The sequence below is a fragment of the Microcebus murinus genome, chromosome 4 (assembly GCF_040939455.1).
Source record: "Microcebus murinus isolate Inina chromosome 4, M.murinus_Inina_mat1.0, whole genome shotgun sequence".
Classification (NCBI taxonomy): domain Eukaryota; kingdom Metazoa; phylum Chordata; class Mammalia; order Primates; family Cheirogaleidae; genus Microcebus; species Microcebus murinus.
In genome coordinates, this window is record NC_134107.1 from 99,534,690 (window position 1) to 99,652,360 (window position 117,671).

Below are 117,671 nucleotides of genomic sequence, written 5' to 3' on the forward strand. Positions count from 1 at the left end.
CCTGGCCTCTCCCCTGCACAGCGGTCGATCAGAGACAAAAGAGAAGGAATGAAGCCTAGAAAAGTTTGGAAAAGTTTCTTTAAATACTTCGTGCATACCTGTGAAAAAACAGAGTAGAGCCTATCTGTGGCGACTGTTCAAAACCAGAGAAACAAAAAAAGACTTTAGTGGAAAACCAACTTCATTTAAATGTTGGAGGCAGCAAAGCTTTGTTTGGAGTTTGAATCCCATGCCGGTGGATGCTAATTCTGTAACGTTATACAGTTGCCTTCTTTTGGGTACAAAGGTAGAAGAGGGGGGAGGTTTCTTTTGTGTTTTTCAGTGCAAAGTGATTCTGATCAGAAAGGACCAAAGTTTCAGCTCCAAGTACCTGACATTTCCATCTGAATCTACTTTTTTTTTTTTAAGGGGGAAAAAAAAAGGTCTAGTTTTTCAGGAAAAGAACCTCTCTCTACGCAATCCTGAAACTGATCTTTAGATTTACTTTTCCTTAATCAATAGAAAAAAACTTGATTGCAACTCAACACTTGCCTGACTCTAGCACAGGACTAACTTAATTTTTGGTTTTAAGAGTACGGGATTCAGACGTCATTTCAGGAATCAGAAATAATTGGCAGCAAGTTGAGGAGAATTGACATGAATTCTTGTTTTACCAAGATTTGACTTAATATTTCTGACTCAGTCCCTCCAGTCTCTGCAGAACAGGTTAGTGGCATTTTTCATAAATACAAATATCTAAACGAATCTTCCTTACTGCTCTCTGGACAGTTTCCCTTAAGGGCTCAAGTCTTAAACTTGTACGGCACCTGCCTCCGCTAAAGCTGCATCCTGATCTCTAGTAAAGTCTTTGTGCCATTTTCAGCAATACTGACTAATATTTAATATGTGCTTGAAATGTCAATGTGTGTATTTGACAGCTAAAGATTTACAATGAAACTCTCACAGGATAAATTCATGGCTTTTTCCATGAAAGCCTGGCTGAAGAATTGTGATAACTTCAAGTGATAAGAGGAGGGTTTTTATTTGTAAGAATACTGTCGGCAGCAAACTTCATGGTCTAGCCATGCAGTTTGATTCTAGTGTCTAATTTGAGCTTGCATCTGTCTTCACATTGCAGCTTTGCAGAGCGGCACAGACCAAACACGCTCCTAATGAAGGGTAAAGCAACCTAACATGAAAACAAGTTCATTTTCGCAATGTTTCTTCCTTTAACTAACTTGCTGGAACTAACGACTTGCTTGTGCACTGGATTCTATTTTTATTGTAATTCCAAGGAGCAATCCTGGAGTGGTCCTTTTGTATTACCAATGTAACTATCATTCATTTCACATGCAAAGTCAGGGGACAGAGTCCTAGACTACCCATAAATCTGGCCAGTACTTCAAAATGATGGATTGGCTCCTTTCTATGGGGAAGGTGATGGCAAACTCTAAATCCTCCTACCTGTAGAACCACACTGTGTTTTGGCTGACTTTCTTTGATCCTAATGGAAAGCTCTGGAGAAAATTAAGAAAGCCAGGTCTCACCGAGGATGTGATTTCTGTTCTACAGGCACGACCCAGCACCCTCAACGTTAGAGTTGGGTCCTCTAATTTTCAGTGATCACTTAGATGCCTTTACTCATTGCTGGTCTCGTTGGTTCTGTAGAATTGCCTGACAATTTCAATGATCTCATCACACTGTCAGACTGGCTTCTTCTGGGGGTCTAATTTGTTCATGGAGTGTGGAACTTAGGAGGACCTGCCAGCATTCAGTGAATCGCTTCTCAACTCAGAACTATTGATGCTGTTATGTGAATTTGTTCTATGATGGTTGTGATGTGTCCCGGGATTTGCCACCAAACACACCTGGTGTTCTATTTACTGTGGCAAGCTGGGGATTTTTTTTTTCTTTTTCTTTTTAAAATTCCAGGATGAATTATTCATCATTACTTAGAATTTGGGTCTCTTTCATCTTCGCACTTGTACGGCACCAAGGTGAGTACTACAGAATTCCATAAAGCTCTTGATTAGCATGCTCTTGAATTTATAAAGAGAAGCTTTTATTGGAACCATAATTGTAAGGGCAGGTGTACATGTATCTACAGATACAACCAGAAAAATGTAAATTAAATTCTGTTGTCAAGGGCAAAACTCATTAACTTTGAATGGTGTTTGCTTACATTCCCACTTTTTCTTATTTAACTTTGAACACAATTTTTATATACCAGGTTGCTCTGTATTAATGGAGTAGATCTTTAAAATAATGCAAAATATTTTCATTAAAAGTAGATGGGATAGGTGTGTGTGTGCACCCCCATGCTTGATCATTGATTCTCGTTAAATCATTTAACTTATGGTGGACACTTTAAAGAATATACTTATTTTAGCCAAAAATTAGGAAGTTATAATGGCATTGTGACTTGTGTATCAGCAACCTTTTAATGATCAAAAACCTAAAACCACAAGTGAAATAAGATAATTACCCTCCTCTTTGTGACTCCTTTTTCTCTGTGTTGTGTTTCCCTGCGTATGTGAAAGGCCACGTGCATTTCTTTCTACTGTTTTTTTGTTTGTTTTTTTTCGGATTTTAGACAAGAAAAATGGGACAGAATATGTAGATTTTAAATTTTTATGGCTAAAATTCTAAAGCACCTGTCTTCATTTTGCTGGTTTGTTTGGTTCAGCTGGCAAATGGCTACAAGCCTAAAATGATCATATCTATATACCCTTCGACAGCGCCAATATTTTTACATTTAAAAAGTTAGAGCAAGTAAACCAGGGTGTGAAACCCCATAATGATGAAAGGATCCCAGTGACTTCAATCTCCCACCTGTACTCCAGGAAAGTACATTTTATTTGGTGAAAGAAAGAAAATCTGGAAACACAGTCATGTTAATTGTGAAATTCTCAGCCTAGGACAAGCATGGGTAGTGACATTCTTCGTTTCACTAACTCTGATTCTATGGGGATAGGCCATGCTGCCAACTGCTATATATTCTTTAATAATAATAATGGCTTCTGAGATGGAACCTATTGTAGTTTAAATCTACTCCTTTTTAGAAAGCACCCGCATTTTCATTTGATGAGTATTTATTATTTACAACATTAGATGTTTTTATTGTGTATATTCTTCTTAAAATTGAAAATTTTTAACTGCTCATTCTTTCCTATTCAAAATCACAAACTAATTAGGATCACTCATGAAGAGAAGAATCTTGTAAACTTGCCTCGCCATTGGCACAGAGAGAGAAGTTGGGGGTCAGTCTTCAGGGCCATTGTTTTCTGTCTCCTCCGGCTTTTTCCATTCCTCCATTCTCTAGGCAGATTGCCCAGTGCTGTCCCATATACCAGCTAATCTTTCCATGAAAATGATTATAATTCAGTGTGAATTTGAGCCCTTACTCATACTTGGACAAGAGTCCTAAGAAGTTCCCCATGAAGGATAAATCCATGACATGACTTGATTTGTTACTATTAACTTAGGAAAGTTTATCACCCTTCAAATTTAATAGGTACCTGTGTATAATGCTGTGGTAGAGATTATAAAGATATATTTTTAAAAATTCCTACTTTCTAGGAATTTGGAATTTTTGACTGTTATATAAATAGGAATGTTAGAAGACCCCTCTTCCCCTACTGATCGTGCCATTAAATACAGCTCATCAGCTGAGTGCTCCTGAGATTAAACTAGCCACAGCACCCCCTAAAGGCTCGAATCTGGTGGGCATCTCAGAAACTTTTGGGGCTCGGGGAATGATGCATATACACCAAGAACCAGACTAGTTTTCCCCACTCCCCTCTGATGTTAGCACTTGGAAAGAAATGAGCTGTCCCTCCAGGTGGATTTCCTCTTGCTCCCTGCTCAAGAACCAGAGAGCTGGCACTTTTCCTGGCCCTGCCGGGCTGCTTTCTGGCCTCCGAGCTCTTTTGTGTGAGCTGCTGTCTGCTCACTGCACGGCTCCCAGAGGAGCCAGATAACCCGTAGGGAGTTGCTTGCCAGGATATCAGCCCATCTGTGCAGAGCGGGGGCCTGCCCAAGGCGAGGGCCCGGCAGGAGAATGGGGCGTCAGCATCGGGCTGGCAGCGAGAGCAGGTACCTCAAGAACTGTGGCCAGACACCCCAAATGGATTTGCCACTGCCCCTGAGAACTAACAAACAGTTTTTTTTAAAAAGAAAGAAAACAGGAAAAAAGAGAAAGAGGATGTTCTCTAGTTTTATTTTCTTTCATTCAAGAGAAGAAAGGACAGAGGCATAGACAAGTGACACCCAAAAGGTAGATTATTTCACAGATGCCATTAGACCCGATCCCCAAGTAATGCAGACTCTGGGGAACCTGTCTCACTTCTCTCACCAACCTGGGCCACACCTCACAAGAGTCTGGATGGGAATCTTCGGAGCAGAGCGCCAGGTTGCCAGCAGAGGTGGCGACCCTGCTGTGTGTCCGTGTGATGACTCTCACCTGTGGCCAGGACACGTCAACGCCCTGCACCTCCTCTCCCAGGTTCTCACTGGCCAACCTCCATGCCCGGGAGGATCCCATGTCTGTCTTTTACAAACAGCAGCTGGGCATGGAGCCTCTTGGGAGCGGCCCTCAATCAAGGTCATTCATGAACCAGTTACTACAAACCCTCTCCTCCTCCTTTCGTCCTGGTTCCAACTGTTGTTCATTTCCTTCTGGGATCTGATATCTTCTACTATCATGCATCAGGAGGGCGGGAACCCCTTTCAGGAAAAGACACGACAGCGGGATTTTTGAGCTAGAAGGGAGCTTCATAGCCATGGCCATTCCGGATCTAGAGGCTGCCTCTCTGTACCCAGAGAGCTCCAGGCAGGGGTGACTTCCAACCTTCCAGCCAGTGGCAACTATGGCTCTCACCAAGAGCTATGGAAGTCTAGGAACAAAGTACAAAGTGCCTTCTCCCAAGGAAAAATGATATCTCTCCCATTCTCCCTGTCCCCAAGGCAGAAGCTAATGCACCATGCGTGGCCTAGGTCTAGGCCGAGTGAGAAGGCAGCCTGCCTGTGTTCGGCTCGCAGGCCTTACTGAAGGAAGCCGGCTTTAGCAGGTCGGAGGGAAGTGGCTTGCCAAGTGGAAGAGGGAGCTGCCATCTATCTAACCACCATCTCTCTCGACAGCTCAGCCCAGGGAGCTCATGTATCCATTTTGGCAGAATGACACCAAAACCCCTAAAGTAGACGACGGAAGCTCATCCGAGATTAAGTTGGCCATCCCAATTTTCTTCTTCGGCGTTCCTTACCGCACTGTCTACGTAAGTGGAGAAGCAGCCCAGCTGTTGCTCTGTGGCTCTCCCTTTCGTTTGCCATTAAGAAAAGCATTTTAAGTACCTTCTTCCAGGGCTCCAGGAATGGAGGATTTATTGGCAGCCAAAACGACAAGTTCTGAGATTTCATGAGCTGATGGGTTTTATGATTAAGAAAGTGGAAGGTATATTTAATGGCTAATGTTCATAGTAGAGGAGTATACAGGGCAATAAATTGCTTTTGTGGGTGATTAAACATAGAAGGGAAGCAGAGGTCCCAACGCCATGAACATTATTTCTGCTACTCAACAAGATAAAAGGATACAATGAACCACAGTACTAGCAATATAATTTTTCTTTCCCTTCTGGGGGTGTGAAAAGTTTAGGCATCTGCTGTTCTTGGGCTTCCTACCAATTTGGAGCGAGTCGGGACATCGTAGAGGGGTAATCAACTATTATATGAAAGTTGTTTGCAGAATTGGCCACCCTCACCGGGTGTGCGGATATGCCGCAGGGGCCCACTGTCACACCTGCACTAAGAAATGGTGCCATTTGCAGTCAGAGCTCTCCTGGGCACCTGTGTTCTTGGGTCATGTTTTAGGATCATCCGGGTTTGCTGCTGGTGAGACTTGCACATGGAGAGGAAGATTCAGGGCGCTGAACCTGTCTTTATCTTTGGCCATAAAGAACTGGGTCAGGCATATATAGATCATATCATATCCTGTTCTAGTCTGTGTCCTGCCCTGGAGGAAGAATGAATCTTTAAGCATTCTACCCATGGCCATTTGCACATCTTGGACCTCTGTTGTCCCCAACTTTTGATTTATAGCTCATGGCTGATTCCCCCTGGAAATAGTTCCCTGTTCCCTGACCTAACCAGTGGTCCCTGACTGAACCTGCAGCACCTGCAGCACTTGGGCACTTGTTAGCAATGTCACCTCTCAGCCCCACTCCAGCCCTACTGAACAGAAGCTCTGGGGGACAGCCCAGTAATCTGTGTTTTAATGAGCCCTCCACGTGGTTCTGGTGCCCACAAAAGTCTGAGGACCACTGACCTTACCCATGGAATATAATCGAAACCCATGTGAGCCATCGCCAGCTGCCTCTGCTAGTCTCTGTGTTTAATTACACCTATTGTTCCCTAGCAAACACTTCACTCCGCATCCCGACATGCCTTTTATGCTCTACGCACAGCAGGGCCTTCCCAGTCTGTATCGGTAACAGCTTGCTGTAAATTTTGGGATGTGTTGACCTGATTTTGGCGATGAGAAGGGAGTGCAGGACTTCCATTCTGGAAGCCTTAGCCTCCCAGGCCTCTAGCATGAATGTGTTTAGTTACGTTCCTCCTTGTCCTCCATTGCCGTATGTGACATGGAATCGGAAGAATTCTTTCTTGCCCTTGCAAAAGGACGGTCCTCAGTTGGAGGCAGATGTGTTTGAGGATAAATTGTTCCCTGCGATTCCAGCACTTTGAGTAGTGCAGTCTTTTCCAAGCCCCTGAGTTGTTGAAGACAATAGGCTGTAAATGTCCTTGTGGCTCAGTCTCAGCTTCCTGTCCAAACCCCACTCCCTTGCTTCCAAACACGCAGACGGACCTGTGCCCCAGCAATTGGTAACTGACCTCTGGGATCTGGGTCACTGTTAATGTCCATAATGTTACTGATTAACAGGAGCACAACAAATAATTAGGATAGATAGGAAAGTGATCTCTAGGTTTTCTGTATCCAAGAGTTGCAAGTATTCCTGTCACAGGCATTTGTGCTGCTGACGCCATGCAAGGCACGGGGTTAGATCAGTTTGCTATCCAGTGCAGAGCTGCAGACGCAGGTAGGGGCTGAACTGTTTACAGGTCCTGTGTAGACAGACGGTACATAGTGGATTACGATTTGCAGGAAGGTTCCGTACTTTAATAAGTTTACTAAGCCATTATGAAGAAATCACCATAGGATAGTTATTTGCATATATGATGTAAGGTATTAATGTCTCAATTTTCGTGCAGCAAGTGTACAAGCAGCTATTAAACTACACCCGCTGGAATGGAAGTGGGCATCAGGAGGTCTTAACCTTGTCCTTATTCTGAGTACAGAAGTGGTTGTGACACAGCAATGGAGGTCTTTATATATCTCATCCAGAGCAGGAGATGGCTCATCCTGAGATCGGAGTTTGATGAAGGAGTATTTCATTTATCTTTGTCTGACCCTTCTGCTTTGTCACGAAATAGGAATCAAGGCATAATATGGGGCTTCAATATTTTTTTTAATTTTTTAATTTAACTTTGCTTTCATCTTGTTTGTTTTTCTTGTATATTTTGCATCTGAGACTCTGGATCTATCTGTCTTTGTTACTCACATTGCTCCCTGGCTGGCCCAGTGCACGTGTGTGCACGCACACGCCCAGCACACAGCACACCCTGCCCTGTGCACACCAGCACCCACACTCACACACACACACACCACACCCAGTACACATACACCTCTCATAAAGTACACACACATACTCTCATGTGCATGCACAACCCAGGAGCATTTGATAAGTGTAAATAGAGATAGGACAGAAAACATGAAAATGACACTGATTGTTAATAAGAAACAAAGCTGACTACAAATTGAAAGTGAAAGAAAACCGATGAGTTTGGAAGTAAATGAGCCTCTTAGTTTGAGCATTGCAGGCTGGTGTTCAGGGGGTCATTGTAAGTCAGTAATTTCAAACTTGTTTTCATTCATATGATTAGGCAAATGTCTGTCTTGGTTTGCAACTCTGAAGTTGTCATGGTTTCAGATCCACTGTGCAAAAACTCCTCTTATTTCTGTAGGTCAACAACAATGGCGTTGTGTCCTTCAACGTGCTAGTGAGCCAGTTCACGCCCGAATCTTTCCCCCTGACGGACGGGAGGGCCTTCATTGCCCCATTTTGGGCAGATGTGCACAATGGAATTCGAGGCGAGATCTATTACAGAGAGACCATGGACCCTGTCATCTTGAAAAGAGCCACCAAGGACATCAGGAAGTACTTCAAAGACATGGCAACCTTCTCTGCCACTTGGGTTTTCATTGTGACATGGGAGGAAGTCACGTTTTATGGAGGCAGCAGCACTACACCTGTAATAATTCAAATTTTCCACTTTCCACCTCATATCCTGACATCTAATTCTTGTCCATCTTCACTACCGTGAAGGAGCGTAATTGTTAGAGCTGAGGAATGTCAGTTCCCTTGAGTTAAACTAATGAGTCTTGCTACCCACTTTCCAGGAAACAGAGGGAAATACCACAGCTAACCAGTCCAGTCAGCTGTAATATTTGAGAAGATGTGTCACTCTTATCACAAATCATTATGAATGTCTAAAAAGAACCCCTCAGCAATTTCCTTGCACTAAGTAGCATTCCTATTTCGCAGGAGAGTGATTAAGGCACTGAGACCTGTTTCAGGCCACCTGATTAGGAACCCATCCAGGGACCCCTAAAGTCTTTTTCTCTTGCCAGAGGCACAAATATTTATTTCCACCCCTAATTTTCTCCCCTCTGTCCCACCAATAAAACCTGGTCGGAAGAGAAAAATAGGGTTCCAGATTTGGGCACAAATGATCTGGCTCATTTTGTTACATTATGACTATATTTTTTATTGTGACCAGGGTTGAAAGTATTCATATTTGATGTTAATTAGAGTGGGCAGTTAAAGCGTTTCATGAATAAAGTTTCAACATCTGCTCTGAAATCCCAAATGAGCAGTCAAATAAAAGTCAAATAAGAAAGATTATCGCTGGCATTATCGTAGAGATAATCAACTTTCCACATAAAGGGACAGAATGCAGTTCTCACAAAAGCCTGCAGCTTATGTGAGTGACTTTGGCAGTGGGGAGTTTTGAAGTAGCAGACGCGTCTTCAACTGTATAATTTCTAGTAAGCAAAGATACTCAGAAATCTGCCCTCCCCTTTCTTAGGATTATTTCCAATTCCATCTGTTTTCCAATTTCCTTGGCAATGAGTCAATTGTTTAGGGGTGGAACAGAAACCACAGAGTTAGAGAGAGGTGAGAAAGTGCTGGGATTGCAGTTCAGAGCTGGGACACTGTGAGCACATTGTGTTTTAGCACCTTCTGGCCAGCGCATCAAGAAGCACTTTGTCGCTAAGAGGTTCTGTGGAACAGAAAGACACACGTTTAAACAGTGGATGCATTGGCTAGAAATAACCTCTAAAGAAGCATACATTTCCCTCTGTCATGTTATAGATCGCTAACAACTCCTCGGGTGATGTTTTATGTCCTTTAAGCCTCATAGCTTACAGTGTTAGAATGCAGGATGCCAGCAATCTATAAATTTTAGTCAGTGGGAGTAGAAAAAAAAAAAAGAAATGCCCATCAAATGCTGACCACCTTTTTTTCAACAAAACTTCCATTGGCAATAAAAGTGGCAAGATAATTTAGATACTTTCTGGTTTGTACTTTGGAGTAAATTTCTGAACTAGGTGAGAACTCTTTCTATGAGGATGAATGAGGTAACATCTAAGTGCTTTGAGTTCCTTGGAGAAAAAGGATGCTATAGTCTTCCAGAGCTGCAAAATTGTCCATCCATCCCTGCTTTTGAAATCGGCCCCACCTCTTCCATCCCATCTTCTAGGTTTCCCCTTCTATCCAGGAACACATTTCATCGGGCCAGCTAAACGCTGGGCGTGAGAGATCTTTTTTAAAGGCAGAAAGTCTCATGGAAGCCCAACAGAAAGGGAAGTGACTAGGCAAGGGCACATATTTGCTTCAAAAAAGGAAAACTAATATTTACTGATGGCTTATATGTGTCCGGTGCTGTGATAGGCTATTTTTGCATAGCATTGAACCCTCACAAAAATGTTCTCTGACAAGTACTATCTCCACTTTCAAGGGGAGGGAGCAGGCCCAGAGAGGTGAAGTAACTTTCCCAAGTGCCAGGAAAAGGGCTTCACACCTCCTGGGAGGCAGAGCAGCAGTTCAAAGTCTCCTGACTCCTGAATCCTGAGCTCTTCTTTCCTTAGCTGCTGCCTCTAGGTATTGCTAGGAGTCCTCCGCAGCAAAAAAAAAAAAAAAATAATAATAATAAGGTTTAGCAAGAATTGAAAAACATGGTGTTACAGAAACAGAGCCTGAAGAGTCTTAGAATGAATGTTGAAGAGCCCTGTAGTGCAGGCAGGGGAGCATGCATATGGCAGTCAGCCCTGGGGTGGCGTTAGGATGGCGAGTTGGTTTGGAGGTGACTTCCAGGCCTGGAAATGGGTTGCTCTCAAGACCTCCTTGGACCAAAGCTATTTCCAGCTTCATTTTGAGAGAAGGAATTCACTTCTGAAGGAGAACCTTGGTCTGAAGGAGGGTCCAGCTTTAGTCCTTGTGTGACCTTGACTTTGCACCTGCCCCTTGAACCTGACCCTGCTAGTAGTGACCTTTAAGCAATTTTGAGCTGATTGCTCACAAATCTCTGTGTCCCACTTTCCCCTTCTGTTGAACAGAGCCAGAGAGTGAAGGCATACACCTGAGCAACCCTATCATAAACGCCATCAGCCGTGGCCAGCACAGAGCTTGGGAAGAAAGTTCTTTACAAAAAGGGCTCTTCTTTACTTGCACCTTGCTTCCTTTCCCTGGGACTGTCTAGAATGGGGAGATCTGGGACTTCCAAGATCCTCTACCCCAGTCTGATTACACAGGATAAGGATTTGGGTCTTCCTCTGCATCGGACCTGGTATTAATCAGGAAGGTATCAAGCGCTAGGTTTGAATAGGAAAAAGGTCAATGCAGCCTCTCCTTTTAACACTATTTTTTTTTAATTTCCTGAAAACATGTGACAAGGAGTAGGCTTTAGCAAAGAGAGAATGTAAAGAACAGAGTTTGCTACAGCTTATTTCTGAAAACTGTTGCAGGGTTCATTTGAATTTATACAACATCTCTGTCCTTAAAAGTTGAAAATTAAGACATCATGTAATTAATGACAGTGCTCTAAAAGACTGGGAGCTCTGGCTCAAATCCTATTTTCTGTTGCTGCAGCACTGAGAAATTTCCAGTAACTCATTTCCCTTAGGCCTCAGTTTTCTTAGTTAGAAGATGGGAATTGGCAAAAAAAAAAAAAAAAAAAAAAAAATCATCCATCTTAGTGTTGGTCTGAGGTACATCTGAGTGTTGGCAATTTTGAGATATAAAGGGATACACAAATGCTTACTTAGAAAGGAGCAATTTCTCCCCACAAAGTGCTTTTAAAAAATCACTTTCCAACTTCCATTTTAAAAAAAGGAGACATCGCGGCAAGCTTAGCGCTGTTCTCCAGGAGGGGAGAGAGCAATCCACGTGACCTCTTTAGTCTCCCTGGTAGCATTGCTCCCTCACCCCCCACAACCCACCCCTGCCCACCCGCCCTGCCACGGGAACAGGTGATGGCATCCTGTCCCTGGCTCTACTCTTTCCTGTAGCTCATTCTCATGCTGCCATCTATAGGTGCTCTCGTATTATCACAGGCTTAGCCAGGTCTCTGAATTTTCTGTCTGCTACAAATCAGCGATGGAAGTGGGTGCTGAGTCAGACTCTAGGTTTATCTCAGGCAATTTCTCTTTTAGATGTACAATCCCACATGCCTTGCTTTTCCCACCGGAGGTGAGAACAAATTCAGAGAGGAGGCAGAGCTTGAGGGCCCGGCTGCCTGGGGGCGGGAAGGGCACGGGGTGAGGGGAGGATCTCCTTGGGGTGCGAAGACCCCCTTGGGGAATGGCAGTCGTGGGACCACGCATTCCCATCCTGTAGGTGAACACCTTCCAGGCGGTCCTGGTGTCTGATGGCTCCTACACATTCACGCTCTTCAATTATTATGAAATCAACTGGACCACCGGCACAGCGAGTGGTGGCGACCCCCTGACGGGTCTTGGTGGAGTGATGGCACAGGTAGGTGGCTCTCCACTTCACCCTCCTGCATGTTTCCATCGCTGCACTCTCTGCTTAGGTGATTCAGCATCCAGGAGGGAGTCCTGCCAATAGCTCTTAACTAGAGAAGCGTATCTGATCTTGCAGGTAGACTAAGAGGCTGGTTGTGCCCATCTTTGATACCCGGCTCCGGGCGTGGGATGGATGAGGCAGGCCTTTCTCACCTGGAACGGTTACCCCAGTGACTCTAGGAAAAGGAGTCTCTTGATTTCAAGTGTGCTGGATTCTGAAAATAAGGCAGTAGGGCCAGTTAAGCAATGGGGCTGGTATATGTACTCAAAAGCCTTGTCTTCCTTTTGTGCTCCAGGCAGGATTTAACGGTGGAAACCTCACCAATTTCTTCAGTCTCCCGGGGTCAAGAACCCCTGAGATTGTGAATATCCAAGAGACCACGAACGTCAATGTTCCAGGCCGCTGGGCATTTAAAGTGGACGGGAAGGAAATTGACCCAGCCAATGGCTGCACCTCCAGGGGTAAAGCTTTTCCTCTCATCTGCAGCAAAGCAGGGTTTGTTTAGTTTAGATTGACAGGCAAGCTTTTAAGCCACGGGGGCGGACTCATTCCTGATGCCTTACTCTTTTGACATCGCTCAGCTGGGTAATGGAGATCAAGGTAATTTTAGCATGCACATTCATCACGCCGGGAGCTGGAACCCTGCCTGCGCTACACTGTGGCTTTGGAAGTCCTTGCTTGAGGTGTGCACAGCTCTCAGCTCTGAACCACTCCAAGAAGGACCAGGATCTTGAGTGATTTCTCAGCCAGAGGGACAAAAGGAAGCTCTCCCATTTAACATTTTTGTTGTTTTTGTTGCCATTCCAACCCCCCCCCCCCCCCCGCTACCTTTTTGTTTTTCTTCTCATCCTCACTCTCCCTCTGCCTTCTGCACTTTGTAGACCCACAAGAGTGGGTGCACTTGGAATGTTGCCAAGTCCCTACAAGGGTAAGTCAGTATTTCCTAGTGTGACTAGAAAGAAAGAAAGAAAAAGTACCACAGTCTTTAAGGTAATCATTCCTAAAATCCTTCTAGCAGCAGCAAGACATGCAGGAATTTGGGGAGAATTAAAGCTGGCTTTGGGTCTCTGCCACCAAACTGTAGTTGAACCTTGATGGATTTCCTTTACACTGGCATCCAAAGTTCAGAGCCTTCTCTGAACTATCAGAACCTCTTTGGGTGTGTAGAATAGCCCTGGACTCTCCCAGGAACATCCCAGTTTATGGATTCCTGCTTCATAAGAAGGACTCTTAAGTGTCCAAAAGTATTCAGAAAACAGAATTTTTTTTAGCAGTTCTGCTTCCAGGACTGGAGTCTATAGTAACTAGAAGCAGAAAATCATGCATCTGTATATCTATTCATCCACCCACCCATTCATGCACCCCTTAAGCCATGCAGCCTGACATCACATCTTTCTGCAGAACATTTTAAGAGCCCCAGCGAGGTGCCGGCCACTCTACTGGGTGCTGGAGATGAAGGTGCTCGAGCCACCCATAACATTTCCATGGACAGGAGACAGCCACGGGAACAGTGGTGGCGTGGCACAAGATGTATCAGGATCGACATTGAGTGCAGGGTGCTGTGGAAGCACAGAGGAAGGCCCCGGGGAAACAGTTCCCAGGTCTCTGAGAAGGTGCTGGACAGGGGTGCGGAGGTCCCTTCCCTCCTCAGATAGAAAGCTCGGCCTGCGCATCTCGGCAGCCCAGGGAGGCCGCAGGCTTCCCTCCCGGCTCCGCTCCCATCTGCTTACCGTGCAGAAGAGCAAGGTGCACGTGGTCTGGGACACCATGCTCTCTGCCCCGTCCCCGGCGCTGTGGTCAGGCTTCCCAGACCTCTGCACTTGCTGTAAGTCCTTACAGCCTAGGCATCCTTGCCCCTGTGGACTTTATTATAAAGTCCCGCATGTTCAGAATGGCAAATAAATGTTTGGGAGATAAGCTGGTATTAAACTGAATTTGAAAGAATCGGGTTCCAGAGCTCGCCAGGATTTCAGAGGCGCGCCCTCCTCCCTCGCGGAGTGTGAATGCAACATCGCTTCAAGCCCGTGGGAGGCGCCACGCCAATGCCACGGTATCTCTCTCCCCTATAGGCCTGGCCCCGGGGCCTGGTCAGTCACACACCGTGCCCCAGACACCTCTTCCCCTTCGTGCGAGCGTCGCACGCACAGCCGACTGGCCGTGGCCACGCAACGCCAGCGCCCAGTGACGGCCTCTCACCTGAGTCCTGGGAAGGAAATGTCGTGATAATGGAAAACATGGGCTCGCAGAGCTGCGGACTTGGCCAGCTGCCAGCTGTGTACAAAGTCTTCCCTCTGACTTCATTCTTTTCCTCCTGAGTTATGGGTTCGGGTTGCATATACAGGACAAATTCAATATCCTTATACAGACTGCCACGCATCTTTATGTGCCTCTGGGCATATATCAATCTAATGAGATTGGGCTTTGGCCTGGGTTATAGCAGGGAAAGTGTCCTCTAGAGCTGTTTTATTATATTATCATTTCACAAACAAAATTATCTCGCAGAGTCTACCTTTTGGTCCAAACCTCCTCTATTCAAAGGCATTTTCCTCTCATTTATTGGAAGCCGGAAAGGGCAGAGGCTGTTATAATATATGCATCCCTGAACTAGTGCCAAAGAGTGTAGGGCTGACGCATACAACCTAGTGGGAATGAATACATCTATTATCTCATTTTGGGGTCCTATTCTTACAGGCATAAAGTGTAATTATTCCTGTTGGGCAGATATAGAAAAGACTGTTACAGAGGCAGCCGTGCCTTCTGCTTGGGTTAACCTTGCAGCCTTGTGCTGTTTACTAGATACTCGGTTTTATGAAATCTTGAGAAATCTTAGCCAACCTTTTCAATCTACAGTTGCTCCTGGTGTAGGACGTTATTTACATTTCTTAATGTTGTGTCATTGATACCTTTCCTTTTCAGACTTTCTCAATTTACAAATGCTTTTACCTCTGTCATCGTGTGCTAGCTTTTTCATAGCATCATTGTTCCCTAGAAGACAGGGATGAGAAAACAGCATTATCCACATTTTACAGGTTAGGAAAACAAAGACATGTGGAAGTTAAGTCAGTAGTGTTGAAAATTGATTTCTTGACACCCACCTCCAACCAAGGATGAGATCAGAGCCCCCTGCCCAGAGATGTTTCTATTTCAATCGAAGGTTGAAGTTAGCAACTGGCATGTTACAAAGGTTTTTGGTGGGGGACATTATTTATTAGGGAAATGGTTTTAAAGACTGAATAATGAGTAGTGGATATTTAAAAAAAATAGCACATCCTTTAAAAACCATTCCCCTCCCCCCACCTCATTCTCCTCCTGACCTGGACTTTGTCAAGAAGTTCTGTGCAGTAGATAAAGAGAGAGGCGGCCTGGACTTGGACAGGGCCTAACATGGGGAGAGAAGACAACTTGTGCAGGTGTAAGTGCTGCCCGAGCAGCATCTGCAGGATTAACCAGCCGCTGAAGGTGCCAAGCAAGTGGTCAGCCCTTTCTAGAATCTTCCCAGGGAGTGTGGGATTTATACTTGTGCGTCGGACTCCTGCTTTGTACTATTGACCTTTTCTGGCACCTACTGGGCCCCCAACAAATAAATGTCTATTGCATGAATGAACAAATTAGCAAATAAACAGCGTTGCTGAGTAACCTGGTAAATTGGGTCTTCTTTCCGAATAGCCTTCCTCCTATTCCTGAAAGGGAGGACGTGACTCCCGAGTGTCCTAGCCTTTCCCGTGGATTAAGATAATGTGTCTTTCCCTGAGTGTGGCTTTGCTCACCAGCCGTGGAGATGATAATGCCAAGAGCTTAGACTGGATTCAGACAGACTCGGCTTGGAATCCTGGCTTCGCCACTGAGTTTCTGAGTGATCTCGGATGAATTACTCAACTTTTCTTAAGCCTCAGTTTCCTCACCTGTGAAATGAGGGTGACAATACCTACCTAATGGGGTTCTTGTGTGGATTAAATGGTATATGGAAGTAAAGCATTTAGCCCAACGCCTGACACAGAGGGTAAGCGCTCAATAAATGTTGGCTCTGATGTCATTATTCCCCAGGACAGTTCCTTCGGCGAGGGGAGGTGTTTTGGGATGACCTGAACTGCACCATCAAATGCCGCTGTCTGGATTTCAACAATGAGATCTACTGCCAGGAGGCCTCTTGTAGCCCCTACGAGGTGTGCGAACCCAAAGGCAAATTCTTCTACTGCAGCCCCGTGGAGACCAGCACGTGCGTGGTGTTTGGGGAGCCGCACTACCACACCTTTGACGGCTTCCTCTTCCACTTCCAAGGATCCTGTGCCTACCTGCTGGCCCGACAGTGTCTGCAGACTTCCAGCCTCCCCTTCTTCAGCGTGGAGGCCAAGAATGAGCACCGCGGGGGCTCAGCCGTCTCCTGGGTGAAGGAGCTCTCAGTGGAAGTAAATGGCTACAAGATTCTCATCCCCAAAGGAAGCTATGGGAAAGTCAAGGTGAGACCCTCTTCATCCTTCACGGGCAGGTGGAGAAGCTGGAGATCCCTCAGCCTGGGGAAGACTCCCTCAGCTCTACTGGCTCTGCTGTTTGTCTCTTGACGGTACCAAAGAGATGCATGGTTCTCTCTGCCTTGCAAATAGCTTATAAAATGTTTTACGGGACTAAATGTTATTGATCCAAGAGCTACCCTAAGCTCTCTCCTCAACATGCCTATCTGCTTTTTAACTTAGAGTACATTTATACTCCTAATTCCCTCATAAACACTATAGACGCACACACACATACACATGCATAGCTCAGAAGTAACTGGAAAGAGGTAAGTTTAGTTTCTCATGACCCTGGCTTGCTATAGCTTTAACCACACAGCCATGCCCTGGACATGGTGCAAATGCAGAGTACAAACCCCTAATTCAGTGCAGCCTTTGATTAATAATCCTCACAACCCCCCACAACCCCCATTCTCTTTGCCCAAGAGCTGCTGCTTCATTTTCAGAGAAACCTCCAAATTGATTGATGTCTCCAGAGACACCACCTGTGTGGGCCCCTAGGGTGGCCTTGGTGGCTTCCTTATTGAAGCCTGGGTGGGAAGGTCTGCAAAAGCTTTGCCTAGATACCCCTCTAACAGAACCCCCTACTGCTGTCTGGAATGACAGAGAAGAGCACGAGTCTCTGCTGGCCTGTTCAGCATATGCAAATGAGTCCTGTCACTGTCCACCTGGATTTCAAGCAGGGACATCGACAAAAGAGGGAGAGCAAAAAGCCACTAGCAATTACTCAATTTGTGGAGGTCCCAATTTTCATGATGTTAATGAAGGCCTTGTTGCAACCATGTATTTACTCGAGCAGTAATAACTGAGACCACGAGGGGTTGATTGCTGCAACCCCGTGCAATCCTTAATCCCCATGCATGGAGGTCATTACCGAGGTTACAACCAGAACTGATGCCGATGCAGGGATTTCTTTCTTTTTTTTTTAAAAAAAAAAAAAAGATGTTGTAGTTTTAATTGATGGAGCATGTCCAATAAAAGGCAGGACCAGGGAACTAATTCCACTTTTTCTGGCTCTGCCTTTCCTAAGTCTGTGCAGTTTATCAGTCTCATAATGAGGAAAGTGAGCTATTACTGTGGTTGCAATGCCAATTTGCTTGTTATTTGGTTAGTTCTCTCTAGGGACAGCTCCGTAGATCAAATCAAAGCTAAGAGTTCGGATGCAGAAGTTTGGAGGTTTTCCCTTTTAAATTTATATTGTGCTGTTGAACGCTATCCTCATCCTTGTAGATAGATGCTGGGATCTCAAGCTAGAAAAATTTTTCACTAGCTTTCTCCCGATCGCCTGTATTGTGGGGATGATGTGTATGGTATCAGTAGTTGAAAAAGAAAGCCTCGTGCTTTATTCCTACTTTCTGTTTTGATTAAAATTCTTTTCTGCTCACAGTCAGGTTATTTTTTTTTTTTTTTTAAGAAGGGAAGGGACACCGCTATTTCTTTCAGGCCCAGCAGCTCTGCTAATTTTGTGTGGCTCTGTTCCATCGTCCAAGCGTAGGGCACGCATTCCTCAATTTTCTGCAGCAACAGAGAGATGTGGATGTGAATGTAAATGTTTCAGAAAGAAAAGGTTGTGTGACTCCCACTGCAAGCGAACAATGGCTTCCTTTTCCTTTTGCCAAATGGTTTCCAAGCATCTCTGAATACACCTGCTCTGCTGGGGAAAGTGGCTTGGTGGACAGCAGGGCCCCGGCCCAGGGTGACATGGGGACAGGCAGGGAGAGGGCTGGGGGGCAGGAAGGAGCCTGAGACACCTGGCAGGAGCTGACTTCTTCAGCCACTCGGTGCCAGGCCAGCCATGGCCATTAAGATCTGTCCTTCCCAACAACAGAACCCATTTCTCCAACCCTGTTTCCATACGCTGGGGTTAGAAACTACGTTCTGTGTATGGATTTCCCCCCATTGAACTCTTTTCATATCGCAAAATAAACAATTTAGGACAATATAAGCTAGGAAAACCAGCATAACTAAAAATCCATGTATAATAAATATCACCTTCTAGCTAATGCTTCACCTGTTCTCATGTTTCTCCCCAAGGTGAACCCGAGTAGTTTAGGGTGCTCCAGTGAAAAGGGGCCATGGCCAACTAGTGTGTGGCGCTGAAGAGCTCACACTCTGGGGTCAGCCGCTCAAATCCCTCTGCCTCCACTGCCAGCTAGGGGCCTCTTTGAGTTGCCTTTTCTTTGTCTGTAAAATTGGGGTGGCCCTGTCTAGGAGGTGGGCACCTGGGCTGTAGCCCGGCCTCAGCTGCCTCTACTCAGCGCCAGGATGGAGGCAGCAGGGAGCAGTGGAGAGAACCTGGCTTTAGAGCCTGGCCAGTGGGAAGTCAGGCCCTGTCACCCACATGTCACGCCAGCCCTGATCCTCAATTTCCTCACCTGTAAAAGGGGAAGATGGTAAGGGCTTTCCAAGGTTGCCATGAGAATTAAATGGAATAGCCACACATGTGATGTCTGGTGCCAAGCTTGGCACACAGTAGGCACTCAGCGCATGCTGGTTTCACGTTGCCATTCCCAAGGAACTTTCCTTCAGTTCTAAGACCTATGCTTCTGCAGTTCTACCTCCCCCTCCTCCCCTTGTCCCTGACCACATCCTGGGAGAGACACAGCTAATGAGACAAATGACTAGAACACAGGGAGAAGAAGGGAGAGCAAAGAGGTGAGGTTCATTGGCCATTGGCTAAGCAAGAGTTGAGGTCCGAAACAAGAAAACACGTGTCAGGACAAGGGTTCTCTAGGAGCTCGTGCTCTGAGCACTGCGGAGCACAAACACAATGACTATAATTTGTGCTGAGAGTGACAGTGGGTGCAAGGAACACTTAGGCAATAAAAAAGGGTATTGACTGGGACCTATGGCTACCCAGGTGTAAGGCCAGCGTGAGTGGGACAGGGACACATTCATGGAATATACAGAGCCAGCCTACCCCATGGCTTCTGCTTTGGGACATAAGACTTTTCCTCTTAAATAAGAGCAGGAACGCACTCAGCAATTGATGTATTTGGCATTTATAGTTGTACCAACCTTGGGGAAGATTTCCCTTTCTACATCCCATTGCTGAACAGTGGATAGTAATTGTTCAGTAGTCTCGCTAGCTGACCTTCTCTTCAGTATGGCTTTTCTCACCCTTGTTGGCTAATCCTCTACCCAGGAGATAAGGATAAATTAATCAACTCCTTGGTTTTTCTTTCTATTTTCAGCTCTTGCAGGACGATTTGTTTCTCAAACTTATTTTTTCTTGTCCTCTTTCCCCCATTGCTTATGATCTGAATGTTTGTGTCCCCCAGAATTCATATGTTGAAATCCTAACTCCCAAAGTGATGGTATTAGAAGGTGGGGCCTTGGGAAGGTGATTAGGTCATGAGGGAAGAGCCCTCATGAATGAGATCAGTGTCTTTATCAAAAAGGCCAGAGGGAGCTTATTTGCCTCTTCTACCACGTGTGATCACAGTAGATGTGTTTTTTTATTTACGAAGCAGATATCTGGCCCTCACTAGACACTGGATCTGCCAGCACCTTGATCGTGGACTTCCCAGCCTCCCGAACTGTGAGAAATAAATTTCTGCTGTTTATAAGCCACCCAGTTTATGGCATTTTATTACAGCACCCCAAACAGACTAAGACAGAATATTGGTAATGGGAGTGGGGTGCTACTGTAATGAATACCTAAGAATGTGGTAGCAGCTTTAGAACTGGGTAACGGGTAGAGGCTGGAAGAGTGCAGAGGTACATGCAAGCAAAAGTCCTGCACTGCCATGAATGGGCCATTCAGGGTGATTCTGGTGAGGGCCAGCCACTAATCTCTACAGATAGAGAGTTGCACGTGGCATCCGCCATGGTAAATCCCAGGAGTGGTGCTCAGACAGTCCATTGCTCATTTCCTAGACAACTCAGAAAGTAGCAACAGTATCGGCAGGTAAGACCCCTGTTTTTCCCATGTGCCAGAAACCACTAGCACATGGTTCTGGGATAGCTTATGTGTTCTTTATAGTCAAGCCCAACCAGGACTGTTCTGAGACTAGTCATTCCATCCCAGCCCATGAATGTGAGTGTCTATAAGTGTTAGGCATGGTAGCTGTGAAAAAGAAAATTAACTCTCTCTGTTAGAGCCTTATCCAGCCATTTACTCATATGATCTAGATACCTGGGACCCACTCTGGATTCTTCCACCATTTCTCATTCTCCACTGCAAACACCACCGGGTCCAGCAGAGTGTGCTCCATAAGATTGCCCTTCCTTTTTTGTGTCTGTATCTTCTTTAGGCCCTCATCCTCATCGGCCCCCAGACTCCTGCAGCAGTGTCCTGTCTGGGTTCTCTGCTTCTAGCCTTGACTTACTTCAATAAATCTTTCATGCTGGACAAATGGAATTTCTAAAATGCAAAATCTGACTATGTCATTCCTGTGCTTAAAAGCCTTCAGGGGCTCTCCCTACAGAATAGAAATCCAAGTTTTGTTTTGTTTTGTTTTGAACATGGCTTAAAAAGCCCTCCAAGATCTGTTCGCAAGGCGGAAGCCAGAGCAATTCTTTCTAAGCCGAAGTCAGCTCGTGCCGATCCTTTGCTCTAAATGCTCCCTTGGCTCTCCCTCTCTTGCAGTCAAAGCCAAGGTCTTTACCACGCTGACAGCTCTTGCTCTGTCCTGGCCTCTGTCCTCCCCGGCACCATCTACCACTGCCCTCTCGTGTGCTCTCTGCCCCAGCCACACTCCCCACCACCCCGCCGTCCCAGGAGCACCCAGGGGTGCTCCCCCTCAGGGGCCCCTCCTCCTCTAAGCCACTCTCACCCCAGATAACAGCGTGGCTTGGGCCTCGTCTCAGATGTCCCCTTCCCAGGGAGCTCTTCCCTGACCACCCTATGTACAATTAGAAACTCTTTTCTTTCGTACTTTTTTTTTTCTTAGCATTTACTATGTTAACACTTGGCTGACATAAATAGTTGACTCATTTATCTTGTTCGTTTTTCGTCTCCCCAGCTAAACTATGAGTTCCCCCGGGGCAGGGATGTTTGTCCACTGCACTTGTTGCTAAATCCTCAACTCTTACAACAATGCCTGGCGCACAGAAAGGCCTCTGTAGATATTTGTAGAACGAATGGAACGTGCCTGTGAATCCGGCTTCATGTCCAGCCACCCCTTCCTCTGCAGCTCATTAATACCTTGCTGACTGCTCCCCAACCCTATATGGCTATTTCTAAGCCCCCCGGCATTTATGTTCTTGTCCTGTAATTCTCTGCCCCATCCCCACACTTCCTTTGGCCACTTCTGTTTATCTTTAAAGACCAGATCGATCACACTTAACTGCCTCTAAAAGTGTTATGTGAGTCCCCCAGCCTGGGGGGACTGTTCCCTCATTGTTTCATCTACCGATTCATGTTTAAAACAATATACTGTAAATATCAATGTGTGTCCTTCTTCAGTAGATTGAGATTTCCTTGAGGGGCAGGGGCAATCGTTTTTGTTAATTCTTTGCTTCTCAGGCTCCTGACATAGTGCTTGGTACTTACCAGGTGTTCAAAGTTGTTGTTGTTGAATGACTACATGATTTAGTCCTGACGTGAGGACATTACAGGGTGAACACAGAGAACAGCACAACAGGGCAGCCTCAAAGCCAAACTGTGTGCAGCAGTGGACTTAGCACACCTTCCAGTTGGGAGGAGATGCGGGGGGTGTAAGGGCCTCGAAGTCGAAGGGGTCATGGAAAATATGTGACTTAAGCTGGGACTTAAAGAATGGATATTTAGAGGAATAAAGAGGGAAAGGGAGGCGACTAGTCTTTCAAGAAAATACTTGAAGCTGGCCCAGAGCCAGCCAGCCAGTAGGGCTGACAACCCCTAGAGGGGTGTATAGTGGCCCTAGAAATGCCACAGCTATCACAGCCCAAGTGCACAGTGCTCAGGCTGGCCCACAACCAGCTTGCTCTCCAGAGCTTTCTCCCAGGCCTTTGCCTTGGTAAGAGGCAAGGCCACTGGGGGCCGGGCATGTTGGGTGGCCGTCTCTCTGGAACACAGTTGCTTTGCCTTCCCTTCCTCACTTCTGCTGGAACCCACTGCCGGGCACGTGCTTACCTGCCTTTTACTATTACTGTTGTTGGCAGGTTAATGACCTAGTGACTTCTTTGCCCGTCACCTTAGACTTGGGGGCGGTGAAAATCTACCAGAGTGGCATGTCTACTGCCGTGGAAACGGATTTTGGGCTCTTAGTGACTTTTGACGGCCAGCACTACGCCTCCATTTCCATCCCAGGCTCCTATATAAACTCCACCTGTGGGCTCTGTGGCAACTACAACAAGAACCCACTGGACGACTTCCTGCGCCCCGACGGCAGGCCAGCCATGTCCGTCCTAGACCTGGGAGAGAGCTGGCGTGTCTACCACGCGGACTGGAAGTGTGACTCCGGCTGCGTGGACAACTGCACGCAGTGCGACGCCACCGCTGAAGCCCTCTACTTTGGCCCCGACTACTGCGGCTTCCTCAACAAGACGGACGGCCCCCTGTGGGAGTGCGGCACTGTCGTGGACCCCACAGCCTTTGTGCACAGCTGCGTGTACGACCTGTGCAGCGTGAGGGACAACGGCACGCTCCTCTGCCAAGCCATCCAGGCCTACGCCCTCGTGTGCCAAGCCCTTGGCATTCCCATTGGAGACTGGCGAATCCAGACTGGGTGTGGTAAGCTGGCATCCCGTCCCTAGGAGAGGCCTCTCCTGTGCAGGGGGCAGGGGTAGGCTTCCAGGGCTCCCCCGAATGTCCTTGTTAAAGCTCGTGGCCCAAGAGTGAGGGCGAGGTTGAAATATCACAAATGCTAAAGAATGAACTGTAAGAAGGATCTTTACTTTGCTCCCCACCCAATATCTTAGCAAGGGAACAAGAACCCATTGGTGAGCGTTAGTGGTCTGGAAACATGGAATGCATGGCAGGAAGTGCTTGGCTGGAGGAAGTCCCCAGAGCAGGGGACAGCAACCCCAGAGTTGAGCGAGGACAGGGGTTAACAGAGGTGGAGGTGGCTGTCTTTGTGGCTGTTGAGTAAATGCAGCTGCTGGCCTGGTAATCTGAGCCAGTCTCTGGGAAACAGTTCACCTCCCAAACAGAACCTGCAGCAATTGTCCCTTGGCTCTTTTTTCTCAACTTTCAGACTCCTTAGGGTTTGTGCTTTGCTGCTGCTGGTCACAGAAAGGGCTGCATACTATAGTATGCCAGTAAAGAAGCCCTTTTTCTCAAATGTTAAGAATGGTTAGGAAAAGCCCCAACTTTGGGGGAAATTCAGGCTCTTCTGAATTACACTTTTGGATTAAGCATTTTTGTACCCCTTAGTTGTCTCTATTTCTTCCTCTACCCCACTTAAATCTTTCTTTTCCTAATTATGTAAAATGTAAAATCAAATGAATTTTGTTTCCTTCCCAGTCCTTGGTTTTCTCCATATGAGTAAATAGAACATTGTAATTCATGCATTTGAGTGCTGTGGTGGTGAGAAGATTGAAAAGTTTCTTTAAGTTCCAAGGCCAGAGGGACATTTTTTCCCAGCAGTATAGGTTGGATTCAGGTAAATCATCATGTATCAGATACAATTCTTAGAGTATTGGCCAAACTACTAAGCAACAGTGGATTTTTCTTGCTATGTGCCTGACCAGCCTCTATTATGGCCAGGGCATCCATATTTTGAATCAAGTTGAGATTGAACAGGGCTTCACTTTGGTCCTTATGCAACCCAAGAAATCCGAATTTCCTAACTAAAATTTCACCTATGAAGGCTATATATTACCTTTTCCACCTTCCACGTTTCTCTCTCCTCTCTCTCTCGTTTTAGTGGGATGAATTGCTTTTAATTCAGAGAGCTAGTTTACTAGGCCCCTGACCCCCTGCCTGTTGGATTCAACCAGAACTCACACCTTTAGTAGACTCAGATGTTCTTAAAATAATAACTGAAGGTTTCTAAGGCAAGAAAGGCCTTTAGAAGACATCTTATTCTGATCCAGTCTTCTGGAGAAACAGGCAGACAAATTCTTTGCAGATAGCCAGAGTTCATTCTCATTTTTAATATGCCAGGGAATTCATTCTTGCAGCCTTCCTTGGTCACGCTTAGGTATTTTAAGTACCTCCCTGTTAGAAATTTCATGTTTTCAAATTACTCCTCTAATGGTTACATTTTTCACTTCTCCTGGAAGTCGGATTTATTCCCTTCTAAAAACGGGCCATGTTCTTTAAAATCAGATCAATTTATATGTCCATCCGTTGAAGCTCTTAAAACATCTCGAGGGTTGTAGATCACCAAATAATAAACCTATATTGAGTAGTCAGTAGTCTAGGAAGGATAGCAACCTGAAGTTTAATTTCAGCCAAGATGAGCAAATTCGAATAAAAGTTCACGGTCCAATCACGTTGCTCAGTAAGTTGTCAGGAAAGTAGCTGAGCTGGATTTTACAGGGGCAACCTCAAGTCTGTCTTGCCTGAACGAGTGGCCGCTTGGCCCTCGCTGTAGGAGCTAAACGGTGCAGAAGGAGCCCGTTCTTCCTTCCCGCCCCTGTGCTTGCCGGATTCTGGCGGCTTAGCGCTCGGGCCCCATTCACCTTGTTGTCGCGCTCTCTCCCCCCCACCCCCCGCCCGCGTCAGTGTCCACGGTGCAGTGCCCGAGCTTCAGCCACTACTCGGTGTGCACCAGCAGCTGCCCGGACACGTGCTCGGACCTGACGGCCTCGCAGAGCTGCGCCACGCCCTGCACGGAGGGCTGCGAGTGCAACGAGGGCTTCGTGCTCAGCACCGGCCAGTGCGTCCCGCTGCACAAGTGCGGCTGCGACTTCGACGGCCACTACTACGCCATGGGGGAGTTCTTCTGGGCCACGGCCAACTGCACCGTGCAGTGCCTGTGCGAGGAGGGCGGGGACGTCTACTGCTTCAACAAGACGTGCCGCAGCGGGGAGGTGTGCGCCGTGGAGGACGGCTACCAGGGCTGCTTCCCCCGGCGCGAGACCGTGTGCCTGCTCAGCCAGAACCAGGTGCTGCACACCTTCGACGGCGCCGCCTACGCCTTCCCCGCCGAGTTCTCCTACACGCTGCTCAAGACCTGCCCCGAGCGCCCCGAGTACCTGGAGATCGACATCAACAAGAAGAGGCCCGATGCGGGGCCTGCTTGGCTGCGCGGCGTTCGCATCCTGGTGGCCGACCAGGAGGTCAAGATAGGGGGCGTCGAGGCCTCGGAAGTCAAGGTAAGGCTCCTTGCTCCCTCGGAGGGGTTCCTGCCGAGTCCCGCCAAGCGGAGGAGCCCGCGCCCGCCTTTCCCTTCAGGTTGGCCTCTCTGCCTCCGCCCCTGAGTGGATTCTAAGAAGCAGAAAACGCCCCCGCATGGGACCAGAGCCCGACTAGGGTCTATCAGGTGGAGAAATGGAGTGAAGCTGGAATCTCTCCAGTTAGCTAGAGCAGGACTAGCTCTCCACGATAGCAAATACTGATAGGACACTTGCTACGTGCCAAGCACTATTCTAAGCCCTTCATAAGCAGTATCAAGCATAAGCCAATGATCCTCATTTCACAGATGCGAAAACGGAGGCACAGAGAGGTTAAGTAACTTCCTCAGGGACACACACAGCCATGAAGTGGGATTCAAGCCCAGGCAGGCTGGCTCCAGAATCTGTGCTCTTAAACTCTTGTACTGTGCTAACTCTCATACCTGCAGACGGCAGTCCATGTGGGGTGATGTAAGGGGTGCCACTGCCATGGTGGCTCCCAATCCCCTGTCTGACACATGCTCTGAAAAACCCATCGATAAGTATCCAGACTCATAGATCATTAGAATGAATCTTGGGAATCATCTAGTGCAACTCCCTGTTTTCACAGGAAGATCCCGTAGGGCTTAGTGAGGGTCCCACAGCTAACTGTGGCAGAGCTGGGACGTGGGGGAGGGGAATCCCCGTCTCCCAGTCCAACATGCATTTCCTGAGATCACACGAAGTCTGGCGTAGAAAACAGAAGTCAACACTTCACTGTGCGAGGAGACCGTAAAATACACACCCACAAGCCGAAAGGGCTGTTTTCACTCCCATGGCCACACTGGCAGAGATTAATTTATCAAAAACTAGTAGGAGGTAAATAGGTGATGGGCAGCCAGATCATTAGCTTATACCCCTTATGCCACCAGGGAGCTGGGACACAGGAAAAGTAAGACTGAAGCGGAAGGAAGGAGCTGGAAGGGGGTGGGGAAGAAGGGGATCCATTTGCCAAAGGTACCACACGGAGATGTCAGGTGGCAGGAGGAAGCCATGTATCTAAGATGATTTCTGCTTACATTTCATCCTGTTTGTTTGGGGCTAGCTTAGGGTCTAGAACACACACACAAAGAGCAAGTGGGTCAAATAATGAGGGGTGTCCCAGCAGAAAGAAACAGAGAAGCCCGTGGAAAACAGCTGGGGTCTGTCTAGGTGGTTCCATAGACCATCAGCGTCTTGATACTTCCCCACAGGGCCAGTCGTGGGGCACAGCCAAGTCTTCGCTCCGTAGCCCGGGAAAAGGCGGGAAAAGGCGGGTACTCTGTGTGTCTCTGCAATTGAGGAGGGTGATTTGACTTTTCAGTTGAACGGCCAGGAAGTGGACTTGCCTTTTTTCCATCCTTCGGGGAGGCTGGAAATCTATCGAAACAGAAACAGCACGACGGTGGAGTCCAAGGGCGTGGTGACCGTGCAGTACTCAGACGTGGGCCTGCTGTACATCCGGCTGTCCACCGTGTACTTCAATTGCACGGGGGGCCTCTGCGGCTTCTTCAACGCAAACGCCAGTGACGAGTTCTGCCTGCCCACGGGCAGGTGCACAGACAACCTGGCGGTGTTCCTGGAGAGCTGGACGACGTTCGAGGAGATCTGCAACGGGGAGTGCGGGGACCTGCTGAAGGCCTGCAACAACGACTCGGAGCTGCTCAAGTTTTATCGGAGCCGCTCCAGGTGCGGCATCATCAACGACCCCTCCAACAGCTCCTTCCTGGAGTGCCACGGGGTGGTCAACGTCACCGCCTACTACCGCACCTGCCTTTTCCGCCTGTGCCAGAGTGGCGGCAACGAGTCGGAGCTCTGTGACGCCGTGGCCCGGTACGCCAGCGCCTGCAAGAATGCAGACGTGGAGGTGGGGCCCTGGCGGACCTATGACTTCTGCCGTAAGTTGGGGCCGCCTTGTGGGGAAGGGCACGGGGCGGGGAATGGACGCCACACTGGACCCTTCCACTGAGGACTTCCCCTGCAGCTGGGAGGAGCCCCAGGGCGACGTGATTACTGCACAGACCTTCCCTAGGTAGACGTGTCCTCCAGAATTGCCCTTCGCCCCATTCCAGGCTGTTTCTCGCCTTTATTTTTATTTCTAATTGCGCAGTACCTCTTCACTGGAGAACAATTAGCCATCGTGTTGTTGGCTCGTGGTTCTATCTAGCAGAGGGTACAGGCGCCATGCCAAAGGACTAGAAGTCTTTGTGATGCCTTCTCCCTTGGCAAAGAAGGGCCCATTCATGTCGATAGCAGGTGATCGGTTTGGGGTGCCTTTCAGGGTGTGGAGATTAGTACCGCTCCCTGGGGCAAACCTGACAATGAGTATGAAGAGAGTCCTGTGTTGCTGTTTTTCATTTTGTCCCCAGAGTATCTGACCCCTCTCAGCAGGGCAGTGGCCGTTCTAGTAGTAATTAGAATAATTGCTGGGAAGACCTGATATATAACACCCTTGGTCATCGGGGAGACCACGGGGAGGAGTTATATGGAAAGCCAGTGCCACCACTTAGATTCTATCCCCTGCCCCTGTTTATCTGTCTTCCATTGTATTTCTTCCTGTCTACGTTTGTTTTTTTTTTAATTTTATTTTGAAATAATTTCAAAATTACATAAAAGAACACCTGTCTACCCATTACCCAGATTGTTCCTCTTTCTCCCTCTCTCCTTCCCCTTCTCCCTCCCCACCTTCCATCTGAGAGTGAGTTACAGACACTGTGCCCTTTATCGCTAAATATTCAGCGTGTATCCCCTTAGATTAAGGGCGTTCATTTACATAACCACAGTACAGTTATTGGCATTAGGAAATTTAACATTGTCACAACAATTTAACATATTCCAAATTTTGTCAATTAACTCAGTGACATTCTTTATGGCTTTTTTTAATTTTTATTTTTTTGGTCTCAGTACAGATGTAGTCTAGGCCCACATGCTGCATTTCATTGTCACATCTCCTTAGTTTCCTTTAATCTGGCATAATTCCTTAGTTTTCTTTGTCTTTTATGACATTGAGGTTTTTGAAGAATCCAGCCTGCCCCCTTTTACAATAGAGGGCCCTCCCTTTGGGGCTGGTGAGTTTCCTCCCGGTGAGCTAGCTGCAGGTCCTCACTCGGCCGCTAGTGCAGGTGACACGCGGTTCTCTCGTGGCATCACAGCACATGCTGTGCCCAGCCTCCCTGGCTGGCGATGTGCGGGCTGATCCCCTAGGGAAGGGTGCTGTTGAATGTCTCACTGCAGAGTCGCTGTGTTTTCCCCCGTGCAGTTAATAAGCAATCAGTCGGGAGATGGTTTAAGATCATGCAAATATCCTGCTTTTCATCAAAGTCGCCCTCCTTGATTTACTGCCGTTGTTGATTTCTTCTTGTATCCATCTTTAGTGTGATGATCACAGACTGGCAGTCTCCGGCTCTGGCACACTCTCCACCTTTGCCAGTCAGTGAGGGCCATGCTGTGAGCAAGAGCCCTCCTTTCCTTCTGTCTGTCCAGTGATCTGCCTATCTGTCTGTGCATCTGTCTCTCTGTCTGTCAATCATCTTATCAATACAGACATGGATTCTTATTTTTTCCATTGGTTTATATTTCATATTACATTTGCTAATTATTTTTGGTGTTAACATTGTTCCCGATTTGGCCTGTGGGAGTCCCTTCGGGCTGTCTCCTGTGTCCCTTCGGCATCCCTCTGTCATTTTTTAAGCACTTTCTTAGTTTTTGGCATGACAAGATGCTCCACACTCATCTTTTTAATCTTCCCAGCCCCAGGCTGGAATCAGCCATTGCTCCAGGAAGCCCTGACTCCTTTTGGTGGGGGATGCTATTAGAAAGCAAGATCTGGGTGAGGGGTACTCATTGCTCTTGGGATGTTTTTGTTTTGCCTCTATGCCCTTTCAACAGACAGGGCTAAAAACTCACACACACACACACACACACACACACACACACACTTGTCTTTCTAAACCTCTGATTTCTGAGCCTGGGAAGTCTGAGGAGCAAGTGGAGGGCTTGGTGTCTGTCATGTCGGAGAAGGGCAGTTGTGTCCCTGGTGAACCCTACCTACCCTGGAGAGGGACTAATAGCAGGTGCTGTGACCCCAAAGCTGGAACTCAGGAGCATGCCCTTTTTTCATAAAGTCACCCCTAGCAAGAGCGCCTCCACAGTTTCTACTGACCACCACATCTATGGGACCTTATAATACTTTCCCAAAGCCTTTTTTTTCTTTTTTCCGAAGTCCACCTCCCAGTATCCTCTTTTGTCCTGTCTCCGGCTTACCCAACAGTACTTCTGTTCCTGCACTCATGCCACACTTTCTAGTTGTATTTCATTCATGGCACAGGATTACAGAGTCTCCCCCAATACCAGGTCTATTCTGTTGCTAGGCCATGGCAGTGCCATCCTTTTAGACTACTGTCCAGCAGGGGGTGTTTCTGCATTGCTTCTGTACTGCATGGAGCACAGTTTGGTGGCATTGTGCATGCCAAGTTAGCAGGCCATGGCAGTGACGTTCCCTCTTTTCCTGCATGTGATGGCTACTGAGTGAGAAGATCTTCTCATCATCCCTCCTCTGGGCCAGCAGAGCTGGAGGAAGCCCTTATAAGTGCCTTTTTTAGAGAGAGATGTGGGCAGAAGCAGCCACGTGACACATGGCTTCCTTGTGCGGAGGGCCAGGGCTCCCACTGGAGACGTCCCCTAGGATGTCGTAGGCAGACCTTGTATACTGTGACTGGCGAGGACTGGGGTGTGCATACTTGATTAATCAAGTCTCCAGGTACTAAGGGATTCTTATGGTCGGGGTCTTGCAGAGTGGAGATTGGACTGGGCAACAGCTGCAAATCAGAAACACAATCTTCTTTGAACCTAGAGAGAGACAACCACTGCTTCTGTGTTCAGATATTTTTAACCAGCCCTCCTGTTGGCAGAGCCAGGCCGCCCAATTAAGTAATTTCACAGAGGCATTTCAGGGCCTGGGGGAAGTTTTATTACTCCGTGTCTGCATGTTCCAGGCTTTGAGACAAATTCAGACAATACAATAAGTCATACGGCGAGAGCCATTTAAATAAGTCATGTTATTTGCTATCACCATAAATCTGCAGTCACTGCTATAACATTCATAATTTAGAGACAAATGTGAAAATTCCTCTATCCGGACATATATAATCAGTGCTGAACTAGCCTTCAACTCCAAAGCCGCACGGCACTGTAGTCAGCGGGAGTGGAGATGGTCCTTTAGCCTGGAGGAAAAGGGTTGGCTTCCAGCACACAGTGCAGAACTGTTGAGTTGGTACTTGTGGACAGAGCTATTACTGCCATGCAATTTATTTCTCTGTAGTGTCCTTCATGTCCTTGGGTTGTAAAACACCATTAAGAAATGATGGTATGCATAAAAACCAAATAAAGTTCTAAAGGCGAGATCTTATTTTCCCAGAAGATGGTGGGGACCTTCTCAGATTTCTGGATCTCTAGATGACACAGACTTTGTACACTGTGCCGTACAAAGAGTACGCACACACGCGCGCGCACACGCACACATGCACACGTGCAGACACGCACGCTTCCGTCTCTGACTTCTGTGTCCCTGGATTCTCTCCCTGCCCCTGTCAGATTGTGACCAAGCAAAGCAATAGAGAGAAATGGGACGCTCACCCAGAACTCCACAGTGGGCAGCACATGCTATGCTTTTTGACTCGGAAACCTAATCTACCCAGGAAGGATTCTGGGAGAATGGGCAATTCGAAATGAGCCTTGAAGGGTGGGTAGGGTTTGGCTTTGTAGGGGACCATCCAGACAGGGGAAAGCGTGAGCAGAGGAGGTGGGGGGGAGAGCAGGTGCAGAGGGTGGGGAGGAGGTGGAGCTGGCCAGAGAACAGAGGAGCAGAGAAAGGAAAGACAGAGGGGAAGATGGGAGCCACTCTGTGGGGTGCAGATACCTCCCCAGGCCCATCTGTGGTGTAGACAGAAGTGTAAGGAGGGGAAGGGCATACTATTTGTTGAGACTCTACCATGGACTCGATGTCATAGGTTATTCATCCTCAAAACACTCCTGCTAGGTGACTATGATTCTTAGTTAATAAAGGAGGAAACTGGAGCTCAGAGGCATTACACAGCATGCCAGAGTTAAATTAGTGGCATCCCCGGGTCTCTGTAGCCCCAGAGCACTTGTTTTTTCTGGCACACCACAGTCCCTGAGTCAGGAGGACTAGATTTGAATCCCTCACTGGTACTTACTAGTATTTGAAGTTAAATCATTGAACTTCAGTTTCCTCGCCTGTAAGATAAGAATGATAAGACTTCCCTCACTTTCCAGGTTGTTGAGATGAGGCACACAAAGTGTCTAGGACAGTGCCTGGCATGCAGTAGGTGCTCAATACGGGCTCCGCAGACTCAGAGCCTTCTATAAGGAAAGCTCTGTGCACTAGCAGAGCATGTGAGTGAGGGGTTCACTGAGCCTTGGGTCACAGCATTCATTGAGTTCACTGTGCTGTACAAAGAGTACAACACACACACACACACACACACGCACACACACTTCCCGTCCTGACTTCCGTCCTTTTCTCAAGCCTGTCTTTGTTCTGACCACCTTCAGCTCTGGAGTGCCCGGAGAACAGCCACTTTGAGGAGTGCATGACCTGTACGGAGACCTGCGAGACCCTGGCGCTGGGCCCCATATGTGTGGACACCTGCTCTGAGGGGTGTCAGTGTGACGAGGGCTATGCCCTGCTGGGCAGCCAGTGCGTCACCCGGAGCGAGTGTGGCTGCAACTTCGAGGGGCACCAGCTTGCCACCAACGAGACCTTCTGGGTGGACCTGGACTGCCAGATCTTCTGCTATTGCAACGGCACAGACAACAGCGTCCACTGTGAGACCATTCCCTGCAAGGATGACGAATTCTGCATGGAGGAGGGCGGCCTGTACTACTGCCAGCCCCGCACTGACGCCTCCTGCATTGTCTCGGGCTACGGCCACTACCTCACCTTTGACGGCTACCCCTTTGACTTCCAGACCAGCTGCCCGCTCATCCTGTGCACCACAGGAAGCAGGCCGAGCTCGGACTCCTTCCCCAAGTTCATCATCACAGCCAAGAACGAGGACCGGGACCCATCCCTGGCCCTGTGGGTGAAGCAGGTGGACGTGACTGTGTTTGGCTACAGCATTGTGATTCACCGGGCCTACAAGCACACCGTGCTGGTGAGTAGTCACAGGCCGACCTGGGGACGTCGGGACAGGGGTCCGCAAGTCAGCCTGCAGCTGGATCAGACGGGTCCAGATCCAGTATGTTACAGCGGAGAGAGGCCCTGCAGATTTTCTGTCACTGTATCCTACAGATAAGGAAACTGAGGCTCAGAGAGAAACATGATTCGCCTAAGTCACAGGCACCAAATTAGTAGGCAGAGCCGGCTCTAGAAGTGGTGGCTTTCATACTGTAGCAGAGTATGATGGAGAGAGCACAGACTAGATTAGACTCCCAGCCTGGCAACCGCCGTGTGACTTTGTGCAGCCACTTAACTGGCTCATGCGGCTGCTCTATCTGTAATGAAGAACCCGTGCCTTGCACCGGCCAGGCCCCCCTAAGTGGTGCTACTGTCCCAATGCACCCCTCCCTTTTTTGAGATCAGAATGATATTTGCCTGTTCTGGACTCTCCATGTCTCCCAGTCTGCCCGCTGGTGTCCACGGGGTCTGGGAGTTCTTGAGTCTCGCGCGCGTTTGGAGCACCGGGGCTCGCCTGCCATCCCTGTACTCAGCTGGGCTTCGGCTCCCTCTTCCTATCCCCCCACCCTTCTCACCCAAAGAGCATTGCCTGTGAAGACAGGAGCAGTAGGGGTGAGGAGCTGCGTACATTCCTCACCTGTCCTGAAGACATCAGGCCCGGGCACAGGCCCAGCCACTCCTCCCCCAGTGTCCTGCTCTGTGCACGTGACTTGAACAAGGCAAGCCGGCGGCCTCTGCAGCTTAGAGAGCTGAGTTAGGGTGCCTGGCTTCTTGCATTATTCTCACAGGTCTGTATCATAAGTTTTCTATCTCTAAGGGGACTCCTTTTCATCTCGTATGCCCTCTCTTTACATTTCTAAGCTAAAACGAACTAAACTAACTAAACTGAGCTAGAGTTCCCTGGGGCACCCAGGCTGATTTCTTGCCTTCCTTTGGATTTTCTCAACTTCCGTCTCTGACAAACAGAGGCTCCCAAGCTTGGTGAATTATCTTCCCTTTCATCTTTATTAGGGAATCTGCCTTCTTAGTATCTAAGGCAGCAACCCCACTGTGCCCATTCTTCTTCCCTTTCTCGGCTATTATGACCCTAAATCCCAGTTGTTTTCCTCTACACTTCTCATAACAGCTTATTCCGGTGTCTATTATTGCATTAATCATACTGTATTTTTTCGTGATCTTCATGTCTAACTCCCTTGATTCCAATCCTGGGCTTCTTAAGGGCAGGGACTGTACCTAATTCATCTTTCTGCTGAACGAATGCACAGCGCCCCGTACATTCCAGTGAATGGATGAGATGACAGAATGACCCCTTTCTTCCAAGGTTCCTGCGACTTTCCTCACAGTGCCGGTTACTGCTTTGGCAGCCTGAGAGATTAAATTGCCACTTAGGCAAGTTAGGAGTGTATCAGGTGCTTTGCTTTTAGCCACGTAAGATTTCTAGCAGGTGCCTGGATAGTTGAAGCTGCCCATTACAATAACTTGCCTCCACTCTATTTTCATGGTATGTTAAAACAAGGAGATCAATCATTTTGTCCACGTGGCTTGCGTCCTATTTGCCCTTTTCTCCCTGTCTCCTTATCTGAGGTCTTTCCACCTTTAGATTTATAAGTTTTCGTGCAGTTACTTATCTTTTTTGACACGTAACACTCCTCCACCTTCCTACCTTTCAGGATTTTTCTTTTCTTTTAAAACCTAATCTGTTCATAGGTCCTGTCCCATCTAGTTTGTTATGAATTGTATTTTCTGCCTTCGGTTGCACGCTGTCTGCATTCGGGTATACAGATATCTGAGGCTACCCAGGTTGTTTTCTGATCTCTTCCCAGCCATTTTTGCAGATGGACTGTGGGATCCTCATGAACACTAATTCTTTTCTCATGCTGTCCCTTCTGTCTGCTTCAGAGTAACAGATTCCCTATTCTCCCTAGGTACTCCTTCCCTTTCCCGGCGGGGCTAAGCCCTGGGCCAGCTCACCTTCAGGCACGTGCCCTGCCCTAGTCCCACGAGACGGCTGCTCTGCTACAGTCGAGAGCCAGGAGAGCCGCACAGCTGACTCCTTCTCCCTTAGAGAGATGGACAGGGAAGGCATGGATCGCCTTCTCAAGGCTGCTGCAACAAAATACCACAGACTGGGTGGCTTAGAATCCACAGAAACTATTCTCTCACACCTCTGAAGGCTAGAAGTCCAAACTTAACATGTTGTCAGGGTCAGGCTCCCTCTGAACTTCTAGGGAAGAGCCTGCCCCACGCCTCTCGCCTTGCTTCTGGAAGTGGTGGGCAGTCCTTGGTGCCCCTCAACTCACGGCAGTGTCACTCCAGTCTCTGCCTCTGTCTCTACCTGGCCTCCTTCCCTTCTGTGTCTCCCGTTTCTCTGTGCCCAAATCTCCCTCTCCCTTTAGGGATGCCAGTTGTTGGAGTTAGGCCATACATACCTAATCCAGCATAACCTCCTCTTAACCTCATTACATCTTCAAAGACCCTATTCACAGGTGAGGTCAACATCCACAGATACCAGGCGTTAAGACCTCAATATACATTTTTAGGGGCCACAATTCAATATGCAATAGGGACTGTTTGGGGAATAATGAGTATCAAGGAGGAATGGATTAAAGGGTGGGTGGACTCCTTGCCAGGGCCTTTCTTTCCAAGTCACCTAGATGTCCTAAGTGCTCAAGCTGGCAACAGAGTGTATAGCAGCTTTCAAACCCTTGACAAGAAGACCAAGCTCAAGATGCATGGAAGGTTCTTTTCTTTGGGGACTAGAGGATAGATTTAGCAGTTCCTCTGAATTATTAATATGCATGCCAGGATCTGCTTATTCCATGATTTGCATTTGTTTTTCCATGATGTTGTTATCAGTCACCTTCTTTCCCTGAGCCTGAAGAATAATGGCCATGAGAGTGACAGTGTGAAGTGAAGTGCTGGACAGAACAGCCCAGAGTGCAGGTCACTACTACGGGTGCTCTCAGAAATGGAGGGTGACATGGGACACAGGGTCCCTGTATGACTCTGACCTTTCCCTGCATTCAGCCGCACTGCAGGGCGTGGGGAAATCCATGAAGCCAAGGGAGCTATTTAGTAGAAATAAGCATGCTGTCTGCAGCCCAGGCAGGGCAGTGGGGCTGATCCACAGAAGCTGAGCCTCTCCCAAGGGCGCTGCGGTAGCCCAGTCTCAGCTGTCCACGGCTGGAGCTCTGCAGGGACCGCCTCTCTGCCACCACCACCCCCAGGCTTCAGGGCAGCCAGGTCTGAAGCAGCCCAGGCCAATGGGCATGGCCCATGTCTTTATCCTTATTGCCAGTGCAGGGCCATGGGCAAAGAGTGAGGTGTTGGGCATCACTCTGGCTTGGTTTCATGATGCCTATTCTGGCCAAGCCCTGGGGAGTAGAAAAATGAGTTGATTACAGCTGCAGTCCTAAGAGAGCCCATGGTCTATGGGAGAGACAGACGTGTCAGTTAATGTCGGTGTGATGTGAAGGGCTGCAAAAATGCTGCTGGGGAGGGCTATGAGAGCACAGGGGAGCTATCGCCTAGGCTGGCCTGGGGGGCTGCAGGGAGGGCTTCCTGGAAGAGACGACTCAGAGCTGAGCCCTGAAGGAATACATTTGCCAGGCTGAGAATGAGGTCAGGCACCCAGGAGAAGCAAACATTGGTGAAGACCCGGGGGGTAGTAAGTAGCAAAGAATGGGGTGCAGGGGACCTCGAAATGGCTAGAAAATAGGTCAATGCCAGTCGTTTAAAGAAAAACTCTCGGCCGGGCGCTGTGGCTCACGCCTGTAATCCTAGCTCTTGGGAGGCCGAGGCGGGCGGATTGCTCAAGGTCAGGAGTTCAAAACCAGCCTGAGCAAGAGCGAGACCCCGTCTCTACTATAAATAGAAAGAAATTAATTGGCCAACTGATATATATATAAAAAATTAGCCGGGCATGGTGGCGCATGCCTGTAGTCCCAGCTACCCGGGAGGCTGAGGCAGAAGGATCACTCGAGCCCAGGAGTTTGAGGTTGCTGTGAGCTAAGGCTGACGCCACGGCACTCACTCTAGCCTGGGCAACAAAGCGAGACTCTGTCTCAAAAAAAAAAAAAAAAAAAAAAAAAAAAAAAAAAAAAAAAAAAAAAAAAAAAAAGAAAAACTCTCTCCTAAAACTCTAGTATGTGGTCTTATTTCTAATACCTGAATGTTTAAAATGCACCCTTCCCCATGCTTTCTTCCCGTCTGCCCCCATCCATGCAGCTCTGCGGCTGTTCCAGCCTCTCCCTTTCCCTCAGACCTCCTGTCCCTGAGCCCCTCCTTCCCCGGTTTCTCACTCACTCACAGAGAGACTCAGGGCAGTGGCCCCGGGTGGAGGCAGCAGTCATGGGGCTTTCAAGGCGAGAGAAGCTGAGCCTGTCTGAGCTGAGAGTGCTCCTTTCTCAGGGTTCTCCTTGGCAATGACAGAATCTGCAAGCCTTTTGTAATAGCTTCATCCAATTATATCGCCTCCCAAGGCATTGCCTCCTGCGTGACACCAGGTAGCCAAGAATATCGAATGCAGAGAAACTTCGGAGGAAAATCCAGCTGGCGCCGGTCAGCCTCTGAGCGCACAGCGTTGAGCTTATTAGCTACGAGCTCAGGACAGGTCAGAGTCTCCAAGGCCTCATCTCACATCTCCTTCCACCCGCCACGCACCCCGTCACTTAAATGACTGCCACTGCATCCTTTTCGCCTCCTTTCTTCCAGGTGCAGAGAATGAGGCACCTGCCCTCCCTACGGCCACTCTCCACCTGTGCTATCTCGCTTTTGCCTTCCTGGGGATCTTGCCTGCCTGTCATCTCTCCTCCTCCTCTGTCTCCAACCTTTCCCTTTCTGCGAGGTCCTCCTCTTCAACCCGTAGACATGGTCACCCCGAAACAAACCTCCCACTGGCTTCTTCCCAATCTCTCTCCTTCCCTTTCCAGCCGAACTCCTCAGGATCGTCATCTCTGCTTCTGTGTCTCCTGTTAGCTTCCTCAGTCTACATTCTGGCCTCATCATTCTACTTAAATTCTCTTATTAAGGCTGCTGATTCTTTTTTTTTTTTTTTTTTTTTTTGCAGAATGAATGGATATTTTTCAGACTTTGTTTTGTGGGCCTCTTTGCCATGCATGGATCACACACAAGGCCCTGCGTGATCCGAGCCCCCCCCGCCTCTCCTTGCTCATCTCCTGCCACGCCCAAGGCCACACTCCATGCTCCAGCAGCACTAAATTGCTTCAATTCTTCATATTTATCAGGATTTTTCTCTGTCCTCTGGGCTTTTGCTGGGGCCAGGCCCTTTATTTGAAATTCCCTTTTCTTCACTTTCCTTCCTCCTTGACAGGCCAGCCCCTAATCGTCCTCGGGGACCAGGGACACATTGTCTTCTGCAGGCATCCCTGATTCTGTCCCCAGGCTGAGTTTGGTGCCTGTGCACATATTTACTTCTATCGCTGCTTTTATCACATGATATTAATATTATTGTCTGTTTTATGCACATGCCTGTGAGCTCCTAGGGAAAGGCCCGATGTGCTTTATCCCAGCATTTAACACAGTGCCTGCACACAGTGTGTCTCCTGGTGAATGAATGAATTCTGCCTGGAAGAATATTCATAGAAGAGGAGAGAGTTGAGGATTTTGAAGGGCAAGCGTAGCCCCCTGGATAAAGGAATAGTGGGCAAGGACGTCCTTGCTGTCTTCGGTCAGGTTCCCTAGAGGCATGCTCTGAGGTGGGGACGCTTGGGGGAGTGAGGGAAGCCCAGGGTAGAGAGCCCAGCAGGGAGGTGGCCTAAGCTGGAGACCAGCTGTGGCCTCAGCTACCGGGAGTTCTGGCGCGTGAGTTGGTCCCCAGTGCTGGTCAGTCATTGGCCAAGTGCTACCCTTGGAGTAGAGGGTTGGAGAGGAGGGGCGTGACCTTCTGGGCACAGTGGCTCCCCTGGGCCAAGGCCAGCTGTGAGTTGTCATTAGCTCACACTCCACAGTCACAGGGACTGGGGAAGGGGGCCCTGGGTGGGACCCAGAAAGAATCCGTCACACTTGCAGCACAGGAAAGGCAGGTGGAGTGACCCCGCTTGGTCCATTTAGGGGACTGCAAACTGTCCGGTGTTGCTGGTGTGGAGGGTGCAGGTGGGCGGGGTCTGAGAGGTGGGGCCGCTGCCGCAGAGCGGAGGGTGCTGTGCTAAGCACTGCAGACTCTGTACTTAAGCCCTGGAGAGAGTTTAATATCAGATTGACTGCTTTCAATTGCATTAAAAAATATTGGCGTGGCAGTCGTGAGTGAGTGAATGGAGGAGGGGGCAGTCCTGCCACCAGGGAGGCAAGTTAGGAGATTATGCAGTTGTCAAGGTGAAAGGTGGCGAGAGTCTGAAGCAAGGCAGGAACAGCAGGGTGGGAAGGGGTGTCAGCTCCCTTCTCCAGTGGGGAGAGAGATTCGGAGGTTGGGGAAGGGATTTCCGGTCAGAGAGCAGTCTTCAGACATTAAGACGATCTTAAGACACGGGGAAGACCAGCTCTCCTGTGAGCCCTGCTGCAGCCACTGACCTGGCTGTCTCTATGCACCGTCATACACTAACTCGGCCATAGGCCATGGGGTTTGGCTCATCTGAATCAAAATAGGTCAAGGGCAGTGCAGTTCTGGAGTTTCATGTTAAGGGATTTCCCTGTTGTCTGAGTTCAAAATATATATGGGCGGAAACACGTGTGAAGCGCCCCCTCTGTGGGAGACATTGTGCTGGGTGCCTAGGGGGTGTTGAGGGGAAGGTAGACATAAGGGTCAGTGAGATGGGGGTCCTGCCTTCAAGTTGCTCGTAATCCTGTAGGTGAGACAGCAGCGCCCACGCCCAGCCGCAACATAAGGCCAAGCGTGAGGTCTATACGGTGTACACAGGCTGGATCCTGGCCAGGGGTGGAAATACAAGAGAAGTAGAAACAGCAAGCTCCAGTTGCGACGGATGAGGGAGTGATTAATTCTGATCACGGGCTTGGAGTATCTTGCCTTATGGAGGAGGTGACACTGGAGTGGTGTCTGGAGGGCAAGAGGGACATTGACGGGTGGAGAATGGCCTCCCAGCAGATGGAAGAGCAAAGGAAAAAATTATCCTTCAAAGAAAAAATATCCCCCCAAAAATAATACATTGGGACCTAAAATAAATCCATGATAGAGCTAGAAATAGAAACACAAGAGTTCTGGGTTTTGGTATTTTAGTCTAAACTTTAATTGATTTCCTATTACCCTCTCATTACCTTGGAGAAAACAATCTGAACTCCTGGGGGAAGTAATTCTATGTGAACAGAAGGCATGGAAATAAATAGGTATATTAGTGTACCAAGGATAGTCATTTAAGTCTGTTCAAATCCTAATAATGATAGTTGACTGACATAAACAACACACATGCAAGGACTGCATTCAGCTCGCTCAAACTCCCTCTGGGACTTGTCTTTCTAGAGACTAATCATTGGAAGAAGAGCTGGGAAGTCTCTGGGCCAACTGTGTTTCCCCACTACATCTCTCCTCTTACAGGTCAACAATGAACGGCTCTATCTGCCCCTGAAGCTGGGACAAGGGAAGATAAATATCTTTTCCTTTGGCTTCCACGTGGTGGTGGAAACCGACTTTGGCCTGAAGGTCGTGTACGACTGGAAGACCTTCCTGTCCATCACGGTGCCCCGCAGCATGCAGAACAGCACCTACGGCCTGTGCGGCCGCTACAACAGCAACCCCGACGACGACCTGGAGATGCCCATGGGTCTGCTCGCGTCCAGCATCAGTGAGTTTGGGCAGAGCTGGGTGAAAAGGGACACCTTCTGCCAGGTGGGCTGTGGGGACCGCTGTCCGTCCTGTGCCAAGGTTGAAGGTTTCTCCAAGGTGCAGCAGCTGTGCAGCCTGATCCCCAACCAGAACGCCGGCTTCTCCAAGTGTCACAGCAAAGTCAACCCCGCCTTCTTCTACAAGAACTGCCTGTTCGATTCTTGCATCGACGGGGGCGCGGTGCAGACCGCCTGCAGCTGGCTGCAGAACTACGCCAGCACCTGCCAGACGCAGGGCATCACGGTGACCGGCTGGAGGAATTACACGTCCTGCTGTGAGTCCTCCCTCTTACGTTCCCCGTGGCTTCTCCTCATTCCTGATTGGTTGGGGAGGCCAGTCTTCCAACTCCATAGAAGTCAGCGCACACCGAGTAGAGCGATTTAAGGATGTGCAACTTTGGAATTGAGTTTGTTACCTGAAACAGGATACGTAACCTCCCATTTCCTTATCTGTAAAATGGGGTGAATATCACTTATTTCATGGGTTATCCTGAGGATGAAATATGCATATAAAGCACGGGGCATCATACATGGCATTGACTCAACAAGTGCACGATAAAAAGCTAACAAGAAGGCCGGGCGCGGTGGCTCACGCCTGTAATCCTAGCACTCTGGGAGGCCGAGGCGGGCGGATTGCTCAAGGTCAGGAGTTCAAAACCAGCCTGAGCGAGACCCCGTCTCTACCATAAAAATAGAAAGAAATTAATTGGCCAACTAATATATATATATATATAAAAATTAGCAGGGCATGGTGGCGCATGCCTGTAGTCCCAGCTACTCGGGAGGCTGAGGCAGGAGGATCGCTTGAGCCCAGGAGTTTGAGGTTGCTGTGAGCTAGGCTGACGCCACGGCACTCACTCTAGCCTAGGCAAGAAAGCGAGACTCTGTCTCAAAAAAAAAAAAAAGAAAAGCTAACAAGAAACTAACAGGAGAAGAGTTATTTAGTCAGTTCTAGAACCTCATGGGCCCATAATTGTGTTGATAATTCACATACTAAGTATGTCATCTATGTCATGTTTCAGGCTTTGTGCCTATGAAACATAGCATAATATTAAGAGTACATTAGAGAAGGAATTAGAGCCTCTGGATTCCAGCCTTGACTCTGTCCTTAAGGATTTGTGTGACCTTGGAGCAATGCATTTTCCTCCCCAGTTCTCAGTTTCCATCTCTGTGGAGCAGTGGTAATGCTGCCTGGGCCATTTATGCTACAGAGATGTCAGGAGGATCAAATTAGGTAATTGAAAGCCCAGCACACTCTATGCGTGCTAAGTGGTATTGATATGAATGGCTTGCTCTGAGCCAAGCCCAGTGCTAAACACTTTATCAGCATGATCTCATTTATTCTTCTCAATAACCTAATTGATCAGGGAGAAACTGAGACTCAGAGGAGTTAAGTAACTTGCCTAAAGTCATATAATTTCTGGGGCAAAGTCAGGATTCGACCTTCTAAGCCAAAGCCCATGCTCCCATAGTCCTCTTCACTGGTGGATTATGTACTGGAATAATTTGGCACTTCAGAATAGGAAAAAGTTGGAGGGAAAAACCACTCTTGGCCATTGGCTAACCCACCTTGGTCTATTTTCCCATCTCAATCTCATTAACTATAGCAAATTTCTTTTAGAAGGTCTGATTGTACAAAAAGGCTACAAATTGATCCTGAATACATATAACTCTAAATAAGTGATGCAGCAGGGTCCCCAGAGAATCAACTCCCATTTTCATCCTGGAAAAGGGAGATTTGGGTGAAAAACCTGAAATAGTCTTGTGGTTTACAGTCCATGTAATTGGATTCATGTAGATTGTGGAGGAAGCAGGGGAGGCAGCTAACCGGGGAACAGATGCCAACCACTCAGTCATCCAGGCTGAGTCCTGAGGGGTCGAGTAGGGTGACTATCCAGACAGATTGCCCTCTGGTGACTTCAGTAAAACATATATGCCTATAAAAAAGCTTGAGTCTAGATAAAGCCCCAGAGCTGCTCTGGATTCATTGGAGTCAGCTCACAGGACCAGAGAGTTTGTCTTCCTCTAAATCAGGAAACCAGGCTCTGGACCCAGAGGCCCAAACATGGTACAGTTTTGGAAGGGGAGGCTCAGCCTGTTTCCTCTTGAGACCTATGAGAGAGAGTCAGTTTCCTCGCTACCTGCAGCATGCCATGCTGGCTGTACTGCTCATTTTAAAGTGTCTGATGCCAGGAACTGTCACCTCAATTGATGGGTCTCAACGTTTAGTCACTCATGGGAAGGAAAAGGAATTGAGTTAGCCAGCCTCATACCCTTACCTCTGAGGACGAAGGCCACCCACCCCCACAGAGCCTGGCTAGGGATAGAGGATGTGAGGATGATGTTTCTCGTCCTCCTCTTCCCCGCTCAAAGTTCCCCACAAATGCTGGTCACCTCCTCCCCACACTGGCTAACTGGTAGCGGGGAGCTCTGCCCACGGTGCTCAGAGCCGAGTCCGCCCTGCCTCGTTCTCAGCCTGGGCTGCCCACCGGCAGACCCCCCGTGGGTATGTCAGGGCAGCAGACAGCTTAGAATCGTTCCCGTCATCAGGAGTGTCAGACCTTGCCCTACTTTGGCATTTCAGGACAGGGCAAAGATCCAGAAGTTAGAGCACCGGAGGAGATGGTGGTAATGGATGGCAAAGAGAAACACTAAAGTAAGAGAAAAAACATGCTTTAAAGATGGCATGTGGCGTGGGATGGGGGTGGGGGTGGGGTGCAGTTGGAGGCAGCTTGGTTTTCCATTCTGAGCTGCAGAAGCAGAGAAAATCTGGGGGAGACTGAGTCCTAACTCAGCCATTCAGCCCGAGAAGAGGGTTGTTTGTTAATTGTTTTGCTGTGACTCCAGCCTCTGGGAAGTGAGGTCCGGACTGACTCTTCCCCTCCGCCCCCGCTCCCTGCCGCCTCCCATTCTACTAAAAATTAATCCAACTCAAACACACATTGAGGCATGAGAGATGGCACTTTCGGGAGAAAAGGGGTTAAACCAGAATCGCCCATTAAACTTGTGCTTTTTTTTTTTTTTTTTTTTTTGATGTGTAGGCACAAGACTTTTTAATTTTATTTTACTTTTTTTTTTTTTAAATATCAGAATATTACTACAGGGGCACAAATGTTTTGGTTACATAGATTGCTTTTGTACTGCTTGAGTCAAAGTTATAAATGTGCCCATCACCCAGATAGCTTGTGCTTTATTGGTAACAAGGTAGAATGCTGGTGTTTTTCAATGATTTGACTGTTTCTATCAATGTGATAATTTATTACTCAATTACCTAATTGGTAAACACACTGGAAAACCTCTTCACCCAAGTTGAACAAATAGGCTTAGAGGGAGAAGGGAAGGTAAATTGTCTTAATTACTAACCCCTCCTTAAAATTCATTGGCTGGGTCTATCATTCTTTCAGCCACTTAACGGGGGGCTTAGAGTACTAGACAGTAAGAGAAGAGCATAATAAATAAATAGATGACAGTTCCTTAGTTCTCACTGTTTGAGAACAGCCCTGTGCTGAGTGAGATCTGGGAACTCACACATCTATCCCTCATGACAGCCCTGCAAAGTAGGTACTATTCATAGTCCCACTGTCTTTTTTTTTTTAATTAATTAATTTCTTTTTTCTTTTTTTTTTTCTCTTTTCTTTTAGCATATTATGGGGGTACATGTGTTAAGGTTACATATATTGCCCATGTCCCCCTCCCCCCTCGAGTAAGAGCTTCAAGCATGTCCATCCCCCAAATGTTGCACATCTTACTTTCTAGAGGAGGAAATTAAGTAACGTTGCCAAGGAAAGTGGTTTGGGTAAGTTAGGAGGTGGCTCCAGAGACAGTGCTGTTCCTGCTGTACAGGGCGGGCCCCCTGACCCAGACACCCAGCGCCTGCTGTGTGGTAAGTGGTCGGTCACAGTTGGGTGTCACCACTCTGTTTCCCTTTCAGCAGAGGCAGCTTTTACTATCAATACTTTAGACCCAGTGTCCTGGGTCTAAAGTCTGATCATTAGGGTTTTTCTTACATATCTCTCTGCACATCCAATAAATTCTTGTTGAGAAATTTTAAAAAATAATTCCTCCTCCCACTACAACTACTATCATTAACGGCAGGAGGTTTTTATTGAAGGGCCGGGCACTGTATAAGGAGCTTTACAAATTGTATCTCATTTTGTCTTAACAGCTACTTGATGAGATAGATATTATTGCCCCCATTTTTATAGGTGAGAAAACAGAAGTTTGGACAGGGTACGTAACTGTAACTAAGTAACCTGCTCAAGGTGACACCGCTAGTTAGTGGCAGAGCCAGGCCTCAAACCCAGGTCAGCCTGATTCCAAAGCCGTTGTCCCTTCCTATTATGCTAGATTGCTTTTCAGGGGGACCCATTCATCCTGCCGCCCACCCAGGGCACAAATGCTAAGTTGGTCTGCTGGCCATGGCAAGGGACGTGTTTTTGACCACAGCACAAATCCAGGTGCACGGTCCCGGTCATTGCTCCAGAACTCTCAGTACTTCATGTGCTGGGGAGAGAGAAGCCGTGAATCACTATTGGGAATTTGAAAGTTTGTTTTCAAGAACCAAATGTTTCTTAACCATCTGCCATGTTCTCAGCACTGTTTTGTGTGCCATGGAAGAATCAGAAATATAAAATATGGTGTTTACAGTCTAGTTGGAAAAATACGACCCATTTAAAATACTTGAAAGAACAACATCTCTAAATTGATGGTACATCCTCCCAGATGTTACAATGGATTGTAGACCTTCAGCCACTGTGAATACTGGCACTTGAGCAAGTTAAACAAGTTAAAAATATAACAAAGTTCATACTGGCACATGAACAGAAAGAACCAACCGTGGAAAGATGAGAAAGTCCAGAAACAAACCCAAACATGAGACAGAAAATATATATGGTAAAGCTGGCATTTCAAATTACTGGGGGAAAATGTGTTTATTATTCAGTAAATAGTAAAGGGACAAAGGAAAACTAGCTGGGAAGAGGCTACATCCCTCCTTCATTTCTCACTCAAAAATAAAATCCAGACAGAACAAAAGGTAAACATAAAATATTAAATTATAAAAGTACCAGAAGAAAACAAAGAAGTTTTTTTTGGTAATCTTGCAGTAGAGAGGACCTTCCTGAACAAAGCATCCAAAGCTATGAGGGGAAAACTTGATAAATTTGATCACATTAAAATTTGATATGTCTGCATGGCAAAGACATAATCAAAAACAGAAAATATACAATAATTTTAAAGAAGTAGTCAAAAGACAAATGATATTTTGTAATATATATGACATATAATAGTCTATTTTAATTTAAAAAGAGATCTTACAATTTAATAAGAAATTTCAACACACAAAAAATGTGCAAAGAACATGAAAAGGCAGCTCACGAAGAAAGACATATGAATGGATTATAAACAAATTAAAAAGATGATCAATCTCACAAAGAAATGCAAGCCAAATAACGAGATAGTACATACAGCATTTTCACCTTTCATATTCCCAAGAATTAGAAAGTTTGGTAATAAACAATTAACGAGGGTGTAGGAAAACAAACCTCATATAGCCCTGATAGGAGAATAAATTGACACAGCCTCTTTAGAGGGTAATTCAATGGAATTTGTACCAGTTGACCCAGGAATGTATTCTACAGATTCTCTTATTCATGAGGGCAAAGATATATGTACAGGGATGTTAACTGCAGCATCAGCATAAACACATAAAATGCACACACCATGCAGCAGTGCAAAAACAATAATTTGAGGCTAAAAGGAAGAAATACTAGCATGAAAAAGCAATCAGCAGAAAAGTGTGTATGTTATGCTATTTATTTTATTTATATAAAAAAGTGGGCGTAGGGTATACATATGCTTGTACACGTGCACGCGCACACATACAAATGAGTGCTTGTACATGCATAGAAAATTTCTGGAAGAATTGACTGTAATCTGCGATCAGAGCTTCCCTTTGCCTTGCACTTTTATTTGCATGCTTTTCATTTTCCACCACATGCAGGTATTATCTTTCAAACTAAAAATGTTTTAAAAAATATGTAGTATATTGTGGGAGTGGTTATGTGAATCTATACATGTGTTAAAATTCATAGAATTGTGCAATCCAAAAGTACATGTTGCCACTAGATCATTTAAAAAATAAACCCCCGAATACATGCTGTACGTGGTATAGAGTAGAAGTTACATAATACCTGTTATGTTTTTAGGTGTACATTGATTAAGATAATGTCTTCTATAAAACTTTTTAAGCAACCCTGCCTTTAATGATTGGCTAATTCTTACTGACTGCTTATGTGCCAAGCACTGTTCTGAGCACATAGACCCGCTCAGTCCCTTGTAACCAGCCCTGAGGTGTGTGCTGTTGGTATCTCTATTTTATAGATAAGGAAGCTGAGGCCCAGAGAGCCTAAGAAACTCACTCAAGGTCTCTTACCTCTGGCTCCAGAGCCCATGCCCCTCACCAGGTCCCCAACCACCTTCCACAGAAGCAGCTAGATGCATTTGGAAAGTGCCAGAACATAACCAACATGAGCCGGTTTGCACACGCGCACAGTGCACCTTTGCCTTCTCAGAGCTCATGGGGCTCGGGGTTCTACTGTGGATAAACCACTGATTTGACAAAAGTTTCTGTAGAAGTTCTGAGGTGAAGATGAGTTGGCCTGGTGTAGGACTGGAGAGCCACATGGATAAGACCAGGACTTGAAGAGTGAGGGATTTGGACAGGCTGAGGGGGTGAAGAAGGGCGCGAATAAGGGGGATCGACGTGAGGGGGCCCTAAAGGCAGGAGGGAGCTTGGGCACCCCGGGAGGTCATCGGGTGACGTGCATGCGTAAGTGAAGTGGAGATTCATGTTGGGCGGTGGCCCTAAGGTAGCAGGAAATAAGAGGATCTCAAACACCAGGCTGAGGAGTGAACAGAGATCAGGTGAGGGGTGCGGGCAACCTCCACCTGCACGTTGGCTCCTTACCACACAGTGACAAGGCAGACAGAGGCTCCGCCAGCAGAGGGCAGTGAGGGGAAGGTGGCAGGTGAGGGGGAAGGTGGCAGGTGAGGGGAAGGTGGCAGGTGAGAGAGGGGGAAGGTGGCAGGTGAGGGGAAGGTGGCAGGTGAGGGGAAGGTGGCAGGTGGGGGAAGAGGAAGGTGGCAGGTGGGGAACGTGGCAGGCCTCACACCTCCCACCTCCCCAAGTGGGTGAGCAATGGCCACCACGAGAAGGCCATTCGCGGCGCCTTGCGGCCGTGTGAGTCCTGACTTCTCCCTTCTGTTCAGCCGTCACCTGCCCGCCCAACAGCCACTACGAGAGCTGCGTGAGCGTCTGCCAGCCGCGCTGCGCCGCCATCCGCCTCAAGAGCGACTGCAACCACTACTGCGTGGAGGGCTGCCAGTGCGACGCCGGCTACGTCCTCAACGGCAAGAGCTGCATCCTGCCCCACAGCTGCGGCTGCTACTCGGACGGCAAATACTACGAGGTATGCGTGGCCCGCCCGGCCTGTGCTCCTTGCCAGTGAGAAGGCTCCCCTCCAACTCCAAGCGGTGGGTCGGAATTGACCTGCCTTCTCACCCCATTGGAAGAATGTGGGGCACGTCGGCAGGGAGGTGCCCGCTGAGCGTCAGGTCTGGAAAAGCTCCCGGGCCTCCCCCTCTGCCCGCCTCCCTCTGCACGGGCAAGGTCTCCAAGCCCTGCCCCCCTCCCGCTCCCATCTGTGCTTCTCTCGGCCATGCCCATGAGCCTGGGCCCTGCTGATGTCCTCTCCACTAAATCTTCGTTTGAAAGCTTCAGATGCGGCTCTGGTTTGGAAGTATGGTGGCTGTGAATCTGACATTTGTAGCTGTCTTAGCTAAGGGCATTTCTAACTGGAAAATATGGAGCTTGAGGCTGGGCTGAGTGGCCTTCCCCCTTCTGGCTAGTGAAGCTCCGTGAGAGTATCTAAGGGCGCCCCCTTTGCGTATGCCATTTGTCACCCTGACATCCTTCCCCAGAGTTCGGTCGGGACTGCTTACTGCCGCGCCCCCACATCCCACCCTCTGTTTCTCTCTCCATGGGGGCTTACACACAGAGCTGATGAAGGTGCCTTTCGTAGACGTTTCTCGGTAAAACATATTAGCTCACTAAATCATTTTGCTTTTTGGACTTTGCAATCTTCCTTTATGTTCCATAATACTAAACTAGCAAAGGTACTTAGTTCATGGTTCTGCCTCAAGCCCATCCTCTGTTTAAATGACATCGAAACCTTATGTTGGGGAGTTAGACAGTTAACAACTGCAAATTATTGAGTATGTGCTTTTGTAAATCACTATGCTGGTGGTATTGTGAGGGATGAGAAAGCAAGTTCCCTGCCTTAAGGAACTTAAAAATCTGTGCAGAAGAAGGGGGGGGGGGAGAAGTACTTTAAGGAACAAAAGAACAATTACAAAATAACATATCAACAAGTGAAAAATAATACCCTGCAGAACTAATCAATTTTAAGTGAAAAAGAAATAGTAGCATGTAAAAGAAATCTAATTAAAATGTCTGAATTGGAAATCAACTAGGCAAAAAATAAATAATGCCTCCTTTTTTGTAAAGATGCATTGACTTATTCGAGAACAACTAAGTTGCCTTTACTTTGGGAATAAATATGACTAAAATGAATGTGGAAGTTAACCTCGATTTCATTTTCAGTGGAAAATTTATTTCAATGCTGTATTAGAAAGACAGGGAAGAAGTAAAGTAAAATAGTAGAATTAATAAAAGAAGACTTCTTGGGAGAAGTGATGTTGAAATGAGCTCTTAGAAATATTGATTATTTGAACGGAAAAGGCAAAACATTCGGGAGACAATAATAATAAATTCAGTTTTCCCGCAACCCCGGGAAAAGATATAACCAGACTGAAAACTCAAAAAGCACTCTTCTAAACTCTGCTCACCAGCCCAGAGATTTACCAAAATGTATCCATCTATCAACTGTGTACTGCACCCCTCGGCGGGGATCCTGAGTGTCAGTGTGGCTTAATGGAATGAGACCTGGGTTTGATCCTAGCTGGAACACCCCTGGGGCCATGACACTGAGCAAGCTGTGTCATTTCCCTGAGCTTCCATTTCCCTATGAGTGAAATGTGGCTAATGGTATCAACTCAGTGGGGTTGTTGTATACATAATCTATGCCAAGTGCCTAGCCTAATACCTGGCACCTAGTTGTTCAGTAATTGGTAGCTGCTATTGCTATTGTTGTTTTGTTATTCTCTTGAGAAACATTTTGTAAATAAAAAATCCAGGCGTGTTAATGAAATGATGCATATAAAAGCCCTTGGAGCTCTCAGGAAAGGCATGGTATATAGCTCTTGGAAGCTATTAGTACTACAGGATAAGCATTATTATCAGTTTTTCATCAGGAAGTCAGTGGGTTTTGACAACAGCTTATATCTGGGAAGTAGCAAACTCACAGAACAAATAATCCACATCTACTTGCCACCATTCAAACAAGCTTGGGGGCTTGTTTATACAAAGAATTCCTTTGGAAATAAAAAGAGAACACATCTAGCCATTAGCATGTAGGGTAATCACCCAGCTGTCGTCATGTCTAATTAAGGTAAAGAAAGTGGCATCAAGCCCGCCACTCTACTGTGATGCTGATTTCATGATGAAGTTCTCCTGTGGATGAGTTATTCACCCTTGATCGTATCCACATACATCAGGTTATTTTTCTCTTTCCACCAATATACTGTCTGACTTCTTATCAGAGAGAGGCCAGACCATCCACTCAGTTATTCTATAAATCTGATAAGAGAAATGAAGTCAATTTGTGAAGCTGCTGGCACCTAGAATATGTTACATGTCTGAAGGGAGAGAAGCCTTGGTTCCAGAAACTGGTTCACTTTGAGGATAAAAGAATCAGCAATAGCATCTTAAAGTGCACTAGACTGGGGAAACTTTTCCTGGAAGACCTCAGCTTCTACTTACCTTTGGATCTGAATCATATCCAGAGTTGACATCCAGAGTTTTGATATGTCTATAGTTAAAGCAGAAAACTAACCAAACAGAAACATAGGCCTTTTTGTGCCATTAAAACATCTTTTCTGAGCAGCACTGTTTGGGCCAGCTGATAATGCATTGAGTGCCCGCATGTCTGTGACACAGTCTACTTGTCAGGCCCACATCCCACGTGGACAATCACTATCAATTTCCAACCGTTTCCTGAATTCTTAGTCTAGCGCAAATGCAAGGTCAGAAATACAAACTCTACCAAGTAGAGTTGTGTCTACAGATTGTTGCCTGTTTGGGGAAGAACAGAAAATAGCAGCTGCCTCCAATTGAGGAGATGCTATGTTGTAGGTATTTTATAAAATTCCTTCACTATCTGAAAGAGGAGGAGTGGTTCCACTCCTGTAATAATAACAGCAGCTACTATTGATTGAGTGCCTGCTCTATGCCAGGAAACGTGCTTTCCTTTAATCTTCACAACTGCCCTGCAAGACATTATTATCTCCAATTTAGAGATGAACAAACTGACATTCTGGGAGGTGAGTAACATCGCTCAGGATGGCACATGTGGGGAGATAAGGCTGGGATTGAAGCCGAGGTGGTCTGATTCCGAAACCTGTCTTTCTTGGTCCGTAGCTGCTCTCTGGATCTCTCACGTTCAGGACACAAAGAAATGAAGTTATTTCCAACAGAAGTAAACTAGAAGTAGACTAGATACAAGGAAAAAGTTTGGAAGGGTGAGAATTGCAAAATGTTTAAATGGCTGATCCTAAGAGTTAGTTACCACTTTCTTTTGACAATCGAAGATTTGAAGAACCAATTTATCCTTCTTGAGTGAATTTAAATTTCATCTTTCAAGTGGAGCTTGTACTTGTTAGAAGTGTGATTCTTTGGTAAAAAAAAAAAAAAAGTCTACCAAATAGTTTTCCTGTTCACCTAGTTCCTCTAACATCTGCACATTCAGGTTGGCTGTGATTAGCTCTGCAGTTCAGCCATACAGATTACAGAGTTCTTGATTGCCACCAATAAAGTTTAAATTGCCTATTGTTTAGCATGGTCGGAATGGCATGGAACTGATGTAGCATTTGAATTGAGGCAGCCTCCCTACTCTACTGCTCGCTGTTGCAAATTCTGCCCCCTTAAAGGCAGGCTAGCCCAGCCTGCCCAAGGGTCCAGGGGGACTGGGCTTTGGGCCGCACGGCCCTGACCACCGCCCGGGCTTAATGCACACTGCGCTTCTCTTCCAGCCCAAGCAGCTGTTCTGGAACAGCGACTGCACGCGGCGCTGCCGCTGTTTCCGGCGCAACCTGATCCAGTGCGACCCGCGCCAGTGCAAGTCGGACGAGGAGTGCGCCCTGCGCAACGGCGTGCGCGGCTGCTTCAGCACCAAGACGTCCTACTGCCTGGCGGCGGGCGGCGGCGTCTTCCGCACCTTCGACGGCGCCTTCCTCCGCTTCCCGGCCAACTGCGCCTTCGTGCTGTCCACCATCTGCCAGAAGCTGCCCGACATCTCCTTCCAGCTCATCATCAACTTCGACAAGTGGTCGTCCCCCAACCTCACCATCATTTCGCCCGTCTACTTCTACATCAACGAGGAGCAGATTCTCATCAACGACCGGAACACGGTCAAGGTGACCAGCCTGGCTTCGATTCTTAAGAAACGGGCCCTGGAAACGAGGGCTTGGCCAGGGGGGTGTTTATCGCGACTCTCCCAGATAACCAAGAGGTGGGGTAATAGGTCGATGCTTCCTACATGCCAAACACAGATGACCAGGTTTTAAAGAGGGAAAGGGTAAAGATTCTACAAGTGTAAGAACGACCTGTTTCCTTCCCAGAGGGTCCCAGGGGCCTTGCAGGAAACTCGCAGGGTCTGGGCATAGTCATGGCTGGCCTGGGTGCCGACAGAGCTTCAGGTGGTGAAATAGTACCTTAGTCAGTTTTACTCCGAGTTAATTTCCAAAAAGCATCTCGTTTGTTTTTAAGAGCCTTTAAAATTGTTCTTGGCTCTGTCAGCCTGTACCAGGACCCACCCTTCATCTCTGCCATCCTTTCTATAAGCTAAAAGAGGGCAAGCATTTGCCTATCAAAACAACTACCTAAATAAAAATCCAATGGAGCATTATCAGGGGGTCCCGTGATGACATACCAAGTGAAAGAAAACAGGAGGCTGAATATGGTGAATTTCTCTTAGGTTGGCTCTTCCATAGGCCCATTGCCTGGTTTCTTCTTAATCTTAGACCTAAATGTAACTAAATGCAAATCTCCCCACGTTCCCATGACTAATATGGCTCTCTGACTTGGAGTCTTAGCACCCCTTCCATCTAAGAAGATCATCTGCTCTAATGAACTATTGGCAGTGACCCCAGCCCCTCAGCTAAACCAGGCTGCTACAGCAGGTAGACCTGAAGGATGGGGCCAGGACCCAGTGCTGTGAGCACAGATGGGGGCGGTGGAGGTGGGGGGGACTGACAGAGAGCCACAGTAACATTTTATGGACTTGAGTGTTATTCCACTTGCTCAGATAATCAGGCATTGAGGGTATCTCTTTATATGAAGAGTGATCCAATAGCTTAGTATCCAGTGTTGGGCAAAAGACCAGGAGTGTTATTGGAGCTTAAAATGAAGAATCTAGATTTTAATCCTGGTTTTTAACTTCAATAAAAGCTACTATGGTTTTTGAAAGTCTCATTCCTTTGGCAAATTGGCCTATATAGACACAATAGTATGAGTCCAGAACACAGGAGCTAGAAGATAAAAGTGTCCATTTGAAAGAGTAAAACTGACATTGGTGTTGAGCAAAATACCCCAAGCTAGCCAAAATAGGAAGGACTCATTTATTTAAAACCATATGTGCTTTTTTTTTTTTTTACAAGAAATAAGTTACTAATAACCTGGGGGTGAAAATTTTATTTTGTAAGTACAGGAAAAGCATGTCATATTCAGTCCCAAGAGCTAAGAAAAGAAAATGTTATAAAGCAGGAAAATGACAAATGCAGAAAATACTGTGCCTGTAGGATGTCTGGGGGGACCTCCAGTTTGAACATTATGAACAAGAAAACGATAAACATGGCAATGATCCCCAGATTCATTTTAACTGTGTTAGACTCTCCTTGGTGCAGGATTGGGATTTCATTTTCAGTAATTGGCTCATGCTGGGGAAAGTTTTATGCAAAAATCCAGCCATTCATTTTGTGTTATACTTTCCTAATGGTTTCTTTTCTCTCCCCCTCTCTCCCCCACTTCTGCCACATAGTTTGCTTTGTTTGAGGGAACTGTGGACAGGAAGATGAGTGAGTGCCCTTAAACTCTAGGGTAGGGGATGGCAAACTATGGCCTGCGACCAAGTCTGCTTGCTGCCTGTTTTTGTAAATAAAGGTTTGTTGGAAGATAGCCGTGATCATTTATTAATAGTTACATATTGTCTGTGGTTGCTGTCATGCACAAGGGCAGAGCTTAATAGCTACATCTGAGACCATAAGGTCTGCAATGCCTAAAATATTTTCTCTGGCCCTTTGCTGAAAAAGTTTGCCAACCCTTGCTCTAAGGGGTAATCATTTCCTTTTTTCCCCTCCTCCAACAGGTGAATGGCACACAAGTGAATGTACCATTTATAACTGGTTTGGCAACCAAAATCTACAGCAGCGAGGGGTTTCTGGTGATCGACACCAGCCCTGACATCCAGATACACTACAATGGTTTCAACGTCATTAAAATCAGCATCAGTGAGAGGCTGCAGAACAAAGTGTGTGGCCTCTGTGGGAACTTCAACGGGGACCTGACAGATGACTATGTGACTTTGCGGGGAAAGCCGGTGGTGAGCAGCGTGGTGCTGGCCCAAAGCTGGAAAACCAATGGCATGCAGAAGAGGTGAGAGTGTCCACATAGTTCCAGCCACCAGACTCGGTGGCCCAAACCCTCCCCCATCCGTGGGAGACATAAACGAGGAAAGTGCCTTCCTTAGCACTGTCCCTCTTCTCCTACAGGGCTGAGCCAAAGGCCTTTGGAGCTCTGATGATCAGAGACCCCAGTAATTTCTTGAACTGCAGAGGAAGGAATTAAGCTTAGACAATATGACTCTAAATGTTCATGTCATCTGGCCCTTGGCTAAACAGAAGAGCGTGCCTAGGATTAGCACTCTGCAGCCTTGACCAGCTGCCCACCTGAGACCGAGGCACCCCTGCTGGGGGTGGAATTAAGAGTTGACTCAGAAGAAGAAGGGCTATTCTTTGCTCCCTCATGCTAGGTCTAATTGTGTGTCCTTGACTCTTACCAGAAGGCTTGGTCGTGGTCATGTAGGTTGAAGTTGGTGAGAATCAGGAAAGCCTTTTTAAAATTATTCTAAAAGTCAGGAAGGTTATGATCAGGCCCACCTCCCCTGGCCAGCAGAGTGATCTAAAGTTATTCCAAAGGTTTTTAATGTAGGGCCCCTCTGGCCTGGCGAATGATGTTGACACCTTTCTGGATCTCTTACCTGGTATTTCTTTGCTTGTACAATGGCTCGATTCCCTTTTGCTTAAATAGCTAAATACCCAGTTGTAGAAATGGCAGTCCTGCACTTCTGGAATTTAGAATTTCTGGAATATGATACTGAATAATGTATCATATGTTAGACTATCCTGTGAATTATAAGACCCAGAGCTGGGAAGAAACTTGGGCAATAGCTTATCTAATCTTTTCCCTTCCCAGGTGAAATAGAAGCTAAAATAGCAAATGATTTACAGGAGGAGATCTTGTAAGTGGCAAAGCCAGGACGAGATTCCAAGATTCTTAATTTGATGCTGTCTCTAGAATGCCACGCCTTGACCCACAGGGAGAAAAAAGACAACTTTGGACATTTAAGCCATTCTGGTGTTTCCAAAGATAAGCAAGGCTCAGTTCCCCCCCAAGAAATTATGATTCCATTTGAACTTTTCCTCCTTCCCTCCTTTTCTGCCTTCCTCCTTTCCTTCCTCCCTTTCTGCTTTTGTACTATCATCTGTCAGATACCAATTTTCTTGTAAATGTTTTTGCTTTTGGTGCTTGATGGCTAAACTGTGTTTAGAAGACTTGTGGACTTCCTTTACAATCTTTAATTCCACCAAACTATCATTACTATTATTATTGTTATTGGCTATTACATCAATACCTGTTAATGGTTATTGGACTAGTTATATCAATCAATTACACAAGGTGCTGTTATTATATCAACACCTGCCTTTTATGTGGCACTTTGGCTGCCAATCCATTATTTATTTTACCTTCATTGTATTTCAGTGATGGAAACAACAAGAATCACTGCCTCACGTTTCACTTCCTTAGAGGGTCAGGTAGAGAGACTGGTAGGATCTGACTTCCCAAAGGTCACATAGCTAATCGGTGTTGGAATCGGCACAGTGCCTTAACTCCAAGGGTAGTAAAACAGGTGCAGATGTGGGTTACCTTCCCCTGGAGATCTCGGATGGCTGTTTTTGCTTCACTTCGTCTGACCAGACCTCTTGCCCCCAGCTGCAACGAGCTGCAGTTCTCACAGTACACAGCCACGTGTGACAATGTGCACATCCAGAAGATGCAGGGCGATGGCTACTGCCTGAAGCTCACCGACATGAAGGGCTTCTTCCAGCCCTGCTATGGGCTTCTCGATCCCCTCCCCTTCTACGAGTCCTGCTACCTGGATGGCTGCTACAACCACCAGAAGTTCCAGTTGTGCGGTTCCCTGGCCGCCTACGGGGAGGCCTGCCGCTCCTTTGGGATCCTTAGCACCGAGTGGATCGAGAAGGAGAATTGCTGTAAGAGAATTATTTTATTTCTGTGGATTCCTTTATAAGTGAAAAGAACAGCTTTTGCTGGTAGCGTTGCTTTGTCTAGGGATGAGTGGCCCTCTCCCTCTTTGCGCATAGATCTCTCTGGGATTGGAGAGAGTTTGAGCTGCAATGGGGGGCCACTTCGGTGGAGCCTGGCCCACTGGTAGTGCTCGTCCAGTTATGGAGTTTGGAAAACCAACGGGCAGATGAGGTTCCCTGGGCTGGAGGGGCACCAGTGTAGGGACTTAGGAGGCAGAGGGACGTAGTGTGGGATTCCTGATTGATTTTAGTTCCCAAACTCAGTTCTACCTTGGCTCCTTTAACATGAGTCAGATCCTGTATCAAAAAGGGAAGGCATGTGGCAAGGAGCAAGCTGAGCTGGAATTGCACTGTCTGTATCTACCTGGGTTGAAAGGAAGCTGCCATTCGATTTATAAGGGGATTACATATATTCGATTACATATATTTGATTAAAAGATTTTTAGATTCTTTTATTTTTTTCTGTAGTAAGAAAATTATTTTGATGTTTATTTCCATTATTCATTTTCTTACTATGTTAATCAAATAAATGGAGTAAGTATAATATATATAAACATACAAATGGGTCAGGCTGTGCATGGTGGCTAATGCCTGCCATCCTAGCACTCTGGGAGGCTGAGATGGGAGGATCACTTGAGGTCAGGAGTTGGAAACCAGCCTGAGCAAGAGCAAGACCCCATCTCTATTAAAAATAGAAAGAAATTAGGCAGACAACTAAAAATAGAAAAAAATTAGCTATGCGTGGGGGCACAAGCCTTTAGTCTCAGCTACTCAGAAGCCTGAGGCAGGAGGATAGCTTGAGCCCAGGAGTCTGAGGTTGCTGTGAGCTAGGCTGATGCTACGGCACTCACTTTAGCCTGGGCAACAGAGCAGAGACTCTGTCTCTAAAAAAAAAAAAAACACACACACACACACAAATGAACAAATGGGTCATAAACATATATGTCTGTCCATATACATAAATGGTCATTCCCATTCATGTGACCAACAGAACATGTTTTGTACCCTGACACATAAAAATGACCCAGTGTGTATACAGGTACTGCTATGAAAACAGGCTCATTTTTAGACTGTACATACACATTGACAAACTTGCAGACTACACCCGATCAAGTATAGGAATGAACTTAATTCAGAAGCTTAAAACAATGTAGTTAATTAAAATATGTATCAGTGATTTCAGAAACTGTTACCAAGCAAATTACTAATCTCTGTTGGAAATTAACAGAAATGTTTTGTATGATAATTGCAATATTTTACTCTGCTATGTCAATAGGCAATACTTTAAATAACTTTAAAATTAACTGTTCTGAACTTTCAAAATAATCTGGAATTTTTTAAAAAAATATATCATTTTTGTTTAAACCTCAAAGCTTCCCTCTGATTAAGGGTATGCCTAGCTTGCCCTTTGGCAGATGGACCACCACATTTGCAAATGAGTGTTTCCCTTCTCGTGGACTCTAACCTCAGCACTCTTCTTTCTGCTACTCTCTTTGGTCATTTTCAAACCTTATTGGTCGACCATAACATTCGCTGAGTGGCTGCTGCATGCTTAGCACTGTGTTAGGTTCTGAGCACACTGGGCAAGTGAGAGGGTATTTATAAAATGAAGCTTTTTAAAAGTGAATGATTTAGATGATGCTGAAGGATTCCTTCAGTTGTCTTTCCAGAAATTAAGCCAGGTTGATGCTAAGCCATCCATGTACTTCCACCTAGTGACCCCTCTGGTCAGTACCAGAGGGGCATGGTGGCCAAATCAGGGGAGCTATGTGGAGCTGTGTGACAGCCTGGGATTTTTGTTTTGTTTTTAAACTTTCTCTCTCTCTCTCTCTGCGTGTATGGTGAGAACACTTAAAATAAACTCTCAGCAATTTGCAAGTGTACGGTATATTGTTACTAACTATAGGATCTGTGATATACAATAGATATCTTGAATTTTTTCCTTCTATCTAACTGAAATTTTGGATCCTTTTTAAACTCTTTTTTTAAAAAATCTCTTGAAGCCAACTTGGCTCCCGCTGGGATTGAACAGTTGTTTCTTTAGCACTAACCATCATATAGCATGATGAACAGGAGGATTGTTCTATCTTGATAGGAGGAGAGATTCTTTAAATAAAGAAATGAGTATCTAAAAGAAGATGCTCCCAGCTAGTGGTTCTCAAACCGAGGCGTTGAATATCTTACAGGTAGTCTCATCTGTTACAGAAATATTGTTCGTAATAACATGATGATGATACGCCACACACAACTATATTTTACTTATAGTTTTTTGCCCTTTTGGCAAAACAGTACAATGAATCTAAGTCAATGCTGGCAAGTTGTGTAGAGGTTTTTGGTTTGTCTGTTTTTATAAAATCAAGTAGAAGTTTATAGGGGAAAGTGGACCATGAATCAAAAAGGACTAAGAAGCCCTGGCATGGGGACCTCTCTGGGATCTTACTGGCCCTAAAATATTCATTAATGACAAATGTTTATTGTGCACCAGCTATGAGGTGGCTGGATGCTGGGAACATAGAGATAAATGGTTTGGACCCTACTCTTTATATAAATGTCAAGACACAAATGCGAGCAGGTGGAATGCAGCGCAGTAGGCTCAGTGATCGGGTACACCTTGGCAGTTACGAGCTTCTGTGTATTCGATCTTCACCGCTCACCTTCACCGTGACCTTGGGCAAGTTGCACCTGTGAAATGGGGACTATAATAGCTAGCTTGAAGGGTATTTGTGAGGGTCAAAGGAGATAATCCAGCTAAAGCATGAGGCACAGTGCCAGGCCCATAGCAAGCACCCAGGTACCAGCTATTGCCATTATTTTCTGGAAGGTGGCCCTGCCTATCCTACTGCAGCTGCCATCTGACCATTTCTGATTTGGTACAAGTGGCAAGTCCAGAGTGGAACCACACTGCTACCTCGCGTAGGTGTGAAAATCAAGTTGTGCGTGTTTTCTGTGTGTTTTCCTTTTTAGCAGGAGTGGTTGAAGATCCCTGTGTGGGGGCGGACTGTCCCAACAGAACCTGCGAGCTGGGCAACGGCGGGGAGCTCTGCGGCTGCATCGAGCCGCCCCCCTACGGAAACAGTGAGTGACAAGTGCCACCTCCCCACCCAGAAAGGCCCAAAGGAGAAGCCTGGCAGTGCATAGCAAAGCGCCAGGCGAGAACCTTGACGCATCACCCTGTGTAGGTTACAAATCCAAATGGCGAAGCCTTCGGGAGCATTTAAGCAGAACAAGGAAGCACTCCAACCTCTTCAAAGTAGGGGAATGTTCATTTCCTCATAGCTCCATCCTTGTCTTCAGTAAATTATAACACATAAATGTGCACATGAATGGAATTGGCCAGTTCCGTCCGAGGCCACGTTCAACATCAAAGAGGTCCATATTGATCTTTTGGACACACAAGGAATTAAAGTGGTTTGACGCCAATATGAAAGAAATAGGATCAGGGTGCCAGATGCCTTAAGGCTCCTTTAAAGCCAGCTTTATCTAGCCCAGCGCTTTTTGGTCCTTAAGAGACAACTGAAATGTTTGAAGCAAGCCATAAATAACTAGGACTGTAGGTCTTGTTCCTAACTGTAGCTCCCTTCGGGTAGAGATGGCCTCATCCATATCGGCTTGAAGCGGAGCTGCTTTGCCTCCCAGCTCCGCTCCTGTTCTGGAGCCAAGTAACTCAGAGGCATGTGCTAAATTTAACATCATTCAAAAATAAAAGCCTAATTGACTAAAAGGCTCCACAGGAGGGGACAAAGGCTTCACCTAAGCAGATAAAAATGTTTTCCTCTGTTTCTGTAGTGCTTATTAGCTGGTGTTTACATGCACAGAGAAAATGTCAATTGGTGCATCACCATGTCAGAGAGCAAGTTCCTAGTGCTCACCTGGGGATCTCTAGGAGTTCTTCTGAGCTGATTCAGCCAGGGCTTTGAGTGTGGCCTGGCCAGTGCTGCTATCCCTAAGGACACGCTCTGTAGCCAGGCCACAATGGGCCAGATTCTGTACGGAGCTTATAGAAAATAATCTGCCACCAGTGTCAGGGAGGGGTGGTGGGGGGGAGGCCTGGGTTTCTAAAGAAAAGACAAAAAAGACATTTTATTAGCATTTCTATCTTTTAAAAAAGGTTCTGTCTGTGCTTCGAATGAATGCGTAAACTCATTTGGTCTGATCCAAGTGTAATTAGAAATGCTACAGCCTTTGAATTGAGATCATTTGCCTCTTCTAAAGGAGAATGGTGATGAGATGCCTCACCCCCACCCGTGCAGCAAGACTCCCACTGATTTGCCTTTCATAATAACTGTTCCCACAGACTCATATGACATTATTGATGCAGAGGTGACCTGCAAGGCGGCCCAGATGGAAGTGTCCATATCTAAGTGCAAACTCTTCCAGCTCGGCTTCGAGAGGGAGGGCGTGAGGATCAATGACAGGCAGTGCACCGGCATCGAGGGGGAAGATTTTATCTCCTTCCAGATCAACAACACCAAAGGGAATTGTGGAAACATTGTGCAGGTGAGAACACGGGACAGCAAAGGGCACCCGGCAGAGGCAGTGACAGCCCCTAGTGTCTGCACATTTATTGTCCTTAAAGCCAACGTTAGGGTGATCTACTTAAAAACGAGCTCCTTGGAGAACAGCTAAAGGCACGTGCAAAATGAAGGACAGCAAGGGCTTCGTCCTTTGGTGCTAAGCGGTTGACTGAATGGAGAGAGCTCCATCGGTGACGTGTTTCTTTCCTTGGTTTGTGATGCCTGCCGATGTCCTTTGTCCGGCATGGGGACAGAATTGCTGTTACTTTTCTCTCGTTTCTATTGTAAATGCAGCTGGGCTTAGCTATTTTGGGGGGTAAGGGAGTCCCCAACATCATTTAACAGTTGAGTGTTAAAATACGTAATATAAATATATAATATTATATATATAACATAGTGAGGTCCCACCTTCTAGTGTCAGATTATCCAGCATGTAGGTCAGCAAAGCAGCATGCTTCTCTCCTTTCTCCTTCCTGCCTTGTGTCTTTTATTCATAGCTCTATTCATTAACACTTTTTATCAGAAGGTGAAAGGAGAAAAGAGGTGCAACTTACACTTCTTCATTTGGGTCCATGTCTGGTAAAAGATTTGGTGGAGGGAGTTTAACTGAGCATTAAGGAAGAAGATTTCTATTACCTTGCAATGGCAGTATTTCATGCTGTTCCTAGCTTGGTTTCCCACAGGTAACTGGCAGCTGGTTGTAGTTAGAATTCAGTGGTAGATGAAATCACCCTCAGTGGACATTCGAGGTTATCACCCTGAAGGGTGCTCTTGACATCTATTGTAATACTTTTCTTAACCCTAGTAAATGCTGAGGCTAGCACCATACTGATTCATACTGGCCTCTGCATTAGATATGGAATGAAGCCATTTCTCTACTTTCAGGGATATGGATTTGAAATGCAAGCCACATACTCACTCCCAGACTTAATGATTTCTGACCTCCCCTTGCTCTGTAGTCCAATGCCACTCATATCATGTACAAAAACACGCTCTGGATCGAAAGTGCCAACAACACTGGTAACATCATCACCAGGGACCGCACGATCAATGTGGAATTTTCGTGTGCTTATGAGCTGGATATCAAGATCTCCTTGGATTCCGTTGTGAAGCCTATGCTAAGGTAGAGGATCTCCTGGGCTGTGCACGTTGCTTTTTCTTTTCCTTGACAGTTAAGGTTAGCCTAATCAAAATTGCTAGCGTTTGTCTTTGATGTCCTAGGAAAAACATAATTCACATTTCTTGAACCTAAACACTTTAGACCAGCATTGTTCAATACAACTTTCTATGATAACAGAAATGTTCCATCTGTACTATCCAATTCTGTAGCTACATGTGGCCACTGAGCACTTGAAATGTGGCTCAGGGGCTGGGGAAAATGAATTTTTCATTTCATTTAAGTTTAATTTCCCCATGTGGCGAGTGGGTACCATAGCGGATAGCACAGCCTTAGACCTCACTGCCGCATGCTTTGCCTTCCCTCTGCATTTTCAGCTTGAAAAATGGTAGATAACTGAATAAATATAATTGTTTTGGGTTCCCTGCCTCATGATTGTTTCCCTTTTAGTGTCATTAACCTGACAGTTCCAACCCAGGAAGGCAGCTTCACCACCAAGATGGCGCTCTACAAAAATGCCTCCTACAAACACCCGTACCGCCAGGGGGAAGTCGTGTTGACCACCCGAGATGTGCTGTATGTGGGGGTCTTCGTGGTCGGAGCTGACTCCACGCATTTGATCCTAACGCTCAACAAATGCTATGCCACCCCCTCCCGAGACAGCAACGATAAGCTCCGGTACTTCATCATTGAAGGAGGGTGAGTGGCCTCTTACTAGAAAACAGCCTCAGAACCTTTGGTAGGATATTGTCTACATCATTTTCTAGGGAAGGGAATGGGAACTAATATTTGCTGACTACCTACAAGGCCGGCGTTTTGCAAAATCTATGAATTCACCTAATTTTTATAATAACCTGTGGTGTATATATTATAAGCCTTGTTTTACAGACAAGATCAAGAAACTTGCTTAAAATCACACAGCAGTTTAGTAGCAGAGTCCCCAAGTTCACGTGACATTAACTACAAGATGCTTTGTTCTCGATGTGATCAGAGAGGGGGTTTCTGTCTTGCCTACTTTGAACTTCAATTTGAGAGGAATGTGGAATTCTACAAATGAAAGTATGTAATGAGAATAACTAAAGGTTAACACATAGGTTATCTACCAAAATAAAAAAGAAATTAATAAACTCAACAAGTTTCTTTTTACTCGACATTATGTGCCCATCGCCTAGTATATTTCCTCAAATATAGGTGGTTACACAACAAGATTTATTGAATGAAAGAACGAATGAATGGGAAGAAAAGACTAAAGACTAACTACAATAAGAATAATTATCTTTACTTTTTAAAAACATTTACTGATTATGTCAGGCCATTTACACATATTTTATTTTAAAATAATTCATTTTTAAGAGCTTTATTGTATATATAATTTACGTACAATAAAATGTACTAGCTTTAAGTGTAAAATTTAATGATTTTTAGTAAATTTTCAGAGGAGTGCAAACATCATCATAATCTAATCTTAGAACATTCACATCACCCTAACACAATAATTCCTTTCTCTATTTGAATTTCTTTTTAAGAATGTTTATTGATAATTTTTATTGATACATAATTTTATTTATACATATTTATTAGGTACATGTGATATTTTGATAAATACATAAAATGTGTAATGATGAAATTATGGTATTTAGGATATGCATCCCTTTGAATATTAATCATTTCATTGTGCTGGAAACAATTCAAATCTCTTCCAGCTATTTTGAAATATACAGTAAATTGTTATTAAATATAGTCAGTCACCCTACTGTGCCATTGAACACTAGATCTTGTTTCTTCTATCTAATTGTATGTTTGTACCCATTAACCAACCTCTCTTCATTTCTTCCCACATACCCTTCCCAGCCTCTGGTGACCATCATTCTACTGTCTACCTCCATGAGCTCACCTTTTTTAGCTCCTACATATGAGTGAGAACATGAGATAATGTCTTTCTTTGCCTGGCTTATTTCACTTGACATAATGATCTCTACTTCCGTCAATGTTGCTGCACATGACAGCATTTTATCCTTTTTCAGGGCTGAATAGTATTCCATTGTGTATACGTATCACATTTCCTTTACCCATTCATCCACTGACAGGTGGATTCCATATCTTGGCTATTGTTAATAGTGCTTCTGTAAACATGGGAGTGTAAGTATCCCTTTGATATATTGATTTCCCTTTATTTGGATAAACACCCAGTTGTGGGATTGCTGGATCATGTTGTAGTTCTATTTTTAGTTTTTTGAGAAAGCGCCAAACTGCTTTCCAAAATGGCTATACTGATTTACATTCCCACCAGCAGTGTATAAGAGTTCCCTTTTCCCTACATCCTTGCCAGCATTTGTTATATTTTAACTTTTTCATAATAGCCATTCTAACTGGGGTAAGATGATATCTCATTGTGGTTTTGATTTGCATTTTCTTAATGATTCGTGATATTGAGCATTTTTCATATACCCATTGACCATTTATATGTCTTCTTTTGAGAAATATCTACTCAGTTCCTTTGCCCATGTTTTAATGGGATTATTTATGTGTGGGGGGTTTCTTGTCTACTCCAGACATTAGTCCCTTGTCAGATGAATAGTTTACAAATATACTTTTGCATTCTACAGGTTGTCTCTTCACTCTTTTTATGGTTTCCTTTGCTGTGCAGAAAGTTTTTAGTTTAATATAGTCCTATTTGTTTATTTTTGTTTTCATTGCCTGTGCTTTTGAAGTCTTAGCCACAAAATGTTTGCTAGGCTAATGTCCTGAACCATTTCCCCTACATTTTCTTTTACAAGTTTTTAATACCTGGGTCTTACATGTAAAATTTTAAACTATTTTGAGTTGATTTTAGTACATGGTGAGAGATAGGGGTCTAGTTTCATTCTTCTGCACATAGACATCTAGTTTTCTCAGTACCATTTATTGAATAGGGTGTCCTTTCCCCAATGTATGTTCTTGGTGCCTGTGTTGAAAATCACTTAGCTATAAAAATGTGAATTTATTTCTGGAATCTGTATTCAGTTCCATTGGTATGTGTGTCTGTGTTTACATCAGTACCATTGCAGTTTGGGTTAGTATGTCTTTGTAATATATTTTGAGTATACTACTCAGGTAGTATGGTACCTCCAGCTTTGTTCTTTATGCTTAGTATTGCTTTGGGCTATTCATGATCTTTTGTGGTTCCATATGAATTTTAGGATGTTTTTTCTATTTCTGTGAAGATATTGTTGGTATTTTAATAGGGATTGCATTGAATATGTAGATTGCATTGTGTAGTGTGGTCATTTTAACAATATCAGTTCTTCTGACTCCTGAGCGTCAGATGTCTTTCCACTGGTTTGTGTTCAATTTCTTTCATCAGTGTTTTATAGTTTTCCTTGTAGAGGACTTTCACATTCTTTGTTGAATTTATTCCTGGGTATTTTTTTAGTAGCTATTGTAAATGGGATTGGTTTCTTGATTTCTTTTCTAGTGAATTCATTATTGATGTGTAGAAATGCTACTGATTTCTGAATGTTGATTTTCTATCCTGGAACTTTACTGAATTCACTTATCAGTTCTAAGAGGTTTGGGTGGAGATTTTAGGTTTTTCTATTTGTAAGATCATGTCTTCTGTGAAGAGGGACAATTTGACTTCCTGTTCTCCAATTTGGATGCCTTTTATTTCTTTTTCTTGCCTGATTGCTCTGGCTAGGACTTCCAGTAGTATGTTATGAAAGAGTGGTAAAAGTGGGCATCTTTGTCTTGATCTAATTCTTAGAGGAAAGGCTTTCAGTTTTCCCTCATTCAGTATGAAGTCAGCTGTGAGTGAGCACATACAGCCTTTATTATGTTGAGGTTTGTTCCTTCAGTGCCTAATTTCTTGAGAATTTTTATCACAAAGAGATGTTGACTTTTATCAAATGCTTTTTCTACATCCATTGAGATGATCATATGAGTTTTGACCTTCATTTTATTGATGTGATGTATCCCATTTATTGATGTACATATGTTGAACTACACTTGCATCCCTCATATAAATCCCACTTATTCATGATGTATTATCATTTTAATGTGTTGTTGGACTCAGTTTGCTAGTATTTTGTTGAGGATTTTTTCATCTGTGTTCATCAGGGATATTGGCCTATAGTTTTGCTTTTTTTTTGTTGTGTGTTTGTTTGGTTTTGGTATTAGGGTAATGCTGGGATCCTAGAATGAGTTAGGAAGAATTCTCTCCTCTTCAATTTTTTGCAATAATTTGAGAAGAATTGGTGTTAGTTCTTCTTTATAAGTTTGGTAAAATTCAGTAGTAAAGCCATCCAGTCCTAGACTTTTCTTTGTTGGGAAACGTTTTATTACTGATTCTGTCTTGTTATTCATTATTGGTCTGTTCAGGTTTTCTATTTCTTCCTGGTCCAATCTTAGCAGATTGTATGTGTCCAGGAATTTATCCTTTTTTTTTTTTTTTTTTTAGGTTTTCTAGTTTATTAGCATATAGTTGTTCATAACAATCTCTAATAATCCTTTGTATTTCTGTAGTGTCCACTGTAATATTTCCTTTTTAGTTTCTGATTTTATTTATTTGGGCCTTCTTTCTTTTTCTTGGTTAGTCTAGCTAGCACATTATCAAATTTTTTATTCCCAAAAACCAATTGTTCATTTTGTTGATCTTTTGTTTTTGTTTTAAGCCTCTATTTTATTTAATTTTTCTTTGATCTTTATTATTTCTTTCTTTCCACCAAATTTGGATTTGTTTTGTTTTTGCTTTTCTACTTCCTTGAGGTGCATCATTAGGTTATTTGAAATCTTTCTACTTTTTCGATGTAGGTGTTTATTACTATAAACGTCCCTTTTAGCACTTCTTTTGCTGTATCCCATAGGTTTTGGTATGTTGTTTCTATTTTCATTTGTTTTAGGAAATGTTTTTATTTCCTCCTTAATATCTTCTTTGACCCAGTGATAGTTCAGGAGCATGTTGCTTAATTTCCATCTATTTGTACACTTTCCAAAGTTCCTCTTGTTATTAGTATTTAGTTTTCTTCCACTGTGCTCTAAGAAAATACTTGATATGATTACAATTTTTAAAAATTTGTTTTAAAAAAAATTTGGCCACATGACCTAACATGTGGTCTGTCTTAGAGAATGTTCTATATGCTAATGAGAAGAATGTGTATTCTGCGGCTGTTGGATAAAATGTTCTGTAGGTCCATTGGGTCTAAAGTGCAATTTAAACCCAGTGTTTCTTTGTTGATTTTCTGTCTAGATGATGTGTCCAGTGCTGAGATTGGGGTATTGAAATGCCCAACTATTATTGTATTGGTGTCTATCTCTCCTTTTGGATCCAGTGATATTTACTTTATATATCTTGATGCTCCAGTTTTGGGTGCATACATATTTAGAATTGTTAAATCCTCTTGCTAACTTGATCTCTTTGTCATTATATAATGACCTTCTTTGTCTCTTTTTACAGTTTTTGACTTAAAGTCTACTTTATCTGATATAAATACAGCTATTCTTCCTTGCTTTTGGTTTTCGTTTGTGTGGGATATCTTTTTCTATCCTTTCACTTGCAGTCTGTATGTGTCTGTACTGGTCAAGTGAGTTTCTTATAGGCAGCCTATAGTTAGGTCATGTTTTTTTTTTTGATTCATTTAGCCAGTCTATATGTTTTAAGTGGAGACTTTTATCTGTTTACATTCAAGGTTATTATTGATAGGTGATGACTTATTGCCATCATTTTGTTAATTGTTTCCTGGTTATTCTGTATATCCTTTGTTCATTTCTTCCTTTCCTATTGCGTATCATTGCCGTTTGGTGGTTTCCTATAGCAGTAACATTTGACTCCTTTTTCTTTCTCATTTGTGTGTCTGTTCTACCATTGGGTTTTATACTTTCATGTGTTTTCATGATGGTAGATATTCTTTTGCTTCTAGATGTGAGCATTTCTTTTAGGGTTTTCCTAATGATCATGAATTCCCTCAGTTTTTGCTTGTCTGGGAAATTCTTATTTCTCCTTCATTTTTTAAGAATATCTGTGCTGACTATAGTATTATTGGTTAGCAGGTTTTGTTCTTTCAGCACTTTGATTATATCATCCCATTCTCTTCTGGCCTTTGGCCTGTAAGGTTTCTGCTGAGAAATCTGTTGGAAGTCTGAGGGGGATTCCTTTATATGATTTGACATTTTTCTCTTGCCATTTTTAGAATTATCTATTTGTCCTGGACTTTTGACAATTTGACTATAATATGCCTTGGAGAAGACCTTTGGGTTGAATCTTTTTGGGATCTTTGAGCTTCCTGTATCTGGATGTCTATATCTCTTGCAAGACTTGGGATGTTTTCAGTTATTATTTTATTAAATTGGTTTGCTATGCCTTTTGCTATCTCTTCTCCTTTTGGAAATTCCCAAATTCAAATATCTGGTCACTTTATGTTATTTTGTATTTTACATAGGCCTTCTCTTTTCTTTTCTTTTCTTTTCTTTCTTTCCTTCTTTCTTTCTTTTTTGTCAGAATGGATTATTTCAAAAGAGCTGAATTCAACTTCAGATGTTCCTTCTTCTGCTATTTTTGGAGCTCTCAATTATATTTTTTCTTTTATTTATTGAATTATTCAGTTCTAGGATTTCTGTTTGGTTCTTTTTTTTTTTTAACATATCTGGCTCTTTGTTGAATTTCTCATCAGATCATAAATTGTTTTCCTTATTTTTTTTGTATTATTTATCTGTGTTCTCTTGAATCTTACTGAGCTTCTTTAATATCATTATTTTGATTTTTTTTCAGGCATTTTATAGATTTCTTTTCTGTTGAAATTTGTTGCTGGAGAATTATTGTGTTCCTTAGAAGGCGTCACGTTTCCTTGCCTTTTCATGTTTCATGTGTGTTTACATTGATATCTGGGCATCTAATGTAATAGTCACTTTTTCTAATTTTATGGATTGGCTTTCACAGGGGAAGACTTTTTCCTATAGATATATCTATAGTGTTGGTTGAGTAGGGTGCTTTGGCTTTGATTCCAGGTGGGCACAGTATTGTAGTCTCCATATTATTTTTTCAGTTGTAATCAGCCTCAGTGGTTCTGTGAGTGCCTCAGTGGCTTAGGCTGCAGTTTTTAGTTGACACTGTGGTGAAGCTTTGCTGGGGATGGGATGCCAGATGGGCTTGTCCTTGGACACCAGTGCTTGTGGTGGCAGGTCACACATGCTGGTCCTTGGGTGCCTGGTAGCATTTGCAGGTACTATTGGTGGCAGGTCTGGCTGGGCTGATCCTTGGGCCTCCAGCTGGCTTTGCTAGGGTGCTGGCAGTGGCAATGATAGGCCAGGTGGGTGGGTGGGGGTCCTCAGATCCCTGGGAAGTTTGCATAGTGTTAATGATGGCGTTAGCAGCATCAGGCCAGCTCGTGAGCCCCCAAACAGCACATGCAGGTGCCAGCAGTGGTGATGACAGGCTGGGTGGGCCAGTCCTCAGGCCCCTAGGTGGTGGGTATGGGTAGTTGCCAGTGATGGTAGCAGGTTGAGCAGGTCTGTTTTCAGGCTCCTAGAAGATGTGCATGGTCACTAGTAGTGGCAGGCATGGCAGACAATTCCGTAGGCCCCTGGATGACATGCATGGGCCCTGGTAGTGGCAGGTTGGGCAGGTCTGTCCTCAGGTGCCCAAATGGTGCACAGGGGCACAGGCTATAGAAGGCAGGGCAGGCCAGGTGACAGGTGGTGTGGGTCAATTCCCAGGCCCCTGGATGACGTGTGTGGCAGCAGCAGGCAGGGTAGACCTCTCCTCAGGCCCCAGGATGGCACCTGGGTGGGCTGGTACCTAGGCCCCCTGAAGGCACATGCAAGTGTGTGGTGGATAGGGTTGCTGTCAGTGGCAGTGGCCCCAGGCCAGTGGTTCTCAGGCTCTGGAGAGCATGTGCTTCATCTCCCTTTTTCCCGGGGGCAGCCTCCCCAGTGCACTGCATTTCCCATTCCCCAGGATGTGGGACACTGCGTGGGCGAGAGTACTGGAGACCTGGCCACACTTCTGGGTCCAACTGGTGTCTTCACACTGCAGCTCTCTGGTGGGATGTGGGGGAATGTTAACAAGGCTCTGGGGATGGGAGATGCCAGGGCTGCTGGGCCCCAGGACAACATGTAGTCTGGTGGAGACTGGGCTGTCAACAGGACACCATGCTGCAGCTGCTCGGGTCTCAGGGGGTGCGTGGGATCCAGTGAAAACTCTCTCTATGCAGCAATGCCATCATGTGGATCCAGGCAGCTCCGTACACTCACCTAAGGGCCTGCAAGGGTGTAGGGGGCTCTCCCATGGCGAGGATTGCAGGAATTCATGGTGGAAACATGGCCTGCTGGGGACCCACTGCTTACCTTTTCTGCACACTGGGGAGTGTCTACTGGCTCCAAGCTGATCCCAGCTGGGCCAGCTGCTTCATTTCCTTCTCCTTCTTTGCCTCCAAAGGTTCACTCTCTGCTGAATTCCAGTGTTTTGTCTTAGATGCTCTATTCAGCTTGTGATTATCTGCTCACTGTTTTGGTCCTTCTCTATGGAGGAGATGCGTGCTGAGCGCCTCTAGTCAGTCGTCTTGGAGCCTAGAAAATTTCTTACAGTAGGTGACTGTATTAATCATGATTCATCTTATTATAAGTGGTAGAGACCAATTCAAGCTAGCTTGTACAAAAAACAAGGCATTTAGTGGTTACAAAAGCAAATCATAATTGGGAGGCAAGATGGCTGACTAGAGACATTGCTTGCCCAGTGTTGTGGAGGGAAGGAGGAGCACCAGATAACGGAGAGGGGGGAACAGGCACAGCACAAGTGTAATTCAGAGGAGGAGGTGCCAGAGCCTGCCAGGGACCTCACGGTGGGAAATTGTGGAGTGGAGCAGGAAACAGAAAAAGAGAAGAGATCGGTGAGGATCAAAACCAGAAAAGCTTAGAGCCCAGTGAAGGGGTGAGGGGGGATTCTGTCTCCCTTCCCAACACACCTTTGGTAATCAGCAGGCTACTGATTTGCTTGGAAGCTCGCCCACTTTTGCAAGCCCAGGTGCTGCTGCAACCACCAAATTGTGTGGAGACCTGGCGTGATCCCGGAGCTTGGACGTTCTGTGCAGGCTTCCTCCCGGGGGAGGGAGACCGAAGGAGCCGGGGTTCCCTTGGGGAAGAGGGGTGTGCTTCTGGGAAGGTGGACAATAGACAACTGCTATTTTGCAGGTGAAACAGGCTTAGGTTAGGCACCGAGCCCACCCTAGGCCGCCCAACTCTCAAGGAGCAGAGAAGGAATCCTTTTAGGTGTCAGGACACCCTGCTCCCTGACTGACCAGGCGTGGTGCGTGGCATGCGTTGCTGATGTACACTGTGGCGTATTCAGCAAAGACATTTGTCTTTCTGAATTGATGCCTCTCCTCCTTAGAGCCAAAGGGAGGGTCCTGGTGACCACTTGGTGTCTTGCAGGCCTAGCCTCGTGGGTTAACGTCACCATCCTCCTTTTTTTTCATGTTTCTTTCCTCCCCTTATCACATTCCTTTCCCAACATAAAAGGGCTCAGATCTGAGCACTCTGCAAATGCACTCCCCGATTACAGGCCTTGCGTCTCCTTTGAAGGACACGGCAGCATTTAGCATTTTAAAAATAGTATTTAATAGGTTTGACCCAGAGAGGGAGAAAGAGCCAGTGAGCATGTTAATAAATCTCAGCTTACCCCAGGGTCTGTCTGAATAAAGGCCTTCAAATTAAACTGTTGTTGGGTGGGAAGCGATTTCATCACGTGGGAGAATTTGAATCCATCAGTCCTCCTGACTTTTCTTGGAGGGATGCGATTTTTTTTTTCTCCCAGTGAACAACGCTTAGTGAATGAGCAGCAAAATGGGTCCACTAGGGTATTTTGGGGGTCACTTGTTCCTCCCTACCTGTGCGGAGGGCAGAGACAGCACCAGCTTCCACCGGTGGCTCAGAAGTTGGGGGGCACACAGGCCAGTTCTGTCACCTACATGTGCCTAGACGGAGGGAAGACAAGTGTTCCTTTGTTAATGGACTGAGGATTCTAGTGCCTGGCTTGGCTCACTTTCAGGGAGGCACCTGGGCAGCCGTCCTGCCCACCGAGACCTCACCCTCAAGTCTTGCCCCTGGGAGACGGTGGGTGGTCTGGTTAAGAGGGAAGGTCTGCGTGAGGGTAGAGAGCTGCTGCCACTCTAGAATCCTTGAAAACAAGTTGGATTATCCAAACAAATAGCAGTGAAAAGGAAAAGTATGGCATGTAAGTTTTTGTGTCAAAGCATCGAAGAGACTATTGCCTTGAAAAACAACTTGCATTTTGCCTAGCAGACTAATCACAAAACTTAATAGGTGTTGGAATGCTGAAGGATAACTTCAATTTTTAATTTTCCTTATCGCAAAGCTACCTAATCCTGTGGGCTAGAGAAAGAAAACATGAGAAAAAGAGTCACCCTTTGTATCTTTATTGTTTTAAATAGCTTATTGGCTCCTATGGGGCATCCTTGGCCATGGCAGCACAATTCATTCATTCATTCATTCATTCACTTGCCCAACAAAGATTTTCAAACACCTACTACATGCCTCACACAGGGAGGGAAATACAACTTGGTTCCTACACTCAAGGAGCTCAGCAAGGTGCTGTTGACAATTCCAGGAAAGGCTACCTGTGCCCGCCTAGCCTGGGCATAATGAGGGGATTATTGGTAGTGTAGAAAGAGCAGGAGTTAGGCATGGGAAGAAGAGCAGAAAGAACTTCCAGGGGGGAGAAACACTGCATGAAAAGACACTGGAGTGTAACAGACTACGATGCGTTTGGGGAACTCTAAGTAGCTTAAGCAAGCTATCTGTGCCCAGGGGACGTCTTGGCTGTGACTGCCTGTTGGCTCGATACACAAGAAGGAAGGGAGTTGAGAAAAGAGGCGGTCAGCTACATCAAAACAGTCTGCAGCTCATCCTTGACGGCTCTTCCTTCCCTTCCAGCTCCTACCTATTTTAACGTGTGGGAAGATTTCCCAGTAGGGTTGGAGTCAGGGGCCCCTGCCAACATAGATAATTAACTGAAGAAAGTACAGGGAAGAACTAATCTTGTGTTCATTAAATTGATATCAGTAAAACACAGCACCGTGAGGGGGCGGAACGAGACACAAGCGTGGGGAGACAGAGTGTGGTCCCGACAGGCATGTGGTTTAGTCGCAGTTAGGGCACTAATTCAAGGTGGTATCTGATGTTTCAAAACAAGCTATGAAAATACGAGGGAGTGATAATAAATGGCAAACCCGAGCCGTCCAGAGGTCACTTTCAAATGTAAAAGCGTTTTTACCGTTTACGACGGTTTTAGGTGAAATGTGAAGTTTTGAAATGAAGGTGAGGATTAAAAGGGTAAGAGGGAGAGACGCGAAGCCAAGATCCCATTATGTTTTCCGAGTAGGTGTCAGAACATCAAGGACAACACCATCGGCATCGAGGAGAACGGGGTCTCCCTAACCTGTCGCTTTCATGTCACCGTCTTCAAATTCATCGGGGATTACGATGAAGTTCACCTTCACTGTGCGGTGTCACTCTGCGACTCAGAAAAGTACTCCTGTAAAATCGTAAGTGCGAGGGTCACGGTGAAATGCTTGGGCTGACTGCTCACTGCCCCAGAGAGCCAGCACAGGGACCGCAAATGCCAGCTAGCTGAGCGGGAATCGCCCGCAGACGCTGAGGAGCGGACAGTCATCTTTGGTGGAACAATAAGAGGGAGAACACGTGGGAGGATGTTTGCTCACTCCTCTAGCTCTGAAATGCCAACTGCTCCTTGGCTTACCACCAGACCAGGGTTTCTCAAACCTTGACATTATTGGCATGTTGAACCAGATCGTTCTTCGCTGTGAGGGCTGTTCTGTGCACGGCAGCATCCCTGGCCTCCACGCGCTAGATGCCAGTGGCACACTCTCCCCAGTTGCAGCACCCGAAAGTGTCTCCAAACATTGCCAGCTGGCCTGGTTGAGAGCCCCCACCCTGGAGTCTCAGGGAGCACAGTGAGCCAGGCAGCCTGAATCTGGCGACCCCTGGGCCAAGCTCCGCTGCACTATAGAACCGAACTCCTGGGGTCAGGACACAGCTCAGCCAAGGTGTGCTCCAGCCATCCCATCTACACCAGGCCCTGAGGCTCTGGAGGGGCCGCTGGGAGGAGGTGACAAACCCATCATCTCTTCATACCAGGCTTCCATCCCCACCACCTATAGCTAAGAGTTATAGAGTTGTCCTTAAGAGTTGACTGTCCTGGTATCCGGCCCCTAACCTTTAACATTCCGGCGTTAAGCTTACCCCACGTTTGCAGAATCAAGATGTGAATTATGGTCAGAGCTACATACAGACGCTGCTGCATCCGTTAGTGTCTGATGAGACATAGCAGTCGTCATGCCCGGACAGGGAGCCTCTTTGACTCTAACTCCAGTGTGGAGAGTATATTTAATTCTGTTTGACATAAAGGCTGGGGTCCCAGTGGGCTCAGTGATCAAGAATGCATTGGTTCTAATTAATCTAAGCAGCGGTAGTGCTTGAGGCCACAGCCACCGCCTCTTGCAGGGGTGGGGATGTGATGAAGAATAAGTTATCAGCTTAATTGTGTGAAATTTTCCCCCTGGTGTTCTTCTGTCTTGCAGACTTGCCCACAGAATTCCAGGACTGCCACAGGTTACACAAAAGAACCTAAAGAACAGATCATTTCAGTGGGACCTATTAGGAGAAAAAGTATGTATGTTTCCTAAAACACACTATAAATTATTAAAACGATGGGATTGGAAGGCCCAGATGTGCTCCACCTGTGACGTGGGCCCGGCAGACGGGGACGCTGGTGGTGGGGACGCCGGTTGGAGAGGACCGCCTGCCTCCTTGAAGAGAGCTTCTCGTTGACTTTAAAAAGACTCTATGGCATTGGGGCTGTTTCTTGTCTTCTTCCCTCGTTAAAGCCTTGCCCTGAGACACCAGGTGAAGGGTTGAACTGTGCAGTTAATGTGCCCCACTGCTCTTTTGCAGGGCTGGACTGGTGTGAGGACAACGGCGGGTGTGAGCAGATTTGCACGAGCCGGGTGGACGGGCCCCTGTGCAGCTGCGTGACAGGGACCCTGCAGGCGGACGGCAAGAGCTGCCGAGGTAGACGCGCCTCCGCTTCGGGGCGGGCAGCAGGGTCTGTTCTCTGGGAAGGGGAAATTCAGGTTCAAAGCGCACGCAGTCAGCAACTTAACCATGAAAATTCCAGAAATGAAGAAGGGAAAGATGAAGGAAAGGCCCATGGAATTATAGTGCCTCTTCTTTTCTTTTTTATATTTTTTTGGTAACATTTTGGTCCCTGCTGTTTCATCTAAAGATAATTAAAAAAAAAAAAAAAAAACTATCCAACCATTTAAGGGCAATATATTGACCCTACATCTGCCTGCCACGTCTACTTGGGCTAGAGCTGGGGTTGGGATGTTTGCTCCAGCAAACAAGAAAACTTTAGCACATGGTTTCCCCAATGCCCTGCGAGGTCAGCGGGACTCTCCTAAAGATTGGGTCGATTCTGCCACTTTCCTGCCTTAGTCAGGGCCATTCGGAGAAAGTGGGTTCTTGGCAGTGAAATTTCCTTTATTTAGTCGAGTACTGCAAAGATGTCTGATCCCCAGCAAACAGGCATTTTAGCTCCCATAGGACTTACTATGTTCCTCTCTGTTCACAGCCTCCAATTCTTCAATTGAGCTGCAAGTCTGGATGCTTCTTCTCATCATAACCCAGATTTCATTATGGCATTTTGTCTATAAATCAGGCACAACCTCATAATTAACTCAAGGTTGCTATATAAAGTACTGTAATTTACTTACTTCAACTCCCTGTAGGATAAAAAGTGTGTGCCCTTAAGTCAAAACCTATTCGAAAGTGTCCAGCATCTCAAAGTGATGCCACCTGCCTCCAACGGCCAGAGGTCCGGAAACGAGTGACATTCCAAGCTCCTCCTCCACAGTACGCAACGGGGCTTCTAGAAGCCAGCTGTGGAACGCATGTGTCTTGCCCAAATTTCCCAAACAGTTGCCATTAGAACCTTTGGTTCACACAAAAAGCCAGGAAAGGAAAAATATTCTGGTCAGAGAAGTCTGACCGGAGATCTGACCAGAGGACTCTTGTCAAGCCAGCGCTGTTTCTGGATCACAGCTTTTACAGAGCGAGGCCTGTTGGAACAATTTTGAAGTGATGACTGGAAGGAGTGACTCCCTCTAAGGAACCTTTCTGATGTTTGCAAGCGTCTGACCCAAGATATGCATGTGTTGCCCCCTTCTGTTTATGATAAGTCCCTTCCCCACGCACTGTGTCCTTCAACCTTGCCATGCCAGCCTTGGCCACTGGGGATATTGTGGACCTGGGCGGCCCCATCCTGCCTCCTCAAACCCAGTCCTTCTCTTTTTACAAATCAACCAAATCATTTTTAATGTGTTTTATCCTTAAATAAACTTGTGTTCAAGTATTTTCATTGCTTGGTGGCTGGAATCATTCTTAAGGATGTCAAGCTTTGTACACTAAATAGCATGCTATGATGGAAAAATAAGAAGTAGCACAGCAATTGGGCCAGGTGGGCACTCAGGCTGGCCAGAGCGTCGATGTGCTGTTATATTGCCATCCCTGTGTGCGTACAGAGTGTTAGCAGAGCACTGAGGTGCTGTGTACAAGAGGACACACCGAGTCCTCTTTTGTAAGTGGTATACAAACACACATTTGCTATAATTAACTACCAAACAGAGGGCCTGCTAAATATATCCCTGGAGTGCCTCTCTTTTTAAGGTCAAGAACCAAATAAAACCCACTTCAAGTTTATTTTGAAGTTGTCTCGGATTTAAGCTGATAGCATTTTTGCATTTTTCTGGGAACTCCGAAAAGCTGAGCAGAAATACTTAGCGTCCATGAGCGTGGGTGTGGGTGTGTTGTCCCACAGGTGAAAGGGGCCAGCATTGTGCTGTCACTGGTCTGAAGAAGTGGGGTGTAGCTGAGTCTACCCTAAGCTGCTCTGTCCTTCCGGTCCGCAGGGAATCACATGCTAGCTTTTCCCAGCAGCCACACACACTATGCAGCTAAGATGACAACTAGTATTGGTGGGAGAAAATACGTGTCTACTTCTGCCTGGACATCTTAAGATCTTTTGGGGAAATGCTGAGCATTGAGATGCATCACGGAATCGAGCCATCTGTTTTAGTTGAGACACAATACTTCATGCTCACCACGATAGAAACTGATGTCATGTGCGTGTTTTTTGTTTGCCGGAAAACCTCAGCCCCACACTCCAAGATCAGAAGGTTCCGATGAGCTCATGTGCCATTTCCACTCTCACCGTTGGAGGTTTAGTTTTCAAAATCAAACAGGTTGAGTTGAACACAATGATGTCTCATTTGTTGTTTTACTTGAGTTTCTCAGGTGAATTTTAGCTAAAAACATACCAAGGGGAAAAGAGATGTCACTTCTTTGATAACTCCTCTTCATTGATTCACATATCAAAGTCATTAGGAATTACTCAATTCAAAACTACAGGTGTTTTTTTTTTTTTCTTTTTTTAGCTTTTTAATTAAATCCCTTCTTGTCACACTTTTATTCTTGGCCTTTGGTTTTCTCACTTGGTTGGTATCCCTCCCTTGTCTTTCATCAGGATAAGCCAGGTGGTGATGCCATCACAGAAAACCCCAGAATCTCGGTGGCTCAAGCAACAGAAGTTTCTTTTTTGTTCGCACAAGCCGACTCTGCTCCTCACTGTCATCCTGGAATGGAGGTTGATACGGGTTTTATTATCTTTTGATGCTGCCAGCTCAACATGTGGCTTCAAGGTTCACTCGGCTAGGGGAGAGAACACGGAGAATCACGCCCCAGATCTTCCATGCTTCTGCCCAGAAGTGACACATATCTATTCTGTTCCCATTTCATTGCCCAGTGCAAGTCACATGGCTGTAACTAACTTTCAGAGATGAGGAAGTGCAAACTTCCCCTGTGCTTTGAAGGGAGAAGAACTGGAAGTCAGTGGGGATGGGATGGCTCTCACATTGTCTTTGTGTCAATCACTTCTATCTAGATTAAAGGCAAATGCTTCTGCAGAGCTAAAAACTAGTTTACTTCTGGAAGGCACCCTGACTTCTACTAATTCTCTGCTTCAAACCCAAATCATTCAATACCTCAATACCTAAATTTTCCTAGCTGTAAAATGCAAACACGAAGATTTTTTCCAAATATTCTTATGTTACAAATGACACTAGACAAATGAAAGCCATCTGATGGTATATATTAAGATAACTCCAAAGCATTGCCTTTCCTTGCTGCTCAGAAAGATTTGTCTCAGGGTGGGGAGGGGGGAAAGCACATACTTAGCAAAGGTTAAAAAGGAAGTTATTTGGGAATGTTGTTGACTTGGTATTTGTCTGATATCAAAAGAAACATAACCTTGCGGGCTGACATTTATGATATTTGGGAATTCTATAATCAGTTTCTTAACCAGTAGTAGGTATGTGCTGTACTCAAAATCTAGCGACAAAACTCAAGAGCACTAATTGTTTAACATTGTCTAATATTATAGCTATTTTTAGAACCATTTGACATTTAGCAAGAGCTTGAAATCTAATAAAATTTCTTTCAACCAAAGGAATTAAGTAATTATCAAAAGGAGACAATCACGTAGGGCCAGGGTAATAAAGAATTAGTTCTTTACTAATTCTGAATTAATTAAGCATCTAGCCCAGCCTGAACCTCCCAGCCTCTCTCCCGAAACTCAGGGCATTTCTAGAGCTTGTATTTCATCGCAATTGGTCCTGTCTCGGAGAACACGCTGGTATTTTTTAGTGCCCCGCTGCACTGACATCTGCGGCACAACCCAGTGAAAAAGAAAATCAAACAGCACCCTCTAGTGTCTGCTTTCTATTTTTGCACGAAACCCATGTATGTATTGAACCACCCCAATCAAATTATGATTCCCACCCCCCACCCCATCGCCACCTTGAAACCTTAGATGCAGAACATTACCAGAATATAGCTTTAGAAAACACATCAAATGCCAAGGACATTTTCTGGAGAACAGTATGAGATTTATTTTTATGCATACAGCAAACATCACTCCAGGAAATACCAGCTCTTGGCATCCCATGCAAATTTTGCCCTTAATATCTACTTCTATAACAGGTTGACAAAAATAGCTGTCAAGAAAAATTAAGTATCTCTTTTAAATGTTGAGAAATAAACAATTCGATCAAGAAAAGCCCATGAAATATTTAGCGGTCTTTTTTCTCCCCCAGCAGAATGTGAAATGCTTTCATATGCATCTACAGCACAGCAGCAATAACTCTGGTCTGACTAATGGAAGGCTCTGTTTGTGATGGTTTAATTATGTTTGCTGAAATACGACTCTCATATAAGACAACATCGCCATAGCAGAGGGACAGATCTCTGTGTCTATAGATAGAAATAAAACACAAAAGACTCATCGTTCCATGAAGAACTCAGCAATCAAATTCTATTTGCTAAGGAAACAAATGGAGGAAGAATATTCACTGTACATTTTGTTGTGGGTTTATGTTTGCACATAGCCTCTAGGTTAGCTATTGTTTTATTCACTAGCATAAAATGATTGTGAAATATTTTAAAAATTAAGATAGTCTACCATTAGATGAAATAACAATACCTTATGCTAATGTATCTTTTTTTTTCATAATTAATGCTTTACCACTGTATTTAATATTGTTCAATCCTAAATCATGCTGCATTTTGACAGAGAAATTAGAGGGAAAGTGTTAAGTTAAAGTTATATATGGCAAAAAGGACTAACTAAAGAAAAACAGAAACCCACTCATCTATGTGTGCTTGTGTGTGTAGGTTTATTTAGTCATTTTCAACTTCTAATGAGACATATTAGGATGAAAGTGGCCTTTTGAGCCTTTTAAGAACAAAAAAACTTTGAAACAGAATTCTTGATTTTTTCCCCCTTAACTCTTGAATTTCTTTATGGAATAATTTAGGGTACAAAAATTCACTGACATGTCCCTATTTTAGTTAGGCAAAAATATTTTACTGAGATAACATTTCATTACTTTAAGGCTTGAAAATCTTTGCATTGGCTCTACCCAGAATTAGTAGAATTTTTTAGATTTAAAGACTATATTCACATAGAAATTTGCTAATAAGTCAATGATATAATAATTCAAGGCTGAAGAGGCATGGTTTCTAGTATTTTTCTCTTACCTGCCACAAACATAACTTAATTCAACAGGTCACGCTAGTCCTTAAATGTCGTTTACATAACTACATGGGTCACTCCAATCAAGGAACCGTAAGTGTGTGTTCATTTGCACTTTCTGTGGGTCTGCATTGCTGACTGCAAAACACTGCTAAGGAAAATCTGCATCCATCAGGGGAAGGCGTCTGCTCTTCGGAAGAGTCATGATCAGAAAGCAATTTGGCAAACTAATTCGACAAGGGGAAAATGATTTAATATATAATGTGAAAGCATCTGGGTGGCATACCAGAATATTCAAGGCATAAAATGAGAAAAAGAGCTGTGGATAGCACATAACACAATTTCTGCCCTTAAGAAGAAGCCCTAGATCCTAAATGCTTACTTTGCACTTCCAAGACACAAGAAGTATTCTGAATATTAAGATTAGCAGAAATGAGATGAGTTTAAAGATGCTCAGCTCCTAGAGATTTTATTCGAGTCTCCCATATGTTAGCATGTTCTAATTGTGTTTTTAACCTGGTCCTTTTCACAGACAATTACTTTCATTAGTTAATTTGAGCAGGACTTAAGAACTAAGTTGACAGGGCGAGAAATCTCACCACCTTTATGTTAGACATCCTCTGGGACCGCAGTGAACAATGTACCCAATGATTGCAACCAGTTTAAATATATGCTATGTAGGAAAATTGCCCCCAAAGCCCAGGCTGCCTACATCATAGGAAAACATGTCTCCATCATGCAACTCGAAATATTTTTTATTATGAAAATATAGTTTCAGACAGTCACAACCCACGAGGACTTTGTAGTAATTCCAGGCATTATACTCTAGAAACACAAATTCAGCAAAAGTCAACTTTCCTGGTAGCCCCCCAAGGAGGCAGCCCTTACTCCTACAAACAAGAGGTTTCACTGTGGCATCAGCATGAACCATTTCTGTTTCCTCTGCCTTGGGGTTTTTCGTACTTTGCTGGGAGGATGAATCTATAGAACTTTAACATATGGTGATTTGACATATTTCACAATAAGATGGTGTAAGAGGTATGGTTGTGTTTCTAAATCTTCTACCAAAAAGTATCATTCTGGGGTGATCTAATATTATAGAAACAGCAACAAGAACAAAACTCCTCATCTTTGGGTCTACTCTTAGAAACGGGTTCTTGAAATGTCACCTCCAAAATGTGAACTTGAGTCACTGATCACTGACAAATTCTGCTCCTGTTGTTTTATTTGTGTAAACTGAAAGAGCAAGCATGTTCATTGATTCCTACATTATTTATTCCAACTCTATGCTGAGTCTTTCCATCTCACCAGAAGAATGTAAATGCATATGGATAGGGAAAAAGAGAGTGGCAGAATGTTTTAGTTTGGGGAAAGTAGGACAATAACATTTCATTCAAATAAGTAATGAAGTGCAGCTGAGGATGCTGGGAGAAGGCAGAGGGCTGGGGCAGTGGGGGAGTCTCCGCATGGCGCCCACAGAGCCAGCGAGACCAGATGCCCCCGGAGGTATCCTCCCCTTCCAAAAATGTCAAGAAAAAGGAAAATTCACTTGTACTAAAACTCGTAAGCAGATTTTATGAAAAGATAGAGAAAATGATCTTAATTCTGAGATATTTGGAAATACTATAAGAAGGAGAACAAGGACTCTCTCAGATTTAATTCAGTGAGTAAAAATCTACTGGAACCAAGAACCGAGAAATGAAATGTTAACAAAGACAGGATTTCCCTGAGGAAGAAAGTTTGAATGTAACAAAATAATTCCTTGTAGACACTAAACTAATGCTAAAGGAGGAAACAAAGTGCTTTGATGCTATTACCTTTGAATAAACACATGATTTCATAAATGGAAAAAACTAAAGTGATTATCTTGAAAAATAAGTAAATAAATATTAAATCAAATACATAGGATACATAAAAACACTAGGATGTTGTAAAACTATTCTCTTGAATGTTCCATTTAGCCAAAGTCCCAGTGATTAAGGGCAGCTAAGGTTCCATCTTATTTCCACAGCTCTGTGTGGGCATATGTGTATATGTGTGTGTGTAAGTGTGTGTGTAAGTGTGTGCACGTGTGTGTGTATAAACATAAGGCTTCGGGGTGAGTTGCAAGGAAAGAACATCATTCTGATGAATCTTGAAATTTATTATATATTGCGCTAAGATTTTATTCTCCAAAACATGTAAATATTTAGCAAAAGTTCTATTTTATTTCCCCCAAGTTAGACTGGCACTAGGAATTTATTATGCAAAATCCATTTGTCTCCATCTTTCTGGCTTTCAGATTTTCGAAGAACTTCTATGGCTTCCTCTGCCAGCTTGTCTACTTTTGTCACGATAATAATCAAAACCTGAGAAACAGAAAAGAAATTCTGACTCTTTTATGAAAGAAATATGGTCCTCGCAAACTGATCTCCAAGAAAAATGGGACCCAAGACTTTCATTAAACCACATGAAATAGAGCACTTGGCAAATACTGGATAACTAAGTCCTCTGAGGCAAAGAAAGAAAGTAATTCTCACGACTAAAAATCAGTGTTTTCACCTTTTCGTTGTTGTTGTTTAGGCAGAATTGATTAACTGAATCCAACTTCTCTTTAAAAGTAATTTAGAAAAGAACGTGTTGCTGCTATATGCCTCTTGAGAAAAGAAGCTATGCCTTAGTGGGAAATGTGAATTCATGAGCCAAATACAAATTCTAAGAATGGCACCAACTTCAGCCTGGGACTGTAGCTATCCTTTGCAATTGCTGTAGAGTGTAAACTAATGGAAATTTTGAGCCTTATTTGTCCAGATTTAGAGCCTGACTGTGGGTTCCTAAGGTGCCCCTCAGAGGCAGATCTCCTGCCCATTTCCCTCTGTTTCATTAGTCTTTGATGACTTTACATGCCAATCCATGCCATCTGGAGTATATTAGCATTTAGAAACACTTAAAAAAAAAGGAAACTTGGTTAGTTTATCCTAAAGATAAGTCTTTTGGTCAATTAAAGAATTAAGACTTTCTTCTACAAAAAGAACTACAGTTATTATTAATTTACCATCTACTTAGTCCTGTGGTGCAAGCTAAGCATCTATTATTTCCTTAAGTCCCCTGCAGTGATGCTATAGTTATTTTCTGATTTTATAGATGAAGAAACAGTGATTCAAACAGGCTAAGTAACTTGTCCAAAGTCATTTCATTTAATTTCACAGAATTTTTGCTAGAGTTGAAGGAATCATTGCAAAGAATCTTGTTTTGAGCATCTTAGTAAACAAATTGCCAAATATAGTATAATGTATGTTGTCCAGCAACACTGCCAATTTGGACAAGAGCAGTCAATCAAGTACACAATTGCCAAAGGAGGGTTATCACAGGCATTACCAAATTTTAAAAGAATTTTAAATTTTTATAAAATTCACTTCACACTAAAATTCTGCCAAACATGAATTAATTTTATGCATACCATAATAGTTCAGAACACATATTCTAGAGTCATATCTGGGCTAGTTTTACCACTTACCAGACAGATGTACTTTATTCATTCATTCATTAAATATTTATTGACTGTCTGTCTAGTAGCAGGTGTTATGTCTACAGCGACAAATAAACCAGATATAGTCCGTGCTCTCATAGAATTTATAGTTTAGTGGGGCAGAGCAATAATAAATTGGTAAATAAACTAATAAAGATGTAATTACCAATGGAGAAAAAGTCCCATGAAGAAAATGAACAGGAGGATGTGGGGGAAATGTGGATGGAGAACTCATGTAGATAAAATGGTCTGGAAGGCTGTCCAAGACACCCAGCAAAGATCAAGGCTGGAGCACCAGAGGAGGCATTTCAGATAGAGGCCAGAGCAAGGACAAGGTCCAAAGTCTTGAGAGTGGCATGTTTGCTGGGATGAGAAGCTGCCAGTGTGGGTGGAATGTTCTAGGCTGGCAGGAGTTGGGCTGGAGAGGTAGGCAGGGACCTTGTCAGCCATGAGAAGAAATCTGAACTTTATTTCAGAGGCAATAGTATGCCACAAAGGATTGTAAACCAGAGAGAGTGGCATCATTTGGTTTACATTTAAAAAAGAATTCCAAACACTATATGGAGAATCGATTTGGAAAGAGAAAAAGAGACAGCAAGAAGCACGAATGTGTTGGTTTGGGGCTGAAGTATTGGCAAAATCCCAGGGACATGGGACACGGGACACGGGAAGAAATTGATGGCTTTGAGATATACTTTGGAGGTAGAGGTTATGGGACTAAGTCATCATGTCTTGGATTTGAAGAGAGGGGAAAGATAAGGATCAAAGGTGTTTATGATTTATATAACTGGATAGATGATGATGTCATTTACTGAAATGGGAAAAATTGGTGAGAAATAGTTTCAGGGAGAAAATCAAGTGTTGAGTTTTGTACGTGTCATGCATGAAATGTCTGTAAGAGATCCAAGTAGAGGTGTCAAGTAGGCAGCAAGCTCTATGACAGGAGCTCGTCAGATTAGTTGGGGGTGATAAACCACATAGAGAAATCATACACATCTAGATGGTATTTTAATCTTAGGACAGAATTTAGAGAGAGAGAGAGAGAGAATAGAAAGGCCCTCAATCTCAAAAGGCCTGAGAATCTATGGGATCAAAATGAGAGACTAGGAGAGAGGGAGAAATTAGCAAAACAGAAATTAGCAAAACAGAGGCATAATCAGAAAAAGTCAAGGAAAACTCAAGCAGAAGGTGTGGCTCATACCAGGGAAAGTGCGAGTTTCAAGCAGAATAGGGTGGCTCATGATTTTGAGCACAAGATGATCTTAGGCAAGTTATTTAACCTTTCTGAGAACATATAAAATCTATAAAATAGATTAAGCTGTAGATACTACTTTTCCCCATGGTTGCTCAGAGTGTTAAGGGAAATGACAAATCTAAGTCACTTAACAAGGGGCTCTGCGTATAGTAAGTGTACAATAGGTTTTTCATTATCTTTCATTATCTTTTCTTATCTCAACATCATTAATTATTGCTGTATCGTAGATGTGCAGAAGATTGGCTATAGAGAGTTGTGTCTATAAGAATGCCAGTTAAACTAGTTTTTATTATTACTCTTTCCTTACTGATATTACAAGTTATTAAAAAGGCATGAGAATAATTTCTACATAGCCTCAGTGAGAGGGTATATCATTAATTACTTCTAAACCTGCTTTCTTTGTCCACCATTCCTTAATACTACTTGGCTTTCATGTAAAGTGTACAAGTGTTTGTTGTTATTGTTTTTTCAATTAATTTTAACAGTAACCTGAGGAAAGACAAAATCAGCAAAGTTATTAACATCTTAAAACACTAAGCCACTTACTGCAAAAGCTTTCCTGCAGACATCCCTTATGGGAATAGTCTCCAAAAAGCTTGCTGGTTTTCTGAATGCTGAAGTGCTATTTAAAAAGGAAAATCATCAAGCATGCAGGCTTTCCAAAAAGGCAAAAGAAATTAAAAGCTGCTAAAAAACAGTGAAGCATTGATGAAAAGGAAATGAGCAGATTTCATTTATTAAAAATTATATAAACTCATTTCAGATGCATTATTACTGCACTTGGATCGTTTTTGCTAAATATTATCAGCAGGTAGAAATTAAAGCTGAAAATTTGTTCTCAACTCATGACAAAAACAGAAAACTCTTATCAAAATAGTGATTCTCACAAAGTTTTACTAAGACTAGGTGTAATGATAACAATGACTTTAGCCTATGAAAATTTAACCAAAGAAAATTTAAAGATTAAATGAATGTTCCAAGTTCACAAAATAAAATCCAAGAGAAATCAAGGTAGGACTGCTCTCCTACCATTCTCTAGATTGAACATTCAGAAATTTTCCTCAGTCAACTAAACAGATGCAACTCAACCCTATTATGAGGCAATGGAGACCATTTTATGAGCAAAAGTAACAGGTAATTCTCTGCAAAAGATCTTACTAATTTGTTAGTATTTACCCAGGGAATATAGAATTAGTGGATAAATATTATGAAAGACAAAGAAAAATGTCCATGAAACCTGAATTGATACTTGAACCCTAACCCTGATTGTTGCACTAGTATGTGTGTGAGCTTGAGCCAAATAAGACACTTGGGTCTCTTCTATCTACTCTCTTTTTTCTCCTCTCATCCATGTTCCTACTCACACTCTTTTTTCCCCTCCATCTCCTGTATTCCAACAACTCTTCAAGGCAACAACAAGAATATAGAAATAAGAATTTAAAAAGATACTATTTAGAAATAGTTGAAAGAAAACAATAAGAATATAAAATAGTACAAAAATTAGTTACGTTTTTGCATGCCGTGAAATTCTACCTACGTGTTCAGGATAAGCTACTAATTTGATTCTAAGTTCCCTGGCAAACAATCCAAAAGTCGCCCAACTGAGTGACTATAGGATAAAAACAAACCCCTTAGGATAACTGGTAAATGATGTGGAAAAAATAGGTATTAAATATAATTATTTGACAAGCCCAACCAACGATTCACCTCTTCTGTTGAGATCTACATATCTGTGGGAGGTACATTTTGTTAGCTATGACAGCCATTGACACCAAGTACCAAAATAAATTGAACTAAGAACCAGACCGTCAAATGCTGGATTATAAAGAGCAGTATAATTATTCCCTATACTAAGAACAGAAAGAACTAGCTCCTAAGTGTTCTCATAAGGGGGACCGAGCATTGTAACAATAAAAAGGCACCGTTTATTTAGCACTCTCTCTGTACCTGGCTCTTTGATATGCTTCCCTACATATATCATCAATTCCATCATCATGCTAGTTGCTGCCATGAGTTTAAAAGGGCCATTTCTTTCTCACAGAGCCCCTCCATACAGATCAGTGGGATCATGCCAATGTTGAATTGTTTCCTGCCTTTGACAAGTTCTGCACAGTCTGGGGACACAGCTTTCTAAAGATGTGGCTTAATTGTGGTCTGAACTTGGAGCAAAATTGTGGCCAATAAACTACCTGCAGCAGAATCGTCTGGAGTTATATAATAAAATGCATATTCCAGGACCCTCTCCAGACTAACTGAATCAGAATCCTGGAGTTATGTCTAGGAGACAGCATTTTTAACGTGAGCATTGGCGAATCTCAGGCACCCTCAGTCAGAGGACTGCTGCCTGAAAGTGTATTGATCAATGGTCTCCAAATATTTTGATTTCCCAGTAAGAAATTTTCTGAGCATACCTTCCCAATTTAGTATTTTTGTTTATGTACAAATTAGATATCGGTACTAGTTTACTAATATGTGATGTGTGTTATAAAGATGCATACATTTTTAAAGGATTAGGTTTCAAATAATTATGATGTAATAATGCCCTAGTAGGAATAAAATGATAGAATAAACGTCATTATTTTTGAAAATTTTAGATGTTTACCTTGGAATCATTAGGTACACACTAGCAAACTAATAAAGTTTTCTAGTGTTGATGTTATTTTTGCTTATGAATGTAATTTCTAATTTGTTGAAAAGCTTTGAGAAGCATGTTTGTAACTAAACAAAGAAAATGTCTAAGCATTTACTTTATGGAATTGTAAATTAGTTAAATTTTTGTTGTAAAATATTTCATCTATGCAAAAGAATATATAAAGATAAATAGTTTAGAGATTATAATAAACTGAACACTTATATATAAACCACAAGGTTATGCAATAGGATATTCCTAGTACCTTCAAGCCTCCTTGTGTGGCCCTCCCCAATCAAATCTAAGCACATACCCTCCTCAAAGTCATCATCTTATTTCGTTCATTTGGTTTGCCTTGTAATTTTAACACACACACACACACACACACACACACCCAAACAATGTATTACTTCTTTTTGCTTTGTTCAAATTGTATTATATATAAAAGAGATTATATTGTGTGTACTCATTGACTTGCTTTTTTCACTCAGCATCATCATTTTGAGATGCATCCATGCTAATGGGTATAGTTCTAGTTCATTCCTTTTTACTTTTGTATGTTAGTCCTTTATAGGAATAACCCACAATTTATTTATCATTCTATTAATAGTATAGATGGCCATTTTAATTGTACCCATTTTTTTTTTTACAGGCAGAGCTGCCATGCACACTTTTGTTCCTGTCTTCTGGTACACAAATCTAAGAATATCTCAAGGATATAATGAGGAGTGGATTTGCTGGGTCATAGGGAATGTTCAACTTTACTAAGTAATGCTGACAGTTTTTCAAAGTGATTGTATCAATGTAGTGTCTTAACAACAATGCATAAAAGTTGCCATTGCTCTGCCTCTTTGCCTGCACTTGGTTTTGTAGGTTTTTTCCTTCAATTTCTGCCAATCTGTGGGATCTGAAACAGTATCTCATATTTTTTAAGTTAAATTTTCTTAATAATATCATTACATGAATTTATGAGCAATTTTTTTCCTCTTTTGTGCCATCTGTTTGTCTCTTCTTCATTTTTCTAATAAGTTGTTTGTAATTTTCTTATTGATTTATAGAATTCTTTCATATTCTGGACTTTAATCTTTATATTTGCATATACTGAAAATATATTCCACCAATTTGTGACCTATTTTTATCTTCTTTCTATTTTCTTTTAAAGGACACAGTTCTTAATTTTAATACAGTTGATTTATCACCCAATAGTTACCAGTGTCTGTGTATGTTTTAATAAATCCTCTTTTATCCAAGTTCATGAAGCTATTCTCCTAAAATTTTTTAAATTTCAAATTTTACGTTTAAATATTTAACCTACTAGGATTGCTTTTTGTGGGAGATTGGGATACAATTTATCTTTCCATTTGCTAACAAATAGCTTAAGAGCTATTTATGTAATAGTCTATCCTTTCTCCATTGTTTTTCAATGCCTGCTTTGTATAAATGGATTTTTTTCTCAGCTCTCTATTTTATTTATTGGTCTATTTATTTATCCCTACCCTAAAACCACAGTCTTTATTATAGCTTTGTAATAAATCGTGATACCTAGAAGGGCACATCCTTCTATTTTGTTCTTTATGTAAAGAGTGTCTTGGCTATCCTTAGGCATTCGCTCTTACATATAAATTTGAGAATCAATCATCAGCTCCTCAAGTTCCTCAAATCAAAACAACTACAAAAAACTTGTTGAGATTTTTATTAGCATTGCATTGAATCCAAAGATCCATTTGAGAACTGACATCTTTACAACATTAACATTTCTTACTTGTAAATATGGTATTCTCTCTTTTTTAGGTTTTTAATATCTTTCCAAATGTTTGCAGTTTTTTCATCCCGAGGCTTCATAAATCTCTTTAAAAAAAATCTAGGGTATTTTATTTCTGTTGCTAATGTAAATAGTATTTGTTTCTTAATACATTTTCTAACTGTTGCTAATGTTCAAAAACGATTGCTTTTGTATATTAAATTACTCTCTAGTAATCTTGATAAGCTCTCTAATTATAATGATTTATCTCTAGAATCTTTGGGTTTTCTACATACACAATACCATAATCTGAAAATAATAACAATTTTGGCTTTTTTCCATCCTAATTCTTATGCCTTTTACTTATTTTTCTTGTCTTACTGTGTTGGGCAGAATATCTAGGGACCTGTTTAATGGGAGTGATGGGAGGTGTTTTTGTCTGTTTTCTGATCACAAATGAAAATTTTCAATGTTTCTCCATGAAGTCTGACCTTTGCTTGCAATTTTTTTGCATTTCATTACGACAGGATGCTGAATTTTTTAAAATGCTTTTTCAGCATCTATCAAATTGATCATATGATTTTTCTCCTTTAACTCACTAATGCTATATATTACTTAATTGATTTTCTCATATTACACTAAGCTTGCATTCCTGGGATAAATACAACTTGCTTATGCAATGTTAGCCTTTTGAACATTGTTGGATTGCTAATAATTAGTTTTTATTGGCCTATACTTTTTCTTTCCCATATAGCCCTTGTTGGAATTTGATGCAAAAATTATGCTACCTTCATATAATGAGTTCTAGAATATTTCCTATTTCATTTAATACTCTGCAATTGTGTTTGGAGATTGGAATTACTTTTTATTTTGATGTTTTATAAAACCCATGTGGCCCTAGATTTTTCTCTATGGAACAATATTTAACCACTGACTCCATTTTTTTAAGTAGCTGTAAGATACTTCTAGTTGTCTGTTTCTTCTTGAGCCAGTTTTGATGTTGTGTCTTTCCAGAAATTTTTCCATTTAAAAAAATTCTAAATATTACTAGCATAAAGTTTTTTTATATCTATTATATTTTTAATGTCTGCAACCCTCTGTAGTAATGTCCTTTTTTAAATTCCTCATAAATTCCTCATATTGATCTACTTTGGCCTTCTCTATTTTTATCATAATCAGTCTTGGCAAAGGCTTGCTAGTTTTATTGCCTATCAGAAAACTAAATTTTAACTTTGTCAATCTTTTCTAATTTTACTTATGCTTTCTATTTCATGAATTAATGCTCTTGTTTTTATTATAAATTTTCCTTGAGTTAATTTTGCTATTTTTCCTAACTTCTCAAAATGTAGGCTTGGCTAATTAATGAAAGTAATTCTTTGTTTTTCCTAACATAAGCATTTAAGGCTATACATTTCCTTCTATGAACTGGGTTAGCTCAATCCTAACATGATTCTCAAAAGGAGTGTATATTGCAATCCCTGGGAGGGGCAAGAGATTTTTATGTCTATCATAGGAGGCCCTGGTATTAAAAAGATTGAAAAAATATTTATATAGATTGATATAGATCAAAGACTACACATTTCAGCTTTACTCTGGAAAAGTGTTTTCCCTCCACAAAGCTATTGACAGATACTGTGTGGCTGATACCTGGGGATCAGCTGGCTCTGCTGCCACACGTAAAGAGAGCCACCACTGTTTCAAACAGTTGAGATACATAAATATAATATAAGTATATATATAATATGTATAATATAATATGATATATTATATATCTAAGTATAATATATATAAGTCCTATTATACATATTCTGCATACACACCAGTCATTATATTTCCCTTCTCCACCACAGTTCCCAAGTGTTCTACCCTCATCCTTTTTTCCATCTAAATTAAAAATTGGGAAAGTTCGTGAGGAAGCCAGGGACACTATGACAAGCAAGAGCCATGAGGCACTGGGCAAGAAATGGCCTTCATTCCTCAATATCTCTTTCATCAAAATGGATGTTATGTAAAATAATTTGAATCACTGGTTATGTTTATGAGATATGCAAAAATCCTCTTCTGTGACAAATACCATATAGAGACACTCACGTATATTTAAGTGACGCATGCTCTCACTTGTCTAATCCAGTGCCCACCATCTAAAATGATGCTTGAGTGATCAATTCTATTAAACACAGTCTCATGCATTTTAATCACTCATATCAAGTGGTCCATAAGAAACACATCAATAAGTTGTTTACCAGCAAATATTGTAACCTACCCGATAGACCAGTCATACTAATTACACTTTAAAAGGAACAGAAATCAAAACCATTTGCAGGAACTTCTCCTGTTACTGTTCTTGCTGCTGGAACATAGAAAACAAGAATTCCCCTTTCCACATCTGCTTGTACAAAGGGGCATTCTTCCATGACTTGCCAGAAACTTGTCTTAGTTCTTGGAATAATAAATTTAAAAAGACAAGACTGAATTTTAGACTCAATGACAAAATTATTTTGATAAATAAAAGTTAACCACAAGCAAATACAACCTGAAACCTAGCAACCATTTCTTGGGTTTTCTTCCAGGTGAGAGTATGTTCCTTATATGGTATATTACATAGTGTATATTCTTTTAAGAGTATATATTGGAGGGGACAGGTATGGGAGAGATGTTGGTCAAAGGACACAAAATTTCAGTTAGATGGGTGGAATAAGCTCAAGAGATCTACTGCACAACATGGTGACTAGAGTTAATGACAATGTATTGTATTGTTAAAAATAGCTAAGAGCAGATTGTAAGTGTTCTTCTCATCACAAAAAAGTATGTGAGATAATGCAAATGTTAATTAGCTCCAATTAGCCTCTCCATAATATATTTCAAAACATCATGTTGTACATGATAAATATATACCATTTTTATTTGTCGATTAAAATAAATAAAATTTTAAAAAGATTAGATGTCATCTTCTCAAGGAAGTCTTGCCTGAGCCCCAGAGGTGGTGTAGGTGCCCATGTAGGTGTTCCCTAGCTTCTTGTACTTATTTCTATTAGAGTATATGTCACACTCTACAGTAATTCCTGTTGACTTGTCTGGCTTCCACTAAACTATAATCTTCGCCAGCAGATATTAGTTCATCTCTTTTACTCTCAGTACTCAGCATAGTGCTTGCTTGGCTCAGTGGTAGAAACTCAATAAATACGTGTTAAATTAAATCTCAAAATTTCACAAGACTGCCAATTAATATAGCAGTATATATAATTTATTATAGTATATGATTATTACAGTATATATCAATTAAGTATAGATAATTAATTATCTAAAATAAACCCCTGATGTCATGAACTAACCACTCCACTTACTCTCATCTCCTGTAACTTTGGTTTTCAAAGTCACCCCCAGATCAGCAAAATTAGCAGCCCCTGGGAACTAGTTAAAACTGAATATTCTCAGACCCCACCCCAGGCCTACAACATCAGAATCTCTGGCGGTGAAGCCTGGCAATCTGTGGTTTAACCAGCCTTTCAGATGTTTCTAATGTATGTTAAAGTCTAAGAACCACTACCCTCTATAATTTTACTATCCAAACAGGAGTACTGCTTTCAAAGATGGATAATATCCTAAACACATACATTGATGAAATCTCTAACTGACCTTACAACCTTGCATAATGCAAAAGAGACACATTCTAGGCCATACGTGGATTGCTGGTTGGACATTAGACTTAATTTTACATGTGCACAGGTTGCCAGGAAGTAAGAAAATGTTGTCATTGAAAAGGGATGGCCAAATAGACTACAGACTATCAAACCCTGTTCCTTGGATCCCTAGAATTCCGCACTCTCTCTGCAGGTGCTGCTGCAGACAGAATAGATGGGGCTGCAGCCTTCCCACCCCCCACCGCAAACAGAGCATCTTCTGTTTGTTTCTGTTTTCTACTTTGGGATTCTCCGTAAGATTTCATGTGAATAAAGGATTCAAGCTCTGAAGCCAACGAAAGCTTCAAAACCACTGACACATGTCTGGGACACGTGGAAAATCTTGCTCAGCCGTTAAAAGGTTTTTAAAGTTAAGTCTAACACCTTTCAAGCAATCGACTGTGAGTCAGAGTGATCTGAACAAAACAGTGGCCATTATGAGAAGCGGGACTGGTTTTCCATATACATTGTCTCCAGAGCCTTATGACAGAGGCACTACTACATCCACACGACAGGCAAGGGCATTGCAGCACAGAGGTTGAAAGACTGGCTGGAGGAGCACATCACTGGTACCAAGGGGAGCCAGGTTCCCTCCCTCTCAGTCTGGCTCCATAGACTACGAGGCACCTAAGGGAATGCGTTAAGTTGCTTTCTAGCGAAAGTGCCGAAGCTTCCAAAATACTATACATTTTTTTTTCTCAAAAGATTTTATATATGCACACACATTAGAATGGATTCCAAGAAATCGCTATAATATCACCTTCAATGACTAGCATTCAGGGAGACAGGGGAGTGACATTACAGCCAGAATGTTAAGAATTGTCCTCACATACAGCTCAAGTTCATCTCTGCAGTAGATCACGAAGAGTCACCATTACGGATGGATGGTCAACTGTTCTGATGATTACAAATGATCACAGTGCGTGACTTCCATATTTGGGAGACGTCTGTCAGAATACGCGTGGGCCCTTGACTGTTTCACGCATAACAGAATCATTTATCAAGCTTGTCACAGCAGCAAAAAAAAAAAAAAAAAGGCTGAGAACTGATCGTTACTTTAGAAGCTATACATTGCAGTTGGGCTGATTTGAATTATTAACCAGCCAGGGGACGGAATGACCCAATCCAACTTTTTAAGATTCTGAAATGCCTGAAAGCTAGGAATCTTAAAAAGAGATAACAACGCACAAGAGGTTTTGTTGCGTGAATGGTAAGGTTGTTTGTTGGGAAAGATAATGCAAAGATAAAAAAAGAGATGGGCTTCAAGTACTTGAAGGAGCTGAATTTTCCACAGCAAAATATTCCTCAATCATCTTTAACATAGCTGTCCAAGCCACCCTCATTCATAATAGAATTTCCAATTTTTTATTAATGATTCTTGAGGAACATGGATGTTTATTTGTACTTCACTTAATACATCAGCCTCTCTCCAAGAAGATATTTACATACCTCCTCGCCACGCAGATCATTTACACAGTCATGATGTAAATCAAACTCATCATTCCCTCCTTCCCTTTCCTTCAATATCCCATTATTCAATAAAATATCTAACTATTATAAGATCTACATCAATATTCTTTTTACACAATGGAAACAATCATTTAAATTTCTTTCTCAGTACTTAAAACACCCTCGACCATACATACATTTTAAACTGAAAATATATTTTCACTTTAGAAATCCAAGCTTAAAAAAGACTATAAGGGTGACATCAGTGAAAATGACAGAATAAGGACCTCCAAAACTTCTCTCCTCCATAAAGCCAATGAGGCACACTGGGAAAATTGTCAGAGTCAACTCTTTCAGAACTCTGGGAATTAATCGAAGGCTCGAAGCAATCAGGGAACATTTTTTTCAAGAAAAACAGTTGAATCTTTGTAAGAGCAGTACGCTTTGTGGCATTATAATTGCCCTATTCTCCTCTCCCGTCCTGAGCTATAGGGTAGCTATGAAAGCCAAAGGCCCAGAGTCGTGGTTAAAACCAGCAGTCTGGGAGCCACTGGAGTAGCAGAAAGGGGCTGATGTTCCTTCAAAGCACAACAGAACCAAAAAGCTGGGGGTAGAAGAACAAGGTGGGGTGTGAGATGTCTCTATGGGGTTTTAAAATGCTCTGACATATTCCTGGGAATCTAGAAGGCGTAGATAAGATTGTGCGCAAGCCCAGGGCTCTGCGTGTGCTCAGGAAAGACCTGAGAAGGCCCTGAGCTCTCACCTCTAGTTCTGTGCAAGCAGGAAGTGAAGGCTAAAGTAGAGTTCCAGCTACCGGGCTGAGTGCTGGAGGCATGCCCCGGCACACACAGAGAGCCCTTTTGCAAAGATCGGGAGACCAAGCAGAAATGTCACTAGCCATCAATGAAAGAGGATACAGGCTTTACAGAATTAGTCTGGAGGAATCAGTAAACAAACAAATAGCAACAACAAACAAACACTGAGGAGTGGGGAGAATCTGCTTTCCAGAACTGCTATACATTAAATTATGTAAAACATCCAGTTTCCAATAACAAAAATATTACGTGCTACGCAAAGAAACAAGTATGGCCTATACATGGGTAAAAAAGCAGGCAGTAGAAAACGTCCCTGATGGAGCCCAGGTGTTAGATGGACTCACTAGATAAAGACCTTAAATCAGCTATTGAAAATATGTTCAAATAAATAAAAAAAAACAAATCACAGGTGAGGAGGCCGTGAGTCTGGAATCCAGGTGTCATCAGAAATGTGTTCCCTCCCAAGGCTTTAGAGAAGAACCCGGCCCTGCCTCTTCCATCTGCTGGTGGCTCCAGGCTTCCTTGGCTGGCCCCTGCATGACTCCAGTCTCTGCCTCCATCGTCACATGTCCTTGTGTGTCTGAGTCCCAAATCTCCCCTGGCCTTGCTCTTATAGAAACGAGTCTCATTAGACTTAGGGCATTATCCTTAATTAGCCAGGTGGGCCCAATGCCATCACAAGGATGCTTATAAGAAGAAAGCAGAAGGGTGAGAGTCAGAGGAGATGTGAAGGAAGAAGCAGAGGTCAGATGGGCAGAGCGAGATCTGAAGATACTGTACTGCAAACTTTGAGGATGGAGCAAGGGGCCCTGAGCCAAAGAATGCAGAAAGGCCTCTAGAAGCTAGAAAAGACAAAGAAATGGATTCTTGCCTGGAAGCTCCAGAAAGAACTAGTCCTGTAATAGCTTGACTTTATCCTAGAAAGACTAATTTTGCACTTCTGACCTCCAGAAATGTAAGAAAATAAAGGTGTTATTTTAAGCCACTAAGTTTGTAGTGATTGTTACAATAGCATTAGAAAACAAATACATAGTCTGTATTTCTATTAAGCTAAACATGAGTTCATACCGATGCCTTCAACTCTAATCGATTTCCATATAGATCATTCTACCTCCTCTAGTTTATCTGTAACCTCCCACTCCAATGGCGAGAAACCTGACTCCCACCATCTGCCACCCATTCACTTAATGGTTTGACTCTGGTATACATGTATAATGGTATCGGGATTATTAACCACCACCTCCACCAACTTTATTAGCAATAGCACCGCGCTTATACACAGTTTCTTTTGCCCTTATTCTTACATTCTCCACTCATTTCCAAAGCCACTTAGGTCATCAACTTTTACCCCACTCCTTTCAGTAATGTACACATTTGTAATATACTTAGATTGTTTTGTCATATTCTAAATTCCATCCTGGGATCTCCTGACCTCCTAAAAGCTTTTTAAAATTTTTCACACATTTAGGTTCATTCTTTGTGCTGTAAAGTTGTATGGGTTTTGACAAGTGCCTAGTGCCATATATCCACCATTATTTTATCAGACAGAGTAATTTCACTCTCTAGCCCCAAGCCCTGGCAAGCACCCATCTTACTGTATCTGTATTTTTGCCTTCTCCAGAATATCATACGATTGGTATCATGCAGGACATAACCTTTTTATATGGCTTCTTTCATTTAGCAACATGCATTTAAGGTTCAATCATGTCTTTTTGTGATTTATTTTTATTGCTGAATAATATTCCACTGTGTGGCCATACTACAGTTTGCTTATCCGTTCACCTACTGAAGAACAGCTTAGTTGCTTCCAGTTTGGGGAAATTATGAGTACAGTTACTATAAACATTCTGCATGCAGGTTTTTGCATGGACATGTTTTCTTATCACTTCAGTAATGTTAGTTGGTCAAATAAACCTGAAAGAGTTTATACAAATGATGATAGTGACGCAAAGATATTTCATAAAATATGTACAGAAAACATGTATGCAATTGTTTACTTGCCTTTTCTGCTTGTAGCTTACCAATAAAAGTTTTCCCCAACTGTCAAAATATGTGTCTATGAATTAGTACTTTATTTCTCATGTTTTCTACCTTTTCTTCCCGTATTTTATTGCTATAATCCTGAATCCTTTTTTGAGAAAATTGGTCAAGTAACCTGCTGCATGTAGCTTACTTTGAATATACCTAAGTCCTCTGTACATCCAAACTAGATGAAGTTGGTGAAACGAGGGGGAACATCTCAATTATGCCATTCTCTTTTTTTTTTCTGAGACAGGGACTCACCTATTGCCCAGGCTGGAGTGCAGTGGAATGATCATAGCTCATTGTAGCTTTGAATTCCTAGGCTCAAGCAATCCTCCTACCTCAGCCTCCCAAGTAGCTAGGGCTATAGGCACATACCATCATGACTGGCTAATTTTTAAATTTTTTGTAGATATGGGGTTTCCCTATGTTGCCCAGGCTGGTTTTGAACTCCTGACCTCAAGCAATCCTCCTGCCTTGGCCTCCCAAACTGCTGGGATTACAGGTGTGAGACACTGTGCTCAGCACCCCTTTTATTGAGATGGGGTCTTGCTATATTGCCCAGGTTAGTCTCAAACTTTCTAGTCTCAAGCTATTCTCCCACTTTAGCCTCCCAAGTAGCTGAGATTACAGACACAAGCCACTCTGCCTGGTAGTTATGCCTTTTTAAAAAAGTAGTTTTCTTTAGGACCTGTCATTGTGCTGTTGTTAGAGTATAAAGTTATAACCGCATGGACTAGGTTACACTATTGCAAAATGGATGTATTTTCCCAGGTATTTATACATGTTTGTACTGCTGCTGTTCCTGTACCAGAAACATTTTCTTTTATTGTTACTTTTGTTACTTGCTTTTTACACTTTGTTGAGCCACTTAAAGGAAATCTGCTATGGCACAATTTTTCTTAAATCCATTCCAAGTTGTATATTTGTTTTCCAATTTTAAAACTATAGTATGCCCACGGAAAGACTGTTTAACTCTGTAAGAAATTGCTAAACTGTCTTCCAAAGTGGCTGTATTGTTTTGCATTCCCACCGACAATGGATGAGGTTCCTGTTGCTTTGCAACCTTGCCAGCATTTGGTATTGTCAGGTTTTGTTTTTGTTTTGGATTTTAGCCATTCTAATAGGTGTATAGTGGCAGCATCTCGTTGTTTCAATTTGCAATTCCTTAATGACAAGTGACATTGAGTATCTTTTGATATGTTTATTTGTCATACAGTATCTTCTTTGATGAGGGGTCTGTTCAGATCTTTTGCCCATTTTTAAATTGCTTTGTTTATTTTCCTATTGTCGAGTTTTAAGAGTTGGGCCAGGTATTTTGGAAGGCAGCTATGCTAACCACTATACCACCAACGCCACGGTGGGCCAGGTATTCTGAAACTCAAAATCCAAGCATTTTGTCTCTCCGCTTTGCCTTATCATCTCTTTCCCAAGGCAGTCGAGTAGGAAAGCACCGATTATACCCTGGAGGGGCGACCACACGACAGAAGTGGCTATGGGGTAAGGGTGCAGGGAACACTTTGGTTAATTTTTAAAAATATTATCCCACATACATCTGGATCCCCGGCACTGTGGACGTAGTTCTCCTGCTTCTTTCCGGCTGCCCCTTCCTCGCTTTTCTTCTTCTACTGTCCCCCTTTAAGGGGTGGTTTCTGTTTGGGGCTCATTCTCTGGCTCACTTTACCAGCCTCAGTGGCAACCTCCCCTTTTCCCACAGTGTCATCTGTCACTTCCATGTCATCATCTCCAGATCTGCGTCTCTCACCAGGACTGTAGCCCTGTACCTCCAATGGAACACTCGAATTATCCTCTCCTTCATCTTCCTTTGTCACCCCACATTCAATTTGTCCACAAGAAAACTATTCTTCTTCCTCTCTGGCCCTCTCTGTACCGTCACCCTGCAGTGTCCCCCATTTCCATTAATGGCATCACCTGCAGTAGGCAAATTCTGCCAATTCTTCCTTAACAAATTTTGCTCCCATTTCTCCTTTCCTTTCCTATTGCAATGTTCTTATGTAAGTCATCCTGGAGTCTCTCCCTTTCCAAATTGCCCTGAACAGGGAATTCTTTTTCTAAATAATATTACTCCACTGTTCAAAATCTCCAATGACCTACCGATTTACATCAAATAACATCGACCTCCATAAACCCAGTGCTCAGTGTCCTCCCCAGTGGGGTCACCGTAACCTCACATCCCTCAAGACCTCAGAAGGCTGCTGGGCTCGGGGCACCTGTGTGCAGGCGAGGGGAGGTCGAGGCAGCACTTGCCATGTGGACATGGGAGCCCACGGGCTCCACCCCCACTGCCATTCCTTAAAACATTTCATTTTATCCTTTTTTTTATTGTGCTAAAAAAAAACATATTAAATTTTATTAAACATTTTCATTTGAAATAACTTCAGACTCATTAAAAAAAAAATCCCATAAGGTAAACCTTGTGCTTTTCACTCAGATTCCACGAATGTTAACAGACTGAACAAATAAACCATCCTTGCTTTATCGTTCCCTCCCTTTCTCTCTGTCAGTGTTTGCATACCATGCCCCTTGCTTCGAGGTTGTACAGGAGAACACGCCACAACTTCCCACCTTCCCACTGCGCGTTGCTGGCGTGACTCACGTTTTCTGGGGTATGCACCCAACCTAAACCAAGCCCATCAAAGCCCCGACCCAGGGGCTTTTAGCATGGGAACTGGAGGAGAGCCGGCCTCTTTTGTGCGAGACAGGCATCCATGTCAAACACAGGCGCTGCTGCTGGCCCATCTGTCCCCTGCCACGTGGCGGAAGCCGGTGTGGGAAAGAAGGCTATGGACCCAGGGAGGAGGGCAGTTCCCAGAAGTAGGAGGATGTTTGGGACAGAAATTCCCATGCATGTTTACTGTAGCGGGAGTCAGAAATAATTTCACGGAGAAGAGTGGGAATTAAAAGGTAACCCCAGGTGCTTGGACACCATGATGCAGGCAAAATGCAGCAAAGGCACGTTTGTAGGCACAGGTGTCTTAGGAAGATGAACTCTAACAGTGATATTCAGAGTGGTACAGAAGAAAGGCCTGGTGACAGGAGCTCACCGATGAAGAGGCCATCATTGCAGCTAGGTGGACAGTCAGTCTGCTCCCATACAGAGTATGTTTTCCTTGAAATGTCTCTGAGTTCAGCACTTACTATCTACTGCCCTAATCAGAGCCCTTGTCATAGCACCCATCATGTGTGTTTTTTTTTTTTTTTTTTTTTTTACGTGCTTGTTTACAGATCTACTTCCTTTGGCTGGGCGATAACCTTCAGGAGGACCATTCATCTGTGTACGTATTCATACTAAAGGACACAGTAAAGGCAAACACAGCATAGTGTTAATGCATACATCTCAGAGTCAACCAGACTTTTGAATCCCATCTGTATGCGGTTTTTAGTAACTGAGATCTTAGCCAAGAAGTTTTTGAGCCATAGTCTCTTTATCTTAGCCTTGACCTTTGTCAGGCTGCTGTGAAGAGTCAATTAGATTACACAATCAAAACCTAGACTCCTGACCATGGTAAGATTCAATCCATGTTAAGTATTAGTATTATAGCTAGTACAGTGTCTGGCACCTGGTGGCTATTCAACAAATGGTAAATTATTATCATCTTTATCATTAATAATAATGGTTTTTTATTTGAGTGATATGCTAATATAGAAGTCAGGGAGCCAGGGATGATAGTCTGCCCCCGGCGGGTAAATGGGGTCTTGGCATAACACCAGGTAAAAACAGTTAGATCTTTGGACACACGTAGCACGGTTAACAAGATTCAGCAAAGTTGTTTTTATTCCTTCGGTAGCAATTTCATTCATAGCGTTGTAAGTGGCTTCTTGCATCAGGAAATCATCAAGAAAATCCTTCCAAACACCTCTAATCCCATCAGCAGAGAGTTCTCTCAAAACTTTACTAATCCAGCAAAACATGAGTAGGTGTTTCAAGGTGGAAAATCAATAAAATATATAAGGAGGAAAAATGGACACACTGAAAACACAGATAAAATCAATTTTGTTTTCCTTCCTTCTCTCCACCTTCAACACTACATTGATGGGGAATCAGTGGTTGGGAGCTGGTGGTTAGGAGTCAGATAAACAAAGCATCAGACTTTACAACGGCTCCCGTTCCATGTGGCGGGCACCTGCTCGTTCCCACCTGGTCACCCATCCACATTTACTTATGCCTCAAGCCCTAGAGCTCCTTTCCTTTTTTCCATGTACACATTTTCCCTCCATCAAAGATGAGTGGGTGTTAATTAAAACAGAAGAGTGGGAGCAGAAGTGGGGAAATGGAAGGGATGGAGAGGGGAAAAGAGTAAAATGTCTTAGAGTGACCAGCATGTGCAGGATCCAATGGACAAGAGAGAACACAAAGCATGGAAATGACTGAACACAGAACTCGAAGGAGGAAAAAGGCAAGAGACAGTGCAGGGGAAAGTTCAAGAATAGCCTTGTAGGCCATCGCAAGTTTGCACTGAAACCTAAGGACGATGGGAAGATTGTCAAAATCAGAGATGTGTGAAAGAAATATTTAGTGGTTGCATATAATAAATAAGTATGCAATCATCAAAATGAAGTTTATGAAGAATTTTTAGTCATTTCAGAAAATTTAAATTATGTATCATTTCAAAAACAAAATCTGTATGAACTATATAAAGTTTATGTATTAATAGGAGCATTTTAAAAGAGACTGAAAGAAAACTATACCAAATTATTAACACTAGCTATTCTTGAGTGTTAAGATTGCAGATGGCTTCATTTTCTTCCTTTTACTTTTCTATATTTTGAAATTTTTTGCAATTAACCCACATTAAATCTGTAATAAGACATTTTTTAAAGCATGCTAGAAAGTGTGTCATTTTTAGAAGAGGTACAAAACTACAGTTAAGAATAATTAAGCTCAGAATTAAAAAATATATATATATATAAAAGAGTAAAAAAAGAACAAGCTGTAAGTTTCTTGTGTTACACCATTTGTGTCTTATAATTTTATTTCTAGTTTCAGGTTCATTGTTTGGTAGATCTTAGGCATAGTAGATAAAGAAATAAAAATTGATGTTATCTTAAACAATCAGATGGTGAAAAACCAAGTTTCTGGATCAAAAGAACTATTTTTGAATGTCCCTAGGGACGTAGAAATCACAACACCCATGTCTAAACTAGTGTAGACTGCTGGGAATATTTCTTACAACATCATGCTTTTTAAATAATTTGTTTATACTTCCCAGGTTTTGATATTCTGGTAGAGATGAATGAGAGTGTTATTTTGAAATGATCTAATCACCGAGTACAAGCATTCTAGTTACAGAAATACAAATTACTGTTGTTGTTTTTTCACCTCACGCTACAGTCTTGTGCCAGCTTTTGAAATTTCATATATAAATTTGCTCACAAACTGGGGAGCCAAGTGGATACAGCAGAGGCAGTGAGCCGGGCACATTTGCATGTGGATTTTGTGTAGGGCCCGGGAGACTGCTGCCTTGCAGTTGCAGAGGCAAATTTATTTGTGTAGTGCAGATGGTTGCCTCAAGAACCATTTATCACACGAATTGCTAGGATAGTGTGCCATTCTCATTAACTTAGAACTAGATTAGTTTTGCCCAAGTTACAAAAGGATAAAAAGTCAGTTCATTTCAGACTTTCAATAATACATCTATAAGTATCTTAAACTATATATTAAAATATAACTACTTAAACTTAGGAAGAATTAATCAATAAGGATGCAACCCAGTGTCTGCCTCCCTCTGTCAAGAGAGTACCTGCCTCTAGCATCTTTAGGGGTTGGTGCTGCATTGGCTCCTGTACCTGCTGCTTGGTCCTCTCGTCTCTTTCCTGTTCATTCCTTATCTGCGTGTTTCTCAGAACCCTAAACTCTCTTCTTATAAAGCTATTGATATTACAGTCAAGAGAGTCTCAGTGGAGTTGTGCTCAGGTGGATTTGGTCTGATGGAGATTCACAGAAAGCTTCTTAAAGGAAGTTTCTCTTAAGCTATGTCTGGGAACATGCAAGGGAATAAGCTCGGTAAATGAAAATGCACGCTAGGGAGGGACAGCACGGCGTGCTTACTAGTCCAGGCAACAGAGGGGAGCCGGAGATGAGAGGTAACACCTTGATGCCCGGCACAGTGTACTGGCACACACGCGAGTTGTTTGTGGTTTGGGGAGCTGGACCTAAGAGATGATGCAGGGGCATGCAGGAGATGAACCTGGAGAAGCAACTAGATCTTGAAGGGACTGGATCACGTAATGAGTTTGATTTTATATAATAGGCACTGTTTGCAGAATTGAGTGTGGTCGACAACTATTTCCCTTTACTTCATATTTGACTATTATTTTGCTGCCTTATTTGAACCCGTCTCCATCCTCCCACCCATCCGTTCTCCTGCTTGGTCTTTCTGTTACTGGTGATCTAGCAGTTTATTTCTGTCTCAGTTGTTCTTGAGAGCATTATTAAATGAGTCCATACTTGTCTCACATTCTCCCACCTTCAACTCTCAACAGCTGCCTGATTTGTTCTGTATTTCTAAAACCAATTTAATACGAGAAAGAGTTAATTAATTTAGAGAATTCCTCTCTTCTCTATCTAAGCAGACCTTTCCATGATAGACCGTATCATGAGCTACTAGCCTGACCTTGGAGTGGCTGGCCTTGGATCAGACTCCAGCCCTGGTGGTGGTGGCAGGAAGGGCAGTTTGGGTAAGGGTGCAGAAGCCACACCAGACGGAATGCACCTGCCAAAGGCTGTTCCCTCCGCCAGAATTGTAAACAGGACCTTTCCCTTTGACTGGGCTGTAGGTGACGTGGGCATTGTCATTGGTATGAGATCAAAGTCCAGCTCCACCCCCTGCTGGCCTTGAGTAAGTGATTTAGTCTCTTTAGAGCACCAGACTTCAAAACTTTAAATTGAGAATGAGTGATTGTGAGAACTAAAGATCATAATTATAAAGTATCTGCTTCATATCAAGTGCACAATAAATAGTGACACACACATCAACCTACATTTTCAGTTTTTAATAAGCACAGAATCTTTAATCCAATTTAAAATGCTACTTTCCCTAGTCATTACCTCTATAGCTGAATGTCTTAAGTTTGTTCGAATTTTCTATTTTATAATTAATGCTGCATGCAGTAAACATCATCATGAATATAGTCACATCTTTAGAATTATTTTAAGATAAATCCTTATGACATGCTTCACTGGATCAGAGGATATAAATATTTCCACAGATTGTAATGCATATTGTCAACTAGTGTTCCAAAATAAATTACTAAGTCCTAAAATGTGAAGATTTTACCAACTATCTTGAAGACATATCTGAATTAAATATTATAGTTGTTTTTTTCTTTTCTTAATAAATGTAAGTGGGATCTTATTAATGTTTGCATTTGTGTTATTATGACTAATATTAGATTTTTAAATGTCTATTGATTTCCTTTCGTGTGCCTGAACTGCTATACATTATTGAGATTACAAAGTATATAGTATATGCATATATGTATATATCTGTACACACATATACACACATCTCACTTATGATACTCATCTCATTACACAATTATATGTGTAATTTCATGTATTTATGGATTTTACACTCCATCATACTATTTGAAATTTCTGTTTTCATGTCATAATCACATTTAAAATGTATTCTAATATATGTATGGAATAGTTCCTTTTCCTTATTCTGTTCTTCCACTTTTTGTTTCTAGATTATTTACTATCATCATTGCCTACCAATTTATTCAAAATTAATTCCAGAATTATTTTATTGAGTTCTATAAAACAACTATGTTAGGAATCTTGATCAATGTTGATTAATACAATCTATACATTTACTTAGAAAAACTGTTTAATTTCTCCACCAGTATAGAATGGATCTCTGAAATATTCCTTTCTGTATTCCAGTACAATTTCATAATTGTCTTATATAGACACGTAAATCCTCACCTAATTCATAATGTATATTTTTACTTTATTAGAGTTTTTATTGCCACTATTAATTTTAAGCTAATTTCTTAGATTCTTTTTCTTTAACAATAATGCCTTTTATTGAAAAATTTTAATCACAGAGAATACATTTTTTAAGTATAGTTTTAAAAATAAAGAGAATACAGGAAGGAAGGAAGGAAGGAAGGAAGGAAGGAAGGAAGGAAGGAAGGAAGGAAGGAAGGAAGGAAGGAAGGAAAGAAGGAAAAAGGGAGGAAGGAAGGAAACTTTAAACCAGAATGTACTGATTTTTAACATCTCGGTTTGAATCTATTCACATCTTTTTTATTGTTATTATTTCAAAGTATTACAGGAGTACAAATGTTTTTGGTTACAAGGAATGCTTGAGTCAGGGTGATAAGTGTACCCATCACCCAGATAGTGTTCACTGTACCCATTAGGTAGGTTTTCACCTATCTCCTCCTCCCTCCTCCCCCTGATTGATTTCTATTGAGTTAACTTCCTTCTATATATATGTGTGCTCATCTGTTAGTTCCAATTTAATAGTAGTACATGTGGTGCTTGCCTCTCCATTCTTTAGATACTTCACTTAGGATAATGGTCTCTTGTTCCATCCGGATTGTTGCAAAAGGCATTAAGTCATCCTTTTTCATGGCTAAGTAGTATTCCATGGTGTATATATATATATATATATATATATATACCACATTCTGTTAATCCACTCATGAATTGATGGGTATTTGGGTTGATTTCACATCTTTTCAATTGTGAATTGTGCTGCAATGAACATTCTAAAGTAGGTATCTTTTTGAAAAAATGACTTCCTTTCCTTTGGGTAAATATCCAGTAGTGGCATTGCTGGATCAAATGGTAGGTTTACTTTTAATTCTTTGAGAAATCTCCATATTGTTTTCTATAGAGGCTGTACTAATTTGCAGTCCCAACAACAGTGTAGAAGTGTTCCTTTCTCTCTGCATCCATGCCAGCATCTATTGCTTTTGGACTTCTTAATAAAAGCCATTTTGACTGGGGTAAGGATATCTCATTGTAGTTTTAATTTGCATTTCCCTGATAGTGACTTTTTTCATTCAAAAACATTCATTCTAACATTTCGTTCAAAAACATTTTTTCATATGTTTATTGGCCATTTATCTTCTTTCAAAAAGATTCTGTTCATGTCTTTTGCCCACTTTTTGATGGGGTCATTTGATTTCATCCTGCTGATTTGCTTGAGTTCTTTGTAGATTCTGGTTATAAGCCCTTTATTGGATGTATAGCTTGCAAATATTTTCTCCTATTCTGTAGGTTGTCTATTGGCACTGTTGATTATTTCCTTGGCTGTACAGAAACTTAATTCTATCAAGTCCCATTTATTTATTTTTATTGTCGCTGTGATTGACTTTGTGGTCTTCTTCATAATTTTTTTTGCCTAGGCCAATATCTAGAAGAGTTCACATCTTTTTAAATGCTATTTATATATTTTTTCTTTAAATAAAAATATGATTACCTTGTGTGTGTGTATAGATATATAGATATATAGATAGATATATAGTTTTCTGAAATTTTTCTGAATTTCATTGTCTACAAATAATAATACTTTTTGTATTTCTTTCAAGTAATAACGTCTTATAACTTTTTTTCCTTTATTGCGTTATAACTCCTAAAGCAATGTAATAAAAACAGTAATAGAGAAATGAGTATACAATCCTATTTCTACTTTGCTCCTGGGGGAAGACACACTTCTATACTCCTTCACCATGCTGGGCCTAGACTAGTGAACTAGTGTTTAATCTCATTTTTTATAGTTCAGGAGATTCATTGGTACATGTTTTACCAAAGAAAGGGGTGTGCTATTAAAAGGAGATGTGCCTCTGTGCATACATGCTGTGATCCAATGTCTCTGCCTAAAACTGGGTGATCTGTTCTAAGGACTTGACAAAGAGGAATAGGTATCACAAAGGCCCCCTGGTTTGTGCTGATTCTCCAACAAAGCTTTATACTCTAATTTATATCACATACTTGCCCACTATTATTAATAAAGGGGTATTTGTTTCCTGTAGCTTCCTAGTCCCAAATGCTTACCATATTGACGCCTCCCTGGTACCAAGCATCAATATGTCCAGAAACTAGCACATGACAAATTCAGTGTTGTGTGCAAAACTGCTTCTAGCCCATGTGATAGCTTTGTGTGAATTAGAAAATTCCCATGACTCAAGACACTTGAATGCCCCTTGCTAGAATATTTATATAAATATAAACCTGTGATGAATATAATATAAATGGTGTTTCCTAAAGTTGTTCAGTGCACAACCTGCAAACTGTGCACGGTGGCCTGGCTGGGAGTGGAATTCAGATCCACGGTCATGCTGCAGTGAGTTCATTGACAGTCAGGGGAATGGCAGCTGACCTGGTATTCTAGCGGTAGCTGGGATCCACAGGCAGGGCTCCACAGGCTTCTGTTGCAATCACAAATGACATTAGATTGCGAAAAAAATAGATTCATTCCAAAGCCAGAAAAGGGTTGCCTGAGACCTCAAACTGAGCAAACAGAGTCATAGTCTTAGGCAGATAACTCTTTCCCGGGGTAGGGGTGGATATCTTGGGGACTTTAAATTGCAGAGGCAGCTGTAGTTTTTGTCAATGTCAGAGTCCCATATGGAGAGGACAAGGCTAATGCTAGAACCAGGAAGGCTCATCTCAAAATAGGCTTTTGTAAAATACAGAAAGAGAGCATGGGGTAGTATGTACAATTTTGTAAATGCTAAGCATGGAAATAAATGTACACACACACACACACACACACACACACACACTGCATGTATACAGATATTTACGTATATGCATCTTTCCCTCCCCCTTATTCTATTTCCCAGCTAGAGCTAAGGGACTAGTGAATTTAAAGTGTTGTCCTGAAATAGCAGAGAGAGAGAAGTGAACAAAGACTTTTCATCTTTGAAAAGGTAAACAGGGCTAGAGGAATTAAAAAGAAAACTGAGAGAGCAGCGAGGAAGATATGACAAAGGTCATTGTTTCTCATGTAGACCTTGAAGACATATTCTTAGGAAATGCCAGCAACTGTGGGACAGAACGAAAGGAACCTTGGGACTTATATATCCAGTAACATGGTGAACTAAATAACCTAAACCTTCCTTCCATACAAACATCTGGAAATACTGTATAAAATATGACAGTCATATTTATGAAAGTATGAATGACCTCACAAGAAGATAAAAGAAATTCCCATCATTCAAAAATAAAAAGGAGCTGGAAATTAGAACAGAAAGCAATAATAAAACTTTCACTGCCTTTACTTATTCGGCATGTTGGCAACCTGCAAGTGGTTATTTTAATGGCTCTTAGGACACAGAAGATGAACCTGCCACAGCAAGCTAGGATCTTTGAAGAGCAATATCCATAGTGAAGATGGATCAATAGAAAACCTCACATAGGAGCAAAGAAAACCATAAAGGGGCTTTCCTGTCTTGCCCTGCCCTGGGCTAGGAGTGGAAAAAAAGGAACCTTTGAGAATTTGTAATCATGTGTCTATCCAAAGTGGCTCTGAGGTTTGAATTTTACACTAACCTCATGAGCTAAGAAGGCACAAGGTGATAATTTTTAAAAACATAATTCATGGTTGAGGCATGCAGGGAAGGATATCAACAAGGAAGAATAAAAAATCAAAGATATAATGGTTAAGAATTTTGCAAAATTGATGGAAGGCACAAATCCTTAGAAACAGGAAAAGAAATCATAAGTAAAAAGAAATTCACACTTATAAAGTAGTAATGAAATGCACAACTGCTTAAAGATGATGAGGTTATCATAAAAGCAGGCGGAGAGCAAAGATAGATAATCTACAAAAGAATAGCAATTGACTGACAACAGATTCTTTTTTTTTTATTTCAGCATATTATGGGGGTACAAACGTTAAGGTTACATACATTGCCCTTGCCTCCCCTCCCTCCTTGAGTCAGAGCTTCAAGCGTGACAACAAATTCTTAACGGGAAAAACAGAAGCCAGAAAACAGTGGAAAACAAAACATCGAGTAAAAAGGAAATACTAACCTAAAACTTTGTACCTGGAAAAAAGATTTCAATAATGAAAATTAATAATAAAACAACTTTAGACAAAGAAAAACAAAGAATTTACCACCAACATATCCTTACAAAAGGAACTTCCCAAAATTATGTTTTAGGCAAAAGACCTTTTCCCATATTAAAGGTCTGAGATACAAGAAATAATGGTCAATGAAGAAAATAGTTGACCACTTTATATTCATGTGGAAAGGAAAAATTGCAAATCTATTATAATATTTGAGATTTTAGTATATTAATACCTCTCTAGTAATTGGAAAATTAAACCAACAAAAGATTAGAAAGAGGAGATTTGAATGACACAATTTACGAACTTTAGCTTAATAAATGAAAATCTGTGCACATTCTTTTCAGTACATGTGGAACATTATGCAATTTGACCGTGTACCAGGCCAAAAGCAACTACCCCCGAAGTGTAAAGAATCTATATCACACAAAGCACATTCTTTGACCACAATACAAAAAAGCAATACAGAATTTCTTATGTTTGCAAATTTAAAAGCACAACAATAGTAGCTAACCTTTACTGAGTGCTGATTATGTTCTAGGCATCATCCTAAGCACTTTACGTTTATTAATTGCTTAATCTTCACAACAGCCCTAAGGGATGGGTACAATTCTAATCCTCATTTTACAAATGAGGAAAGGGAGGAACAGAGAGTTTAAGTAATTTGTATAAAGTTACACTGCTAATACACGTCAAAGATGGGAACGAGCCCAGGCAGCTGGTGTGAAAGCCCGTGCTCTTAACTGTTACGATACAGCTGCTTCCACTCTAAATAATTCATGGGTTCAAGAAATTATCATAAGGGAAATCAGAATCTACCTTAAGCGAAGTGATGTTGAAAATACTTATCAAATTTGTGGAATGCATTTAAAATTGTACTTTATAGGAAATATACAATCTAAATACTTATAATAGCAAAGGAAGAAAGGCATGATAACAGTAATGGTCATTGATACATGCTAGGTGTCAAACTTAAGTAGTCTGAAAAAGAATGAAAACATAAAACACAACTATGCAAGAATTTTTGAAAAATTGCAACCGTTAAAAAAACAAAATGTTGATAAAATAAAAAGACAACAGAGGCATAAGCTGGTTGTTTAGAAAGAATAGTAAAATAAGAGAAAATAAAATTCCTGACAGACTGATAGAGAAAAATTTTTTAAAAAATTTGGAATAAAAAGGGGGACATAACAAACCCAGCAGGGATTTTAAAAGTAAAAGATATTTTGAACAACTTTCTGCCATCAAATTTGAAAAGCTAAGACAAAATAGGCAATTTTCTGAAAATACAAGTGTCATTTACTAAAATTGACTCAAGGAAAAATAGGAAACTCCATGTATCTAAAGCCATAAAATAAATTGAATCAGGAGTTTAAAATCTACAATCAATAGAGTAGCTAGATGATAGATACATAGATTTTAAAAACAGTCAGTTTATGAAAGCTTCTGAATCACAGGGTTAGTTTCTAGATTAAGCATCAGGACATATGAATTTCCAAAACCTGATAGAAGACTGAATATTAAAATTTGGAAAAGTCTGCAAGAGACTTCTCACTGTATTATAATGGTAATTCACATGTATAGGTCTCTTATTTTATCAGCATAAACTAATTGTCTTCTCTAGCATTCAAACACCAACTTCAGTTAAATACTAAATATTAACCTTTACAGAAGTATTACGAAGGATTACTATATTCAATCTCACAAGTAGAGAAAAGTCTAGAGTATAACAAGTTTGTAACATTCTCATAATTTTTATCTGCTAGGCCCTAACGAGAGATGAAGAATACCCAAGGTACTGTCAAAAATATTTTGTTTTGCCTCCTGAAATACAACCCTCTACCAGGGGTCATCAAACTTTTAAAACAGGGGGCCAGTTCATTGTCCCTCAGACTGTTGGGGAGTGTGCACTTTGGGCCCGGGACGAGTTGGCTGCTAAGCAGGACAGGCAGCGTTGGCAAAAACACCCGGCGGGCTCGATAAATGTCCTTAGGCGGGAGGCATGTGGCCCATGGGCCGTAGTTTGAGGACGCCTGCAACAGTTTGAAATTTATCTGCAGGGCCTGGCAAGGCCAACTGATGACTCAAACACAACACAGTGATGAATAAAGAGCTCCAGGGGCAGTCGCACAGTCAGTGGATGAGTTAAACCGCTAGCGTCCAACACCAGCTATGTTTACTTCAAAGGAAGCTAAATGCCCATGCCACAAGAAAGAAACAAATGTAATATCTGATGTCACCTTCAAACTTTAGTCACTCACCATGCCAAAGAAAAGCTTTTTTAACAACGTAGACTGAAATCAAAGAAGGCAAATAAAGACAATCACAAGAAATACTGCTAGAACCAAGCGTGGCATGATAAACGTTGTGATGCACCTCTTACCTTGATACCTAAGGCATGTGCTTATTTTGCTTAATGGTTATTCTAATCCAGGGGTCCTCAAACTTTTTAAATAGGGGGCCGGTTCACTGTCCCTCAGCCCGTTGGAGAGTGCGCACTGTGGGCCCAGGACGAGTCGGCTGCTAAGCAGGACAGGCAGCAGTGGCAAAAACACCTGGCGGGCAGATAAATGTCCTCAGCGGGCCACATGTGGCCCACAGGCCATAGTTTGAGGATGCCTGTTCTAATCCCTTAACCTAGACTGATAATGTTTTCAACTATTCATATTATATTCTGCCATCTTTAATATGAGAGATTATAAAATCCAATCCCTTGTGTGTATATTCCAGGCTCTGGAAAATGTTTATAACTTTATAATTAAAATATCCATGAAATTCAACAGAAGTGTACTCAAGATCTAGTTTAGATATTGTGGTATTTATTTATTGAAAGTTTTTCTTACTGTTCTGTTGCAACATGTATCAGTTCGGATGCTTTTCAATTGGAAGTAATAGACAATCCAAGTGAGCCTCTCAATTAACCCAATTTGCTTAATTAAAAATTGTCCAGCTGGTATTTACACAGAGTCCAGAGATAGGACAGACTCCAAAGTTGCCTGGTTCAGAGGCTCGCGTGGGTCATCAAGAACCTAGGTTCTTTCCATCTCTTTGCTCTGTAACCACTTGGTCTATATCATTTCAGACCTGGTTCCCCTCTGGGTTGTAGGCCAGTTACAGTAAGGCCTGCTGACTTCCTTACTCACAAACAGCAAAGAGAAATTGCCTCTCCCAAAGCCGTCAGACAGAACCTCTATCTTCGGTCTTTGGAGGCCAGTTTGCATCCCGCCCCAAACAATAGCAGGGCTGGGTCTTTGAAGCCATCACTGAGTGGCTTGCTAACCAGGGCCCGTCAAGAGAGCTGAGGGCTGTTCCTCAAAGCTCCTTGCTATAACACAGCAGGAAGGCAGAACCAGCTCTCCACTACAAAAGATTTGCTCAAAAACACTCATGTTTTTGCTGAAGTGACACTTAACTGCGCATTTATTTTGAAGTTCACTAAAATAAAAGAGATTACAGTGTTTCTTCCAGTCAGTGTCTAAAGTAGATCTCTGTAAAGAGATCCCAGCTGTGCCATCTGGGATTGCTGTTGGATTTCAGGCAAATTTATAAAACATCAAGATTCAAATATAAATAAGAAGTATATACTGACTTTTTTTTTTAACCTAATTGGGAAAGAAAATTCAGTTGTCGGATAAATCATTTTAAACTGAACATGATGGCTAAATATTAATGGCAATAAATATATCCAAAGACTTTACCCAACAAGAGGTTAAAGCAATGGGGATGAGGAAGGCTGGGGCCTCACAAATTGCCTGCAGTTGACATTTAATCTTTCAGCAAGTTACAGAGACACTGAAGAACTTTACCATGCTTCCAAAAACAAAGAGGTCTTCACTTGATTAATGAAGATTTGTTGCCATTTGTATATATAGTTTATGAAACGGCTATTTTTGAATAAAAGCCTTAGTTAGATCCTAGTGCATTCCTTTAAGTTGTGGTTATTTCTGCAGTTGAGATTCTCCGCTTCACCACTAGATGGACCTATTTGATATTTTGTCTTCCAAGAAAGAGAACAGTGTTGTATTCTGTGAGGTCCTTTAGACAAAGATTTAGAACACTCACCCTAAAACAAGATTTGTGTTTTTTAAAGTAACAAATAAAATTACTTATACAAAATAATGAATAAAAGGTACTTATATACGTGAATAATGTTAATAAAAGTAGGCCAGGTGTGGTGGCTCACGCTTGTAATCCTAGCACTTTGGGAGGCAGAGGCAGGAGGATTACTTGAGGTTGGGAGTTTGAGATCAGCCTGTGCAAGAGGGAAACCCTGTCTCTACAAAAAAAAAAAAAAAAAAAAAATAGAAAAATTAACTGGGTGTGGTGGCTCATGCCTGTAATCCCAGAACTTTGGAGGCTGAGGTGGGAGGATCACTTGAGCCCCAGAGTGTGAGATCAGCCTGGACAGCACAGTGAGACCCCCATCTCTACAAAAAATAAAAAGAATTAGCCAAGTGTGGTGGCATGTGCCTGTACTCCCGGCTACTTGGGAGGCTGAGGCAGGAGAATTGCTCGAGGCCAGGAGTTTGAGGCTTCAGTGAGCTGTGTTTGCACCACTGCACTCCAGCCTGGGTGGCAGAGGGAGACCCTGTCTCAAAAAACAAAACAAAAAATTGTGAATACATCTTCCTATGGTGGAAACTGTCTAAAAACAATGTTTTGCTCTTGCTTTTAGTCTCCATGCTATTATATCTTTAGCCATAAGGAGTTCTCTACTTCTCTCATCTAGAGATCATTTCACCTACTGCTCTGTTTGGCCAATAGTCTTTGTCACTGCCACCAGCAATGGTGAAGCTAGTACCCTTTCTCTGGGGGAGGGAAATCCATGGTCTATTGTCTTCTCTGATGATGAAGATGTCAGAAAGCCTGGTGGCAAAGCTATTGCCGTTGACATCTGTCATAGGAGCCACATTAAAAGTGTCAGCTTGCCTCTCTCTCTCTGCTGGTGCTCACTCCAATCTGTCCCAGGTTAGCACTTTCAGTCAACACTGCATATGTTGCAGAACTCGATGAAACGGCTGATTGGCTTGGCCGAGCCCCAGATCAATCTGGAAGATCTCAGCCTGGGTGGTGCCCACAGAGGCCTTTCGTATTTCTCAGAACTTATTTTTGGCCTCTTCGGGCATAATTTAATGGAAAGGAAGGTGACCCTGGGGTCACAAATGAGGTGGAAATTCTCACTGGTCTTGTCATGCTGGTGACACACACAAAACAGGCAGGGTACCTTATATCAGTGTGGAAGCTACCACCAATCTTAGCAAACCACTGTATGCAGCTCAGTCTCACCTCCTCCTCTGTAGGAGCACACCTCAGCCTGTTTCTTAGGGAAGCGAGGAGAGGGGGCAGCTTGCTGGGGCCAGTGGATGTACAAAGGCCAAACCCACAGTCACACGGAGTCATTTTCTCCAGCACCCAAAGCTTTGGAGTGCTATATACTTTAAGACCATGAGTCATCGCTGTTCTAGGTACACAAACAGCTAAAATCAATGTTTTATTTTTATTTTATTTTATTTTATTTTAGAGACAGAGTCTCGCTTTGTTGCCCAGGCTAGAGTGAGTGCTGTAGCGTCAGCCTAGCTCACAGCAACCTCAAACTCCTGGGCTCAAGCAATCCTACCGCCTCAGCCTCCTGAGTAGCTGGGACTACAGGCATGCGCCACCATGCCCGGCTAGTTGGGTTTTTTTGGTATGTATTTTTAGTTGGCCAATTAGTTTCTTTCTATTTATAGTAGAAACAGGGTCTCGCTCTTGCTCAAGCTGGTTTCGAACTCCTGACCTCAAGCAATCCGCCCACGTCAGCCTCCCAGAGTGCTAGGATTACAGGCGCTAGTAAAATCAATGTTTTAAATGAATTCTACAGGGAAGAGTTGCTTAACCTCTGCTAGGTATATAGGGGCAATACCAGCCTGAGTCTACTTTAAAATGAAATACTAGCATGTTGGTATTCAGATCATGTAGATAGCATGAATGTTATCACCAAACCAGTACGAATGTGGGTTTGTCATTCAAGATTATCCAAGGAAATTCTTTCTTTCCTTCTCCCCCCTATTTATCCTAGAGACAAGCCCAAACAAATGAGTCTGCCTTTGCGTGGTTAGTTTCTACATCAACCCTTTCTAGAGTTCTGGCTTAGGCTGGAATCTCGGATTCTACTTCCCACCCTTCTTGGGACCCAGACTTTTTCTCCTATCCATTAGAGGCCATCAAAACCCAAGTTCTGGACCTTCCAATTTTGAGTCACAAGAAAATGTTGCTGCTACCCTGACGACAAAAATAAACCAGCTAAGTTCCAAAATCATAGTGTTTAAAACCCACCAGAGACCTGATAACAGAAACCTAATTAATCTATATAAAATCTAGAACTAAACGTCTAGAAAACAAAGAGTGCTTCTTTTCAAAGAAGAGACCTGTAGCCATTTTTATCCTGGCAGAACAGCTGAAAGAAGAAGGAATATATCATACTAGGTGAATTAGCATGATGAATTAAAATCCCAAGAAGCTCTAACCACAGAAAGAGTACGCATGTACCTGCCAGCTATTGTCCACAGGCCTTCACCAAGGGAACATAGATAGTACATTGAAGACTGAGAGCGGAAGAACTTAGAAATATCTAACAATATAAAGTGCTCAGACATTTCCCGAGTTAAGACATTGGCCCAATGAAGGGTAGGAACAGTACAGAGAGAAGGGAGAAATCTTTCTGAGGCACTATGGGGCTTTCACTGAATACAAGGCAGCAACTGCATCTGTTTATACCAGATGAACAGATAAACATACAAACACACAATGGAATATTGTTCAGCCTTAAAAAGGAATGAAATTCTGATACATGCTACATAACATAGATGAATCTTAAAAACATTATGCTAAGTGAAACAATCCAAACACAAAAGGACAGATACTGTATGATTCCACCTATATGAGGCACCTAAAATAGCAAATTCATAGAGACAGAAAGTAAAACAGAGGTTATCAGAGGCTGGGAGCATGGGGGAATGAGTAGTTATTGTTTATCGAGTACAGAGTTTCTATCCGGGATGACTAAATGGCTCTGCAAATGGATAGGTATGGGTGACAGCTGCACAACATTGTGACAATACAGAGATCTAATTACCTTTTTATTTTTTTCTTAACCTAGATTCCTTTCTCACATGCACCAGCGTACATATACACATTCCCTTTATCACTCCTTCTTTCCTTCTCTCTCCCTCCTTCTCTCTCTCTCTCTCTCTCTCTCTCTTTCTCTCTCTCTCCTAATGGATTATCTATACTAACCAACTAACTCTTCTCCCTTGCCTTTCAGGAATTCCTCAACACACTCTCGTCTCACTTCTGCCATTCCACTCGCCTTCCTCGTTAGCCATAAATAACTAACTTTTCAGCCTTATATTAATTTACTTCACACACTTGGCATTGTTGATCACGGCTTAATTTCTAAACACTCTCCAGCCTTGCTTTCTGAGACACCATACTCTCCCGGCCTTTCTACCTCCAGTTTTTCCTTACAAGTCCCCTTCACTGGACCCTTTTCCTCAGCTCAACCCTTAAATTTCCATACCTCTGAAATTTCTATTAAAAAAAATATCTTTTCTTTTTACTCCAGGTGCTCTCCTGAAATATTTCATCTACATTTTTGTTTTTAGCTATCAGAACTCATAAATACTTGGCTATGGGCCAAATGCAGTATCCAGAAAAAAAGGGTATTTTGTTTGTTTTTAATTTAATGCCTTAAATAGGATTTGTAATTTCTATTTTATCACAGTCTCTACCACTCCATATATGTTTATGGCCCATAAATTTACATGTCTTGTCCTGATATCATCTTTTCTCAGCCTTAGACCTATAAATCCAATTGCTTAGTAGATGTTTTTACCTGGGATGTGTTTAAGAACATGCCCAAAACTAAACTCATTATCCTCCCTGACAAACCTGCTCTTCCTGCCATTGTCCCTTTGTAGCGTGATGACTTCGCTATGAATCCAAGCAACCAAACCTAAACTTGACTAGAGTCATTCTTGACCCTAGTTATAAAAAAGAAAAGGGAAGAATA

General features: G+C 43.2%; 1 protein-coding gene across 2 annotated transcripts; it reads left to right on the forward strand.

Moving 5' to 3' along the window:
* Window positions 1-524: 524 nt before the first annotated feature.
* On the forward strand, window positions 525-76,740 carry TECTA (tectorin alpha). 2 transcript variants are annotated; one of them, XM_076002593.1, is made up of 24 exons: window positions 525-705; window positions 1,912-1,976; window positions 5,119-5,252; window positions 8,056-8,343; window positions 11,991-12,128; window positions 12,475-12,640; window positions 16,224-16,636; window positions 22,775-23,345; window positions 25,284-25,876; window positions 27,237-27,810; window positions 32,486-33,087; window positions 40,618-41,179; window positions 48,174-48,373; window positions 52,113-52,496; window positions 54,446-54,732; window positions 56,335-56,630; window positions 59,649-59,759; window positions 60,979-61,181; window positions 62,158-62,321; window positions 62,766-63,014; window positions 73,684-73,846; window positions 74,903-74,990; window positions 75,276-75,392; window positions 75,955-76,740. In XM_076002593.1, the coding sequence occupies exons 2-24, from the start codon at window positions 1,913-1,915 to the stop codon at window positions 76,053-76,055; spliced, it is 6,468 nt and encodes a 2,155-aa protein (XP_075858708.1). In that variant the 5' UTR covers window positions 525-705; window position 1,912; the 3' UTR covers window positions 76,056-76,740. The 2 variants fall into 2 exon arrangements, with proteins under 2 accessions (XP_075858708.1, XP_075858709.1); XM_076002594.1 differs by lacking the exon at window positions 525-705 and having other exon boundaries at window positions 1,410-1,976; window positions 75,955-76,679.
* Window positions 76,741-117,671: the final 40,931 nt, after the last annotated feature.

Coding starts and splice junctions, on each gene's coding strand:
- TECTA (XM_076002593.1), top strand. CDS start 1,913: ATGAATTATTCATCATTACTTAGAATTTGGGTCTCTTTCATCTTCGCA. Junction 12,641..16,223: donor CAATGGCTGCACCTCCAGGG/GTAAAGCTTTTC, acceptor ATTATTCCCCAG/GACAGTTCCTTCGGCGAGGG. Junction 63,015..73,683: donor TACTTCATCATTGAAGGAGG/GTGAGTGGCCTC, acceptor TTTTCCGAGTAG/GTGTCAGAACATCAAGGACA.